Source organism: Rhinolophus sinicus, chromosome 2 (assembly GCF_057876585.1).
Source record: "Rhinolophus sinicus isolate RSI-liver-muscle chromosome 2, RSI-T2T, whole genome shotgun sequence".
Taxonomy (NCBI): domain Eukaryota; kingdom Metazoa; phylum Chordata; class Mammalia; order Chiroptera; family Rhinolophidae; genus Rhinolophus; species Rhinolophus sinicus.
In genome coordinates, this window is record NC_142502.1 from 121733570 (window position 1) to 121877748 (window position 144179).

General features: G+C 39.7%; 2 protein-coding genes across 10 annotated transcripts; both read right to left on the reverse strand.

The window, feature by feature from the left end:
- Positions 1–8234: 8234 nt before the first annotated feature.
- On the reverse strand, positions 8235–47389 carry IL18R1 (interleukin 18 receptor 1). Of its 6 annotated transcripts, XM_074332463.2 has the most exons (13): positions 46958–47389; positions 46664–46782; positions 44482–44629; positions 40746–40832; positions 36908–37151; positions 31982–32147; positions 28804–28951; positions 24070–24132; positions 22335–22446; positions 19680–19822; positions 16577–16738; positions 12359–12517; positions 8235–10457 (listed from the first exon to the last, which is right to left on the reverse strand). In XM_074332463.2, exons 3-13 carry the CDS (start codon positions 44540–44542, stop codon positions 10081–10083), a joined length of 1722 nt encoding a protein of 573 aa, XP_074188564.2. In that variant the 5' UTR covers positions 44543–44629; positions 46664–46782; positions 46958–47389; the 3' UTR covers positions 8235–10080. The 6 variants fall into 6 exon arrangements, with proteins under 6 accessions (XP_074188564.2, XP_074188563.2, XP_074188565.2 ...); XM_074332462.2 differs by having other exon boundaries at positions 46664–47389; XM_074332464.2 differs by lacking the exon at positions 44482–44629 and having other exon boundaries at positions 46958–47388.
- A 3594-nt stretch (positions 47390–50983) lies between these two features.
- Positions 50984–117016, reverse strand: IL33R (interleukin 33 receptor). Of its 4 annotated transcripts, none has more exons than XM_074332458.2 (12): positions 116882–117016; positions 67185–67326; positions 65801–66006; positions 65048–65258; positions 63857–64031; positions 63598–63760; positions 62201–62272; positions 60607–60748; positions 60368–60510; positions 57422–57568; positions 56243–56410; positions 50984–53358 (listed from the first exon to the last, which is right to left on the reverse strand). In XM_074332458.2, the coding sequence occupies exons 3-12, from the start codon at positions 65859–65861 to the stop codon at positions 52967–52969; spliced, it is 1674 nt and encodes a 557-aa protein (XP_074188559.2). In that variant the 5' UTR covers positions 65862–66006; positions 67185–67326; positions 116882–117016; the 3' UTR covers positions 50984–52966. The 4 variants fall into 4 exon arrangements, with proteins under 4 accessions (XP_074188559.2, XP_074188560.2, XP_019609363.3 ...); XM_074332459.2 differs by lacking the exon at positions 116882–117016 and adding an exon at positions 86451–86546; XM_019753804.3 differs by lacking the exons at positions 67185–67326; positions 116882–117016 and adding an exon at positions 66812–67009.
- Between the last annotated feature and the right edge of the window lie 27163 nt (positions 117017–144179).

The window sequence follows — 144179 nt, forward strand, 5'->3', positions numbered from 1 at the left end:
ATGGCTCAATGGCTACAGCTGACAGCTAATCAGCCACAGCTGATGGCCATCTACTACCCGAGCCAGCACCCCTCCACGTGAGGCCGAGAGACTGTAAACTACTTTCTGGGGCTCTGCCCCCACAGTGACACTGGGAGCAGGAGGTGCGGTCTGCCTGGGAAACTCAAGCCTCCAGCTGGCACACCACCCTCTTGGCTATGGAAGGCGTTGCCTACATTTTGGTGATCTGCTGCAGGCTTAGGATCCGAAGCTTGTGGACATCTTCCGCGGAGGCCTCCACCCACTCAGACACCTGGCACGGTGAGCAAGATTCCGACCAGGTATGAATGGAGTCTGACTCTGGGCAGGAGGATGTGTGGCTCCCACACAGTGTGTGGTGCCCGATGGCCACTGTTCTCAGGAGTTGGACCCCCAAGAAAAGGTGGGAGGACATAGATGGCTCTCCTGCTAGTGTGGAGAGGGCTCTGCAGGCTCTGGCTGAGCGGTTGCCAGAGGAGGAGAAGGCTACAGCTGGCCGCGTGGGCTGGATGTTCCTCAAGGCCTTGAGTCTCAACACGGAAAATGGGCTTAATGAAGTGGCCCGGGTGCCGAACCAGGTGTCCCGGTTGGAAATGCTGGAAGCCCGGGTCCGCCTGTTGGAAGAGGGGCCCCACAGTGGAGACTCTGAGGCAGAGGCGGAGGAAGCGAGTGGAGACGATGTAGCTCCCAACCCCCAAGCCCGGCCAATCTTGAAGCAAAGGGTAAAAACGTGAGCAACCTTTGGGCCCTGGGGGCATTGCTGCCGGCAACCCAGCTGTGACTCAGTTCACGACCTACACCCCTTACACTCCCACTGAGTTGCAGGAGCTGGGGAGGCAGTACAGACAGCGCCCTGGAGAGCCAGTCTCGGCTTGGCTATTACGTTTATGGGATGAGGGAGCAGACAACATTCTCTGCTCCCCAGGCGAGATGGAAAAGCTAGCCTTCGTGACAGTGCATCCATCCCTGTGATAAAGGTTACAAAACTGCCATAGGTTGGCCCACGACCAGGGCAACCATTCTCTAATGAATGAAACAAGGCCACAGAGGATGGGCGATCCCACTGTGCCAAATCCTGGGCCACGAGCCCGTGGCAGATAGTGGGGCTGTGCAAGTATCCTTGTGGAAGGACTTGAAAAGTCCACTGCCGCCCGTCCCAAGTAAAAGCAAACTGCCCTTGACACTCGGGCGCAATGTCATTGGAGAAAAAAGCATTGGCCAAGTCCACTACATAGTGATACGTTCCCAGACGGACAGTCAGATGATCCATCAAATCGTGAATTGAAGGCACTGCCACGTGCAAGGGTGGCGTCACCTTATTTAACTCCCTATAGTCCATAGTCATTCACCAGGTCCCATCTGGCTTCTTGACAGGCCATACTGGGGAGTTAAAGGGACTGTGCGTTGGCCTCACAATATGTGCCTTCTCCAATTCCAATATTGTACGACCAATCTCCTCCTGCCCTCCTGGCAGGCGGTACTGTTGCTCTGTAACCACGCGCCAGGGCTATGGCAACACTTGAGGAAGGTGGTGAGCATGACTGCGTGTCACCACTTTCACCACCCATATCCGGAGACGGAACTCTCCTACCGACGTCTGTAAGCTGAGGCCATGTAGCACGTCCACCCCTAGAATATACTCTGGAATGGGGGAGACATAAACCTTGTAGGTACAAGGGGGAAGCCTTCGTATACCCAGTGGGAAGGAAACGGCTTTCATAGTCACAGTCTTTTCCCCGTAGCCATCAATGCAGATTGCTGGTCCAGGGAACAGTTCTGGGTTCCCATAAACAAGACTGCAGTCTGCGCCAGTGTCGACTAGGGCCAAAATCCTCTGCACATTAGAAGGGGACCAATGTATGGACAGTTCCACGTGGGGCCTCCGGTCCCTGCTCATCCCCTCTGACAGTGTACCTTGGCCCCACCCCTAATCAAGCTGAAAGCAGTCGGCCTCAAGCGGCTGCATGAAGTCCTGGAGGGACATGGGTCGCACTTTACCAGACTTCTCCTTTATGCTTCTCCGGAATTGTTGTTCCAGACGCAACTGTTTCCAAAGTTCCAGCAGGAGTGCATTGGGTTGTCGGTCTATTTTCTTCTGATCGACCCCTGCTGCCACGAGATCACGCCACATCTGTGTGCGTGTTACTCTCTGAGGCCCGCGACCTTGCCCCTTTACCTTTGGTTTGGGCTTCCAGGTCTCAACTGCGCGGACCTCCTGTCTTAACTTCCTTCGCCTCCGGCTTTCAATATCCCCTAGGGTGGCCATGGCAGTTGTAACTTCATGAATCTGTTGCCCTACATAAGGTGTAAGAATAGCAACCAAGGATCCAAAAGCACTCGCAGGTGCAGTATCCAAAACCAGATCTCTCATGCTGGCAGTAAAAAGCTCGTCATCTGGGCCCTGCATGTTGAGGTTAAAAATAGCATGTCTCATACCCATTTCACGGATTATTTGCGTAAGTTCTGTATATGACTGCCATTGACTCACAGTGTCTGGCAGCTTGCCAGCCTGTCCCCATACTGTGCGTACCACAGCAGTGAGCCACAGCCAGAAAGTCTGGCTGTGCCCAGAGAGTGTGGCAGTGCCCTGAGAGGCCCTGGCTGTGCCTGGGGAGACTCGTGGTACCCTAAGAAGCCCAGGAAGTCTGGCTGTGCCCAGAAGGACTGGTGGTGCCCTGAGAAACCCTGGCTGTGCCCAGAGAGCCTGGCTGTGTCCAGGATATTGCATTCACCTCCAGGATCCTCACACAGGGCCCCTCAAGGAAGACGCTTGTCGCATAGATTGTGAGGCGAGTGAGACCCTGTAGGGGTGGAGTATGGGGACAGAGCCAGGAGTGCATTTTCCAGGCCCTCGGCCTCACGTGGAAAGGTGCTGGCTCAGGTAGTAAATGGCCATCAACTATGATTGGATGGCCATCAGCTGTGGCTAGTTGGCCATCAGCGGTAACCAGTGAGTCATTGGCCACTAATATAACTGCTGTGGCTACACTAGCAGAAAATGGGGGCTAGCAAGAAGATGGTGGCTGGGCTGGCAATTAGCACGGCAGATTGCGGTTAGCACGGTGGAGTATAGGTTGCGGATTGCAGAGAAGTGGACGGCAGGTTGCGGATAGTGTGGCTCCTGCTTCCTATGTCTCTAACCCAGCTGCCAGCAAGAATATAGTAGTATGACTCCCCAATCTATGGCTCCATGGGTGTTCCTTTTTGGCCTCACCATGTCCTGCGTTCTTATGTAGGGAGCTGGAGCAGAGAACCTGCAGGCCGCCCCGCATGACAGGGACAAAGCATGACGGCATGAGATTTCATCACAGTACTCAGAACAGCTTGCAATTTAAAACTTAAAAATTGTTAATTTCTGGTATTTTCCATTTAACTTTTTGGACTGTGATTGACTGCAGGCAACTGAAGCCATGGAATGTGAAACCATGGTAAAATGCGGGTTCTCAGCTCCCGCTCCCCACATAAGAACGCAGGACATGATGAGGCCAAACAGGAACACCCACTGAGCCATAGACAGGGGAGTCATACCACTATATTCTCGCTGGAGGCTGGGTTGGAGACACAGGAAGCAGGAGCCGCACAATGAGCAACCCGCCGTCCACCTCTCTGCCAACCAACCTCACTTGATAGCTGCAATCTGCCGTGCTAACTGCAATCCGCTTTTGCTAGCTCAGACACCATCTTCTTGCTAGTCCCCATTTTCTGCTAGCGTAGCCACCACAGTTACATTAGTGGCCAATGGCTCACTGGTTACAGCTGACGGCCAACTAGCCACAGCTGATGGCCATCCAATCACAGTTGATGGCCATTTACTACCTGAGCCAGCACATGAGGCCGAGAGCCTGGAAACTGCTCTCCTGGCTCTGTCCGCACACATGCATATGGGAGGACTACTGTAGATGATACTCAACTTCTGCTCTGTCATTAGGTAGAAAATGGTTTTATTATTCAAGACGGAGAATGTAGTAAGAAGTGTAGGCTTAGAGAAATTAGAATATGTTCAGTATAAATAGTTGAGTTTTAGATTCTACGTACATTTCTAGATAAAGCTACCCAGCAGAGAGCTGAATATATTCTTCTTGAGCTCAGACACCAGGTCTCAGATAGGCAGAAAGATTTTGCTGTTCAGGTTAGATGAAGTGACAGGCAAGCATGAGACGAAGAGTCCAGAAAGGGACCTGGAAATTTTTAGGGGGAGGGGGCATGGGACAGAGAAATAGAAACCACTAAAGTAATGTGAAAAGGAAATATTAAAACGGTGCTATGAAAACAAGGAGGGAATGATTTCACTAATCCAAGGGAGGTTTCAAGAAGAAAAGAGGGGTGAATGGTATTGAATACAACAGAGAAATCAAGCAGAAGGATTGAAAAGTTTCCATTAGTACTGGCCATCCAAGTACTAATGTTGGAGTATGGAAGATACTGCTACAAATGGAGCAGGGATTAATGAGAAGGCAAAGGGTAGCCTGCCTATTTCAGAACCTTGACTTGGAACAAAGTTTTATTAATAGATATAATCTGTTGACTTCCGAACAATGAAAGGTGTGCCTTACCCCAGGTCCCACCACAAACACACATCCCTCCGTTTAGCCTCCAAATATAGTTATATCATAATTTTAATTAAATAAATATTTAATGTTTACACCACTGTGACCAGGTAAATATTATTTATGGCAGAGCCATCAAGCGCTATTTGACATTTGTTTGAATGTACCAACTTTTGTTCCACTCGAAGTTAATAATTATTTTTCCTCATTTGATTACAGATAATCCTCGTATAACACTGTACTTCTATAACATGGTTTCGCCCTAACATGGTTTGAGAATTGGGGAAAACCCTTGTACAACACAGCGTCCTAGAACACAGTGTCACTCTAACACGGTTTGAAAATTAGAGAAATCCCCAAACAACACGGAGCGTAATAAAAGCTTTTAAGAGCAAAAGTTATCTCATTCGAAATTAGGGAAATCCCCGAACAACACGGAACGTAATAAAAGCTTACTAGTGATAACGAAGAAAACATTATTTAATACATATTAATATGTTTTACTTTTGGTGAAAATTGCTCTAAGAAAGATATTTCTCTTGATTATAAAAATATAATGGTATTTCTTTTAAGTTTTGGAACCTAACCCCCTTTTTTTGTACTAATTCTTTGTTTCGTATAACACAGATTCGCATAACACAAAATGTTTTTAGGAACTTAACAACCGTGTTATACAAGGGTTACCTATACATTTCTCTAGACCTATTGTTAATTCATTTCTAAATTCTCCGCTAGAAATGTAAATTGCCACTCAGTGCATTCAGCACGCTAGGAAATCTATCTTCTTCCTGAAAATGGTCTGTGTGGAACTTGCTCTTCTACTCAAATATAGCTTATGCACAATTGCCTTTCTTAGGTTTCCATTTGCCAAGAGCCTGGAGATAATTTTTACTACTCTTATAAGTTGGATCCCCTATTTCTCCACCCTAAACTGTTTTCTTCTTAGGGAATGCTCTTTTTTGGAGGCCTGCCTCTTCCAGTAGACCTCACACAAAGGGTACATGGGAAGTAAATATCTTGAGACCTTATATGTATGAAAAACTCTATTTTGTCCCCATGTTTAAATAATTGTTTGGTTGAATATAGAACTCTAGGAAGCATATCATTTTTACTTCCAATTTTGAAGGCATTTCTTTAGTCATTTTGCTGAGTAATTCGTATCCCTTAAAATCTGGAAACTCATGTCCTTCAATTTTGAGATATTTTCTTTAATTATTTCTAAAATATATTTTTTTTAATTTCTCTATTCTCATTTTATAAGGTGTCTACTTATTTTCACTTTATATTTTATTACTTTAATTTAGACTAATATTCTAATTCTTTTTCCCCCCTCTATTTTCAAGGTATTTAGCTTTTTGTTTTATGTTCTGGGTGACATTTCACCATCCTAGAATTCCGATATTTTATTTTCCACTTCAGTTATTTGTAATTTCCAACTCCACGTTACTATGCTCTGGTATAACATAATTTCTTTGAGAAAAATTAAAATTTGTTTATAAATATGCTTTTTGTTTGTCTTATCTCCGTTTCCTCCAAGCTCCATTTTATTGTTAATCTTGACTTCTCATAGTGAAGAACATTCTGAAATGTGTACTGATTTTTCACTGTTCTCTAACATTAAAGAACATTTAAAGATTGCACACACACACACACACACACACACACACACACACACAAAACTGGAGATCAATTTTGCTTAGAAACAAATACACACATCTCTAAATAAACTATTAGTGATTTCAATACAAAGGTTATTTTAAAAAATGATGAAGTGGGATTTATTCCAGAAATGCAAGAATGCTTTGACATTATGAAAACATTATTATTTTCTAAGAAGAAAAAAATCACATGATAATCTCCATAGTTGCAGAAAAGGCACTGAACAAAAGTCAGCACCCATTTATGTTTTTAAAAAATTACTTAATAAAATTGGAACTAATGGAGATGTTCTTAAATTATTTAAATATACTCGTGGTGTGGATATGTAAAATAATATTATACTCAATGGGGAAACACTAGGGCCTTCACACTAAAGATAGAACAAGACAAGGGTATCTACATCCATTATCATTTAACATTACATTGGAGGTTTAATTACCAATGCAATTAAACAAGAAGAGCAATTAGAGGCATCTCTGAGGAACTGAGGACTCCCAAAACGTAATTTGAAAGTCTGTTTTTAACACTCACCATTAATTATTAAATACACACATCAAGTTGTAGCAATTGTATAAATGGGACATTGCATCCCTGGTTGTGTGAGTATGTGAATCCACAATACAGCCCGCAGAGATAGAAGCTGGTTTTCATAAGCCTCATTCAGAATTACAGGTGTGGTCTCCGAGCTCCCAGGACAGTGATCACTCTCGGTGTGGCATGCAGGTGGGCCTGGAAAGACCCTGTATCCTACCACAGCACACACATCCTGTTTTCTGTTAGATTTGTGGCTTGACTACTTCCTGAAGAGCCCTCCTTTGCTCATAAGCTGGCCTCTTAGAGTAGCTTCTGCTTAGAAAGATGGCTTCCCCCAACCCCTGCATCCCCTTCCACAGAACTGCACTTCAGGCCCAGGTGATGAGTTATTTCCTCTAAGTATTTAAAGCTATGCTTCAACTCAGCCTTGGCCACTGGTTTTGTCAGCTACTTCACACAAGCATGTCCCTACTTCACACAAGCATGTTGACAGCCACAGGGGAAACTCATCCTCTCTGCGCCTTGCAGATAGTCCTAGTAAGCTGACAATTTGGCATCCATATAGGTGAGCTCCTGGTACCTATCAGGGTCTAACTCCCCACACCTTGGCAGACGCCATAGTGGGCATGCTCCAGTCAAGTGGGTACTTTCACCCTGTGGAGCCCTTCAGTGCTATTTCCCCTCTGCCCCACCCCCCACCCCCATCCTTACCCTAGTAGCCTAAAAGAAAACCTGAGGGTTCTTTGTGCTTTTTTTCCTCTTGTGAGCCACTTCTAAGCAGCCCTGCTTCCACTCTGCAGGACCCTGTCCTAGACACTCCTAGTATAAGGTGCCTCTCCAGGAAAGTGCCTGCAGGCTCCAGAAATGTAACCCAAGTCTCACTGTCCAACAAGCAGTTCCAAAGAGAGGATGAACACCTGTCTATCCCAGTCTTGTCACACTTGCTTGTTCTGTGACCCGGGTCAAGTCAGACATAGTAAGTTAGTTACTCTGTCTCAAGATCCTAGGTTTAGAATATATAGGTTATAAAGTCTCTCTCTGATGTACAAGAGTATAACTCTAATTTAATAAATGCTTCCAGTACATAATGGACATGCATCATACATCTTAGAGAGTTGGTTATTCCCTGAATGGACTGAAATGGATTTAAGCATATCTGAAGTCATAGCAGACAATGATATCATTCTATCAATAAAAGTTATTTATTGGAAATATTTGCACTTAAATTAAAAAGTATGCACATTAATTAACCGGCATGTAAAGACCTAATATTTATGCTGAGTATTGAGGGGCCTTGTGAGAGAGGGAAAGGAATTCTTCTTTTGCTCCTGAATGGAAGGTAAAACGAAGAAGGTAGACACAAAGTGATTTGACATTTAAAAAAAAGATAGATGTAGGAGTTCATTTGAAATGACCCGTATCTTATTAGACAGGCGGGAATCTGCATTTAGAAGTAAAATGAAACAGACGTCAGGACACTTCAAAAATAAAGGCACTGGGCCGATGATTTATTAATGTATTTTAAAGCGTATATTTAATGTACACATTTAATAAAGAATGCATTTCATATATTTTAAAGCATACTTAATAAAAAATCATAATGATTCTATGTATTAGAGACTATAATGACAGCAATAAAATTTCTCCTGACCTTATAGTTTCACATATAAAACATGTTAGTATCTCAATTCTTTTACTTTTTTTACCCACCCAATTGGCACACAAAATTGTATGCACTACAAAAATTACTTTCTTACACTGAAAATATAATGAAAATCTCATTATGTTTTCATTTTCAGCCATATCTACTACAACTGTTTTAAACAGTCTCTGCTCTAAACTTTTCTGGAACATTCATGCTACACGCTATGCCCTAAGCAGCCTTCCAGACTTACCCAACTCTTTCCTTTCTCTTTAGGCTGATATTTGTCACTCACTCGCTGATTTTCCTGGACGGCCATTACTGCTGGGGCTGTCATGACAGTCCACTGTGCTGGGCTCACTTTAGGGAGACAGATAAATATATGTCTTCTAGGGTCAAAAGTTGCACTTATCCAATGAAGATTTTTTTTTTTCTTTTGCTCTACTGATATGCTTCACCTATGTGCTTCTCTCTACAAGTACAAGTGCCCTCAACTCAAACTGCCTTCCTCTCCAAATCTTTCCTTTCCTGCTTTCTTGCCTCCATTTTAGTCCACTGCTAAAAAATTGACCTACATAATAATAACAATAATAGTAATAGCAACACTTACAGAATATTAAGTCCATGCCAAGAACTGTTGTAAGCACTTGATTTATTCATTTAGTTACTTTGTAAAGTAGGTATAATGTTATAAATTATAGCTTTACAGGTGAGGAAACCGAGGCACAGATCGGTTAGAAAATGCTCCAGAGGTCACAGGAGTTGCAAACTCAGGATTTGAGCTCCAGGACCTTGGTTGTACAGCGCATATACTAAACCATTTGCTGTGCTGCCTCCACCCTGAAGGCATTTTAAATATGTAATTTTTTAAAAATCAAGCAAGTAACTATTTTTTCTTGTTGCTTAATGGCTAATATGATCTGGCATCCATCCTGTATATAAACATTTATGTAAAACCAACAAATGTTTTTGACCATTTTCGAAAGAGCCGGAGAATATTTGAATTAAAATCTCATGAAAGATAAAAAGTTTCATGAGTGTGTCTCATGAAAGATAAAAAGTTATTTTGGGTTCCTTTCAAGAGGTTCCCACAAATAGACCCAGTTAAGCAAGCCCTGTACAGTACCTTCGTAGGATTCCAAGAACCACAGACCTGCTTCTGGGCTGGGACATTTGGACACATCCTGCGGCCAATGCCCTGTTACAGCACACGCCTTGCTCCCCTCATCGGCACGCAATCCTGCCAGCTCTCTCCCACTGTACATGGTGTTTAGAGGTACGGAGCTCTTGTGGGAGCGTGAAAGCACCTTTCCAGTCACTGTGTCACCTACTGGCTCATAGAAAACACCACTTCATAAACTTAAAGTCCTTTAATGCAATCGTTAACATTAAAAACTCCTTAAGATGTGCCCTTTTTGTAAGGGATAAGTTATTTTGCATCATTCCGAGTCACGGTATCCAGTTATGAAAGAGGGAGAAAGAGGAGATCCATTTCTTTTGCATTCTAGAGTCTTCTGAGGGCACACGACTACAGCTCAAGGTTCAGTTTGATTCCTGGCAACCTAATGAGAAGTTTCATTTACAAACTGAGTTGGATTTTCATAGAATCAAATATTTTGAGCAATATTCTGTTATAAACAGGCTCATCCACTCAATCCCCAGAGCGTCAGGAGTTCTTTCTTACAATCCGCTTTTCTGAAGATCAGGACTGCAAAAGCAAGGCAAGACTTCTGACTCATCTCTATAAGGCTTGACCGTTTTGGCAGGCATCAGATAAAGAAGATTTTTCCAGAACCTTGAGTTATGAGGCAGAGATTTATCAGCCTTCCACTTCAGAACTCTGTGAGATTTCAAAAGCTTTAGTGATTGCGGTAAGACTGTGAAGTCACTGAGAGGTGTAAATTCAATTAAGATTATTTTAATTTTCCTTTCGACCAGTGCTTCATGGAGTCCACTTTCAAGTTCATACCTGACTTCATTAGACATGTAACTTTTACTCAGAACAATGATTAGTCTTCGGCTTTTCTCTATCAGTGAATGGATTTCATCAACAACAGCTGAAAATGCAAGATGTGGAATATTAATTTAAGAGAACTGAAAGGGTGAGCATGAGAGAAAAATCACTTTGCAGTTTAATTTTGTACTATTTAACTCTTAACTTCACTAATAAGTTTTTCTTTAAGACAAACAATTTATTCTCAAAGTTATACATCTAGTAAAAGCAATTATCTAGTTAACAATGCTGATGAATACTTACTTAGCACTTACTCTGTGCCACTCCCTCTTCTAAATGTTTTATGTATATTAACTTATCTAGTCATCATAATGAACCTATGAAGAAAGTACTGTCATCACCCCCATTTTACAGATGAGGAAGCCAAAGCACAGAGTGGTTAACTATCTTGCCCAGAGTTGCACAGCTAGTAAATGGCAGAACCAGAATCTGAACCCAAGTGGTCTGGTTCTGGAGTACATGTTTCTATTACACTATCTTGCCTCTCCACACACATATGAGGGAGCATGCTAAAATCAGAATTTAAAAATAAGACAAAACAAAAATGAAAACCCTGCCAGTATTCTAGACCAGAGATTGACAAACGTTTTCTGTAAAGGGTCCAATGGTAAATATTTTAGGCTTTGCAGGTCATGACTGTTTTTGTCACAGCTACTCCCCTCTGCTGTTGCAACTTAAAATGCAACCATAAAACATGTAAGCAAATGCTGTAGCTGTGTTTTAGTAAGCGTGACAAGCCCATCGTAACCTATGGGTGGTGGATTGCCAACCTCTGGTTTTTGTTTTTTTTTCAACCTCTGTTCTAGACCTCTGGCCCTTTTAACCAAAACTAATTACAATAGAATACAAACATATTTCCATTTAAGAAATAAGAAGAAATTTATTTTTCAAAATAACTCCTAGAAAATAACGGTAAAATAATCAAATTGATGTAAAGGCAAGCAGTAATGCTTTCTAAGTTCTTATACAAAGAACCGACACAAAAATATCACAGTGTTGTATGCATTCGACAATATGGCATATTATTCCTTTTCAGAAGTTATGTGTAATTAACCAGTATATTTTCTCTTTGTAATTCATAATATTAATATTTTCCCTTTCTAATTTGTACTACAAGTACCAGTTCTTATTTACTGCTGTATCTTCAATGCCCAGCTCAGAATTTGCAGAGGATGGCACTCAGAAAATGCTCCGTGAATGAAGGATGGTAACAATGGAGACATTTGTATTGCATTTGTAATGCGTCAGCACCCGAAACATTTTGACGCGAAATTCCCAATGTTTGCTCTGGAAGACTTCAGAGAAAACATGGAAATGTTACTAAGTTTCTTTGATTCTGACTGTACTTTCCTTCAAAATATGTGTTAATGCCATTTGTGTTCCTATATTAATTTTAAATTTTGAATTGCATAACTAAAATACGTTATGAACCACCAATCTCCTTTTGCTTGTCCTTTTCCAGCTCTCCTATTTTCTGCTTTACTTTTCTCACCAATGTCAACACAACAAAGAACAAGCATTTTCTGGTAAGAATTAACCTGTGTTCATAGTCCAAAGGACGATGTTTTAAATTAGGAACTGGTTCTGCTATACACAATATTATGAAAAGAGGAATTCTTAAGTACTGCGGGGCACTTCTAAATAAATGCCTCATGATAATGGCAATCCTGGACCTTGCTCTGAAAATGTAATACTCTCTCCCTTTCCCCAAATTTCGGAGAACTGTCACATGCAATGAAGAGACGGGTCCTAGAGAGGCCATTTCGGGAAGCAGCGTAGTTAGCTTGTTTTCTTGCTATTGATTTAGGGGTCATTTCTGGTTAGAGGACCACGATCATTTCTTTGTTTTTAAGCAAAACAGGATAGCCTTTGGGAGGCTAAGCTATTTATCTTTTAAAAACAAAGCATCCCCACTCGTTTTCTATCTGGCATTCCCTTTCTTACCTCCTCCAGGCACTACATCCCTTTCAAATATGCACAACTTATAGCCAAAATGTTTCTCCAACACCCTGGGCAAAGTCTCCACGGCAAACGTGTGCTCCTCTCCACTCTCGGGTCGGCATTCTTTCAGATAAGACACAAAAGCATCGTATGTTTTTCCATCTAGGAGATAAGGTTTATTATTTTAATTAGTGTGTCAATAAAAGCTTATTTAAGCTCAGATTTGAGTGCAAGTCATGAAAAATGGGAAAAGAATCAATGAAAAAGAAAAGTTGATAAGCACCCTCACATCCACACTCATTGAATTGTACACATTAAATATGTGCAATAATTGGTATTTGTATATCAATTATACCTCATGAAGCTGTTAAAAAAAAACAAAATATTTTTGATGGAAAACAAATTGAAAAATAAAACAAGAATATTCAAATATTCTGTGGTCCTTTGATTCTCTTTTATGCATTATACTTTATTTCTGATTTTTTTAAGTTGTCAAAAACAAGGAAAAATTCAATTATTATTAAAAATAAAAATGGCATCCTAAAACCTTATATGCTAATCAAGCAACCAATTAGCAAAAAAAATTTTAAGCATGTAAGTTAAGACTCCCACTTTTTGACACCACAGAGGGATAGAGAGAGATGTGAGTTATAGATCAGGATATTAAAGGAACAACTTGAAAAGTTTTACAAATAACACATTAGCAGATGCAAGACAGTGTAACACAAACAAAACTAACAAATGCAATAATCAGGTCAGAGAATAGGAGTGATCTTTGTGCACATGCCTTCTGAAAGAAGTAAATTTTGACTCAGGTCTTAAATAATGTAGTAGACGCTAATCGTGATGGTACAGGAAGTAGAGGAAGTGGTAAAGGAATGTCCTACCCTTGTCCATTGACAATTGGTTAGATGATGGAAGAGATTTATGCTTGGGTCTATTATTGGGGTTAATGAATTTGCTACTGAGTTGAAGGCTAAATATTATTGGATCCTTTATTAAAATTTAATAGGATGAAACCATTCTAGGTACATGTACCTTGTGGAATCCCATCATTTATGCTCAACAGCCCACCCAATACCGTGTTTCCCTGAAAATAAGACCTAACTGGAAAATAAGCCCTAGCATGATTTTTCAGGATGATATCCCCTGAACATAAGCCATAATGCATCTTTTGGAGCAAAAATTAATATAAGAATCGGTCTTATTTTTGGGGAAACACGGTATCTTCAGTAGCATCCAGACTCACAAAACAACACTTTCTGCTAATGGACAAAAGCTTATTCAGTTCTGCTTACAGCATTCTAGTTCAGCAGTTCCGGTCAGAACCTACGGTTGACTTATAACAATTGCTTTGCAGATTACATGTACATAAAAGACAAGACATCTGCAGAATTCACATGCATACCAAAGATAGGAAAAGTTGGTAAAAATAGTGCCAGTTCTTGGTGGAATCAGTGATAATTCTATTAGATTGCTGTGAAATGCAGCTATTTATTAGTATAAGTAAGAGTTAGTGCTTCCATTAGTATAGCCATTAGGTCAGTGATTAAAACAGCCACTAAGATGTAAAAAATAAAGAAGCACACTTTTTAAAAAAGCTGTATTTTTCTTATAATCAGGATGAAATTAACTGCAATAAATTGGGAAGACAATTCAGTCAAATTTATGTTGTGATGTGCATGTTATATAGCTTTACTCTTACCCATGGAAAGTTAGTTTTTCAACTATTAATTAGCTTTCAAGATAATTAATTAGCTTTCAAATTCATTTTTTTTTAACCAATTCTCTTTCTCGGTTTAGCAAATCTGTAATTTATATTATAATTTATTTTAAACTCAGGTAATGAAAGGTTTGGTGGTTTTGATAGTTGACAAAGTGAAAGTAATAATTTTTGTTTGTTTGTTTTCCTTCTGTATAAATGAAGCCATCAAGTGAATGGATATTTGAAACTATAAGGAGTCAGTTAGACCAGTGCTTCTCAAACTCTGTGTGGTGAATGACCACGTTTTAAGTTAATTTTAGTGTTTTTCGTTAATTAGTTTCCTTCATTCCCAATTCATCATAGAACAGTACAGAACCCATTTTTTAATATTGCAGCAATATCAAATTACAATAAAAGTTTTAATTTTTGTACTTGTATCTCCATTTCTGCCTTTCTCACAATTGATCTCTGTCCATGGACCACACTAAGTAGAGCTAATTTAGAGCACATCTCTAAATGTCTCTGTGCATTGCCACATTGCAAACTAAGAAATGTGAATTGGAAAAATGATCTGTGAATCAGGTCAAACACAACTGGACAGTAAAAAAAAAAAAAAATCTTATTTGAAAATCAGAAATATTAGCAAATGCCTACTCTTAGATACATACTGGTCTATGAGAGACCTGTTTATAAAAATATCAAATACAGACCCCTTCTCCAGTTTGTTACAGCATCTCCCTCCATAGCAAAATCACACACAAACATGCAGTTTCAAAGCTAAATTAATTAACTTTGCTAATTTTATATTAACAGACTAAAAGTTATAAATGTCAATAATTAGTCTCAAAAGAAAAATATAAGAATTGCTTTATAACTTGGATTAGGAAGGCTATTTTACTTATGACCAGAAATCCAGAAACCATAAACGAAAGGATAAATTTGAGTACATGACACAGTCTTCCACATAAGCAAAGTCAAAAGATGAATTATAACTTGGGAACAATATTTACATTTCATATTATAGACAACAGGCTAATCTCCTTAAATGTAAATTGTCCCTAGAAATAAACAAGGAATAAAAAAACTAACAGCAACCTAATAGAAAAATGGGCAGACTAAATGGATGGCACTTTGAGAAGGGAAGTACAAATGAGTCTTAAACAAATGTAAAGTTGCTCATGCTCTTGCATAGTAAGTGAAATGCAAATGAAATTACATGGAGATACAACTTTTTACCTATCCCATTGGGAAATATCCAAAGGCTGTGGGTAAGACTATGGGAAAAAAGCTACTCCCATCCTCTGAAGGTGGTAGGTAGTTAGTAGTATGGAGGGCAAATTGGCAACATCTATCAAAAAAAACATGCTTTGTATTTCCAGCAATTCCACTTTGGGGAATTTTCCCTTCCATTATACTGCATACACATGAAATAATGACTGTACAAAGCTATCCGTCACATCATTTCTATAATAACAAAAAGGTGCAAACAACACTAACATCCATCAAAAGGTGACTAAATAAACAGTGATACATCCACAGAAATAAAATAACTGTATGGGTTTTATTCATAGTAAAACCCTAAAAAGTGAAAGACTATAAACTATATGGAAGGATATTCAAGGCATAATAAAGCAAAGTTCAGAATAGCATGCGTAATACACCAAGATTTGTTTATTAAGCAGAAGTGGACTAAGACTCTATATTCATATTTGTTTGAATGTATTATCAATGGAGGATGAGGTGGGAAACAGACATGGAACAGGCTGGCAGGGAGACTTTCTACTATATAGTTTTTTAGACTCTTTGTGCTTTGATTCTTAGATTTTTTGTGTTGGAACAATGTGTGTCCTACACTCACACACAAATAAACACACACACACACACACACACACACACACAAAGCAAGTATGATGGATTAAATAGATTTTTTTTAATTCAGTAATTATAATGAACCTTGAGGACTTCTAGTCACCTTTTAAAAATAGAAGGACTAAGACATAGAGTCACCACGATAGAAATAGTAGTAGATAAAAACCGGCAGATGTAGGGAACTAGATCCCAAGTCATTTGGCTTCTAGTTCAGGGTTCCTTCAGGTATATCATGCAGTCTCTTTTGCCAGGTTAAAATAATGAACCATAATACAATTCGATTCAACTTAAATGACCTTTATTGAGCGAGCACACCGCATAACATGTCCAAGATGGTGTACGAACAATGACAGTGATATGTACAGTCTCTGGGCTCAAGCATTTCACAGGGCATTTAGGAGGACACGACATATGTGCATGAAACAAGTAGAGAACAATTTTTGGCAACATATCAATAAGCACAAGGAAAGGTGGCACAGAGAACATTCATAATGGAGGATACGTTTGAAGCAATTTTTCCTATGTGAAACCTCTACTACACATTACATCAACAACATAATCAATATAAGATGAAGATTAATGTTTCTTTGTTAGGTTTTTTAATAAAACCACGGGATAAGAAATCCCAGCATGACGATATGTGTTACCTGTTAACGTTTCATCTCTTCCCATGAAATGTCTATAAAATAGAGCCAAGTCCACTCTATAAATGACACCCACAATCACTAGGCACACAACTACCACTGAGATCAGAACAGCTGCGATCATTCCTCTGGTGAACACGTGGCCTGGGATATCGTCCAGATCCTCTACAAAGAAAAAGAAAATGGGAATCATTAATGACAGAAATTTCACCAGTGTCTTCCCCCATCATGTTGCCACTGGTACCCAATGTGTTCCATTGAGTTATTCCGCATTCCTGCCATTAGTTTGGAGCAGTGATCTTTCTAGTCCCATTTTTGAAGAATAAAAATGTGTACAAGGATATTCAGAGACCTGAACTGAAAGCACTGTAATGTAGTTTATCCCTACTCGTGGAAGTCAGGTCTCCAGGACTAGAAACCACTAGGGTGAAATATAGAGGCACCCAAACATAAATCTCAGAGAGCAGATTGAGACCATAAATGGAGGCATGTAGTCTTGAGAGCCAGTGCTGAACTGAGACTGTCTGGGGCCCCAGCCTGGCTCTGTCACTTATTTTGTATCCTAGGAAATGTCATTGATGCACTTGACTCTTAGTGTCTTAATCTGTAATACGAAGTTAATGATTTCTGCCTCATGTATAGCATTGCTTTTTGTGAGCAAGATTAAATGAGATAGCACACATAGTAGTTAACATAGTACCTGACACACAGCTCTGAGAATTTTATCTTTTTTTTTTTCTTCTTTTCATAAAAGTGGTCTTCGGGGGAAAAATGTATTTTCTAGACTGATTCAGTTTATGCTCATTATGGACAATCTGAGCTAACACAAAGGAGTAAAAAGGATAAAATAATTTTTAATAACTATCCCACAATGTGGTAATGGCCACTGCTAGCATGCTAGTAGTATATGTCCTTTTTGGTTTTCTTTTTTGGCTAAAAATATTGACTTAATTAGGATCATATGGTAATCACTCTTTATTACTTACCATTATATTCTAAGCATTTTACTAGTTCTTTAAAATTATAATTCATAATATTCCAATATTTAGATTGATTACAATTTTTCATAACGATACCTAGTGCTGCAACGAACATATGCATAAACCGTTATCTATGTTTCTGATTATTCTCTTAGAGTAGATTCTAATTGTGTGGGGATTTCTATATCAAAGAGCATAAACATGCATAAAGCTCGTGCCATCTTAGCACAATTTTCAGGAATGATCTTTCCAGTAAAATTAACTATTAAGATATAAGTAAGCAACTATAGTTGCTTAATAAGTGACTTTTGAATAAAGCCAGGCCCTGGGGTTCCTGTGTCTTTTAAAGGTTTACCTATCCATAACCGTGCCACACAAATACACAAACACACACTCTCACACTGCCGCACACTCCTCCAGGGATAATGGTGGAGTGGAAAACCCTATACCCCAGATGACATTTATGAGCACTGAAGGAGAAGTGATCAGGGCAGAAGCCTCTCTGGCAGGGGTAAGATGGCCAGTCATGCACGGATCTAAGAGAAGTGTGCGTGGAGACAAGCAGTGATCAAAAATTCAAGGAAGGCCATGGAGCAAACAAAAACAATGGACTTGAAAGATTCTCCCTCACAAATGCATGGACCAAGGCACATACAGAGGGTGCTAAAAAATGTATGCACATTTTAAGAAAGGAAAAAACTTTCTTAAAATTGTAATACTCATTATATACCGATAACAAAAGATGAATACAAGTCATGTGTGTACATGTTTTTGGCACCCTCTGCATGTTCATGTGAGGTAGAGGGACACTTGTGACATTTCCTATAGAAGATAAGAGCAGAGTAAATCAGTTAATTTCAGAGTTAAGCAAGTCTGAGTTTTGATATTTTTACTTGTGACATGGGGTGAGTTGCTTCACTTATGAAAGCTTCTTATAAAGGTTAGGTTAAGTAATGGCAAGATCTCAGCACAAAGCCTATCATGTAATAAACACGTTAGCTAAGATTCTTAGTTATTATTATTAATGCATACAGTAGAGTGATAGCTTTAGAACAGGTGTTCTAGGTGAGTAGTTAATGGTAACCAGGATATCACAACTAGAGAGGCTTCTGGCCTTAGGTCCTTTCTCCCCCACTCCTTCTGTTTCTCACCAAAGCTAAAATCAGTTTCTCTCTCTCTCTCTCTCTCTCTCTCTCTCTCTCTCTCTCTCTCTCTCTTCTCTCTCTCTCCCTTTACCTCTACCTCTCTGCCTCTGTGTTCTTCATTTCTCTGTCTCTCTGTCCGTGTGTGTGTCTCTCTCCATCACATCTTTTCCTGTCCCTGTGTTTCTGTCTGTCTCTATCATCTCTGTCTGTCTCTCTCTCAGATCCTAACTTTTCCTTACATATCCAGGGGTTGACAGCCCAACCTGGGAATGAGTGGTACCAACTGGAGAGCATAGCTTTTGGCCCCGGACACAGAGACATTTCAAAGTAGCTACTGGACCAAAGGCTCTGAGCTGTAGAGGATATAGGTAGGTAACTCTGGAATGCTCCATTCGGTGGGCATTGAAAAACTTTAAGAGTCCATTGATCAGAGCCATCAACTGTCCACTCGCCAGCCCCAGGACTGGCCCAAGGAAGAGGCCTCAGTGAATCTTTATTGAATGAATGACCACACGAAAGGGTCCCCTGTGCGCATGCCTACTGCCCCGTCAAGGTAGGCTGGAGGCAGCAATTACTGGCAGTATCATTGGCCTCGATCTACACTGAGCTGCAGAGTTTCCTCCAGTTGTTCTCTGTGTGCCAGAGCTGTCCTGACTGCCTCCCCCATGACCCTCACCCACCATCCCTGTCCCCAAGTTCCACCTGCCTCCCTGCTCTGGGTCCTTAGTTTCTACATAACATTAAAATTTGATTGAGGACAAATGAATAAACTCGTCCTTCTCTGCGTGGAATCGGGGCACGGTGGGTCCCAGCACTGGCTGACCACCAGCTCTGCCACTGAACGCCTATGATACAGATGAATCCTCTCTTAGGAGTTCAGTTCCTGGTATGTAAAATGAGGAAGTGATGATTTTTGAGGGGGTCTCTCAGCAGCAACAACCCAAGTTTCCACAGACTGCCACAAATGAAAGTTCCTCACACCTTTTTTCAACAAGATGAAGCTTTTGGAGTTTTGATCTCCATTGCGGCTCTGCACAACGCATTCATATGAAAAATTTAGATTTTTTTCATTAATATTCTCAATTCTCAATATTTTTGAAGTACGCCATTTGCCTTCTGACGTCCTGTAAGAGAGGAAAACAATGTAGCAATCGGCTTTGTTCATTGCCAGCAACATTATCCATGAGAGAGGGTGTCATATATGCAACTACTCAGAGGCAGCAGGTTTGCTGACTCATTAAATCTTCTCTTTCTGGTGGGAACTCTTAAAGTGCTGTCACAATGAGTCTCCCACTTTTCCAGGAAGCTTCAGGGCCAACAGACATAGCCCTCCTGAACCATCCAGGGGCGATGCTGTGAACTGACAAGAATTAAAATGCCTGGAAGGTAATGATGCTAAGTTGAAAATACAAGAAAAGATTCTCTCTCTCAATTATCCCTCTCTATTTCTCCTCTCCGACTACTCTGTTCCTTCCACAGTGAGGTCTCCACCAGATGTGACAAGACTGCAAATTGCTTGGCATAGACACAGATTCATATGAACTTTGCAATTGTAAAATCACTTTTATTTTGCTCAGCATTTAAAGTACATTTAAAAACAACACAATTTTCAGACACTCCCAGGCACATGAAAAATACCAATTAAACTGTTTAGTGAGTGTCAGAAAATCACTTGAGACAGCCCCTGGCAGCAAGCTCTTTCTCTCCTTAAAGGATTCAAATTGTCCTGTTTTTGAATGAAAGGCAAATGCTCATGACATCTGCTTCCCCACCAGTGACAGGTTCTGGTGTCACTATGTCATTCAGCGCTCCCAGTGACACTCTCCTGACACCCTTAGCAGGAGGTGTCTCTAGTACTTGAGACATGGTACCCACTGTAGCCTCCAACTATCTCAAATACATTTTAGGACATAATTCTGTACAGAAGTCATCGATACAGAAATATCAACCCCCTAACATCAATGAAAAATCCTGAAGCAAGGCAGAAAAGGCCACTGAGGAGATATAAAAAGTCCATACACCCAACTGTAAAGAAAGACCTCCTTAGTCTCTTAACTTAACCTAAGCTTCATTTTCAATGTTTGGTAAATTGGTCTTCTGTCGCTCCAAAGATTAACAAGAGCGTTAGTAGGGGGAAATGCATAAATGTGGGTCTCTAGTGAAGGCCAGGCACTGAGGGCAGGGTACATGGCACGACAGCCATGCAATTCAGCTGCAGGAACATTCCCCAAGCACTAATCACGTGCCTGCTCCTGGGTGAAGGGCTTGTTGACAATTGTCAGCCCAAATGGACAGCCACCAGCATGATAACAAGGAATATCTTTTTTAAGTGTAAAAAGCAGAAAGAATCTCAAAAGTGAAGCGAAGGTGATAGACACATGGGGATCATTACTCACTAGAACCGGAGCGTGTCAGGACATTAATAATTACAGTCCTGTACCGAAGGCATTCAGAAACATTGAAATAACCACAGGCTTAGCATGTGCTGTTTTAATAAGTCTGACCATTTCTTAATGGAAGACCATAGGCACTTAAGTATTAATATACGTGTATTTTGGAATGTTTGGCACCAATACTGCCTCCTTCATATTTATATCTAACCATTGCCCAGTTTGCTTCTCCTCCCTGTTCTTACGGTGTTCCTAATTTCCATGAATGGATATCGACAGGAAAATGCTGCAATAATTACTCTGCTCAACGGCAATCCAGGCGACTGGTAATTTACAGTAGTATTTGCTTGAGATGTAACTTACATCTGACCATCTCTGGAGACCCTTCCATACTTGATAAAATTCCTCAATACTCACACCTTTAAGAAAGGTAATCACTGGAGTGAATGTTCTGAAAAGAAGTTACCAACTATCTCTACAGAGCAGGAAGCAGTGCCTGTGTCAGAATCTCTTGCCCATCAGAGAAATTCCCAACACACCTATGCAACTGTCTTCAAATGATAATTCTTTCCTGATGGTTTTCAGGATTTCTCAAGTTTCTTATGATGAATTATTTTCAACAATCAGAAAAAAGAAAGGCATGTGTGTGAGGACAGGATCTGGAAAGGTAGCAGGAGATGGCCTGCCCTCGGCCTTAGCTGCACCCAGAGCCATGAAGGCAAAGGTACTATTGATGAGTCTGTACCTTTAGACTCCTGGCTGGTCTCACAGTGTCGCGTGGGCAACACAGCGAAGGACGTCTATGGCACACGAGGGACCCAAATTAGCTTAAACATGTCACAGTCGCCTGACCTGGTCTTTTCTCTGGCACATTAGAAAAAATAAAGCACTTAGCAGAATTTTCAAAATCCAAAAAAACTGGATTAAGTTATCGTTCTTTGATAAGATGTTAGGTAAAATCCCCACTCTCCCTCTGACTGGCCAAAAGCTGCTTTTGCAAGATGATGCTAAAGAGCCTCATTGACCTTCTTTCTCTAGTTTCGATCTCAGCAACGAATTTCTGTGTAATCCATCAACCTAAAGCATGGGAATTACCATGATAAAATATGTAAATTATAGTTATCATTTACATTACCCGAAACATCCTATTAGCCACTCAGGAGTTGGAGTTCTTTAATATTGGGCACATATGACACAATAAGATTTTTATGTCTCATGATATATATCATGTATCACATATACTTACTTAATTTTTGTTTGTTCCTCTTCATGTACATTTCTACTTCTATTCCCGATGTTCCAGTCAATCCTATCTTTTTCATCCCCCGAAGCAGAGCAGTTGAGCCGTATATCTTTTCCTAGGTAAAAGTTGACAACCAATGTTCTGATTTTAGAAACTTGTATTCCCCAAAAGTTTAAAATTAATCAATATATGTTAACCTAACATGTAATGCTAACATGCTGCTACAGCCCAGAAAGAAAGCAGATATGCCTTGTTTATAAATTTTAAATAATTTATAAAGCAGAGAAATTTAAGTAGCAATTACAAGTCATCACCAAAATATGAATCTGTTTCTCTTCAAATGTTTATGTTTAAATCAATTATTAAAACTTAGGGTAGCCAGCGGACTTTCTTTTCAACATACAATTCAGTATCATCAGATCAACCCTCCACTGCAACTTCTAGAAAAAAACAAAATGGCTAAGACACAGAAAATTAATTTAATTGGCTACAAATTAAAGACATCAGAGTGCAGGGAAAACAAATGGTTGAACTGAAAGTGTAGCTAGGAAAAAGCCCTTCCTGGTGAGCAGACATAGCCAGTCATTTGATTTCTTGGAGGAATTTTCTTTGGTTGTACTCAAAGGGAATCTTACAAAGAGAAAAGCGTCCCGTGGAGATTTTGACAGCCACTGGCTTTCAGGATTATTGCTCAGGACCTGGGCAGCATAGGAGGCTGCTCCAAGGCCTAACAGTTTCTCTCTCCTGTAGTCTTATGTTACTTAGGAGAGAACCCCCGCTGGAGGAAAAATCCTGCAACAAACACATGACTGACGTCTCCCCACAGCTACCGGAGCTGAGAGGCAGACTGAATCTAACAAACCTGCATTCTAGCTATGACCCAGCTCAAGTCCTAACTGGACTGACAGCATCAAGTCCTCACACCATCTGCTTACACACACACCTTTCTTAGTAGCCAAGTGACAGTAATCCTGTGTCATATAAACAACTGGAACCAGCTGGAGTCAAAAGGTGCAGTGCGAGCTTTGGAAACAATCAACAGACACTGGAACTCCACCTCTGCCACTGTCCAATGGATTAACCTCAGACAAACTACTTAACGTTTCTGAACTTCAGTCATTTAATTTATAAAATGGGAATAACATCCCTCAGAGTTGTCTGGAGGATTTAATTCAATAACATATGTCGATCACCTAACACAAAATCTGGTTTAGCATATGTGAACTTCCTCTTTCCTTCCCTCCCTCTCTCCCTCCCTCCCTTCCTCTTTCCTTCCCTTCTGTCCTTTGTTTTCTTTTTGAAAGAAATTAGTTAACTGGACATGTTGATTCATCAAGACCTATCTAGACAATTTCTAAATGTACAGTCAATTCAGTCCATTGACTTAAAATAAATCTATTAATCAAATATTCAAACCACAAAATAAATTTGAATCAGTTCTCCAGAGTAATCTCACTGAATTTTCATGTTTAAAAATGACTACAAATAGGGTGACTAAGACCCTAATCTGCAAACCACAGGTAGTTCCATAGTCGTTTGAACAGACTGTTCATTTTACTCAGTCTAAAAATGGCAACATTCAAATAATGACAGGCTTTTCCTGCTTTTGTACTGTTCTTAACTAAATATAGAGTGCGTTATCCCCACACTATTGATCAATAGTGAATCAGATGTAACCTTGGAAGACTTGATTACACAGACATTCATAAATGCAGAATACATGTATGTCAAAATATACCTAATTCCACTCTAACATGGGTAACCTGTGGTCCAAGAACAACTGGAGTTATTTTACGGTGATCTAAAAGTGAGAAAAAAGAAAAGAAAAACGTGTTAGTGTTGCACTGAGCTTCTCTAAGACAAGCATTCTGCGTAATATGCTTATTCCATGCAACAAAGATTCTAACAGTCATCACTTTACGTTTACTTTAGTCGTATTTTCATTAAATAATGGTTGCAGCTAATACTGTTTGTTGCTCACATTGCAACAACTTCCAAGCTCACGCTGCTGGAGAAAGCACGCTGAATTTGGTTTTCTCTCAATTTCTGTCTGTGGCTTCTGCTCACCGCAGCTAAAAGCCGGAGGAAGATGCTCATCCAGGGAGACAACCAAGCTTGCAGGACTTAGAAGATGCAAAGTCACTGGAAATGCCTTTCTGTTCTGCCTTTATTTCTTCTGTCTGCCCTCTTCAACTCCTCACAGCACAAGGGCAAGACTCAGGTGGGGCAGGCAAGGTACTCACTCTCAGGTGCCCAACCTCCCCTCGCAAGACACTGAGAGGAGCGCCCCTTCAATTTTGTACCCTGGATACCTCACCTGCCTCACTCTCACTCTCACTTGCCTCACTTGTCTCACCCTAGTGCCAGCCCTGCTGGGGTGTACACACCTGCAGGCTCAGTTCTACTTCTGTCCCTCAGTGACTTCTGTCCCCAACTGGAGGTGCATAAAAATATGTTCCGCCTCTAGCTCCATCTAGTAATGCCTAGGAAGTAAGTAATCCCCCGGCAGCCTTGCACTGAATACTACCATACCACCTAAGGCGGCTAATAACTGCAGAACACAGAGCAACAGTGATCACACATTTATACTGCTACATAGTCGAGTTCTCGCTGCTCCTATTATTAGCACTGGCAACTTTCTTCCTGACCTGGACTCTCCCTGGTAGTACATCTGGTGTTTCTGGGGCAGTTACAAGTAATGTCCAGAGCAGGCCTTGTGGGGTTGGTAGGCGCTCAGCAAACAGAATGTGTGAGTGTGAGGATGGAGGGTGATTCGGGAGCTCTCCGGCAGCACCCACACCTAAGCTCTCACAGAGGGTGTGGTGCTACAGAGTGAAGAGTAGAGAAGGGAGTGGAGGATTACGTGGGCAAAAGTGGAGAATGAAACTAGGGCAGTGAAACCCCAGGTTGAGTCAGGTCCGGTTCCTGCGAGATTCAGACTCACTGGGCAAGCCTGGAACTCATGTAGGCAGGCAGAAGGAGCTGCAATGGCTCCAGAGAAAGAACTGATGCTCTGATGCTCAGCTCTGAGAGTGTGGAGGAACATGAGTGGGTTCACGGACAAAGGGGCAGGAGGTGGTTTTGTGCAATGGGGAAAATTGCTACTCACTATCTTCCTGTGGATCCATCTACTAGAACTTGAAGTGTACCACAGAGAACCCAAGCAGCACCGGATTTGTAAAAGAGGTATAAAGTGAAGGGTACAATCCTATTTATGGTAACAAAAGGAAGAAAACACCTCATTGGATGCCCCTGGCATGCCTAGTCTGTGTAGGAAGCTAATATCACAGAAGCAAAATGCCACAGAGACAGTCAGCAGTAGGAGAAACAATCACTAGATCAGAAAATAAGATGTCAGCTGACAGGAAGACTGTGACTCAAGGCTACGATGCTCACCACATGCTCGCTGAGAGACCTACATCTATGACCTCAGGTGAACTGTAATAAAGACACAACACAGAGCAGGTGGGTGCTCGGGGTCCCACCGTCCTCAGCATAGACCATGACACCACCTGACTACCGACTTCCATTTCTCAGCTCTACATTACAGAAGAATGATGGCAAACTTCACCAAATCCAAAGGAAAATGGTCAGGATGATTAATAGGCTAGACTTCTTGTCAAATGAGGCACAGTTGAAGGAACTGTCGCTGGCTCAATAATTCACTAACCAGACATGTAATAAGTGCCTACTATGTGCCAAGTGCCAGGCATAAGTATGGGAGATGCAAAGATGAGGAAGAAAACTCAGTTAAATTTCTTCTTTCCAAGAACTTTCCAGTCTACTGACAGAGATAGACGTGTAGCCCATTTCTGACAGCAATCAGAAATGTGAACCATGGAGACACGAGGAGGGGGGCATTTGAGCTGAGTCCTGAAAGATACACTTGGTCTTCTCCAAGAAGACAAAAAATAAATAATGAAGATGGGTAGTTAAGGCAGAAAAATAACACATGCAGCAGTGCGGGGCTGTAGGGGTGAGGCAATGGCAGATGGTGATAACAATAGGATTTCCCTGTCCCTGGCACCATTCTCAATGCTTTACACACATTCACCCACTCAGTCATCAAAGCAACCTTATGAGGAACGAGCCAGAGCTGTCCCATTTTATTGTGAGGAATCTGAGGCACAGAGAGGCTAAGTGATTTAACTCACCCGAGGGCACAAGCTCACAGGGCTCTAGTGAGGATTATATGAGATGATTCAATTAACGTGTTTAGTACAGTTTCTGGCCCATAGTAAGTGCTCTTTAGATAATGAATAGTCTTACTGCTCCTTCTAAGCAGGAATAAGAGAGGAGCTGATGGGCAAAAAGTAAAGATGGATGAGGGGAGAGTGTTGGTGGTAGAAGTCTCAAGAGATCAGAGATTTATATGAGATTAAAGGGGGAAAAAAAAAAAAATATATATATATATATATATATATATATATATATATATATATATATAATACACACACACACAGGAAAGTAAAACTGAAGAATTTAGGATATATAGAATGTAAGATATTTGAGTTCAATAATTTAGTTATGGGATTCCCAGGTTATAGGTTATGGCAGGCAGAATAATGGCCCACCCCCAAAGTTATTCACATCCTAATCATTAGATCCTGTGAATATTACACCTTACATGGCAAAAGTTGACTTTGTAATGAGATTACATTAAGGATTTCCAAATGAGGAAAGTATCCTGGGTTATCCAGATGGGCCCAAGGTGGTTACATGGGTCCTCATAAGAGGGAAGGAGACTGGTCAGAGTCAGAAAAAGATACATGACTGATGGAAGCAAAGGTGAGAAAGAGATTTGAAGATGCTACATTGTTGACTGTGAAGATGGAAGAAGTGGCAGGAGCCAAGGAATGCAGATTGGCCTCCAGAAGCTGGAAAAAGCAAGGAAACCCACTCTTGTCTAGAACCTCCAGAAAGAACACAATCCTGCTAAAACCTGGATTTTAGCCCAGTGAACCCCTTTCAGACTTCTGACCTTCAGAACCAGGAGATAACACATTTGTGTTGTGTGTAGAGACTAAGTTTATGGTCATTTATTCCTCAGCAACCCATGGAGTATAACTATTTAAGTGGCTGAAGTGAAGAGGAAAAACGCTGCCGAAGCAAATGAGTTCTAATCACTGGGAGCCCACCATGTTGTTGATGAGTCATCCCAGGGGTTTTACAGTTTCCCAGATGACGGAAAAGAACATGGAGGGTGGATAAGCCACCTATCTTCAAACACTCAAAGGTGTTGGCATCTTAAGAAGGGAGCAGACTTAATCTGTGGAGTCACTGAAGGCAAACACAGACCAGTGTGGACAACTACATGAAGGCATATTGGACTCCAAGGGGAAAATGACTCTCAACAATCAAATATTCAAATCTGTACCTGTGTGGTTTGGTAGTTTCCATGGTAACTCCCAAGAAGGGACTGGATGATCAATTACTGGCTGTGCCATGTGACGGTTATCTTCACTGGGTGAGGCTTAATTAAATTACCTCTAAAATCCAGCCTTCAGTTTTTCATTATACGTATATACTAGCCACCATCCCAGAATGCACAGCCCCTTTCCACCACCACATCTGTGCTCCTTACATCCTCTTATCAGAGTGTCCTGCCCCCAGCATGTCCTCCAGCTGTCCATCACACTCAGCCTGGAAGACCCAGTTCATACAGAGCCTCCTGCATCTGTTCTTCCTCTGGACTCCCTCCATCCCCTTCACATCTCACAGATTACCCATTGCACATAGAGCTGACCCTTGAACAACACGGGTTTGAATGGCACAGGTCCATTTATAAGTGGAATTTTTTCAATACATACTGTAAATGTATTTTCTCTTCCTTATGATTTTAATTTCTCTAGCTTCCTTTATTGTAAGAATACAGTATATAATATATAATATACAAAATATGTATTAATTGACTATGTTCTTAGTAAGGCTTCTCATCAAGAATAGATAATTCGTAGTTAAGTTTTGGGGAGTCAAAAGTTATGCACAGATGTTTGACTGCAGACAGGGTCGGTACCCCTAATCCCTGCGTTGTTCAAAGGTCACCTGCACCATGGGACCTCTATGTGGCTTATCACCCCTCCTGACTATAATCAAATTCCTCGAGAATATATATTTCATATTTCCCTGCTTCCCTTCCCTCCCAATGCTCAGTAGTTTATTGAATATAAACATCCTCAATAAATATTTGTTCAGTGAAAGCATACACTTGACAACAAAAGACTCCAGAATTTACTCAAATACCAAATAAGACAGCTGACTCATGGGAGGTTCACCCATGTAAATTTTCAAATACTACCCCTAAAAATCTTTTAGTGTGGTGGATGGTGCCAAAATGGTTTTGACCCTTACATTTGAACTCATGATGTGGTCACAACTCCAACGGCCTCTGGCTTCCTGTACAGCTTTAGAAGAAAGTACTCTGTTTTACTAAGATACATTTGTTTCTTCCCGATTCTAAAATTTATCTTACCTGTAACTGTTACATTGTAGGTTTTGGTAGCGTTAAATAATTTTCCATTATGATAAAGTGAAAACACGCAGGTGTAATATCCCTGATCTTTAAAATCGGCATTCTTCTGCAAAAACGGGTTTTTGTTGTTCCCTATCTTTTCACAGTTCTGGTTTTTAAAAGGCAAGTTAAAATAGTTTTAGTAAAAGCAGTATCATATTACAATAATTCAAATATTTAAACTTAAAGATCTTTAGAGGAAAAGGAAAAGCAAATGAAAACCAGCAATTTCTGAGTAAATGTCCCAGTGATTTGGCGCTGCTTCTACTGGAACAATGAAATACAGTCCCAATTCTTGTTATTATCCTTATCATTACTAATAGCTGCTGGGAAGAGGAACATGGGGGGGACGCTGTAACTGCTTTCGTCATTTTCTTTTAATCTCTTTTACACATGAAGAAAGAGTGGGGACGAAGGAAAGGGAGGGTGGAGGGAAAGGGAGAGAGAGAGAAAGAGAGAGAGAGAGAACTACAACAACAAAAAAATCCTGCTTGGGTCAAAACTTTCTGCACAATTCTATTTCATAACACTTTTAGTACTCAGGACTACCCATTCTGGAGTCAGTAGTTGGGGTGGGAGCAGAATTACTTAGAGAACTGAGTCTCTAGCAGACTACCCACCTGTTTGATGTCCTCCACCAGAAGACAGTGGACTGAAATGCATCAAGAATATACAAATCTATAGGCACATACAAACATGTCTCTCTGTCACAAATTTCCATACATGTCACAGGAATTAATAACAATAAAAAGGCCACCTTCTTCAATCCAGCCATCAGTCATCCATAGACAGGTTAGGAAACAATCTTAGAACCAGATGCGGAAAATGGGAACTAAATTGCTAACCCTGACGATGTGCTAGTTCCTGCAAACACCAAACAAGGGAAACCGACTCCCTGCAGACTTCTCTCTCAAAGCTGCCAAAGCTGGTGGAAACTGGGGCTAGGCCCAAAAGGTGCTTAGAAAGGGCCTGTGAAGCACCCACATGTGTACCTCACGGCAGTAAATTGTTTCTGTATACACCAAATTTTTATAAACCCCAACTAATTTTTTCGAAGGCATATTAAAATATCATTTTTTTTCCAATCAATTGTTTACTGATTTAGCTTCCTTTCTCCCCTCCCCTCAGGTAGGTCATGACTGTAAACAGTTTAGAATACTTAATCCTGCAGTTAACTGTGTAGTTAAAAACATCCTCAATACATTTATTTTCTAAATTTACTATCGGCATGTTGGGATTTCTTAAAACCTAGTACTCTGAACCTCAGATTTCTATGTATTGTAGAACATTTGCACATTTGACAGGAAATTAAGTCAAGTGAACTCAGGACTGACTCAGATGTTTAGAAAACATTTTGCCTATGAGCTTTCTCTGAAAAGTCACAAGTAAACAGTGTTCGAGCAAAAGGGACAAACAAAAGTTTCTGAGAAATTATCATTAGGGCTTCAATTTTTCCAAAGTCTTCTTTTCAAATCAACCTCTCTCCTGGCTCTTCAATGTTTCCATGACTGAGTTACGTTTTTCAAGTTTGTTCTTCTATGGAAATAATACAATTTCTGTTGTATGTGTGCATGTATATTATGTTTCTATGTGCGTGTATATTATATATACATATATGCATGGGAGTGTGTATATGCATGTGCATATACAGAGGGTACCAAAAAAATATGCACACATTTTAAGAAAAGAAAACTGTATTAAAATTGTAATACTCAATATATACCAAAAACAAAAGATGAATACAAGTCACGTTTGACTTCTGCAATTACAAGAGGTGCTCAAAGTGGTTACTATCAGCATCCAGACACTTCTGATTACGGAGAACTACTGCTTGAGCAACGTTGACCAAAGTGTCCACTTTTATACATTTTTTGGCACCCCCAGTATAACATACTACATGGGAGTATATATATATATACACGTGTATATATAACATACCAGTACATGGGTGTGTTTTATGCATACATATATATAATACGCATGGGAGTATATATATATATATATATATATATATATATATATATATATATGTGTGTGTGTGTGTGTGTGTATAATCTCTATAGTATTGTCTAAAAGAGCTCTTACAACTCAAGTTAAATGTACACCAAATGAAGAAAATAGACAAAGAAAGCAGATGATCCACAAAACAAGTGATACTAAAAGTAAGATGCGAAAATAATTAGAAAGATTTAACTTATTATCAAGAGAAAAAATGTCGAAAAAGAAACTACTAAGAGTTACAGAAATTTTGCACGTCAGGTTTTTAAATATCTAGAGTATTCCTTCCCAGTGTGGTAGCCACGTGAGGAAAGAAGTTTCAAACTGGCCTAACCCTTGGAGAAGAGTTTGATAATGTGGATTAAAAACTATAAACATGCTCATAGCCATTGATCCAATAATTCAACTTTTAGGGATCTGGTTAGAAGGTAAAATCATATATATACCCTAGGAATTATGGGGATAATATTTATTTTGGGCTTATAAATAATAGTGAAAAGTAGAAACTAATGAATGTCCAGTAACAAGTAGTTAGTCAGATACAGGTATATATACAATGGAATCCCATGTCTGCAAGAATGTTTAAAGATGTGGGGGAATAATCATAATATAATTTTTAGTGGAAAAATACAAGCCATTAAAAAAATACCACTTTTTAAAAGTAGATGTTTACACAGGAAAAAAGGAAAACCAAAGTCTCTGGCTGGTGGGATTATAAGTGATTTCTGCTATCTTCATTATTCATTTTTCAATCTTCTAATTTTCTAAAATAAACTTGTTTATGCAGAAAAATATAGAGACAATAGAATTTTAAATTGTAAGCCTGTGTGGCAAAAGTACATGAAAATTCTTAAACTAGTATTCCTCAAAATTACTTTATTAACCAAGAAGGAAAATGAAGGAAAGGCAAGAGAGAGGAATACATTATCATGTATTGAACATTGAAACAGGAAGGAACTGTGCTCCATGACTTATGTGTAAGAGCTCATTACAACAACTCTGGAGGCCACCCAGCTCAGAGGCCAGCTGAGCCCTGGGGGGCACACAGCTCGTATGTCACGAGAACAAAATGCCCTACAGCCACCAGACCCTCATTTTGGGATTCTGTGTTTTCTACTAAGTCTTAAGTTAAAAGCATTACCTTATACAATGTTGTTCTGTTGACCAGTTTTCCAGAGAAACGATTTTCACAGGTTATCTTCAGAGACTCTTTAACATTCACACAAATACTAAATATGTGTTCTTCAGTAAAACAGCTGTGTTTATTTCTTTTGATGACATTTAATTTCCATTCAGAAGTAGTATTTCTATAAAATAAAGGTTTACAGATATTTTATAATTAGTACAGAGACTTTGCAAATACCCTTTCAGTAACCAATCCAACAATTTTCTTTTTCTTCTCTTTGTATAAAGTGACTCATTCATTGATGCTCAAACCCCTTTTTGGTTCAGTGTAGCAAGAAATTTAGCAACTGTCATGGGATGGGGTAGAAGGCAGTGAAAGAGAAAAACCTGTGCAGTCACACACACACACACACACACACACACACACACACACACACACCCTACTGTAGACTATAAATTATGGATTTCAAGACAGAAATGTTTAAGATGTCAATGATTTTTGGAGATGGACAAATTCAAAGAAGATTCTTAACCCGGGATAGGAGAGTGGCAGTGATTTCAGGAACACACCTCTGAACTTGCTCTCTGGGTGTCTGTATTTCTCAGGGCATTTAATTCCAATTTTCTTCTTACTGTTGCGTAAACCAAAGTCTAGGATGGTTGCCCTCAGCCTACCATATCAGTACTCCAAATGCCTTCCTGAGCAAAAGTTAGTTTGAATAGATAGTATGGTTGTCACTCCTGATGATTAGAAATTAAAAATCAGCAAGACAAATAATGACAAGTGTTGGAGGGGGTGTGGAGAAAAAGGAACCCTCATACACTGTTGGTGAGAACACAGATTGGTGCATCTGCTATGGGAGGCAGTGTGGAGGTTCCTCAAAAAATTAAGAATAGAATTATCATGTGACCCAGCAATCCTTCTCCTGAGTATCTACCCAAAAATCTGAAAACATTTATCTGTAAAGGTATATGTGCTCCTATATTCATCGCAGCTTTATTTACGGTGGCCAAGATATGGAAACAACCAAAGTTTCCTTCGATAGATGATTGGATAAAGAAGATGTGGTACATATACACAATGGAATACTATTCTGCTGATGAAATACTGCCATTTGCAACAACATGGATGAATCTCAAGATTATTATGCTAAGCAAAATAAGTCAGATAGAAAGTCAAGAACCATGTGATTTCACTCATATGTGGTATATAAAACTGAAAGAAACAGAGGAACAAGACAAACAAATGAAGAAACAAAAACTCATAGACACAAACAATAGTTTAGCGGTTACCAGAGGGGAAAGGGGTAGTAGATGAGAGTAAAAGGGACCAAATATATGGTGATGGAAGAACTGACTTTGGGTGGTGAACACACAGTGATATATAGATGATGTATTACAGAATTGTACACCTGAAACCTATGTAATTTTACCAACAATTGTCACCCCAATAAACTAATTAAAAAAAAAGAACTTTGAAATCTAGAAGAGAAAAAACATTTAAGAGTGCTTTTAAAAAGAAACTTTCAAAAGTAAAATGTTGCAACCAGGATGTTGTATTCATATACCAAATACAACCAACATGTGTTGTTAAGTTGTCCTCTGTGCCTGACAAATTTGTACCTACCATTGGCTCTTCTAATTCCCCTTTAAATCTACAATAGGATGGAAGACTAGCATTCACTGAGTTCCAGGTACTGTGTATTGTGTGCAGTGGAGATGACTGTTTTCCTTACGTTAGGTGAAAGCTAAACTTCAGGCTAAGTTAAATAACTTGCCCAAGTCATATACCTGGCAAGTGATGGGACCAGGACGCACACCCACATTTGTTTGACCCTAAAGGCCAGGAGTACTTTGCACAAAACTGTGTTATCTCAATTGATGTGAATCTGTCCCTTCCCCTCAGTCTGAATTTATGCAAGATTGGCCAGAGCAGGTGTTGTCAAAGTACTGGGTCAGTGACTATGAAACGTCATCAAGCTACATGGCCCTTGGAAAGGATTCAGAATCCCATTGGTGGCATCCTCTTCTCCAGCATTTTTGTAATATTTCCCTGACTTCAGCCTCACTGTACTGGACAGAGATATATTTTCCAGTCTCTCTGTCAAATTGTTCACAAGGAATAAGGTGCACGCATAAGTGCACAATTAAGTTCACGAACTTGTTGCAACGCTGTTGCTAACCTTTTTTGATATCACAGGGATTATTTATTATGAATGTGTACCAGCTGGACAAACAGTTAACCAAGTTTACTATTTGGAAGTGCTGAAAAGGCTGCGTGAAAAAGTTAGATGACCTGAACTTTTCACCAACAATTCATGGCTCTTGCATCACGACAATGCACCAGCTCACACAGCACTGTCTGTGAGGGAGTTTTTAGCCAGTAAACAAATAACTGTATTGGAACACCCTTCCTACTCACCTGATCTGCCCCCCAGTGACTTCTTTCTTTACCCGAAAATAAAGGAAACATTGAAAGGAAGACATTTTGATGACATTCAGGACATCAAGTGTAATAGGATGACAGCTCTGATGGCCATTCCAGAAAAGGAGTTCCAAATTGCTTTGAAGGATGGACTAGGTGCTGGCATCGGTGCATAACGTCCCAAAGGAGTACTTCAAAGGTGACCCTAGTGATATGCAGCAATGAGGTATCTAGCACGTTTCCTAGGATGAGTTTGTGAACTTAATTGTCTGACCTTGTATTCTCATCTTATCAGGCCACATTGTTCTCTATTTCTGCAATCCTCAGTTTGTAACACTGAGCAGATACTGACTGGTGGGATACCTTCACGTCCAAGGCACTGCACCAGAATGCTGAAACAGGTACACACCGTGTGCCACGACGTGCTCAGAGGCTGCTGTGATGCTGAGGCCAACAGGCCCAAAGCTGTGACCATCAACACCCCCTTCAGGGCCAGCCCATCCAGGTTGTAAGACCACTCCTGGCCATACATAGAGGGATGTAAGAAACTCTAGTGCACACCTCTGAGGTCCCTTACTAAGCCAACCTTGCTGCTTGTCAACCTAGAACCTGATTGTAGGATTTCTGCAATGTGCTTTGCTCTCTACCTTCATTTCTTCACCTCTATAATCAAAATCTCTCTCCTGCATCCTCTCCCTTCTTAGGGGACTTCTCAGTTAAAATTTGATCTTACCAAGTGATTTTCACTATAGGATTAAAGTACTAGTCTCCAGAGGCATTTGGTTATTTGCAATAGACTCCTTAAAAATTAAAGGATGTAGTTCTAAGCAGACGATTCCAGGAGGAGGGTCTGGTCACTGACATGCCACATGAAACCACAAAGCCTCACTCACCTGAGGTGGTGCACACACGCACACACATGTACACACACACACACACACACACAGGCCCCCGTGGCAAACACAGGATCCTGTTCACAGGTTGCACTATACTTGAATAAGTCTATATCTTCAAGGCTCCCATGTAGGCTCCCATTTATTTTCAAAACCATTGTCAAGGGTGCACCTCCCACTATCACTTTGGTCTCACGTTATCCATCAACTTCCAACACCCTTCAGAGTTCATGACCACAGCCACTGTGAGCCACCTCATTTTCTGCGATCTCTCCCAACCTCTTTCTACCTCGTCCCTCCATGCCTCTCTGACATCCTACCTCTATCTGATGATCCCACTTTTCCTCCTAACCCAGGCTGTGTCCTCCCCCTTCCATACTGAAGATGGTTAGTGCCCTCTATCCCTATCTGTCTGCAAGTGACTTTGGTAGATGACCGGTTCTTCCCCTCAATCTACTCCTTCAGCCCTGTCCAGAATACTTTGTTCATTTAAAGCATGCCTTTATTCAATCAGGATTAGAGAGATGTTCTTTTTTCTCTACCCCATTTGTGAGTATTCCTTCTGCCTTACTGTGAAAATACTCAGTGGTGACCCATTTCTGGAATCATCTCTTTTAAGAGGTCACATAAAATTCATCGGTTAAAAAAAAGAGCTCTTGAATTTCTTTCTGACTCCTGGGAGTGCCTATGTATAAAAACAAACCAAAATGATCTAATTTTGTGCAAAACCACGGAAGTGATATTGAGGTTTCACTGTGATATCTCACTCTGCTTTCAACAGCACTGTTGATAATGGTCAGGACACATTCCAGAGGCGTTCATGAAAGAATTCTACTGCATTTGGCACTATTGCCACTCACCTCACCCTGAGCAATTTTCTGCATGTCAGTCTCAAGTCTCTATAAAAATACATGCATGCATACATACATACATACATAAGGACATCACAAATGTACCAGATGTTCTCACCAACAGTTCATCGTATAGATAATTCCTTTTCCACCTCACCAAATAAAGTATAAAGAGAAGTAAGCACTATAATAATTGTTGCTTATTCAGTTGGCTACATTCAGTTGGTTCTCTTTCCTAGAACTTATGATTCTGATTCTGAGCACCCTGGCAGGCTCGGGTTACATCATGAGAAGGCTGTGTCAAGTCCCTTCTGTGCTCCCTTCTCTTACGGTCCCAGGTGATAGGTTTCTGAGTGGTTGCCACACACACAAATCACTCACTGCTACTGCCATCTGCTTCTCAGAAAACCCCTGAAAACTGGACTACACCAGTTCCAAACCTACTCCCCAGCCTGAGGATGCCACCCAGACAACAGGAACTGCCAAATATTAGAATGAATTTTATTCAATCTTTACTTATCTTTAGCAAGAATTCCCTAAAAGGAAATCATATAAGATCATCTTCATTTCATTAAAATCACTAAGAACACAAACACAGGGGCAGTATTTAATTTAATTTTTCAATAGTGAAGTACCTATTTCATGTTGAAGGAAGAGTAAGGGAGAGAAAATGCATGGATTATCTGACCTTTCAGATTACTGTATATTTGATTTGCTAAACAGAGTCCAGGAATGCCATAAAATATACTAACACAAAGAGAAGGTATACTCACCCCATTTGGAAAAAGTAAGATCCACTGTCACCCAACTCAACTGGCCAAAAGTCCAAAACATAATCATGGAAAGTAATTCTGGAAGAACTGCTTGAGCTTAGCTCAACACGTCCTTGTGATCCAGTGTCTCTGAACCATTTTATGGTGGCTGTTTCATTCTTATCCTCAGGTAACAATGAGCAATGTTTCAGATAGAAATGTTCCCCTTCAAGTACAGAGATTGTGTCACGTAGCAAACAGGTTTCTTCAAAAGATAAGCAAAGTAAAAGGAAAAAAATCAAAAACAGAATAGCAAATGTCATTTTCTCACACTAAGGCACTTTCAGAACGTAAATGAAGACAACTCTTCTAACAGCCTCTCCCAAGCAGGAGGGTACCAGAACTTAACCTACCATAGCTAGAACAGTTAAAACTAGTGTAACCTTTTAAAAGAAAAGGTTACACATGACAACTTCCTCATAAGGAAAGCTGCGCAAGTCACACTGTTGCCACACCTTCCCATAAACATCCCAGCTGAGGAGGCTCCAAGGAAAAGAAAACAAGAAACCAAGAGAGCTCAGAGATTTCCACTTGCAGCATCACAAGTCTCACCTATTTTGCTCTCAACCAGTCTACTTAGTCGTCCATTCCCCAGGCAGGTGTGTGGATGGTTCAAGGGGCTCTTATGGAGCTCAGAGTGCATGTAAATTCATTACGTCTCTAGTTCAGCACTTGGGTTATCAAGAAGTGATTAATATATCAATTCTAAATCTGGGTGTCCGTCACTTCCCCCTTTGGAGCTAGCAGGAGCCCTCATGCTCTCCCTCCATCCTTCCCTTCTTCCTCCCTCCTTCATGCTTCCTTAACTAACCCAGAGACTCTGGATTTTGAAGTTTATCTGGTCCTTTCAGTTACACAGGGTCGTCATTATCCCTCTTTTGCACTTCTGATAGTTCCAAGTCGGCATAAATGATGGCACCTTTCCCATATCCTGTCTTTGGGTGGCTCCAAGGTCCCCTTTAACCTCATTCTGAGAATGAGAATCCTCCAGTTGGGTAGAGCATTTCTCTGAGGGTGTGGAGAAAATGCCTTTTCTATAGTTAGGGTGTATGTCTCAAAGCAACAGCCTGGTTATAGTTCATTCGTGTGTTTTTTTTAAGGACTTTATTGGGGAACAGTGTGTACTTCCAGGATTTTTTCCAAATCAAGTTGTTGTCCTTTCAATCGTAGTTGTGGAGGGTGCAGTTCAGCTCCAGGTCCAGTTGCCATTGTTAGTGGCAGGGGACACAGTCCACCATCTACGGGAGTCGAACCGGCAACCTTGTGGTTGAGAGGATGCACTCCAACAAATTGAGCCATCCGGGAGCTCAGTGGCAGCTCAGCTCAAGGTGCAATGCTCAATCTTAGTTGCAAGGGGCAGAGCCCACCATCCCTTGTGGGAGTCAAGGAGTCGAAGTGGCAACCTTGTGGTTGAGAGCCCACTGCCCCACGTGGGAATCAAACAGGCTACCTTCGGCGTTAGGCGCACAGAGCTCCAACCGCTTGAGTCACCGGGGCGGCCCTTTTAATTCATTCTTGCTAAACACATTGTAAAGACGAAGTGGCTCAAATGGTGGAAGCATTCTTTGAAAACATGAATGCCAAAGCTACCTCAAAGCACAAGAGTTAATGAAGCAACTTGTGTGTGGTCCTTGTTATAGAATTTCTACTTTACACACTGGTACTTCAGCACAGAAGGTGTGATGCATGTGAAAATGTGGGCGTTAGTTTTGATTGACACCCAAAAGAATAAAAGGCTATTAACAGCTTAATTTAGTTTCCTGTTTTAGAGATATGTATAAAAAAGTGTGCAAGTAATAGGATGTGTGCCCTTTGTGTCTGGATTCTTTGGTATATTATTATGTCTAGAATTGGCATCCACGTAGCATGGACTTGATCTTTTTTTTTTCGTAGTTATGCAGTCTCCAATTGTGTTGGCAGTTGACAATTTATCCCTCCAATTGGTGTTGAACATTTGGGTTATTTCCAGGTTTTGGCCAATCTTTAAAAAACTACTGTAAACACCCAAGCCTGTGTTGTGATATATGCATACATATATATGTATGCATTCCTCTTTGGGCTAGTTACCATTTGGAGAAACCTGGAATACATATTGTCTAGGGATGTATGGTTGTTAGTTGAAAGTTCGCATTCCCCCGGCAGCTAATGGCTTCCTATATAGACCACCATGTTTAACACTACAGCCTTTGTTGATTAAAAATGGTTTTTGATTGGAGAAATGAGTGGAGTTCAAGGCATATGGACCACCCCCACTCCAACCCCTACCCTCCAGAAGAGGCACTTCCATTCTTACAGAAATTGTCTTGAGTTTGGACAATAATGGGATGTCATCATGTAATTTCAACTGAGTTAAATGAATCCTCCATGTAGAATATTGTTACATCTGCCTAGAATGAACCTTTCTGGGAAGGTGCTCTTCAAATACCAAAGGACAGGGAGCTGGGATCTTAGCAACCTAACAGAGCAGACTACTATTGCTTGAAAGTATCAATAACTGAACTCCACTACCCCTTCAGCAGCCATTCTCAAAGTAGGGGATATGGGCTCATGTGTTTCCTTCTAGATCACAGATCAAGGCAAATCCATATTTGTGCCCCCACCTTCTCTTCTAAAGCCTAAGGAAAACCTTACTAATCCATCATGGAACTCTTCTCCAAATAATCCTGTTTTGGCCTCAAAATCTTTCCCAATAAAAATCGCCAAGCAGTCACTGTTAGTAAATTAAAATTGGTAATGGACACCTGATATAAAGCCTCTTGTCTTCCCTAGTCTAAGAAGTGTCTTTTATATGTAGTCTCTCTAACTCTAATATTTTCTTTAAGATCTCTAAGGTATTCCCACTCATTTTCTTCATTCTCTACACAATGAGATGGATCTTTGCCTTCATTTTGGGAAGGAGATAACGTGTGTAAAACTCTCTAAAAAATCAATAATAAAGATGGCTGTAACCTACTTGGCCTCAAACAACATGAAACAGATTTTCCTCTCAGACAAATGTAATTTATTTCAGGATACAAGTGTTTACATCCTGGTTTCTCTCCATAAACTCAGAGGCTACATCTTTTCTTTTCAGTAATTCCATGTAATTATTTATTTGTTCCCATTCCTATGAATTTTTGTTCTCAATGCCAGAAACACCAAAGATTCGGCAACTTTCTAAAGTAAAAGTAAAATCACTAATTTTAATAAATTCAGCATCTTCAGTAGCTACCTCCATATAAAAAAGCAAAATCTTGGGCCGGCCCAGTGGATCAGGAGGTTAGAGCTCCATGCTCCTAACTCCGAATGCTGCCATTTCAATTCTCACATGGGCCAGTGGACTCTCAACCACAAGGTTGCCAGTTCAATTCCTCAAGTCCAGCAAGGAATGGTGGGCAGCGCCCCCTGCAACTAAAATTGAACACGGCACCTTGAGCTGAGCTGCTGCTGAGCTCCCAGATGGCTCAGTTGGTTGGAGCGCACCCTCTCAACCACAAGGTTGCCGGTTCGACTCCCGCAAGGGATGGTGGGCTGTGCCCCATGCAACTAGAAACGGGAACTGGACCTGGAGATGAGCTGCACCCTCCACAACTAAGACTGAAAGGACAACTTCAAGCTGAACGGCACCCTCCACAACTAAGATTGAAAGGACAACAACTTGACTTGGAAAAAAGGCCTGGAAGTACACACTGTTCCCCAATAAAGTCCTGTTCCCCTTCCCCAATAAACTATTTAAAAAAAAAAAAAAAAAAAAGCAAAATCTTTATATTCCTTCTATACTCCCAACAATGTATGTTTGTGAGGAACTATTATTACTTACCTGAGGTGCTTACAAATATAAGAAACAAAAATGTCAAGGGTAGTTGTCCGCAATGCATGTTTAGGATTCTGCTTTCAAAAAGCTTTTCTGGAAAACAGAATATGGCAGGTTCAGCTACAACTTTCAAACGAAAGTTTACCTGTCTTATAAAGGAGGTTTTAAAACATCTCTGGCACACAGACTTTTGAAAAATGGGCCCAGGATATTTTCATATCCTTTAATTAGTCACCAGTTCTTCTCAGATCTTTCAGTCACATAAAACAATAAACATTTTCAGGCAATGAATTTTGGAATCCAGAAGAAATGCCTAAAATGCAATTTTCTTTACAAGAGAGCCTTAGGTATTTTAGGCCTGGTCTACTGAATGTTACCTACAAGGTCAAAGTTGAGGACAACATTTCTAGAAAATATACTATTCTATGCATAGACAGTCTGATATACTGAGATATATACGGCAGTTCTGCCCTGTAGGAGTGTGTGTGTGTGTGTGTGTGTGTGTGTGTGTGTGTATTCCAGCTGCTTTGTTCTCTCACCACACCAACATGTTCATCACAATTTGTAATTAGATCTTTATTTTGGGGTTGAATTTTAAAATATCCATCTTCCTTCTTCAGAACCTGTGTTTCATAAGTTAGGAATTAAGTCTTGCCCATCACCGTATCACTGAAGTCCAGCACCACGCTTGGCATATAGTAAGTGCTCGTGAAAACTTGTCAATGAATCATAGGTGCGTGGATGTGTGCGTATGCTTCTGCCCTCACATGTCCACCTGTGTTCTTAGGGAAATGGAGAGACAAAGTGGATCGCATGACTCCAGACAGACTCCTTCTCTATACTAACTTCAATCTTACTCCAACCCAACTTCTGTCCTACTAATTACAAACTTGGGGGTCAGAAAATGGGGCACAGTGTATTGGGGATCATAAACTGAGTCTGAATACTTCGTAAACAATCCCACATTCCTTGTATACCACATACCTAGCTTTACTGGAAGGAGGAAACACATTATTATGGAAAGAGCTTGGCTTCTGGGGCACACACATCTGGGTTGGCATTCCAGCTTAGCCTCGACAAGCTGTGCAACCTTGGGAAATTTACTTAAAAGTCTCAGAGCTTCCTTGCTCTTTACCAAAATGGAGATGGTAAGAAGGCTTCTCTCCCAAATTACGGGATGGTTAAACAAGCTAATATTTATGCAGACTGCCTGGGTGAATGTTTATGCAGACTGCCTAATGTTTATGAAGACTGCCTGGGTAGCCTCTCGGTCTCAAACAATTCTGTCATCAATTACCACTCACCTCCCATACTAACAACAAAAAAAGATTTTGAATGCCCAAATCCTGGACGAAGTTTAATGGCAAAGCTGCCAAACCATTCACATTGATCCTATTAACACCATCACCAAGCATTTGATGTAATTTCCAAGATAATAATCAATAATGTAAAGACAAAAGGGATAAGTATGTATGGAAAGTACCAACTGATATAACCAAATAGAATATTTCTAATGGTTTGAAACCAACCTCCAGTCTGCACGCACACCCACACTTTATTATAACTATCTATTCTCTCATCTGGGGTAGAATGAAAAGTGTTATTTCCTCTGGTTAAGGTTGACACAGCCTTGCAAAGAGCACTGCTGTTTGGGTTTTTTTTGTTTTTTTTTTTTTTCAATTTTCGTGGTCTAGTTAAGAGACGAAGTTATTATGAGATAATGCAGCATTTTGATGAGTCAGCTCTGAGTTTCAATATGAAACATGTTAAGATTCCAGTATACAAATTAGCTGATATTTGCACCACTCTATGTATGTGTATACATAACATATTTAATGTACTTAATGTGAATTTAAAACATTGATATTAAATAATGGAACTCACTTCCAAAAGAAAAGGTATTATGAGAAATGCCGTTGATACCCTAATAATAAAAAAATACATAGGAGGATACAAATATTAAATTTCCTACATGGAGAAATTTGGGGGACTTTTTTCAGTGTTATGTTTGATGTCAATATCATTTTTTTGCCTTGACATAATTTTAAAATTTCTTTCTGCTTCCCTTTCTTTCTTTTATAAAACTTCCCTGATTTCTAAAGTAATCCATACCCATTATAGTACCTTTATAAAATGAAGATTAAAAAGAAGAAAATGAACTCAACATGCATAACACTCTAGCATGTTTTCTGTACTTTTTCTATGCATTTTCAAATAATTATGATGATGTTTAAATGATGTCATATCCTGCATTCTCCACTTAATAAATGAGCTTTTTCTTGTGTCACAAAAATCTATTTGTCAATATCATTTTGATTGCCACAATATTCCTTCATATGCATACATTATAATTTACAAGATGTATTTTATTATAAAATAACCCCATGACTATCTTCTTGTGTAAGGCAGTATGGATCAGTTTTTGGAGCATGGTGTCTGGTGCCAGACTGGCTGGATTGAAATTGTCACTCTCTTCTTTACCAGCTGAGTAATGCTGGGCAAGTCACTTACCCTTTGTGTTCAATTTCTTTTTCTATGAAAGCGAATAACAATACTACCTCCCAGAGCTGGTGTGAAGGTTACAGGAATTACTATTGCAAAGTATCTGGTGAATAATAGATATCACTTAAAGGTTATATGTTATTATTTATCTACATCACTTATTTTCCTGGTGCTGTTACATGGCAGTATAATCTATGACTCAAAGAATACATTTTAAACATGATAAATGCAAACTGCCAAACAGCATTCCAGAAATGTTGTAATAATCATACTCCCTCAACAGTGCAAGATAATATCCACCTATCACACCCACATAAGCACTGAGCAGTCTCATTTTTTAAATCTAATTAGGCATTTAAATTAGTACAATGATGTCTCATGGTTTTTTTAATCTGCATTTCTGTTGGTATAAAGAAGGCAAAGTATTAATCATGTACTTTTTTAGCTATTTTCTTTCCATGTTTATGAACAATTCTTTTATGCCTTTTGCCCAGTTTTTAGATGTTTAGTGTTTTTTCCAACTTATTTAGTTTACCTTTTAATTCCTCTTTTGATGTTTTAACATATGGACAATTTTATATTATTGCACTAAAACCTACCATTGTTTTGCCTTGTGATTTTTCCATTATTTAAACATTTAGAACATTCCTTTGTCTATAGCTTAGTTTTTTATTTTTACATTTAATTTTTTTACGTTTAATTTTTCCCCACTCATTAACGTAACTTTCTTGTTTGATATGAAGATAGGGTCAAACTTATTTTTCCCAAATAACTGCTAATTACTTTTCTATGATTAAATAGTCCTGTCTTTCCTTTACAGTTTGTTGATATCATAATTATAGTTCTTCTCTGAGCACTCTATAAAAAAAAAATCTAACAAAATCTAACACAGCATAAATACTCACCAACATCTGTGCATGCACACACACATACACACACACACACACACTCACTCACTCACTCACACACCTTACTTTACTCTCCCACCTTGCGTGGCTTTCTATTTATAGCACTTATCACTAACTGACACACTGTCATTTTAGCTTTGTTTGCTTGTTTATTTGCTGAATTAATGAATGCATTAATTTCATAAAATATATACACTTGGGAGTCTTATGTGAGCATCCGATCCATTGAATGTATCTGCATAATCTTCTACCTGTGAAATGCTTCTTAAATCATGACATCTTGAAAAGTATGTTTTAACAACTGATGTGAAGTCTAGGGCACGCATTCTCACCTGAGCTGGGGAAAAAATGCGACCTGGATCCACTCAGACATCTGGAGTACAGCCTGGACATCCTGACTTGTAAAAACACTCCAGGTGATTCTATAATAATACACGGTCAAGGCAGGCAGACACTGATACTGAGGACTTACTTGTATTTCTAAAAGTAAATTTAATATACCTTAATATGTATTTAATAATACTTTATATATATATTAAATGTGTGCATATGGGTATGTATATATGGGTATGTGTATGCATGTAAGTATATATGTATGTACATACACACATACAAACACACACAAAGAACACTCATAAACTGCCCCCAAATCACCCAATGGCATAAAGTTTTCTCTAAATGCGAAAGGGACTCTTCTAAATAGTGTATGCCCAGGGTGAAGGTCAGCTACAAGCTGACCACACTCTTGTACCCCCAAGGTGGTGCAGTCCAATGCCCCTCCAGTGTCCCAACAGTCATCTCCTGGTTCTTCCCCACTGCCCTCTGCATAAACCCTGATTCTGAGCAACATTACCATTCTCTAGAAAGAATAATGCACAGAAACCCATAGTTGCTAAGCTACTTCGAAGTTCTGTTTGATAGAGCACCTGAGCCCAGACCAGGCAAAATGGTCAAGTCCAGATTGTAGAGAGTTTCAGTGACTCACAAAAATGGATGTAGGTTGCCTCGATGTAAATCATTCTTATGAAGGAAATACAATTGAGCATCTCCTAAGATAAACTGTCTTGATAAAAATCATAACATACATAAGTATTTCACTCAGCCTTTCAGATGTTAAAACAACCAAAGGCAAAGAGGAAAAATGACCTTGGACACACACACATGTGCACATACATACATGTGCATGACACGCATACACTTCCACTCTAAGGAGCAAAGAACTTATGTTGAATTACGTTTCTCATCTGCAAGACCAGGAGAGCCATTTCCATCTCATAGTGCTGGCCACACAACTGTCTGTTGTTATCCGTATGCGTCTCTCCTAGCTGCCGGGTTCCTTGCAGCCCCTGCAGCTTGGCTCAATGGTTGCCATCTCAAAGAAGCTCCCAGCTGCCACTGCTCCCAACAGCCTTTGTCCAAGCCTACACCACGAGCGTTCCCATTACTCCACTCTCTGGTGACTTCCCTGAGGTAGGGACCCTGTCTTTCTACTACGTTCCCAGACCAGCTGTCCAGAGCCTTTGTATGTGGTTTTGTGCTGGGGGAGGGTGTCACACTGTGGCAGAACGTGCACAAACCCAGTTTTCCCAAAAATTTGTACCCTCCCAGTCCATCCAAAGCCCTGGGTTGAGAAGTGTGCTCCAGATTCCAGCACTGCATAGCACCAAATAGGTATTTGCCCAGGTCCCAAGAATGAGCAAGGGAAGAGGGTAAAGTGAACACAATCATCCGGTGTCTATCTGCCTGAGACGGCCCCGTCATGAACTTGTCTCATCACTGCTCTGTACACTGCCAGGGCTCTAATCACTGGAGGCACCATGGATTAAAGATAAAGGTTTTAGAATCGGGAAAATTTAGGTGTGAATCTGGGATCTATGACTTAGTAGCTGGATGCTCTTGGATAAATTACAGAACCTCTCTGTGCCTTGATTCACCTCTTTTTATTCAGCCTGTAGGAAGATCAAATGAAAACAATGCATCCAAATGTTTTGTACACAGTGTTAGACACAAAGTTAGTACTTAATAAATGAAAATTATCACTTATTTTAGCTGTTCCCGCTTTTCCAGAAAAGAAAGGGGGAATGTTTTAACATCTAAAACAATACTATCAGGGGAAGTTGATGATGCTGTCTCACCATTATTCATGGGTGTGTGTATGTCTGTATACACATAAATAAGTGATATTTAAAATTATATATACACGGATATATAAACATATATACACGTATAGATGGATGGATGGATGGATGGGTGGGTGGCTAGGTGGGTGGGTGGGTGGATGGATGGATGGATGGATGGATGGATGGATGGATGGATGGATAGATAGATAGATAGATAGATAGATAGATAGATAGATAGATAGATAGATAGATAGATAGATAGATAGATAGATATAGATATATACATAGAGAGAGTTCCTGCCAGGTAAGTGTGAGCTGCCCCCTGCCCCAGGGCAGATGGCAGAGAGCAGTGGGGAGGGGGGTACAGATGGCAGCACCCCCGCGCTGTCCTTACCTTCAGACTGGTGTCGTGGAGGCTGGGGCGGGGCCGGCTGTCCCTCCTTCACACTGGTGGCGATGGGGGAGACAGTTCAGAAAGCAGGTGGCAAACAGCAACAGGCTGCTTCCCTAGCACTGTGACAAAAAGAAACGAAAGAGAGGAGCGGCAAGTGTGATTAAAGAGATAAGGCAACTAGAGAAGACTGAACAAAGAAAAAGAACAGAAAGTCATAAGAAAGGAAAGGCGTCTGTTAGCAGCAGGCTGGAAGCTCGGCTGGCGAAAGAGCGGGTGGGCAGTTGCGCCGGGTACCGCGTAGCGTCCTCGACATAGGGAGCTCCTGGTCGGGGGACGCTCCGATCCAGAGTGCTCCTCGTCTAGGGTTTGCTCCTGGTCCTGAAGACCCCCCACTGTGAAGGTGCTCCGGGGCGGGGATACCCCGGGGCTGGGGCGCTCCCGGGCTGGAGCTATCGAGTCGGGATAGAGCTGCTCCTCTACCCAGGCGCCGGCCCACGAGTTCGGAGAGCGACTGGATCGCGGTGGCGACGGCGCAGCTGAAAAATCCGACGCTTTGACCTGGCCCCGGGACGCGCCGCGGTTCCCGGGACTTCGGGGCGGTGGGTGGTGGCCTTGTGAGCTGTAGGGCCGGGAGGAGGCGCGCTGGTGCTGCTCGGACGCACCCTTCAGGCCGCCGAGCGCTGTGCACCAGAGTAAGATGAGGAGTCGGTCACCTGCGCGGGGCAGAGCGGCTACATCTGCATTTAAGGGAAGAGGCTGGGGGAGGGGTGGGGACAGGAAAGAAGCTCAGGAAGTGTCCCAGAGACACAGAACCGTCCCTGCGGTGAAGTGAGGTGAGGGGGAGGTCACTGTCAGGAGCACTGAGGTCTCAGGTCTGTCCTGAGGCCTCTGATTAACCTCAGGGATGGGGGTTTCTCCATTGTTGGGGTTTCACCCTTGAGAGGGGCGTCGAGCTGTGGAATGGGGACTTTAAACTGTTTAGAAGAAAGGAGGCCAAAGGAGAACGTGTGTTCCTAAATTTCTACAGTGTGGTAGAACTCAGGATACATTTTTAGACTGGTCTGTAATTGGATCTTTCAAACAAAAATGAAGAATGAAATCGTGGCTGACCAGGAAAGGGGATTTAATGAGACAGTGATTTCCATTCTTTGTATCCAATCAAAATAACTAATCATATGATAAATATAATACATGCAATACTAATATAGTATAATATACAATAACTATAATAATAAAAGAAAAAATCACATAATTATTTCAGTAAATGAAATTTTAAAAGCATCTGACAAAAGTCAACACCCTTTCTTGATTAATAACGCTTGGAAAATTGAGACTACAAAGGAACTTTCTTCATCTGATAGAACATCTATAAGAAACCTACAGGTAACTCCATAATTAATAGTGAAACACTTTGTTGTTTGGGGAACAAGCTGGGGAACGAGATAAGGGTATCAGCTCTCGCCTAGGACAATCATTTTGTATTAAGTAAATAAATAAAAATAGAAGGCATAAAGATTGGAAAAGAAGAAATAAAACTACTGGTTTTGACAGAGGATATAATTTTATGTAGGTCACCTTTTGAAATATATATATATATATAAAGTACTGGAAATAAGTGAGTTTAACAAGACCATGGAATACAAGGTCAATAAACAAAACTCAGCTGTAATTCTATACATTCTTAATGGAAATTTTGAAAATGAAATTTGTTAGAAATACCATTTACAATAGCATAAAACAAATACCAAAGTATGAATCCTTTGGAAGATGTATAAGCTATCTACTATGAAATCTACAAAATACTGCTGAGAGAAAGGAAACACCTAAGTAACTGGGAAAATACACCACCTTTAAGGGTTGGAAGACTCACTGTTAAGATATCTAATCTCCACAAACTGTGGAGTTTATATAGAGTCCATACACCTTTAAAAGCTATAGGTTATAGAGTCCAAATATTTCATGCAATCCCAATTTAAATCTGAGGAGGGATTTTCAAAGAAATTAAGAAGCTGTTTCTAAAATTTATGTGAAACTGCAAACAATCTAGACTAGAACAATCTTGAAAAGAAAGTTAGAGGACTTACACTAATTTGAAGTTTTACAGTAAGGCAGTAGTAATCTTCACAGTGTAATATTTGCATGAACATATAAATGGAAAATAATAGAGTAGAATAATAGATCCACACATACATAGTGTGTTGATTTTTGACCAAGGCACTATGTCAATTCATTGGGGAAAGAAAAGTCTTTCACAAATGTTGCTGGAAAAATTGGGTATCTCTATGGAAGAAAAAATGAACCTTGACCCTTACCTAATTCTATATACAAGTACTAATTCACAATGGATCATAGAGCTAAACATAAAATCTGAAACTGTAACTAGTTCATAAAAAATACATAGGAGACTATCTCCATGAGCTTGGGGTAGGCAAAACAAAACTTGGCTGGGACACAGAAAACACTAACCATGTAAGAAAAATCGTTAAATTGCATGCCATCAAAATTAAATATGTCTGCTATTCAATGAAACCATTCATTAATATTAAAAACATGAGTAGGAAAGCCTAGAAAAATTCTCACTTTATGTCTATTTGAAAAGGAACTTGTATCCAGAATATAACATAATTTATATACATCAATAATACAAAGAGAAACAACAAAATTTTAAAATGTGCAAAAGATTTTACCTTCATTGCAGGATATATGAATGACTAATAAAAGTGTTAAAAAGGCTCAACATCATTAATCAACAGAGAACTGCAAATTAAACCAGAATAGGATTCGTTTAACACCCTCTAAAATAACTAAAGTAAAAAGAAACCAGAGAATATCAACCATCGGTGAGGAGGTGGAGCAACAGAAATCCCATAGGTCACTACAGGGAATACAAAATGGTACAATTAGTTTGCAAAACAATTTGTCATTTTCTTAAAAAATTAAATATATACCTATGATTAGTCCTAGGAATTGAACCCAAAAAATAAAATAAACACATATGTCCACAAGAATGTTCACAGTAGCCGTATTCATAATAGCTATAAATGGGAAAAACCCGTATATCCATCAACAGGGAAATAGTTATACAAACTGCTGTGCAGCCATATGATGGAAAATGACTCAGTAATACAAAGGAACGAAGTACTCACACAGGCAAAACATCGATGAATCTCAAAAATGTTGCATTGTGTCACAATGCCACCTGACTTTATTCATATGAATTTCCAAATCTGACAAAATGAATCCATGGAGATAAGAATCAGAAAAATTTTTGCCTCTGAGAAAGGAAGGAACTTTCTATGGTGATGAAAATATTTTTATCTTATTTGGGGTGATAACTACACAGATATGTGTAATTGTCAAAACTCATATAACATAGGGCCTGCATTTCATTGTATGCAACTTGACTCAATGAAAAATAATTCTTTGTGTTTTTATAATTCACCGGAATTTTCACCGTAATCATGTGGTAGACACTCAACAAGTATAATTCACCGGAATTTTCACCGTAATCATGTGGTAGACACTCAACAAGGTATTCACACTACCTTGTGCAATAGGTGAAGCATCTATTACTCTCACTGTACAGATGAAGAAACAGAGAAGTTGGCACTGCTGGTATGAGAAGCCAGGTCATCTGGCAGTTCCTCTCTATGACTGTGCAGCTTGGAATCACAAGCTATTGGAGCCGAGGAAGCCTCAAAGCTCTTCTTCTCCATCCTCCAATTTTTCCGTTACTGAAACTGAGGCCCAGAGAGCCCAGGTGATGTGGGAAATGGCATGCAAATTTAGAGAAAGGGATGATGGAGAAAAGAGCTCAACCATGTCAGCATTTCCCCTCCGGTTAGCCCTGTCTGGGTTCTCTGAAGTGTTTCCTTCTTCCTTCCACCTGCCCACAGCAGCCTCTAAACTCCATAAGGTAAGAAGATGTGTGTCTTACTCACCTGTGTACTTTCCTTTGCAGCCCTTCCTCTCCCTGCCCCTCCCAGAGAGATAGTGCATGTTTAAAAAATGCAAATGTTCATTAAATATTTGCAAAGAAGCTTATGATATAGAATTAAAATATATTTAAAAGTAAGAAATATGGAGCAAATCAAAAACAAATATATTCTGGAACCAAAGAGATTATTATAAATTCCTTATTAATGATATTCTATACAGTTGCTGTAGAAAGATCCCAGATTTGTCTGTATGCTTTCAAGAAGCTACTGTAAAGAGGGAAATAAAATCAGTTCCAAAATGTCTTGTGTCTGTAAATCAATAATGCATCTGTCATTCAAACTGGGTGGGGAAGCAGAAATAAAGACACATTGATTCTAATAGTGAGGCTGGAGAGAATTTATTCTTTAGAGGTTCTCGTTGAGAGAGATGGAGTATAATCCACATTACAAGAAACACAGCCAAGTGCCATAACAACAATTGCCATTTATTGAATTCGTACTCTGGTCCAAATACTACCACTTTTTTTTTTTCATTAGATTAGCACAGAAATGCAAAGGTTTTTTTGGTATGATTATTCTCATTTCACTTAAGGTAAGTAGGTTTTAGAGAAGTAAAGTAAGTAACTTGCTAATGGTTGCACAGAAAATGACTTGTTGATTCCAAATTCTATGATGCTAACCAATCAATTATACTGATCCTTTTCATTGGCTAATTTTTCAGTAATTCAAAAAAGATCAGATGTCACCACACAAGAGTACAATAATGTACCAGAGTAAGGTAAGCAGGTGTAGCAGATAAAGATACAAGACGCCCAAGTAAATGTGAATTTCAGGGGAAATTTCATCCTCTGAATTCAGCTGTCCTTCATGTCTTACTCTTTATCTGGCAACACGAAGCCAGGGAGTAGAGATTTAGATGACAGGGTACCTAGAGGGATGAGTAGTTATAGATCTATTAGGCAACCTTCCAGAAATAGGATTTCTTTTCAGGCAAGATTCTGCAAGGTATTGAATGACAGTGAGTTCAAGATTATAGTCCCTGTCAAGGGTCTAGAGTGCAGTTGTTTTGTTCTGTTTTGTTTTCAGGTAAATACGGAAGTTAAATACACTTTATTAAACAGTTTAGCTGAGGGTAGAATGTCCAGCCACTTGGAAAATATGAGCTGTAACAGGACTCCCAGCCTGAGGGCACACTCAGCCTTAGCTCTGGATCCACTGATGGGCTCTGTGGTCCCTGAGGTCATGTGAACTCCAGGGTTGTTCTGATGGGAGTGGCTTTGACTGTGCAGATTCGCTTCAGTTTTGCCAAAACAGTTCTGTCAAAATGCCCAACTAATTTCATAAACATGTTACAACAAACAAAATTTCTTAAATTAAAAAAAAAATGTACTTGGGAGATATAAGAGATACTGATATGGTCATTGCAGAATTATTTATAATGATGGCTATTTGAATTGGATGCAACTTAAGTATCTAACAAGTAATCAGGAAGGACGACTGTAGCACAACCATGAGATGGGCGACCGAATATTTTAAAACGTTAAAATTTAAATGACATGTCAAATGTTTTGATCATGATATTATGTAGAAAAAATATAAAAACTACACATTGTGTGATCTCAGCTGTATAGATTGTATGTTTAAGTACAAATTACGTTTTCTTAAAAGTACAAATTTACCAAAATGTTTAAAAGTCATAATCTTAGGATGATGGATTTGTGAATAATTTTTATTATTTCCTTTTTTTATACTTACTGCACTATCATTTTTATAGTGAGAAAAAATATTTCTAAAGAGAATAAAAATCTATGAAAGAAATTGTAGGACTGAAAATAAACTTGATGATAAGGGCAATTGGGTAAAGTGCTCCAAAAAAAAACAGGTAATGTTTAGACATAAAGCTAAGCATTCGATCAAATAAAATATAATAAATCTGAGAATGTGGGAACAAGCGTTATTACCGACACTCTGCTTGAGGGAAATCTGAGTGTTCCTCCAGCTTACCTGAAAATTTAACTCTAAAACTCTGAGTTGGATGTTCAAAATGTAGAATATTGATGAGGAATAAGGAGGGGGAGCACAGGAAGAGAAAAGAGGAAAGGGGCACAGGGAAAAGATCACAGGCCACACTGGAGAAAGACCAGAAAAAGAGAAGGGAAGGAAATGTGGGGTGGAGAGAGCGGGACTAAGGATCGAAATTGGGTGGGGGGAAGGGCAGTTTTTTGTCCACCCAAAGTCAGGGAAACGGGAGTAAAGTTTCTCAATGAAAACTGAGACCTGAGTAGTCTTGTCCTTCCTACTTCTTTCACCTCGCCATCCAGTCTCTAGTCCAGCCAGGAAGAGCTCACACGTTAGCACATCCGCGCTAGCACGACTGCCCCTGCACACTCAAGGAAGCCAAATTAGAAGGCTCTTTTGGAAGTTTGTTTGGCACAGGCATGTGGTACCTCACGCGCTTCCAGAATCTGGAATTCAGGGACCGCTTGTTGGCCACGTGGTCTTCCCTCCACTTGATGGTGCCCTGCGTGTCCACGAGGTGCCTGAGGGAATCTTGAAACTCGCCGAACTGCAGCCCGCCTGGCTTGCTCAGAGCCTCCATTTCAATCAGAATCACCTTGGACTCGTTCTGGATGAGGGCGCTGTGCAAGGCGATCTCCTGCTCGTAGGCAAACTCCTTGCTGTGTAAAATCTGAGGTGTGAGGATAAAAATGTGCCGCCGACTCTTGCGGATGTTGGTTTCCACCGCGGTGGCCGCATCTACCAACAAAAGACATGGAGGTTTACTGTCAAAGCGTTTTTAAGTCTAATCCTGTGTTTCCCCCAAAACAAGACCTAGCCGAACAATCAGCATTAATGCATCTTTTGGAGCAAAAATTAATATAAGACCCAGTCTTATTTTACTATAATACAAGACTTTGTTTTTAAAACAATATAATATATAATATAATACCGGGTCTTACATTAAATTTTGCTCCAAAAGATACATTAGAGCTGATTGTCCAGCTAGGTCTTATTTTTAGCGAAACAGCATTCTTGGGTCATCGATGTTCTGAACTTTTTGAAAAATGTTAGTGTTATAATCTGGCGGGAGAATTCTTTCCCTCGCTGAAACAGAGGCCTTCAAGTTGAATGAGAATGTAGAGGTATGTAGGGGAGACAGAATTCAGTGTCATTAATTGCATTTTATCTTTTTAAGACACTAGCTGCCATGGTTTAACAGGGCTTAGGAGTTTAACGCTCACATTAAAGAATGCAAATTCAGGAACCCTTGTTCTTCTGAACAGACTAACGTCTCTAGGACTCTAACGGCCACTTCATCCCCTAATAATATCTGATTTAGAAGCTGATTCAATCCAGACTAGAACAATCTTAAGGAAGACGGATTCCCTTAACAAGTCAGGCTTATAAAGAACCAGCTCCATGGAGATTTCAGTTAACTTCTGGGAGGCTATAGAAAGAACATGTGAAACACCCAGTTTTCACTGCAAGGAGGTGACAACACAATTAGGAAACCCAACCATGAACTGAACAACTCGAGATATTCTTAGAGAGTGCTGACTAAAAGACTGCCAATTCCCACAGTCTGAAATAAGGAACTGAATGTTGTTATAAATAGTGCCAGAAAGAGACCTGTGTCAGTCAGGATCTTAATGAAAACTTGGCACACTCAAAAAGGCTGACGAAAGAGGGTTTCATGAAAGGACAGTCTATAAAACATGTGGACAGAGCCAAGAGAAATCAACAAGAGATGGTATAGAACCCCATAGCTGGTAGTATTAGCGAGCCATTACACCCTCCAATATGCAGGGGAGGAAGCAGTTATAGCAACCAAGGAGTAAAAAGGCCTGAGGAAGGCCAGCTGATAGGAGCCCTGCTCCAGGAGAGAGGAGTACAGCTACCCTGGAAACCCCACCCAGAAGGGGCAAGGATGTGCTCCTTCCCTAAAATGTGCCAGTGCCTCCCATTGGCCAAACCCTGTATGGAGCAGAGAGCAAGGGAGTGATGAACTCCATATGATCAGCCACCCAGGGCCACTGGATGGAGGGGGTTGCAAAGTTGATCTGAAGAAGCAGATGGAATGTAACTAGCATGGGAAGAAATATGCTGCACTGGTCAGTCATAACTTTTTCTAAGGAAAGAGTGAAGTTTCATGTTGTTTTGTTGGATTTGATATACAGTGGTACCTCGGTTTTTAAACGTCTCCGTTGACGAACATTTCGGTTTACGAATGCCATAAATTTTATGGATCTATGGTATCATTAGATAGTAAAATTCATGCTAAATTTGCAGTTTTAGGGGTTGATTTTAAAGGTCTTGAATGGATTAATCCATTTTGCATTATTTTCTACAGGGAAACTGTGCCTTGGTTTTCAAACGTTTCAGAACTCGAACGGTCTTCCAGAACGGATTATGTTTGAAAACCGAAGTACCACTGTACTTGGGTTGGGGAAAGGTCAGAGAACATACTTGAGGGAGGGGAAGTGAGAAACCTTCTCAAATGAAAAACAGCACCACAGAGGCAATACCGGCTTGAGCATCTGTGAGCTAGCATTCTTATTTGGCTGGGGAGAGGAGTAACTAGAACTGAGGCCGATGGACCTGAGACAGAAGAGATGACGAGCTTGCGGCCAGATATAGCACATGGTGTGACATCATGAACAGCTGGAATCCCAGTCATTTAACATGAAAAGGGCATTTGCCACAACTCATCACTCTACTTTCACGGGTCACCAATAAAGGGCCTGGGGGAAGAAGAGAGCCTCCAGAGAAGACTTGAGTTACATTTTCCTGAACTGTACATTTTACAAGTCTCCCAAGCCATTGCTAGGCAATTAACAGTACTCAAATATTCCAGAATAAATCAAATGCACCTTTTGTGAGTACCTTTAAATCTATAGGCACGTGAACCCCTCTTTTCAGTAGGAATGCTGGTTTACATTCAGTCTGCTAAACATTAACTTTATTGGACTTAGGCTCATGATGACCCTGCCTCATCCACATTCCACATGCTCTCTGGTTTCTGTGGAATTCGAGAAGGGTAAGGAGGGTCCATAGGCATGTGACACAAATATGAAGGGAAGAGAAGAAGGACTACTGAAATGCTGGCATTGTGGCACAACTTTCCAAAGTACATGAAATCGACTAGGAATATTAAGAAACAGAAGATACAGTTCTACCTGTTCTTGTGAGAACATAAATTTGCAAATGTTTCACCAATATAAGGGAAATCACACAACTCTCTGAGTTTAAATATTTTAGCCAATGACTCTGGACATTACAACAAAATTCTTTGGTTTTTAAGTCTCCCTTCAAATCTTCTAGCGAAATTGAGAGATGTCAGATAATAATAGTGGGGGACCTGGGAAGTAAAGTGGGGGTAGTGTCCCGCTAAATCCACAGAGCCAGGATGCCTTGCCCTGTTTTCACATCCCTGACACTCTGTGAAGACCTGATGATCAGGGCGGCACTGGGGACAGGAGGAGCAGAGAATAGGTATCTCCTTCTTCTGGACAGTATTTATCACCTGTGCTCTCAAGACCTGGAATAATGATTGTAATTCCTTATCGGGGATAAAGACCACTTATCCCTCATCCTTTTCATGAAGTAAATGTCTGTGCCTGACGTATATTGATAGTATTACCTTCTCCAGGTAGCAGATCTCGCCCATAAATGAATAAGTTATAGCCACATTTATCTTCAAGAACATCAGGCAGAATCTGGTGAACAAAATACTCTACAGCACTGATCGCCTCCGGACGATCTTTCTGGTCCCGTGGATAGATAACATAAGCATCATAGACCTTCCCATCTGAAAATGAGAGCAAGAAGTACAAGTGTGTCACTTGGTTCTAAATAATTCTCATTTGACTCTTAGTAGACATTCATCATTAACTTTTATAGTTGTTGTATGCCATCCTCCAAAATAGTCTAGAATCTAAAGATGATGACAACAGTCTATTGCCACAAAATGTCGTCAGGAAATACATCTTAATCCCAAAGTCCTCTTTTTTACTGTCTCGGACTGAATGATGGAGAACAGGCAAGAGCCTGTCTAGCTTAGTTTAAACCATATTGTCAAGTTTCATCAGTTATGTATTAATAATTATGTATAGTCATAGATAAGGCATAGTGTGCTGGGCAGATCTCAATTTCATCTTTTCTTTCTCCCACATTTTCCCTAGGGAAGTGGAAATGCTAAAGGGCTAATCATGGCAAGCAAGTAAAGTTTCTTAAAGGATCTGAATTTCCCACAAATCCAACAACTAGACCTAGGCGAATGGACCGTATGGAAAAATCTAAAGTATATCTACCTCTAAGTGAAAGAATAATATTCATATTTAGCAGACAAAACTATCTTCTTTCCTGTGTGTAATTAAGTACAGAGTTAAGACTCTATGGAACAGAGTTTGGGATAAAATACACCTGGTTTCTGACGAACCTGTCTAACCTCTTCACATGTAGAAAACAGGAACAATTTTTTTAATGTGTTAAATTCCATCAAGTTTTACCAACACACCTTTTCCCAAATGTATAAACCTTTCTGGGCTTGGGGCAGTCTGTTACTGGGGTTTTAGTAAGAACAGCAATCATATGGGGGAAGAGGTTTAAACTGATGAGGTGAATCTCAGAACCATGAGAGTGACGAGATGGGATGAAGAATGGCCTCTGAGTGGACTCAAAAAGATTTCCTGATCATAGGCTGGCAAGCAACAGGGAATCTGGTTTTCAAAGCATAGGTTGTAAAAGATTCATAGACAAGTAACCAACAGCCATTGTAGGACCTCTTCTTTTGAAGCACAGCTTGAAACTTGCCACTTACCGTTCCTAGTTTTGTAAGGTCTAGCTATGTCTCTCCAGAGCAGAATAACCTCAATCCAGAACACTTTCAGCATTACCATCATGACATTGATTAGCAATAACAGTATGCCAAATCCTGCAAGTATGTAGTAGGTGCTTTGATGATCAACTATTCAAAAGATGGGGGGAGGACAAAAATCATTATTATGAAAACAAAGTAAAATAAACAAACACATGGATGCCGGCCTCCAGTGCGGGTGCCAGAGATTCATAAAAGAGACAGCTACTTAGAATTGTCAAGACTGCGCTAAGAATCAGTAAATGGCCATTTATTGAGCCCCTACTCTGTGCAAGGCACCAGGCTAGGTATCGTAGGGGAGTCTCAAAGGGTATAGTGCATAGAGACACATGTAAACATAACTAAGATAGGAGGGAAATGCACGATTTTAGCTGAAGAAGCTGTTTAGAAGGAATGCTCACTCATTGCTGGATGGGACAATGAGGGCTTCCAGGAGGAGGAGGCCCCTGAAAAAAATGCTCACATTCACTGCCAAAAAGGAAATCAGTACTACTACTCCTGACATGAGATGATGCTGTGAGCCCAAGGCCAGAGATGGGAGGAAGTGTGTTTTATGAGGAGCTTGAGTAATCCAATTTGGGGAATTAGTGGAAGATAACGATAGACAAGTGGGCCAGGGCTAGCTTCTGGCCAAATTGAGGCTCCAGCTGAGGCATTTAGCCTTTCTTCTGAAGGTCAGCGGAGCCATCAAAGAGTGATGAGTGGGGTATTAACAATGAAAATGTTTTTCAAGCAAAATTAATCTGACGGCAATGGAAGGTTGGTTTCTGTTGAAAGAGACTTGGCGTAGAATGGACAGGAAGTTTCTGCAGTACTTGGGGTGAGAAATGAGTGTTCAAACTTGTTTAATAATGAGAAAGGAATGGACAAGCCTTGAGTTGGGGATATCCATAGGTCCTAGGGACTTACTGCATCTGGTGTTGATGGCATAGGAAAGCAGGAAAGAAATAAGAACCATTTAAGCCTCTGAAGCATATCTGATGGAGAAGTCACACTGCTGGGTCCTAGGTCCCATGCATACCCTTTACTTCTCTATGGCGAACATTATTTAGCCATCACTGAACTTTACACTGTGCTCACTGCTTCACAAAATACATATGCAAGATGGTCCCCATTTTCAAGGGCTTGGAACAGATATGTACAAGTCAAACATAAGAACTGTGCTCATTAATAGAATTTGTGGCTGTGTTACGTTTTACTTCCCTCTTTAGAACTGTCAACTAACATAACTTACAAACAGTCCCACTTGTTGATGAACATGAGAAGGACGTCACATGAGAATTGGTTATACAGTTCTCTTTTGATTTTCATCTCAAGTCTCCACGAGCTCCCCTGTTTGACCTGGATGATTACTGGCCCATACGCCAGTATGAAACTTTCCCCCAACTGTCCAGCAGCTCCCTGACTATGCAGCTGGGTGAGATCAAGATTGACTGAGGTGAAGTCACTCAAAGCTGGCGGGGAACTGAACATGAGCAGGCAGCTTACAGTCTGCACTGCCATCAGTTTACATGCTCGGTTTTCCCCAAGTAAATTATTTCAACAGGATTCCTCTCCAGTTGACTTTTTCTAAAAACTCTCTTGCCAGGAATCTATACATTTTGTGGAGATTATTGTGGATGTGTCTGGCTGTTTTCAACTGAAGGAAAGCAGTTCATCCAAGACATTAGAGGAAGTTGAAGTTCAATATCTTCCCAAGTGTTAATGGCTTTAGAAATGTATAAATATTTATTTTATGTGATGACAACACTAAATACTTTCTATAAGTGCTTATAAACAGGAAAACACCGCATGGGCTTGAATTATTGATCTATAACTCTAGTACTTGGCAAATTGTTCAATTTCCCTTTGCCCCAATTTTCTCATTTTTAAAATTAGATGATAGTGATAGTCTTTTCCTCCTGGAGTATTGATTTTTTTAAAAAAGTGAGAAATTAAATGTAAAATAATTAGGTCCTGGTACATAGGAAACAATGAATAAATATGTAATATTATTATTATGAGTATCAACTATTTATTTAATACAATGAGGATATAGGCTTATTAAGTTTTTGTTTTTAAAATTCAAGACCATGCTGTAATTTCTTTTATTCTATGATTAGAAATAAAGGAATGCATTGTGACAATTTGACAAGAGTAGCAACAATTTTTGTTTAATTTACACAGCTGTTGAAACAGAGTATAACCATGTTGATTTGCAGAAAAACAGGTGAAAGGTAACAAATACAAATAAACTAGAAGGAATAAAATCACCAAGTACATATAATAGGAAAGCAAATCCAACCCAGATGTAACCAGAGAACATTCTTAAAATGACAACGTAAGCAACATGTCAGGATAAGAGTTTCTTACTGGAATGGGCAGTAATGAAATACTTCCTTTGTATGCACTTTGCCAACCTCACTAACAAGATGTGTGGTGGTTTTCTAATGACAAAAAATACATTATAAAAGGAAACGTGTATAATATGTTATAGAAGGTGACAAAAGAACATATTCACAGTTTGCTATTGGTGTGTTTTCTTTCACATACAGTGATACAAAGAGAGCTAATGAAGTTAGAAAGCAGAAGGACAACCAAGGAAGCAGTTGGGTGTTGGAGAGGCACCAACAGGAGGAGGAAGAGGGAGAGAAGGAAGAAGAGGAAGGAGAGGAGGAAATAAAGCAGTAGAGGAGCAGCCAGACCAACAGAAACATTATGAGAAGACCTCACTGCAGAAAGTTAGTGTGTGCAAGAGGAGAAGCCCATTTTATGAGACGGGCCACTTCTGTTGTCTTGATGGGTCGCCCTGGAACCACACTGCAATACCTTGTTCTCTAAGAAAATGGTTTCAGCTTTACAGCTGATACAGCACACTCTGGTGGCCAAAGTCTCAGAAACACTTCTTACTTGGCTTTTTCCTTAGTCTTATGGTGTGTCTTCTCAAGCCATGCAAATTCAGTGCCAGACAGTCGTACGTCAGCGACAAGTCTTCTTCTCTTACGTCAGCTATGCTTAAGATGATGCTTCGACAAGTCAGGTCATTGCTAGAACTAAGAACGCAACTTGTTACTTTTAATGCTTACTTTGTCGTTGCAATTGTGTGGAAGGGGCCGGGGGTGCTTTAACTAACTTCAGTAGGAAAATACCTTTGGTTTTGCTCTTGCCCCTCTTGAATTCTTGCTTCACCAAACCTCCTAACTTTGATTCTGTTAACCTCCCACAGGACGGCAGCTGAAAACTGAACGCCTTTCCCAAAGCAAGCAGAGCAAGTAAAGTTTGCTGGTTTTCCTAGATGAGAAGTAAAGAAACTCATCAATAAAATTAAATTCTGCAACTAGTATTTACTATAATGTAAAAAGTTCATTGATCACCTAGTATGCGCCATGAATTGATTTCCAATCCCCTTCCTCATCTTTACCACCGTCTCCTTTCTATGCCCTCCCTTTTCCTCCTCCCCATCCCCGTGATCTTCATTTCACTAACAATTCTGTTGAAGCTTAGCTCCCCACACTCCTCTTATCCCCAGTGAAAAGTAGACACAAGTGACTCTAGCTTCACCAGTCCCCCATTACGATACAGTATTTCTCTTTACCATAAATTTGAATTTCATTTTAACAGCTCTCGTGCACACTGTTCTCCTTCCAAATTCTCTTTACCTCTCTATAAGCTACCTTGGTAAGTAAAGCGTTTTACCTGGTATTTAATGGTCCAGCAAGAGCCCTCTCCATGCCAAGTCCCTTAACTGGAGAATCCCTCCTTTCACAACTGAAAGCATAAGGGCTGCCTTCCTACCTTAGAGTATGCATTCAGCCATCCCTTTTGAGCCCTTGGTTCCTGTGTCTAGAATTAGGCATCTGAAGAGGGATGAGGGGCTCAGCGTCTCTTGGAAGGGTCCAAGGGTATAAATAACCAATTAGAACACAAGGTATCCTTGTGTTCTAATGGAAAGATTGACGAAGTGACATGGGAATACAGGGGAAGAAATCACTGCAGGGAGTAGGGTTGTCATGCTGCACATGTAAATGATGGCCCTGGACTCCATAAAAACGAGGCTCTGATCATGCTCTCTGACAGGGAAGAAGGGTGGCATGGGGGGATTTCAGAGAGGAGGTGATATTTGAGCTTAGTGTTGTGAGGTGACAGGGAGGCACACCGTGGGCAAGTCAGGGAAGACTATGGAAATGCTATTTATCAGCATAAGAGCTGTGAGGCAGTCAGTGTGGGGGGACATGGGGTACGTGGGGTTAATGGCTGCAGATGGGCCAAGAGGAAGGTGAAGACCAGGTGAGGGGACATTGTATGGGCTAAGAACTTTGAGTTGTATCTCACCCTTGCTGGGGACCAGGAAAGGCAGAGATGGACAGAGTTAGAAAGTCTGGGCTCTCGTCCTTCCATCATTGATTATCTACAACCTGGGGTACGTTGTTGACCCTAGCTGAGCCTAAGTATCTACTAGGGTAAAGTGGGAACAATTTCTCGATAGAAGTGACAACAGTACATGTGAAGGCACCATGAGGTACAAAGTGCAATCCAAATGTAAACGCTGCATATTGCTGTGACCACGTATTCTTAACATTAACATGTGCCAAGACAGGTGGGTCCACCCGCGACATCTCATTTAATCCTCAAGACCCACTATGCTAATTGCATGACCCCCACTTGGGGAATTCAGATCAGGCGTCAAAGGGAAGGATTTGGATTTTCCAGGCAACATTTACAGCATTCTTAAAGTTTTCTTACCGATTTCCACGTCGTTTGTTTCATTTTGTGGAGGGGCTATAATTACTGGAAATACAGAAAAGCCTTCCTGATCTTAAATCAAAGACAAAAGAGTGTAAGTATTAGAAGAGCATTTGGATTATCATAAATATAAAGCTTGTATTTTCATTTTCTATTCTGTTCCATAGCAATATTTTTCAAATTTTTCTGACAATGACAATGACAACAAACACACACATACACACACACACACACACACACACACACACTCATGACTGAAACAAAAAAAATCTAGTAATACTTTCTCTTACTACCTATAATGCCCTTTGATACTTTCTATTCTTTTTTATCTCATTAAACAAATAGTGGTCCAACCCATTAAATTTATCACATCAACAAACAATTGTTAGAAAACCATAATTTTACAGGAAAGAAGAGTTCAAAAGACTCATGAGAATGATAAACACATAAGTCCACACTTCTGCTCACAGCTTTCCACCATCGAAGCCCATCCTACTAGGAAATTCTAATTCCCAGTGTCCCTGATGCCTAGAGACATGAAAAGAGGGTGTCTGGAGCACTGCTGCATTTCTACACCCCTTGGTTCTCAGGGTGGTGTGATTAAGAATCCCTGCAGGTTTTGATGTGAATCAGTGAGACGCACTGATAGAAATGTGGTCTGATGATGCTTATTCTACAGTGGAGCTTTGAAAAACTGCAGGGAACTCTTTCTCCCACTACTGCTTTGCCCTAAGACATCTGCCACACATATTGGTTCTACTTCATGTACAGCCAGACCTCAAGCTCAGCTAAGGAGACATATCTTTGTAGATTTGATACTCCTGATTGTGAACTCTCCCCCAAATGGGCTTTTACAGAATTGAAAATATATTTGAAAAAAAAAAAAACATATAATTAAGTGACCTACGTGAAGTTATTGATGATGTTGAGAGCATTGTAAAACAGGATTGAAAGTCGCTCAACAATATCTATGTATCTTTACAAAGCTAACCCAGTGAGTTACATTAAAAGCTAAGATTTTTTTTTTCTATTTGTAGAGCCTCTGATAACAAATTGGGAGAAGGAAAGTTAACCTTGCTCTCCAAATAGTTGTATGGCCATTCAAAAAAGTTAATTAAGGTAACATTCAGATCACACGATCTTTGAAAAATGAAGTCAAAAAGGAGAGAACAGATATGGCTTTGAATTAAAAGCGTAATCTCCCTCTGAAATTTCTTAAATCTTGGTAGTGTATTTAGAAAATCTCTTTGCATCATGGTAGAGACCATGCAAATTAGATGAAGCAGGAGGACGTATCAGACAGGAAGATGAAGCACAGGGAAATCAACAAGAAGGTCCCCATTCCTCCCACGTGATCTGTTGTCAAATATTCTATTTTGTTAAATTCAGTAGCTTACCTTGAATTTCTAATGATCTGGTTGCTGTCACAATGTAATTGACTCCATTTTCATTGTGCATAAATTTGCATGTATAATCGCCCGCGTCCTTGCTAGTTGCATTGTCAATCAGCAAATATGTCCCATGTGTATAGTACCTTGATCCTTGAAGAGCTGTACAACCCTGAAATGAAAAATGCCATTACACTTTCAGTAATTCTTTACTTACATCTATTTACATTGAATAATTTTCAATTATTTCCCCCCAGTTTCTTTTTACCTTAAACCACTCAACAGGTGCTGTCCAATTGTAGAGGCTAATGGTAGGACAATATATTCTAGATTTTTCTGGTGATGTAGATGTTGTTGAATATATCAGGTCATCTGGAATTTTGCAACCTGGTTGTTTCTTATGTATGGTGATATTCACATATCCAGTCTTATTGAAGTTAGAACTATTAAAGTAAATCAAACAACTTTTAAAAATTACTTAGGATTATGAAATAACTTCATCCAAATCTACATTTTACTATTTATTTTTTCTTCTTACAACAACTGATAGAATGGTTGGTTTCTTTTTTTAATTAATAATTAAAATCTAGGGCTTTAAATACTATTTTGATACATTTGAGATAAAACATAACCCCTCTGACAGCCCTAAAACATTATTTTATGCACTATATCTGCGATAATGCTCTTAGCATAAACAGTTCACTATGTACCATTGACATTTCACTATGTAACATTCATCATGATAACATTAACTCATTTTATTCTCACAATAATGTTTTGAACTGGGTTATATTATCAACATATTTTACAGATGAGGAAATTGAGGGATAGAGAAGTGACTTGCCAGCATCATACAGCTACCTGGTGAGCATGAATTTAAAACTGAAACTTGTCTGACCTCAGAACCTAGGCACATAACTACACACATCGTGCCTTTTAATGTAGTTCATCTGACATTTTCTATGTACCAAATACTGGCACAAAGTCAAAACATTTAACAATTTGTATATAGAGTAAGTACTTTGTAGGCACACAATCTCCTACAACCCTCTTTAGCTTACCTCAGCATAAGGCACTGGTAACTGCCCCCTTTGCACCCACCATAGGCCTCCTGGATACCCATCACCTAGGTTATTGGTTTTTGTGCTGGTTTGTTCTCACTTCAGCCAAAATTGAGCAATTGGTCTTAGTTCTCTTGGTCACCAGGAAAGCTAGGCCTTTTCTAACTGGGCTACAAATTAATCCCTGTGGTTATCCATCCAAATAGTTCATAATCGTAAGCCTAAACCCCAACCTGGTGGTGTTCCTAGAAGCACTCTTTCATTCAAATCATTTTGTAAATTCAACTGTTCCAGAAAATACTACAAAGGGAAGAAAGAAAGTGAAGGCAGCTCACACTATCAACCCTTACAGAAAAGAGAGCAAGTACAAAGATGATGGTGGCTGCCTGGATTACTACCTTCTGACAATGCAAGTATACATTCCAGAATCTCCAATGTTGGCTGGGAGAAGCTTAAGATGCTTCCCAGAGGCAAATATGCGATTTTCTTTCTGGGTGGTAATACTTTTGTTGGTTTTTGAGTAATACCAGTCCACATGGTTTCTAGATTGTGCTTGTCGGGGACATGTCACAATTAAAGCTTCATTTTCCATGCCCCAGGATGATTTGCCTGCAAATAAAAAAATATGTATATATATGAATATGATCCTGAAAGGATCATATGAAAAGATTACAATTCCTATATTCTAGGATATTCCCTTCTAGGATTAAATTGAGAAAGGGTCCATACTTTGTTATACTTTAACTAAGAAAGAATAAACAAATGATTAAGATTTTTTATGAAATGTTCTAATGGTTACTATAGATTAATGGATTAATTTGGAGCTAAGTCTTCCAAACTGCTCCAGTGGAAAAGCAGCCATGTCGATCCACACAAAATACATTGTCAATCAACAAATGCTTACAATCCTTCTATGTACAGGCACCAAGTTAAATTTTGACATATTTGAATATGTAAAACTAAAATTATGATAGCTTATTATGCAGAATTTGTCCTGATAGATTGGTGATGAAGAATGAGTACAGAGCATAAATGAATTTTCCAGGTTATGATTCAACTGGAATAAATGGAAGCAAGCAGTTTAAAATAAGGCAGAAGTTCTTGGAATTACTTAAACATTTTTTAACTTATAGTTGAAAAGCAGTACTCACTAAGCGTAGCTACTGTGGAAAGTTTGAGAAGTGTTAAAATTGCCAAGACCCAAAGTCTCATTCTCAGTTTGTCAGTCGAGCAAGTGTTGATAACTGTTGAGATTATTCAAGTTGAATCGGTGACATACGATAGTGCAGGTCTCCCAGAGGAAGCCCTTCGTGCTCCTTAAGATTTATGGTTGGAAAGAGCTGTCAGCCTCTCTCTACTGAAAAAAGAAATCATGCAAAATCACAAGCAAAATATTTACAGCCATGAATTTTACTTACTTAATACTCCCCCTAGGAGAATTAATCAACAGGTGTTTGTTACGTAAAATATTTATAACAGCAGAGTTTCAGACATGCATCTTTGTATTTATTCCTACTGAACCTTTGGGCCAGGTAGGCCCGACCATGGTCATGGTATTTCACAATCTTATGACAATGGACTGAAAGAACCTAGGAAGAAAGAAAACGAGTTCCTAATTTGAAAACATTAGAACCATAAAATTCAAAAGACCCTAGAAAATAAAATATTCTAGATGCTAATATGAAACCACAGACATCCACACAGGTTGTGGTGGCTGTGGGCACAAATGTGACTCCCACTCAGGCACGCATGCAAATAGTCATCAAAAAGCCACTAAGGAATAGGAAACTGATGGGTAAATCATTAATCAAATAGTTACCCTGGACACTGCAATGAACCCTCAAAATTTGTCCCTGCCTCAGCTTTCCCCCAAGACTTACCAAAGGCTTTCTAAAAATACTTGAACACCTGTGGAAAATAATTACCTGATTTCCCTATTTTTCTTTCAGCAAAAGAATCACTGAACTACTTTTTTTTTTTTCTTGAAAAGTCAGGGGAGGGGTGGAACCAATACAGAACTTGACAAATATAAGAATAAACACAACACCTTTAATGTATTTCAAGAAAGCACATTTCCTTTAAACGTGAGTTGTTGATACTTTTCTTATGACATGTATAGAAACGTTTTTATTACAGACTTTACATAAATAATTGATGCTTACCTGAGCTGAAGGACAGAACACAATGAGCTGCAAGTCAATGACAGAACCCACGATAGCATCCAGCTCTGTTGCTCTGTTCTTGCAGACTCCTCCCATACCAGCACCCTCTTTTATTTTAGAGGGGAGACACTCAAGCACATCCTACAAGTCACCACTCCACCCACTCTGAAATTTGACTTTTGCCAAAATTCATGACTTGTTCAAAAATGCTGTACAGAATGTACCAAGAATTCTTGACCTTAAAATATAAATATTTAAACCCAGGGACATTGAATGATCCCTTCACAGGAAGTAATCAGATTATCTCCCCCTATTTTAGCATCAGTTCCTCAAACTGAATAATGCTTGTTGTTTTTTGCCCGCATGTTATTACCCTTTTGTTTCTAATTAATCCTGAAATCTTGGGACCTTGACATCACTCTTCCAGACAGCTCTTGAAACTTCATCTGGCAGATGTTAGCTGGGCAGGCTCAGACAGTGTTGGCAGGTTTGGCGCAGAGGGTTTCAAAAGCAAACTGTGTGGATAAACAATGAAAAGTAAACAGGATTTGAGGGGGGGCTGGCGCTGTTTTGTTTGTGGTTCCAGCTCCTCAGACTTAAGTCCTTGTTGAGCTTTCAGACTGGATGGAAGAAGAAAGTTTTTTGAAGGAGTTCAGAGAAATAGAGGGAGGCTGCGAGTAAGAAGGCTGCCTCAAAGGAGTAACGCGGAAGCCCATAACCCTCAACTCTTGAGCTGCATGTAAAGTACATGCTAATTACAAAATTTGGTTGTAGCTACACATTGCTGGTATGACTCGATTATGATGCTCTTATTATTATCCCCGTTTTACAGATAAGGACACCGAGGCATAGAGAGGTCAGAGCAACTGGTCCAAGTCACATACTGCTGAGACGTAGAGTCAGAATTTGAACCCAAGCAGGCTGCCCCCAAAGGCTGGATACCTAATCACCATAATGCCACCAGGTGAGGAAGGTTAATAGAGGACATACTGCCCATGCCCAGGAGGCAGCATGACGATGGGAAGGGCGCGGAGGTGCTGTGCACGGGCAGCCACTGTTCCTGTCACAGGCCAACAGCTCATCAGAGTGCCAGGGGCTCCTTGGGCGCTCCTAAGAGCTGCTATGATCCCACGCTGTGTGTGGGCGCTGGGGAGGGAAGGTGAAATATCTACGATATATCCAAATATATGTACCTGTGTCTCAAAGGAAATACAATGAAATGCTAACAGTAGTAGTTACCCCGGAAGTGATATTATAGATAATTAAAATTTTCTTTTTAATATTTGATGAGAGAGAGAAAGAGAGAGAGAGAGAGAGAGAGAGAGAGAGAGAGAGAGAGAGAGAGAGAGAACATGTGCTGCAAGAGTTCTAGGTGGGTTTTTGGACTATCTCCAAAATTTGGTTTTAGCTACACATTGCTGGTATGACTCTAGTATGAGTAATTCAACTTAATTTTGAAACTCAGCACATCCCAGAAGGATTCAGGGACTAATTCCAGATAATAATGATAATGATAATAATAATAACAACTAAGTTTTCTCTACAACTCCCTCTATGACAGATATAGCAGTATCTCCTCGCCACCCCCACCCCACCCCTGACTGCAGCTGGCACGCTGCCTCATCTACATGGGGTTTAATCTGATTTTCGACACTGGTCATGTGCTCTGACAGAAGAGATATAGTCTTGTCACCACTTGGAGATTCATCAGGAAATGTTTGCCATAAATTCAAGGAATTAGGCTTGCTTCTTGTTATTCTCCACTTAGTTGTCAAAGTTTTTATTATCAAGACCATATGAGTGTTGGCACTGAGAACACAGAATCAGGCATGCTTAGAACAGTAAACTCCATACAATGTTTGATCAACAAAATAATATGAACGTAAATGTCTTATACTTGAACATGAACTTATATTTTGTATCCTAAAACATCTTTGTAAACATTTTATTAAATGTAGGCATTTATTCATGAAATTAGGCCACACTTACATTGGTTTCTTGGTTTTAAATAAAATTTCTGCGTTAAAAATAAGGTTTCCGGTAGAATTTTAATATAATAACCATGAAATCTTACAGAAGCAATTAATGAAGTCTAACTATTAGTATGAAATAATTCAGTCATCCATTCAACAGTTAAGTCCTGACATCCAAAGTACCGTACTGTGTAGTACTTATCTTCAACATCTTTGAAATTTTACAGATGAAAATAAAAACCCAAGGATGAGGCTGGTTAAATCATTTGACAAGGCTCACCCCGCTGTGGCTGGGATCAAAACCAGATTTGTCGAATCTCAAAGCTAAAGTAATCGTTTTTTCTAATATCAACTTAAAAAGGGAGAGATTGGAGTAGTAAAGCTTTCCTTCTTATAGTTGCAACTGGGTTATTATATAACAGAATAAACTAGTCTAATTTCTCTTGAGCCTCTTCTTTATAAAGAACTAAACCATTTTGACTTCTAACTACTATGACACCACCCAGTGCAAAACTACAGTCATTTATAGCAACTTAACAAGACAAAATGTGAAAGGCAAGGGCTTTTAATAAATAAATAAAAGAGAGATTTTGAGCAGCCATGAATTTCTGCCAAGTTAATCAGAAACTTTCTAGTGTCTGCTTGTTTCTCTGACAGATGCTAGCTTTTTAAGTTTTCTCAGAATTACTCTTCATTTCCACTCTTAATCTAATCTAATTTGGTCATAACTTTTTCCTGATTTGGGGATTTCAGTTTTGAAATCTTGTGTGTCACTATTTATAATCTAATTTGCTGACATTTCCACTAAAAACAAAATAAAACAAACAAACAAAAAAAAACCCTTTATTGCCAGAGAAACAGCTAGTTACAAGCATTTGGAATGGGGTACCCAGATATTTCGTAACTTCCACGACATCATGCGAGGCTTATTCATTTGTCTTGGCTGGTGTTGTAGCTAAATAATAATAAAATAACAATAAAAATGTCTTACGATCCAGCGCTGGCCTAGTCTTACTATAAACCACATCAAAAAACAGGAAATTTCTGTTGTTAAACTTCCATAAATTTAAGTGACTCAGATTCTCACTGAATAATTCTCACAAGAAGAAGGGGAAATCTTTTCCCTATTTCATCAGAGAACATTTTTAGATGCCACTTTCAGCCCATTTGTCCTGATGAAATGTTTGTAGAGCCTGTGATGACATATGAGGCATGTGTCATTAGGTGGAGTGGCCTGTGCCTCAGGAGAAGTCTCTGGGCCCAGCTCCATTCCCTGTGTCACCTTGGGCAAAGCGCTTAGTTTTTTATTCTTTTCCATACTCCAAACTCTAGGAGAACTCAATGCTCAGCTCCTTCCCTTCATCTTCCTTTTGGCTGTATGCACCTTTTCCCTTCAAAAACTAGAAGAAACTGGTATATATTCAAGGACAAACTGGAATTAACAAAGTCTTTATATATCCAGAACTAAACTCCTGATCTCCTTCCTCACCCCTGAGAAATGCAGCTTTTCCCACAGGCTTCCTTATCTCAATGATGGCAACTCCATCGCTCCAATGGCTCACGCCAAATCTTTCCACTCATGACTGACTCTTCTCTTCCTCACATATCTGACATGCAATCCATCAGGACATCAGGTTGTTTTCACTTTTTAAGTATACCTTCCTTGCAACCACTTCTCTCTACTTCCATTGCCACCTTCCTTGTCTAGATTTTAGCAATAGCTTCTAATTGTCCTCCCTGCTTCCACCGGCACCCCTCTTCAGGTTATTCCGAATACACAGGCTCCAGACATCCTGTTAAAATCCAAATCGGACGTCATCAAAATGGCGGCGTGAGGTGAGCCTCTGTAAAGCTCCCCTGGAATTTACAACTAATCGAACAACAATAACTCCACAAAGGACCCCCTGTACAGCAGACATGCAAGATGAAGAGGCCCACTACTGAATTCACCTACAGGTGGGAGAATCGGGCTCCTCTTATGGCCCGCAGGGCTGAGGGGATAGCATATACCACGGCTGAACCCAACGCTCACGGCAGAGACCTCGGAGAAAAGACTGAGGAAAAAAGGCTGAAAACGGTGGTTTAAGCCCTCACTGCCGAGCAGAGAACAGAACCCTTAGGCACTGAGACTAGCCGCTCCCTCCCTACCCTCCCAGAGCTCGCCCCACCCCACCTGCCCCATGCTAGAAGTGGAACAGTAGCAGTGTCAGATCAAAAGAACAGAATATTTGCTGTTCTGAGAACTGGGGACCGCAGACACAGATTCGCAGCCCAACTAGTTCCAGCAAAGGGGAGGGAGCTGTGGAAGCAGGACCGGCTGTGGTGGTAGTCGCCGCCATTGCTCTGGGCCACCTCTCACAACTCACCCTGCTCCTGTCCCCACCTATCTGGGTGGATCCCTGCAGGAGTAAACAACTGCTGAAACATACGGGCTCTGTATCTGGTGCAGGAAGAGCTTTGGAACTTCAAAAGCTCTCCGCATACTCACACAGACACTGCGCCCTGTGACCCAGGCAAGCTATTAACAGAGGAGAAGCCCGTCTCCCAGGGAATCCCCCCATTGTGTGAGAAGCTGGAATAGTGCAGAGAAAACATAGCACTACCGTGTGAGAGAGAATAAAAGGCTGCAGACGGAGAGAAAATAAAACATTCTACCAAGAAGTACTGGAAAACAAAAGAAAGACCTCTTCCTATCAACCTGTTGCAGAAGCCACTCCTGTAGATGTCTAGGAAGAGAAATAATAAATCAATAATTGCCATGAATCACCAAGGCAACAAGACAGGTCAGAAAGAAAGTGAAAAGTCTCCAGAAAAGGAACTTAAAGACATGGAAATATGTGACTTAAATGACAGAGAATTCAAGATTGCAGTTCTGAAAAAACTCAACGAGATGCAAGAAAACACAGAAAGGCAGTTTAATGAACTCAGAAACACAATCAAAGAACAACATGAGCATTTTATGAAACAGATTGAAATTTTAAAAAAGAACCAAATAGAATTTCTGGAGATTAGGAACTCAACAGAAGAAATTATGAATGAAATAACCAGCTTAGGTAGTAGAGTTGACCAGATGAAGGAAAGAACCAGTGACATCGAAGACAGAAAACTGGAAATTACACAGATAGAAGAAGAAAGAGACTTGAGACTTAAAAGAAATGAAAGAACTCTACAAGAACTTTCTGACTCCATCAGAAAGAGCAATATAAGAATAATGGGCATACCAGAAGGAGAAGAGAGAAGGGAACAGAGAATATATTCAAACAAATTGTGAATGAGAACTCCCCAAACTTGTGGACAGAACTGGATCCTCGAATCCAAGAAGCAAATAGAACACCTAATTACCTCAATCCCAACAGGCCTTCTCCAAGGCACATTGTATTAAAGCTGTCTAAAATCAACGACAAAGAAAGAATCCTCAAGGCAGCCAGGGAAAAGAAGACGGTAACCTACAAAAAAAAGCCTATTAGATTATCATCAGATTTTTCAGCAGAAACTCTACAAGCCAGGAGAGTGTGGAACCAAATATTCAAACTATTGAAAGAGAAATATTATGAACCAAGAATAATATATCCAGCAAAGATATCCTTTAGATATGAAGGAGGAATAAAGACCTTTCCAGACATACAGAAGCTAAGGGAATTTTCTAATACACGACCTGCACTACAAGAAATACTAAATGAGGCTATTCAACCACCATCAATAGGGACAATTTGTGGCAACCACAACTCAAAAAGGGGGAGAGTAAAGGCCTGAACCGGAATATGGGAATGGAGAAAGTAAGCGTGCTGAAGAAAATGGAATATTCTAATTATCAAACTTTCTTTTACATAAACGTAAGGGGAATCACTCAAAAAAAAAAAAAAAAATCCAGAACTGAAATATATACTGTAATAAAAGAAGAAACAGAGGGAAACATCATAGAATACCACCACACAGAAATAATAGACAACAACAAAAAGGCAAAGAAACAATGGAGACACAGCCTTACCAGAAAACTAAAGATAGAATGACAGGAAATCCTCACATATCAATAATCACCCTAAATGTAAATTGACTGAACTCACCAATAAAAAGGCACAGAGTAGCAGATTGGATCAAAAAACTAAACCCAACCATATGCTGTCTCCAAGAGACACATCTCAGCTACAAGGACAAGCATAGACTCAAAGTGAAAGGGTGGAAATTGACACTCCAAGCAAATGGTACTCAGAGAAAATCAGGTATAGCCATAATAATATCAGATGAAACAGACTTCAGGGTGAAAAAGATAACAAGAGACAAAGATGGACATTTCATAATGGTAAAGGAGACTATACAACAAGAAGACATAACAGTCATCAATATTTATGCCCCCAATTAAGGAGCACCAAAATATACCAAATAACTACTAACAGAACCAAAGGGAGAAATTGACCAAAGCACAGTTATACTAGGAGACTTCAATACATCATTGACAGCTATGGACAGATTATCCAAACAGAAAATAAATAACGAAATAGCAGCCCTAAATGACACATTAGATGAAATGGACATAATTGACATATATAGAGCACTTCATCCTAAAACATCAGACTATACATTCTTTTCTAGTGTACGTAGAACATTCTCAAGGATAGACCATATACTGGGACATAAAATCAGCCTCAGCAAATTTAACAAGATTGAAATCATACCAAGCATATTCTCTGATCACAAGGCTTTGAAATTGGATATCAACTGTAAAAAGAAAGCAGGAAAAAACACAAATATATGGAGATTAAACAATATACTTTTAAAGAATGACTGGATCAAAGAAGAAATTAGAGGAGAGATCAAAAGATACATAGAAACAAATGACAATGAAAATGCATGCTACCAAAATTTTTGGGATGCAACGAAAGCAGTTTTAAGAGGGAAATTTATCTCATTACAGGCCTATCTCAAGAAATAAGAAAACTCCCAAATAAATAACCTCATGTTACACCTTAAAGAACTAGAAAAAGAAGAACAAGTGAAACCCAAGGTCAGCAGAAGAAAGGAAATAACAAAAATCAGAGCAGAACTAAATGAAATAGAGAACAAAAAGACAATAGAAAAAATTAATGTGACAAAGAGCTGGTTCTTTGAAAAGATTAACAAAATTGACAAACCCTTGGCTATTGGCTAAACTCACTAAGATAAAAAGAGAGAAGACTCTAATTAACAAAATCAGAAATGAAAAAGGGGAAGTTATCACAGACACCACAGAAATACAAAGGATCATCCAAGAATACTATTAAGGACTATATGCCACCAAATTCAATAATCTAGAAGAAATGGACAAGTTCTTAGAAACATATAGCCTTCCAAGGCTGAACCATGAAGAACTAGAAAATCTAAACAGACGGATCACCCGTAAGGAAATTGAATCAGTCATCCAAAACCTTCCCAAAAGCAAAAGTCCAGGACCAGATGGCTTCACTAATGAATTCTACCAAACCTTCAAAGAAGATCTAATACCAATCCTGCTCAAACTCTTCCAAAAAATTGAAGAAGAGACAGTACTCCCTAACTCATTTTATGAGGCCAACATTACCCTGATACCAAAACCTGGTAAGGACAACACAAAAAAAGAAAACTACAGACCAATATCTCTGATGAATACAGATGCAAAAATCCTAAACAAAATTCTAGCAAATCGAATACAACAATGCATTAAAAAGATTATTCATCACGACCAAGTAGGGTTCATCCCTGGGACACAAGGATGGTTCAACATCTGCAAATCCATCAATGTGATACATCACATAAACAAACAAAAAAGGACAAAAATCATATGATTATATCAATTGATGCAGAAAAAGCATTTGACAAGATACAGCATCCACTTATGATTAAAACACTTAATAAAATAGGTATAGAAGGAAAATACCTTAACATAATAAAGGCCATATATGACAAGCCCTCAGCTAATCTCATAATTAATGGTGAAAAACTGAAGCCCTTTGCTGTACATTCAGGAACATGACAGGGCTGTCCCCTATCACCTCTGCTTTTCAACATAGTGTTGGAAGTCCTCGCCACAGCAATCAGGCAAGAGAAAGACATAAAAGGCATCCAAATTGGGAATTAAGAAGTTAAATTAACACTCTTTGCAGATGACATGATGCTATATATAGAAAACCCTAAAGACTCCACCAAAAAGCTATTAGAAACAAAAACGAATACAGTAAATTTGCTGGCTACATAATCAACGTACAAAAGTCCATTGCATTCCTATATACTAACAATGAAATCTCAGAAAAAGAAATACAAAAAGCAATTCCTTTTGCAATTGCAGCAAAAAGAATAAAATACCTATGAATAAACTTAATCAAGGATGTGAAGGACCTATATGCTGAAAACTATAAGGCATTTTTGAAAGAAATTGAAGAAGACACAAAGAAATGGAAAGACATTCCGTGCTCATGGATTGGAAGAATCAACATAGTTAAAATGGCCATATTACCCAAAGCAATATACAGATTTAATGCAATCCCCATCAAAATCCCATGGCATTTTTTAAAGAAATAGAACAAAAAATCATCAGATTTGTTTGGAACCACAAAAGACCCCGAATAGCCAAAGCAATCTTAAGAAAAAAGAACACTAATGGAGGTGTCACACTCCCTGACTTTAGCTTTTACTTCAGGGCTACAATAATCAAAACAGCATGGTATTGGCAGAAAAACAGACACATAGACCAATGGAATAGAATTGAGAACCCAGAAATAAAACCACATAAATATGGACAGATAATTTTTGACAAAGAAGCTAAAAACATACAATGGAGGAAAGAGAGCCTCTACAATAAATCGTGCTGGGAGAATTGGATAGCCACGTGCAAAAGAATGAAACTGGACTGCTATCTGTCACCATGTACCAAAATTAATTCAAAATGGATCAAAGACTTAAGCATAAGACCTGACACAATAAACTGCATAGAAGAAAACATAGGTACTAAACTTACGGACCTTGGGTTCAAAGAGCATTTTATGAATTTGACTCCAAAGGCAATGGAAGTAAAAGCTAAAATAAATGTATGGAACTATATGAAACTCATAAGCTTCTGCACAGCAAAAGAAACTATCAACAAAATAAAGAGGCAACCAACTGAATGGGAGAAGATTTTTGCAAACAGTGCCTCCGATAAGGGGCTAATATCCAAAATATACAAGGAACTCATGAAACTCAACAACAAAAAAACAAACAACTCAATTGAAAAATGGGCAGAGGACCTGAAGAGACATTTCTCCAAAGAGGACATACAAATGGCAAATAGACATATGAAAAAATGCTCAACATCACTAATCATCAGAGAAATGCAAATAAAAACCACAATGAGATATCACCTCACCCAGTCAGAATGGCTATCATCAACAAGACAAATAGTAACGAGTGTTGGAGAGGCTGTGGAGAAAAAGGAACCCTCGTACTCTCTTGGTGGGAATGCAGACTGGTGCAGCCGTTAAGGAAGGCAGTGTGGAGGTTCCTCAAAAAATTACGAATAGAATTGCCATATGACCCAGCAATCCCTCTCCTGGGTATCTACCCAAAAAAATCTGAAAACATTTATACATAAAGACACGTGTGCTCCAATGTTCATTGCAGCTTTGTTTACAGTGGCCAAGACATGGAAACAACCAAAATGTCCTTCGATAGATGAATGGATAAAGAATTTGTGGTATATATACACAATGGAATACTATTTGGTGGTAAGAAAATATGATATATGAACATTTGTGACAACATGGATGGATCTTGAGAGTATGATGCTAAGCAAAATAAGTCAGACAGAAAAAGCAGAGAACCATATGATTTCACTGATATGTGGTATATAAGCCAAAAACAGCAAAAGAACAAGACAAACAAATGAGAAACAAAAACTCATAGACACAGACAATGGTTTAGTGGTTACCAGAGGATAAGGGGTGTGGGGGTGGGAGATGAGGGTAAGGGGGATCAAATATATGGTGATGGAAGGAGAACTGACTCTGGGAGGTGAACACACAATGGGATTTATAGATGATGTAATACAGAATTGTACACCTGGAATCTATGTAATTTGACTAACAATTGTCACCTCAATAAATTAAAGGGAAAAAAAATCCAAGTCAAATCATATAGGCCTCCAATATCTTTCCACCTCACCCCAAGGAAAAGCCAACATGCTTACAGCAGCTGGGAGGACCCTGGGAATCTGAAGCTGGCCATCACCTTCTCTGACTCTTCCTCCCCAATCCTGTATCCTCCCTGCCATTCCTTGAATGCCCTTGGAGATTCCCCCTCTGCACTCGCTCTTCCTCCCGTCTGGACTGTTGCTTCCTGTTACCCACAAAGTGGCCCCTGTCACCTCCTCAAAGTCACTGCTCCCATTGCATCTTCTCAAGGAGGCTTACCCTGCCTATACAATTTTCTTTTCTTTTCTTTTCGCTGTTGTTTATTTTTTTTTCTTGAGGTGAAAAATTCACATAACATAAATGTAAATGCTTTAAAGTGACCATTCAGCAGCATTTAGTACATTCACCATGTTGTGCAACTACCACCTTTATCTAGCTCCAAAATATTTTCATCACCCTAAAATAAAACCCCATACCCATCAGTAGACACTCCCCCATTTCTTCCTTCCCCTGTTTCTTAACAACCGCCAATCTGCTTTGTGTCTATGGATTTGCCTATTCTGAAAATTCCATATAATTGGAATCACACAGTAAGTGCCTTTCGTGTCTGGCTTCCTTCATTTAGTATAGTGTTTTCAAGGTTCATCCATGTTGAAACATGTATCAGTACTTCATTTCTTTCAAAGGTTGAATATTCCCCTATATGTATGTACCACGATTTGTTTACCCATTCATCCCTTAAGGGACATTTGGGTTGCTTTCACCTATTGTGAATAGCACTACTACCGACATTGGTGCCTAAGTATTTGTGTATCTGATAAATCAATTTTAAATTGCAGTATCCCCTCCCCCATTCTCTATGTCCTTGCCCTGCTCTGGTCTTTTTCTAGGGCATGTGTTTATTGTTTATGTTCTGTTTTCCCCCACTAGAATATGAACTCTAGAAGGAAAGATACAGTGGTCAGTTTTATCCAGTGACATATCTCACGTGTCTGGAACAGTGCCCGCACAACATAGGTGTTCAAAATTGTTTGCTGAATAAACCAGTACAACCTATTAGGTGGTGGCGTTTTGGGGTGTGAAAATACAGTACTTACATATGGGTCTGAACAGGAGCAATGTACTTTCTATCATGCTTTTGCATCTCTCCCTTGAAATTCTGTCTGTTTTGTACTAGCTCATGGTAAGGTGAGGCCTAAGTCACCCTTGAAAGGTCCTATGGGAACTCCTTGGCCAGCAAGAGAGTCAGCATCCAGCAAGTCAGAGGAGCTCTGTGGGCTGAGGACAGACAGGAGGGAGAAATGGAGGTGCTGGTCACATGAAAACTGGCTGGCATTAAGTGTTTGCATATGTGAAATGACTGAACTATCACTAAGATCCCTTGGAGGCTAATATTTTATGACCCATATAATCTCTCCTATACTAATTCCACAGAATCTATTGCATTTGTCATCCTTTACTTAGTTCCTATACATCTTTCTTTGTCTTGGGGGTCAATGTATTCTTTATTTTTTCAGCATTAGAATCAGCATCTATAATTTCTGTGAGAACTTTAAAATTTACATGGAAAATTAAAGAAGTTAGAATAGCCAAAACATTGTTTAAAAATAAGAACAAACTTGGAGAGCTTACACAACCTGACTTGAAGACTTAACATAAATTTACAATAATGAAAACAAGGTGGTATTCACATAAAGATAGACATATAGATAAAAGGATCAGAAGACAGTCTAGAAATAGACTCAAACATAGACAGGAAATTGATTTTTATAATAGTACCGACATAAGTCTATGGGGAAAGCATAGTGTTTTCAACAAATGGTGATGGAAAAACTGTCTATCTATATTGAAAAATATCTTTATCTCATTATATACATAAAATGAAATCAAAATGGACTGTATATATAGAAAATTACATAGTGGAAAATCTTCACAACTTGGAGGACAAATATTTCTTAGTCTGGATACAAAAACACTATCCATGAAAGAAAAATAAACAACTTGGACTTCATCAAAATTAAGAACTTCTGTTCTTCAAAAGATATCATCAAAATTTGAATAGAGCAAGCTACAGATTCTGACAAAATCCTTACAATTTATACATCCGATGAAAGGCTTGTATATATAATTCATAAATAACTCTCACAAGTCAATATAAAGAAGACAAAATAACCCAATCAAAAAATGAGAAAAAGACTTGAACTGAGATTTCACAAAAGAAAGTATATCAATAGCCAACAAACACATGAGAAAGATGCTCAAAATTATTAGTCATGAGAGAAATGTAAATAATTAAAACCACAGTGAGATTCCACTTTATAGCTAAAATTATACAGACTGACAATACCAAGTGTTGTAAGGGTGTGGTACAACTAGAATCATACGTTGCTGGTTGGAGTATAAAATGATAAATGACTTTGTCAAATAGTTGGCAGTTTCTGATAAATACTGTGTGACCCAGGAAGTCTTCTCCTAAGGATTTACCCAAAAGAAATAAAACATATGCCCACAAACACTTAAATGAATGTTCACAGAAGCTTGATGACCATCAGCACATAATTGGATAAACTATTTATAGTTATACGATGGAATGCTACTGAGCAATAAAAAAGAAGGAACTACTGATTCATACAACATGAATGAATTTCAGAAACATTATCCCAAGTGAAGAAAGTCAGGTGTAGAAGAGTGCACACTCTACGATCCCATTTATATAATGTTCTAAAACTGTAAAGCTACTGAGTGATCACCTGGGGCAGCTTATGCTGGGGGGGTCAATTAACTATAAAGAAACATGAGAGAAATTTATGGGATGGTATCTTCACTGAGAAGATGGTTTCATAAGGTATACATTTGTCAAAACTTATTGAACTTTATACTTAAAATGTGTTCACTTTATTGCAGGTACATTTACATCTAGGTAAATTGTCAAGCAAAACAGTTAAACAACATCTACTCTGTGGTATAACAATTACACTTCTAGTATTTATCCAAGAGAATGAAAAGCACATGTCCACAAAACACATGTAAAAGAATGTTCATAAATGCCATATTCATAATTCCAAACAATCCAAGAGTCTCTCAACAGGGGAGTGCATAAAGAAAAGGCAGTGAGAGCTACTCAGCAATAAAATGGATGGAATTACTGATATACCACAATGATGAATCCCAAAAAAAATATTACATTCTGTGTAAGTTTGACTTCGTCGCAAAATAGAAAACAATAAATCTTTTCTTCAAAAACGTATGCTAAGTGAAGGAAAGCAAACACAGAAAGTATGTATTTCATATTACACTTATAAGAAGTCCAATGACAGGCTAATGCAAATATCAAGCTGGAAACCACAAAGCATATGTTTGGGATTGTGGGAATTTGATTTGAAAGGGGTAGATAGAAACTTTCTGGGAAAAAGAAATGTTTGTATGTTGTTTGGGGTGGTGATTACGTGAGTGAATGTAATTACCTAATTTCATTCACCAGATAACAATGAAAATTTTCAAGACTGCAGGTAGATAGGCTATGAGGGTATCAAAGAGCAACTTGTTTTCACTGTAGAACTTCCCTGGGGAAAGGTAGCCATCTTTCCCTGACAGACAAATTTGTATCTTTCTATGCAAAACACTACAAAAGGGTTGAGAATTCAGCATGAGCTTAAATAAGTTTTTAATTTGGGATCCCTACTCTTCTTGTTTCTCTTTCTTGTCTTCATTGTTTTGCAAATAATCTTATAGAATCTGAACCCACTTTGGAAACACTGCATTATTTGTTTCTTTAAATTTTAATTTCGTTAATAACTCGGTAAGACTGTAATGGCATTAGGCTATTGTCAGTGTCACCAATCACTTCCATGTAACTACTGAAACCAATGTCAGTCCTCAGTCTTGACCTTATCTTTAACTCTGAACGGCCTCTGTCCAGTTAAGCAATTTCTCCTCCATCTTTTTCAGGACCCCACTGACCTCTCCTTTACATCTCCACTTCCCCCCACCACCTAATTGTTCAGCCCTTGAACCTCTTTTTGTTTCTATTGAAATTCATTCCCCACATGATGCCATCCTGTTTCCTGGTTTTAAACATCATCCACATGCTGATTTCACCTCAGAGTTTAACCTGCTGTCCAGACTTTTCCTTTAACTTCAGATCCTGATGTTCACCTGCCAACTTGACACGTCCACTGGTCTGTATCCTAGACTTCTCAAAATTACTGTTCTTCCCGCCAAAACTTCCTCATCCAACAGCCCTTATCGTGTTAGCTGATGGCAACTCCATCTTTACAGCCACACAGATCAACACCCACAAAGATATTCTTATACCTCTTTTTCTCCAGTATGTTTCATCCAATCCATCAGCACGCCCCTCTGAATCTACTTTCCAAGTAGATTCAGACCTCGACCATGTGGCCACTTGTCATGGCCCTCACTGGTGATCCAGGCCACCAACATCTCTTGCCTGGATTATTGCAATAAGCCTCTCAATTTGTCTCTTTCGTCCTTCCCTTGCCCCCTATAATCTATTTTCAAAGCAAAACGCAGCATGATCCTTTTAATCACTCCTCTTGTCAAACCTCCGCTTTACTCAGTGAAACCCAAATTCCTTGTGAGGGACAAAACAGGCCCCCATGGTCAGCCACCCCTCGCACTCCTTGTTTACGTCCTCCTGTGTCCCGCACCCTTATTTCACACCATGCACTATTTTCTCCTCCCTCTTCCCTGAACACCCCAAGCTGGCCCCTACCTCAAAGCGTTTGCACCAGCTGTTTCCTCTCTCCGGGATTCTCTTCTTCCATCTGTGTGACATCTGTCTGGCTCATTCCCTCACCCCCTGCTAAATGAGGTCTGCACTCATTATCTAAACCTACACTCCAAAATTCCTTTACCCTGCTCTACTTTTTCCATGGCTTTTATAGCCTTCTAGCTATAAAACATATGACTTATGTGTCACATATATTTTCTGTTTTGTTCACTTATATATCCCCAGGGAAGGTCCTCAATAACTACCTTTTGAATGGACAAATGAATGGTCTATTTTTTCATAAGCATAATGATTAATTTCCTCTCCAAATATACTTTTACTGAATTGAATTCTTTTGTTTACAGGAAAGTTAGATTTAAGGATGCTTTCATTTTAAAGATGGAAATAGAAATAGGAGGTGGGTGAATTAGCCCTGGATTTGACCCAGAGGTTAGAGGCACAAACCATCACCAACAGATTTTTTAAAAGGTGGGGTAGAATTAAAGTGGCAACAAGCATATACGAAAGGACAGAGAAAAAGGAAAAACCAAAGGAGTCATGTTTGAATTTAACCTCTAACTTGCTTAACTACTCCTTAATGACAGCCAAATCCATTCTAAGGTTAGGTCATATGTTTAGTCACCATGATTTAAGAGTGTCTTAGTTTTATGAAGTTTAATGCAGACCACACTTTCAAAAGATTAATCACTTTGCATTGGACCTAGTTTACTAGGAAGTTCTCGTAACAAGTAATTTCTCTGATGTCTTTTAAAAGTTGGTATTTACATCAGCAGTGATCTAACAGAGACTTGGGGTGGGTGGGAGAGATGCTCAAATATTCAGGAAACAGTGCTCAAAACGCATTGAAATGAAGGTAAAGTAATTTTGAAGATTCCAGCCCAAAATCTATCAGAGTCCTGCTTAAGAAGAGGAAAAAGATGAGAGAATTCACAACTGAAGTCTCTGTCTTGACCTCTATGCTTGCCATTCCTATAGAGAGTGAAACCCAAGGAAACTTGTCCCTCTTGAAAGTTGGGAGTCAAGAGATTCTGATTTTCCTTAGAGTTTAAGGTTACTGCTCAGACAGTGAATTGAAGATATTCACACACCAGTGTATAATAAGCCAAGCTTCCAACACAGGGTGGCTGCTATTTTTTGACCAACTGAGGACCCCAGGTGAAAAAGGCTTTCTTTATGTAGAAAGTGATGATTGGTCCTGGAGGTGGGCAGAGAGAGTGAGAAGCGTGGAGAGCGACCAGGAACCTCAGATACATAGCCATCATCCCATTCCCTTCCCTCAAGGATAAGCCCCCATCCTGGGAGCCTTGGTTGGGTGCAGTGGGGCCAAGAGGGTGGAGGCTCCAGCACACAGACCCTTCATCGTTTTGACTACAAGGCTTCTGAGAGAAAGGTATATGGAAGTCTAATTCCAGCTTAGAGTGAGTTCAAACAGGCACCTAACATCCACTTAAATGGTGTTGAAGGAAGTTGTCCTGGTTGGGGTCTGCAGATGAAGTTGAAAGTTATCCATGCACCTTGGGAATATGCTATAAACTCCTGTCTAAATCTCAGTTGCATTCTAGTGGACACCATCTTAACTCTGTGTTTTTCCATCAGCATGCTGACCCCTTTCAGCCACACGCGGCTCCAGAGCCAATCCCACTAAGCCAACCCAAGCATTCTCGTGCTCACATTCAGTCTTGCTTCCATGAGCCAAAGCTCTCACCAGCGTTAGCATGGAACGGTAGTTGAATGCACAGGATCTGAGTCAGCCAGACTGGGATTTCACCCCTACTTCACAGAATTATCATAAGAACAACAGGATATTTTGTATGGAGGGAACTTAGCTCGGGGTCTAGCACATAGAATACTCTCAGTAAATAATTATTGTTCCTGTTACTGCTATGTTATTCCAAGCGTGTTAAAGACAATTTTGTCCCAGACAAGCTGGAGCCCCCTCACCCCTTGCTCAGATCCCCTTCGTCACCCCCCATTTTTCCATTCTCCCCTGTGCCTGAGCCCAGTCCTAAAAGAAAATATAAGGGAAAAACATAAGGGAAAAGCTTCATGACATAAGTCTTGACAATGATTTCATGGATATGACACCAAACACATAGAAAAATAGACAAAAAGCAAAAAAAAAAAAAAAAAAAAAAAGACAGTAGGATTACATCATATTAAAAAGCTTATCCACAGCAAAGGAAACAATCAACAGAGCAAAAATGCAACTTATGGAATGAAAGAAAATATTTATAAACCATATATATGATAAGGGATTGATTTCTAAAATACATAAGGAACTCTTACAACTCAATAGCAATAATAATAAGAGCCCATTTTTTAAATTGGGCTATTATTGTTATTATTATTATTAATAAACATTTCTCCAAAAAACATACAAATGGTTTATGAAAAGATGCTCATCACTAACCATCAGGGAAATGTAAACCAAAACCACAATGAGATATGACCTCACTCCTGTCAGAATGGCAGTTATCAAAGAAACAAAAGGAGCAAGTGTTGGCAAGGATGCGGAGAAATTGGAACCCTTGTGCACTGTTAGTGGGGATGTAAAATAGTATAGTTGTTATGGAAAACATGAGGTAGGTTTCTGAATAAGTTAAAAGCAGAAATATTATATGATGCAGCAATCCTACTTCTGACTATTCATCCCAAAGAACTGAAATCAGGATCTCAGAGAGATATCAGCTCCCCCATGTTCATTGCAGCACTAGTCACAATAGCGAAGGTGTAGAAACAACCTACGTGTTCCTTGAGAGATGAATGGATAAAGAAGGTGTAGTATACACATACACGGGAATACTATTCAGCTTGAACCTTAAGGATGTTACGCTAAGTGAAATAAGCCAGTCACTTCATAATTCCACATAACTGAGGTATCTAAAATAGTCAAACACATAGAATCAAAGAGTAGAATGGTATCCAGGAGCTGGGAGCCAGAGGGAAATGAGGAGGTAATCAACATAAAGTATCAGTTAAACAAAATGAATAATTTCTAGAGATCTGCTGTACAAAATGTGCCTAGAGTTAACAATATGACGTTATACACTTGCAAGATTTGTTAAGATGATAGACCTCACATTAAGGGTTTTTACCACAGTAATATTTTTGATAAACGAAAGGCCTCTGTGTATAATCCATTCAACCCGTCTAACTCTTGTCCTTTCTCTTTCTGAGAACTGGACTTGGTTGCGGTTAGGGTTTTGTTCCACACCACAGGGACCTTTCTTTCCCTCCACCTTGAACTAGGACCTACTCCATGCACACATGTGCACATGTGTGTACACTCACACAATCTTGGTGTCACCACTGCTGGGAGACTCCTTCACCATGTACCACTCAGTAGAGTGAATTTTCCCTTGGATATCAGTGCCACACAAATCTTTGGAGAGCCTCTCTTTTGCACCCACAGAAAACTGGGAAGTGGAAAGGGGTGAGCAGAGACATCATAGCACAAATGTCTTGAAGGACCTAGATGTAAGAGTCCCCCTACTAGGAAAGCAGGAATCTGAAAACCAGTGACACCTCAGATGATCCGATTGAACTATTGGTCCACATCTCCAAACACAGAGGCATCCAGTTAGGAAACTATGTTGGGACCAAAGTCCTCCTCCAAACTACATGTTCAAGAACAGAGACAAGCTGATTATCCTGCTGGGGATTCTGTCCAGTTCAAGCCAGCAGCCACACAGCCTGTCTGCAGGGCTCAGAGGTAAGAGTTCCCAGAGCAAGACAGGAAAGAAATAATGACGATAAGGGCTGACATTACTAAGTGTTCGCTGCCAGCTCAGTGTTGTGCTAAGTACTTTACACCCATTTAGTCTTTAAAAGCCTCATTCTGAGTTTGGTATTGATAGTAATATGCTGGTTTTATAGGTACAGAATACTAGACTTGAAGAGGTTAAATGAGTTGCCTAGAGTTACACATCATAAGTGTGAAAGCAGGAAGTAATTGCAGCTCTGCATAGCTCCAGAACTTTCTGTCTCCAATACTCTACACAGCATATCAGAAATGGAATGACAGTATCACTATTGAGGTGTGTGTGTGTGTGTGGGGGGAATTACACATGAATAGTTTGGCCTCCAGAGCTAGTTAAAACAACAACAACAACAACAACAACAACAACAAACAACAAAATTACAAGGAAAAACTGACACTCAGTGGGTAAGGCTTTGGTGGCCTGCTCTGCCATTACTAACTCTACTGTTGAGCTGCCTTCAAAGAGAAAAAGAATGGAGCCATTAACCTGAGGTTCAAAGCAGTCACCTATGACAAATGTGAAATTAAGTCACTACTTACTCACTACCCACCACTTCCCACCCACTCCCCCAAAAGAATGGCCCTCACCAACCCACCTCCTCATGTCCATCACTCTCATTTTCCACCCTATATTTCCTCCTCACACCACACACCTCTCCCTCACCCCTTTTCCCAGCAGCTCCTTACTTCCTAATTCTCTTCCCTTCTCCATCATCTGAGTAGATGAGATTCTACTTCTGGATTTTAGTGGATTCTGAAAAGAATGATTCTGGAATATGAACCCTCTGTCTATATTCTGCATTGCCCCAAACTTCCCCACCCTCCATCAGACATTTTCCAATACCTGAGGCCAAAACTCCAGACAAGCAAGGCTTCAAGGAACTTCTTCAGTTTGTAACTTGGTTTTCCCATTGGTAATACTATTTTTTCATAAACCAAAAATCGATAGCAATTATTTTTAACCTAAATTTTTGTTTCAAATTTCCATGCCCTTTTAGATAAAAGTATTTTGAAAAAACACCCCAAAGACACTTACCATTAGCAAATCCTACTTGAGCGCTTTCTTCCTCAACTTTCTACCAACAGAGTTGATCAACTCTAGAAACCAATGTCTCCAACAGCTCTATGCAAAAAACAATAAAATGTACATGCCCCTGTTTAAAATCCTCCCATTTTCCTTATCTGTTAAGACACAGGAACCACGTTACTGATAAACTGAAACTGATAAACTGTACTGTTAATGTCAACCTCAGTTTCCACCACATTCTCTATTCAAAAGATCTCTGATGAAGCTGTACTCCCAATTTTGACGTTATCTCCATAGATGCACATTTCATCTTAACCATATTTTACCTTCCTTGTGGGTGAATTTCTCAACAAGACCTCCTGACTCCATCTAGGTGGCAGATCACTTAGTACCCTGAGAGTGGGCTGCCAGCTGCAACTTCCTGAAAGCTGCAGCTAGAGGGGAACAGCACACATCTTTGCAGCAAGTTTTACTGCTGATGCCTCAATGTCAATATTTCGAAAACTCTGACACATGCTTTTTAAAAATTATTTATTTTTTTCAGGTGTGTAGCATAGTGGTTAGACATTTACATAATTTATGCAGTGATCCCCCCAATTAGTCTAGTACCCTTCTGGTACCATACATAGTTATTACAATATCATCGACTATATTCCCCATGCTGTACTTTACATCCCCGTGACTAATTTGTAACTACCAATTTGTACTTCTCAATCTCTTCCCCTTTTCCACGCAGCTTCCCAAATGCCCTCCCTTCTGGTAACCATCAGTCAGTTCTCTGTATCTGTGAGTCTATTTGTTCATTTCTTCCATTCTTTAGTTTCCACATATAAGTGAGATCATATGGTATTTGTCTTTCTCTGCTTGACTTATTTCACTTAGTATAATTCCCTCCAGGTCCATCCATGTTGTCACAAATGGTAAGATTTCACTCTTTTTTATGGCTGAGTAATATTCCACTCTATGTGCTCTAGGCTCTGTGTGTGCAAGGATTTTGCACATGCTCTCCCTTTACATCAGAGGCATATAATGGAAGCTCAGAGAGGCTGATTAATTACCTTCCCCAAAGTAATAGCCAGAACCAGGTAAAGCCAGAACTCAAAGCCTCCACAGCTGGACTCTTTACACATGCCACCAGATGGCCTGTGTTGGATGGTTATAATACAGATTTTTGGACATATATTGCAATTATTAGAATTCTGGATAAACTACTTGAATCATGTGATCTCTTTTCCAAAGATATTGCTAACTTTCAAATAATCAGAATGTTCCATCTGCCAGAAAACTCTCTAATATGATAGAAAGAGCTGACCTCTAGACAAAACCTGTTTTTCCTCTTACTAGCAACGTGATTTCAGCAAATTCCCCACATCTCTAAATCCCTTATGCAAAAGGTATTGTTATCAATATTAAATGAAAAGTTATGCCAGGGTCAGCCACACTAATGAGTAGTGGTGGCTTTCTGTCCTATCATATACTCAAAGAAGTCTCCCCATGACAATTGTGCTTAAAACAATAACAACAAAAAATTTTTCAAAATTTATTTTCCTTCATGTTTACATCAAGACCTAGAAAGCCAAATCACCTCTTCTCCTTACCCGTGGTCACCTACATAAAAGATGAAACTCTACAGCAGAATCCAATTACATTCTCTACAATCTTTACACGAAGTATACTTTTACATGAGGTCATTCCTCCACTACTAGAGAACACTTAAACAATAAACCAAACAGTACTGTTTAATATTTTCAACATTGTCTCAGGTACTATGTGAGATATAAGAGAAATGTAAAACCTCAAGGAACTTGCACTTTATGAAAAAAGGTGGGGAAGTGGAATGTAGCATTTCACAAATCTAAACATTTTGAGTTTAAATTAGATATCTGAGACAATCTCAAAATTAAAAAAAAATAGGATAGGTTATTGAGAGACTACGAAGTCATCTTTATTCAAGAGTGAAATCTTTACATTTCTGGCATGGTTGAGCTAGGGTTCTACCCTAACTCTAGATCTCTCAATATCCTTTATCATCACAGTGCTAAGACAACAGTATTTAAAAACTTGGGCCAACTCTGCTGTGAAATTTATCTTTCAAAAAGTCTCTCGGACTTCCGGAAAAATGGCGGCGTGAGGTGAGCCTCTGTAAAGCTCCCCTGGAATTTACAACGAATCGAACAACAAAAACTCCACAAAGGACTCCCTGCACAGCACACAGGCAACACGAAGAGGTCCACTACCGACTGAAATCACCTACAGGTGGGAGATTCGCGCGAGTGGAGGGAGGAGGAAAGGGAGGAGAAGTGCGCGGAGACGGAGACGCGCCGGCGGAGGACGCAGACCTAGCTCAGTGCGCCGAGCTTGCTGCTTCCCGGAACTACCGCAGCTGCGGGAGATCGGACTGCTAGGGCTCCGCTTGTGGCCCACAGGGCTGAGGGGACAGCATATAACACGGCTGAACCCAACGCTCACGGCAGAGACCTCGGAGAAAAGACTGAGGGAAAAAGGCTGAAAACGGTGGTTTAAGCCCGCACTGCCGAGCAGAGAACGGAGCCTTAGGCACTGAGACTAGCCGCCCCCTCCCTCCCCTCCCAGAGCTCGCCCCGCCCCCACCTGCCCGGTGCTAAAAGCGAAACAGTAGCAGTGTCAGATCAAAACAACAGAAAATTTGCTGTTTTGAGAACTGTGGACTGCAAACACAATTTCACAGCCCAACTAGTTCCAGCAAAGGGGAGAGAGCTGTGGAAGCAGGACCGGCTGTGGTGGTGGTTGCCGCCATTGCTCTGGGCCACCTCTCACAACTCACCCCGCCTCTGACCCCACCTATCTGGGCGGATCCCTGCAGGAGTAAACAGAACTGCTGAAACCTACGGGCTCTGAATCAGGAGCTGGAAGAGCTTTGGAACATCAAAAGCTCTCCGCATACCCACCGGGACACTGCGCCCTGTGACCTAGACGAACTATTAACAGAGGAGAAGCCCATCTCCCAGGGAATCCCCCCATTGTGTGAGAAGTTGGAATAGTGCAGAGAAAACATAGCACTACTGTGTGGGAGAAGAAAAATAAGTTGCAGTTGGAGAAATAATAAAACATTCTACCAACAAGTACTGGCAAACAAAAGAAAGACCGCTTTCTATCAACCTGTTGCAGAAGCCACTCCTGTAGATGTCTAGGAAGAGAAATAGTAAACCAGTAATCGCCATGAATAACCAAGGCAACAAGATAACTCAGAAAGAAAGTGAAAAATCTCCAGAGAAGGCACTTAAAGATACAGAAATATGTGACTTAAATGACAGAGAATTCAAGATTGCAGTTCTGAAAAAACTCAACGAGATACAAGAAAACACAGATAGGCAGTTAAAGGAACTCAGAAACTCAATCAAAGAACAGCATGAGCATTTTACGAAAGAGATTGAAATCTTAAAAAAGAACCAAATAGAATTTCTGGAGATTAAGAACTCAATAGAAGAAATTAAGAATGAAATAACCAGCTTAGGTAGTAGAGTTGACCAGATGGAGGAAAGAATCAGTGACATCGAAGATAGAAACCTGGAAATGACACAGAGAGAAGAAGAAAGAGACTTGAGACTTAAAAGAAATGAAAGAACTCTACAAGAACTTTCTGACTCCATCAGAAAGAGCAATATAAGAATAATGGGCATACCAGAAGGAGAAGAAAGAGAGAAGGGAACAGAGAATATATTCAAACAAATTGTCGATGAGAACTTCCCAAATTTGTGGACAGAACTGGACCCTCGAATCCAAGAAGCAAATAGAACACCTAGTTACCTCAATCCCAACAGGCCTTCTCCAAGGCACATTGTATTGAAGCTGTCTAAAATCAACGACAAAGAAAGAATCCTCAAGGCAGCCAGGGAAAAGAAGACGGTAACATACAAAGGAAAGCCCATTAGATTCTCATCAGATTTTTCAGCAGAAACTCTACAAGCCAGGAGGGAGTGGAACCAAATATTCAAACTATTAAAAGAGAGAAATCATGAGCCAAGAATAATATATCCAGCAAAGATATCCTTTAGATATGAAGGAGGAATAAAGACCTTTCCAGACATACAGAAGCTGAGGGAATTTTCTAATACACGACCTGCACTACAAGAAATACTAAAGGAGGCTATTCGACCACCATCAACAGGGACAATTTGTGGCAACCAAAACTCAAAAAGGGGGAGAGTAAAGGCCTGAACCGGAATATGGGAATGGAGAAAGTAAGCGTGCTGAAAAAAATGGAATACTCTAAATATCAAACTTTCTTTTACATAAATTTAAGGGTAACCACTCAAAATAAATCCAGAATTGAAATATATACTGAAATAAAAGAAGAAACAGAGGGAAACATCATAGAATACCACCGCACAGAAATAATAGACAACAACAAAAAAGCAAAGAAACAATGGAGACACAGCCTTACCAGAAAACTAAAGATAGAATGACAGGAAATCCTCACATATCAATAATCTCCCTAAATGTAAATGGACTGAACTCACCAATAAAAAGGCACAGAGTAGCAGATTGGATCAAAAAACTAAACCCAACCATATGCTGTCTCCAAGAGACACATCTCAGCTACAAGGACAAGCATAGACTCAAAGTGAAAGGGTGGAAATTGACACTCCAAGCAAATGGTACCCAGAGAAAATCAGGTGTAGCCATAATGATATCAGATGAAACAGACTTCAAGGTGAAAAAGATAACAAGAGATAAAGATGGACATTTCATAATGGTGAAGGGGACTGTACAACAAGAAGACATAACAGTCATCAATATTTATGCCCCCAATCAGGGAGCACCGAAATACACCAAGCAACTACTAACAGAACTAAAGGGAGAAATTGACCAAAACACAATTATATTAGGGGACTTAAATACATCATTGACAGCTATGGATAGATCATCCAAACAGAAAATAAATAACGAAATAGTAGCCCTAAATGACACATTAGATGAAATGGACATAATTGACATTTATAGAGCACTTCATCCTAAAACATCAGACTATACATTCTTTTCTGGTGTACACGGAACATTCTCAAGGATAGACCATATATTGGGACATAAAATCAGTCTCAACAAATTTAAGAAGATTGAAATCATACCATGCATATTCTCTGATCACAAGGCTTTGAAATTGGATATCAACTGTAAAAAGAAAGCGGGAAAAAACACAAATACATGGAGATTAAACAACATACTTTTAAAGAAGGACTGGGTCAAAGAAGAAATTAGAGGAGAGATCAAAAGATACATAGAAACAAATGACAATGAAAATACATCCTACCAAAATTTCTGGGATGCAGCGAAAGCAGTTTTAAGAGGGAAATTTATCTCATTACAGGCCTATCTCAAGAAACAAGAAAACTCCCAAATAAATAACCTCATGTTACACCTTAAAGAACTAGAAAAAGAAGAACAAGTAAAACCCAAGGTCAGCAGAAGAAAGGAAATAATAAAAATTAAAGCAGAAATAAATGAAATAGAGAACAAAAAGACAATAGAAAAAATTAATGTGACAAAGAGCTGGTTCTTTGAAAAGATTAACAAAATTGACAAACCCTTGGCTAGACTTACTAAGATAAAAAGAGAGAAGACACTGATTAACAAAATCAGAAACGTAAAAGGGGAAGTTATCACGGACACCACAGAAATACAAAGGATCATCCAAGAATACTATGAAGGACTATATGCCACCAAATTCAACAACCTAGAAGAAATGGACAAGTTTTTAGAAACATATAGCCTTCCAAGGCTGAACCATGAAGAACTGGAAAATCTAAACAGACCGATCACCAGTAACGAAATTGAATCAGTCATCCAAAACCTTCCCAAAAGCAAAAGTCCGGGACCAGATGGCTTCATTAGTGAATTCTACCAAACCTTCAAAGAGGATCTAATACCAATTCTGCACAAACTCTTCCAAAAAATTGAAGAAGAGACAGTACTCCCTAACTCATTTTATGAGGCCAACATTACCCTGATACCAAAACCTGGTAAGGACAGCACAAAAAAAGAAAACTACAGACCAATATCTCTGATGAATACCGATGCAAAAATCCTAAATAAAATTCTAGCAAATCGAATACAACAATGCATTAAAAAGATTATTCATCACGACCAAGTGGGGTTCATCCCCGGGGCACAAGGATGGTTCAACATCCGCAAATCCATCAATGTGATACATCACATAAACAAAATAAAGGACAAAAATCATATGATTATATCAATTGATGCAGAAAAAGCATTTGACAAGATACAACATCCATTTATGATTAAAACACTTAATAAAATGGGTATAGAAGGAAAATACCTTAACATAATAAAGGCCATATATGACAAGCCCTCGGCTAATCTCATAATTAATGGAGAAAAACTGAAGCCCTTTGCTCTACGTTCAGGAACACGACAGGGATGTCCCCTATCTCCTCTGCTTTTCAACATAGTGTTGGAAGTCCTTGCCAGAGCAATCAGGCAAGAGAAAGAAATAAAAGGCATCCAAATTGGGAATGAAGAAGTTAAATTATCACTCTTTGCAGATGACATGATGCTATATATAGAAAACCCTAAAGACTCCACCAAAAAGCTATTAGAAACAATCAACGAATACAGTAAAGTTGCCGGCTACAAAATCAACGCACAAAAGTCCATTGCCTTCCTATATACTAACAATGAAATCTCAGAAAAAGAAATACAAAAAACAATTCCTTTTGCAATTGCAGCAAAAAGAATAAAATACCTAGGAATAAACTTAACCAAGGATGTGAAAGACCTATATGCTGAAAACTAAAGACATTTTTGAAAGAAATTGAAGAAGACACAAAGAAATGGAAAGACATTCCGTGCTCATGGATTGGAAGAATCAACATAGTTAAAATGGCCATATTACCCAAAGCAATATACAGATTCAATGCAATCCCCATCAAAATCCCAATGGCATATTTTAAAGAAATAGAACAAAAAATCATCAGATTTGTTTGGAACCACAAAAGACCCCGAATAGCCAAAGCAATCTTAAGAAAAAAGAACTATATGGAGGTATCACACTTCCTGACTTTGGCCTGTACTACAGGGCCACAATAATCAAAACAGCATGGTATTGGCAGAAAAACAGACACATAGACCAATGGAATAGAATTGAGAACCCAGAAATAAAACCACATAAATATGGACAGATAATTTTTGACAAAGAAGCTAAAAACATACAATGGAGCAAAGACAGCCTCTTCAATAAATGGTGCTGGGAGAATTGGATAGCCACGTGCAAAAGAATGAAACTGGACTGCTATTTGTCACCATGTACCAAAGTTAATTCAAAATGGATCAAAGACTTAAGCATAAGACCTGACACAATAAACTGCATAGAAGAAAACATAGGTACTAAACTTATGGACCTTGAGTTCAAAGAGCATTTTATGAACTTGACTCCAAAGGCAATGGAAGTAAAAGCTAAAATAAACGAATGGGACTATATGAAACTTAAAAGCTTCTGCACAGCAAAAGAAACCATTGACAAAATAAAGAGGCCACCAACTGAATGGGAGAAGATTTTTGCTAACAGTGCCTCCGATAAGGGGCTAGTATCCAGAATATACAAGGAACTCATGCAACTCAACAACAAAAAAACAAACAACCCAATTGAAAAATGGGCAGAGGACTTGAAGAGACATTTCTCCAAAGAGGACATACAAATGGCAAATAAACATATGAAAAAATGCTCAACATCACTAATCATCAGAGAAATGCAAATCAAAACCACAATGAGATATCACCTCACCCCAGTCAGAATGGCCATCATCAACAAGACAAATAGTAACAAATGTTGGAGAGGTTGTGGAGAAAAAGGAACCCTCATACACTGTTGGTGGGAATGCAGACTGGTGCAGCCGTTATGGAAGGCAGTGTGGAGGTTCCTCAAAGAATTACGAATAGAATTGCCGTATGACCCAGCAATCCCTCTGCTGGGTATCTACCCAAAAAATCTGAAAACATTTAGAGATAAAGACACGTGTGCTCCAATGTTCATTGCAGCTTTGTTTACGGTGGCCAAGACATGGAAACAACCAAAATGTCCTTCGATAGATGAATGGATAAAGAAGTTGTGGTACATATACACAATGGAATACTATTCGGCAGTGAGAAAAGATGATATAGGAACATTTGTGACAACATGGATGGATCTTGAGAGAGTAATGCTGAGCGAAACAAGTCAGACAGAAAAAGCAGAGAACCATGTGATTTCACTGATATGTGGTATATAAACCAAAAACAACAAAAGAAGAAGACAAACAAATGAGAAACAGAAACTCATAGACACAGACAATAGTTTAGTGGTTGCCAGAGGGTAAGGGGGGTGGGGGGGAGGTGAGGGTAAGGGGGATCGAATATATGGTGATGGAAGAACTGACTCTGGGTGATGAACATACAATGGGATTTATAGATGATGTAATACAGAATTGTACACCTGAAATCTATGTAATTTTACTAACAATTGTCACCCCAATAAATTTAATTTAAAAAAAAAAAAAAAAAGTCTCTCAGCATTGACACTTATGTGTTTGGTAGTCATTAAAATGATAAATGGCATTTCCAATGTTTCTGTCAATGGTTCAAGACATTTGGTGAAGTTCAGGGAGGCCAACATCTGTCAGGGTCCACCAGGTTTGCTAATAAAGAAGGTAACATTAGAAGGAAAACAGAGTGTCCTCAGCAGCCATGGGTCGCTTCAGGAAGTTCCTCTTTAATAATCTCTGTATCCGTAAGGGCTCTGCATAATGGAATTCAGAGACTCCTGCTGACGCACCCAACTGGGATGGACAGACTGGGTGAGCCAAGGAGTGACAACAGCCCAGCCCCTTTGAGGATCTCTGCCTGGGCCTGAAGGCCTTTGACAGTGCCCCCCAAGTATGATTTGCCCTCAGGCTGTCACCCGTGGAGGTGACTTTCCTAAACCAAGTGCCCCAGAACCAACAGAAGACAATTCTTTATGGAAACAGAACATCATCTGTGACATTCAATGACATGAAAGAAAAGATGAAAATTGGCCAAACTTGTTCATCTGAAATGGGAACAACAAATTGATGCTGCTGGAAGAGAAGACGTTTGTGGGGTGTGTGCGTGTGTGTGTGTGTGTGTGTGTGTGTGTGTGTGTGTGTGCAGGTGCTTGTTTGTGTGTTTGCCATGTGGGTTTTGTCGACATGGAGAGGATATCTTATCTCTGCACCCAAACCAAAATGAGCTTTGATAATGTCAAACATCTCACTGAATTTCCAAAACCAAGGTTAGCTGGTCTTCATTGTACCTTGGAGAACTAGGAATAATTAATTCAGTCTCAGTACCAATTCCACAACCATATGACAACCCAGAACCCTCCCTATGATGTATACTAATTCCTGGGGCTCATTATGTCAAGGTCCCTCCTGTCTCAGGCTTCTGTGCCCAGGAGTCCCATCTCTGTCCCGCTCAGCATCAGTCCAGAACTCAGCCCCTCCATTTTGTACAAGAAATCCAAACAGTTCTAAAATGTGCTACACCTATCTAAACATTTGTACATTACGTGGAAGATCTCCGTCCTCCCCTCTCATTCCTGCTCATCACTACCCCGCCCCTTCCAGAGGTGCCCAGGAGCCTTTCACTTCTCTTCAGTGTCTGTCCCCATATGGGCACACCCCAAATCCACCAAGATGCTAGGCAGCTAGAAAGACTGCACCCATTTTAGAAAGAAGCTGAGGCTACAAGTTGCAAATTCCTTTTTTCTGTCACATCTGCTTTTGGTTCACCTTCACCTCCCCATGTGCACCCTTCCCCACTTCTCGCACTTTCTTACCTCTTACCTGGTTGTTACAACCCATGGAATTTGTTCGCTAGTAAGACTTGCTGCTTTACTTTCTCAAGGAGTAAGAGTTTCTTTAAAAAACAAACAAACAAAAAACCCAAACTTTAAAAAATCTTATACATATAAATGTCTTGATGGCTTATAAAAGAATCTCCACATCTGAAAAATAAAGAAAACTGTAGGATAAGTGTATTAACCCAGAAAATTCTAATCAAATCTAATACATAGCCAGAAACTTCACTTCATTATAAGACTAGCTTTGTATGTCTCTACCTCACCGTTCACCCTGGGTCCCTCTTCCTCTCATCATATTTAACAAGAAATATCTCAGTTTTATTTTATAGTCGCATGACAGTGAGTTCATTCAGATCTTTTATGATTCCGTAATAGGTAAAAAAAAAAAAAAAAAAAAAAAAAGTTTCTATTTTCAGTTGGTTACTTGGCTGTTCTTGATTTTACTGAAGCAGTTAGCCTTAATAATTGGCTCCTACTTATCCCAGTATAATCTATATAGGTCTAAGACTTTGGATTCATATATTTCTCTCTGTCTTTGAGAAATCAAAAATTAAAACCAAGCATGAAAGCTAGTGTTCTCTCCCTTCCTTTTTGCTCCTATATTTCAAAGTTTTAAAAAATCCTTGTTTTGCTCAGATTTAGCAGAGGTGTTTGATTTGGGAGTTGAGGAAGAAGAGTTATGTTGAAGTTATATGTTCAACTGGAAGAAAAAAGTTTTTTGATCTGAAAATTTTGATTTTTATATTCTCTCTCTCTCTCTCTCTCACTCTCTTTCTCTCTCTCTCTCTCTCTCACACACACACACACACACACACACACACACACAAACACACGCACACGTCCCCTCCCTCTCCAAAAGAAAATAATGGAAAATGTTTAGTCGATGCTTTCTATAAAATACTTAGATCTCTCCACATTTTAACAAGGTTCAAGTAGGAACAAGATTTGAGTAGTTTAAACAAAAGAATTAGCTGGAAATTGTGAGGCTCCCGTAAAAATAACCTTTAGTAGGTGTGGCAGCCAGAATCCAAGATGGCCTCCAATGATCTCTGCCTCCTATCAATCACACTTTTGTATGGTCTTCTACCCAACTCTACCAAGTAGGTCTAGTTAGCCAAAGAAATATAAAATAAGCCGCTTCCAAGATTAGAACCCAAAAGGCCTGCGGCTGGCATCTCGGCCTCTCTCACTCTAAGCGGCCACTGCCATGGAGTGTTCTGCGTGGGGAGGTTCCAAAGCCTCCTGCCCAAAGCCACATGAGCAGCCCTGCAGGCAAACCTCTCAGTTCCCTCTGGGCAACAGCTTGACCACAACTTCATGAAAGACCCAGAAGTGGAAAAACCCAGCTAATGCACTTAGATTCCTGACCCTCAGAAAATGGGTGAGATAACAAACACTTATTGAAACTATATTTTATTTATTTTTTAATTTAAACTATATTTTAGAGTAGTTTGTTATACACCAATAAATAAATAAATAAATAAATAAATAAACAAATAAATAAATAAATAATTGATAATACTATGTCTATAACTACTTTCCTTGTGAATCTATCAACACAGAGGTAGAAGTCAGGGGTCCTTGCTAGTGTGAAACAACTTGACCTCATGGATTTTTTCTGCATCGTATTTCCCTTATGGAGCAGTCAAAAATTCAACTTCCACACCTACTGAATAGGCCTTTTGCTATCTGTGTTGTCAAGAAGCTGCTTCTGCTGTTTCTCTTGAATTTCTGTTATCAAAGGAAACTTCCTGTCTTAGAGATTACTCCGAAGTAAAACACTCCTTCCCTCATCTAACCAGATAAATTGTCTTCTCTCTATGTGCTCTTTTGATATATTCAACAGATCTTTGCCCTGTATCAGAAGGAAACAACTTCCTTTGGTCATAGAAAGCAACACTTTATCATGCGGCCTCAAACTCCAGGGTATATACTGCATGTCAGCACCGGTCAACAATGGCTTCTGAGAGGCCTCATGGGAACGGTCTCTATGGACCATGAGGTGATCCACATGTGGCTGCCAGGAGCACAGCAAGCAGGCAGCAGAAGTTGCAATAGGAAAGGCATGAATTAGCTAGTGCAGTGGATGAGAGCTGGGGCTTGGCCTTGGGCCAGCGGTGCATGACTTTGGTTAGAAAGTCTTCACCTTGATCAGAAATGTTCTTGTGGTGATGTGTTGCCTTCCTCTTATTGTGGACTTTGCTCCCTGAAATCTGAAACAAACGCTTTAGCTTTAACATGGTGAGAGTGTATGAGGAAAATTACTTCCCCAGTGCGTTGGCTTTTATTCTCTGGTGTGTCAATAACACCCCCTCACCTTCTAACATTGTAAAAGCTTAAGAGGAAGGCCAACCTGTAGGTAGTGTTCTCCTTTTTTCCTCCTATTTAAATAAATGTCAACTTTTTCGTCCATGGCCCTAGGTCTTCTGAAACCTAAAAATCTAGATGCTTTCACCTGGGGCTAGTAAGAATTTAAACACGAACTTCATTTGTTGAAATTCTCCAGTCCTGTAAATATTTATGACAGGTTATCTTCTGAGATCAATTCCTGATATTTCGAAGTATTTCAAAGAAATGGAGACTTAGGAAGGAATGACGATTGTGGAGGGAAAAAAAGGTGATTTCACAGAGACCACAACTTGCATTTTTAGGAAGTCCCTTTAGTCATCCACTTGAAAGTGTTTTTCTTTAAGATTCTGTCCAATTCTCCTGAAATCAACTTCCCTAATTGAGAATACATTAAAAAAAAACAAAAAACTATTTGCTGATATACTTGTGTAATATGTAGTGCATAATATCTAACACGTGCTGCCCTCAGGTCTGAAGTACAAAGCAGCAGAATGTTAGGGCACCAGAGTCATTTTTAAATCATGTATTTCTGAATATAAGTAACATTCAGTAAAGAAATTTTGAGTATGTCTGAGTATTACCTCTCATACTTAGAGATAATGATTTTAAACATGGCTACATATTTCCTCTCAGCATTATTTCTAAGAGTGTACATGTGAATATAATTGTGCAAGATATATAAATATGTGTAAGATTATATACATTATACACAAACAATAAGAAGATATAAAAGAGAAATATAAGAAAACAAGTAATTGGAGAGTCCTGTTATGTTTCTATTAGGTTGGTGCAATAGTAATTCAGTTTTTGTAATTAGTTTTAACCTTTTAAACTGCAATTACTTTTGCACCAACCTAATAGAAGAGAAGACTCAATAATAAAAATCCTAATGATTTTTCTTTTGGACTTTAACAAAATAATTCTAAAATTAAATTGAAGAATAAAATAAAAATAGCAAAACTAACTTTTTAAAAAATTTATTGGGGTGACAATTGTTAGTAAAATTATACAGATTTCAGGTGTACAATTCTGTATTACATCATCTATAAATCCCATTGTGTGTTCACCACCCAGAGTCAGTTCTCCTTCCATCACCATATATTTAAAACTAAGTTTTTATTGAGTGCTCATGTGTGTTAGTCATTGGTTCCACCCATCATAATAATCATCATCATTGTAACAAACTTTTAGGTAGGGACTATTATTATCCCCAATTTCCAGATAAGGAAACTGGGTCATGGAGTAGTGAATAAATTTGCTGAGTCACCCTGCTGGTCATTGGGGAGCTGAGAAGTGACTCCTGTACTATGAAAATGAAGCCTGTACTATTACTCAATATCTGTCATGCTTCTTACTTTCCAGAAATACTTGGGGGAAATGTGAAAAACAGTAAGAGATTAGGAGAATGGGTGATTTATCCTTCTAAATATGCTCTCTTGGATCAACTGTTGCCTAATAAAGTTTCAGTAATTAAAACAATATGAAACAGTCATAAGAGGAGACAGACTGCTTGATGAAACAGAATAGGAAATCTAGAAACTGATCTAAACATTCATAAGAATTTATCACAAGATGATAAAAAAACCCAGCATATCAAATCTGGGGGAAAGAATAGGTTTCAAATAAATGGTGTTAAGACCATTTTAAATGTGTTTAAGTATTATAAAAATTTTAATATAGGCATTACAACATATATTAAAGCAATTGAAAAATAAAGTTCAATTGACAAAAAAATTAAATTTCAAATGGATTAGAGGATTAAAAGTTAAAAAAAAACATTAAAGGGCCGGCCCAGTGGCTCAGGTGGTTGGAGTGCTGTGCTCCTAATGTCGAGTTCGCCGGTTCGATTCCCACATAGGCTAGTGAGCTGTGCCCTCTACAGCTAACTGGAGCTGGGCTTCAGGGAGCAGCTGGAGGTTGTCATGGGCTGCAGTGGGTTGCCATGTGCTGCCATGAGTGGCCAGCAGCCATTGTGAGCGGCCGGCAGCCAGCGAGAGCTGCCAGTGAGCCGCTGTGAGCAGCCCACCGATGACCGATGACCGGCGACTGACTGCCTCAGCCAGGGGAGTGCAAGGCTCATAATACCAGCATGAGCCAGGGAGCTGTGTCCTACACAACCAGACTAGAAACAATGCTTGAACTGGAGTCCGGGGGTGGGTGGGGGGGGGCTGGAGGAGGGCGGTGAGGTGGAAGAAGGGGAAAAAAACAAATTAAAGCTATAAACAAATAGAATAAAACATTTGTTTGGTTATGAGGTGAGAGTAATATTGGTTTTTTTAAGCACAACAATAAAGGTAGAAACTATAATAGCAAAGATCAAATCAATTTCATTACATCTGAGTATACTGTAAACAGTAAGCAATAGTCTGAAGAATTATTTGAAATATAGTACATATCTATATCTATATAGTATATATATCTTATATTCATTGTTTATATATATACTTTTATAAAAATTTAATTTATAAATCAATAACAGAAAAAATAACCTAAGTTTTTAAAATAAGCAAATGGTATGAACAGGCAATTCGAAAGAGAAGGTATAGAAATTTTCGATAAGCTAATCAAAAATATTATGCATCAAAATTAATCAATAAATACAAATTAGAATCAATAACATTATCATTTTTACTTTCAAATTTGTAAAAACAAGCTTTACAAAATTATAATATCCAATACTGGCAAAAAGTGTAAAGGGCAATTTGGAAATTTGAATCAAAATACCCTTAACTTGGTAATTGCTCTTCAGTTAATATAGTTAAGGAAATCATGGATGTTCAAAAATATTGATCTTCTCATTAACAATTTTATGGATAATAGAGAAAAAACTAAATGCAGATTAAACAATTGATTAAATAATCTATGGTACTTTAAACTAATTAAGTACTCCACAGTCACCAAAAATTATGTAGAATAATAATATTTAAAGGAATAGGAAAGGTTTTTGACACATTTTAAGTATTTAAAAGAGCAGGGTATGTGATTTCCACTTTCAGCCAAGATGAAGTAACAGGGACCAGATTTACTGCTTGCCTAAAATAACTGAAAACTGAACAAAATATATGAACCAACATCTCTCAAGATATGGACAGCAGACAATGAAAAATGAACTCAAAGATAGGAAGCAAATGATACAAGCCCTCAATTTCCCCAGCTCTCTGCCTGGAGAGTTTCTAGGGTGTGGCACTGGAGAAAGAAATGGAGCCCAAATGTCACTGTCAGTTGAGAAGTCAGAGCTGGGATTCTGTGAAGGCCAAGGTAACCAGAGTTCAGAGAGCAGAGAACCAACAAGGAGAGCACTGCATAAAGAGATCTGCAGAAGTCTGTTCAAACACTCAACCGAGTACAGATCAGCTCATGCCTGTAAGGAAATTATCTGAAGCCAAGGAAAGAAATGCCCAGAAAAGATTAGAGCGGGATAATAACCACCGCTCACGTGGGGCCAGGAATAATACCTATTCCTTCTATCCAGAATGGAAAATGATATAATTCATGAGTCATCAAATAGGCTACTTAGAAAGATTTTGTTTCAGTAGTAAATTAACCCCAGACTAAATGCAACTCTGGTTACACCTAAGAAAACTCAAAAGGAAGAATCAAAATGATCAAGCTGCTTCAGTACAACTTAATACTCATCCAAAACAAGCTGAAGGACAGTTAAAGGAATACAAAAATACGCCACACCTAGGAAGTTAAAATTCACATTGTCTGGCATTCAATCAAAAATTATCAAACATATTTTACAACATTATTGATTATATTCCCCAAACTGTCTTTCATATCCCTGTGGAATGTCAACTATAATTTTATATATATATATATATTCACAGAATGTGGAGTACAGCATAGGGAATAGAGTCAATGGAATTGTTACAGTTATATACGATGTCAGAGGGGTAGTAGATTGGGGAAGGGGGTTATCACTTTGTGAGGGGTATAAATGTCTACACCTGAAACTAATAAAAAAAATTATCGAGCATGCAAAGGAGGTGGAAAACAGTACTCTTAATAAAAATAAAAGTCGATCAATTAAAACTAACCCAGAATTGACATAGATGATAGAATTAATAGAAAAAAACATTAAAACAGCTATTATATTCAGATTCCTTATGTTCAGAAAGCTACATAAAATATCTAATGTGCTAAGCAGAGACATAGTAGATATGAAAAAGACCCAAAGAGAAGTCCTAGGTAAAACTAAAATATTTCAGATGAAAAATGCATCGTGTGGGTATCAAGACTATACAAAATGAAACACATTAGTATCAGACAAAGTAGATTTTAGAGCAAAAAAATATTACCAGGAATAAAGGAGATCATTTCATAATGATAAAGGAGTCAATTTATCAAGAACATATAACAACCTTAGATGTTTATACTTCTGACAATGAAGCTTCAAAATACATGAAAGAAAAATTGATAAAAGTTCAAGGAAAAATAGAGAAATCTTGAATTAGTCATAGATTTCAATATCCTCATTCCAATAATTGATAGAACAAATAGACAGAATATCAGTAAGGACATAGAAAACTTGAAAATCATTGCCAATCAATTTAATCCAGCTGATATTTACAGAACTCTCCATAGCAGCAGAATTCTTCTCAATGAACTTGGATCATTTACTATGACAGACCATATTCCAGTCCCTTAAACAAGACTCAATACATTTAAAATTGTTGAAGGCATACAAAGAAAGTATGGAATTAAATCAGAAATTGACTACAGAAAGATATCTAGAAAACCCTCAATAATTTAGAAACTAAATAGCACACTTCTAAATAACCCATAGGTCAAAGAAGAAATCAAGTGAGAAATTAAAAAGTATTATGAACTGAATGGAAGTAAAAACACAACATATCAGAATTTGGGAGATGCCGCTAAAGTAGTCTTAGAGGAACATTTACAACACTTAATAATGCCTCTATTAGAAAACAGTAAAGGCCACAAATCAATATTCTTAGCTACCAACTTAAGAAACTAGAAAAAGAAAAGCAAAGGAAACTCAAAGTAAGCAGAAGAAAGGAAATAATATAAATCAATGTAGAAAACACAGAAAAACAATAGAGAAAAATCAGTAAAAGCAAAATCTGGTTTGTTGAGAAGATGAACAAAGTTGATAAATCTCTAACTACACTGGGGAAAAAAGACACAAAAGAAAGAAGACACAAAAACAAATATTAGGAACAAGAGAGATGACACCATTAGTTTCTACAGATATTTAAAAAATAATAGGAAATACTATGAATAATAAAAAGGAATGGCATAATGATATATGCAACAACATGAATGAATTTGAAAATAATTATGCTGGATGAAAGGACACAGAGAAGAGAGTACATGCTGTATGATTCCATTTATATCAAATTCTAGAAAATGAACACTAATTTATTATGACTGAGAAAATATCAGTGGATACCTGGAGAAGCAAGAAGGAGGGAATTCAAAGGGATATATGGAAACATTGGGGGTTAATGAATATGTCCGTTATTTTGATTGAGATGATGGTTTGACAGGTTTGTACCTTGTCAAAACTTATCACATTGTACAATTTAAATATATGCAATTTATTATATGTCAATACCTCAATAAACCTGTAAAAAAACAAACAGGTTTCAAATGGAATATAAGTTATGATCTCAATTTATAATCATCAACACACACCCCCACAAGTATGTATATGCACACACACACACACACACACACACACACACACACACATACACATGCACACAAAGTTCTAGGAAACAACTCCAGAATATCAGCAATGGTTATCTGCATGAGTAGTACTGAGAATGATTTTTGTTTCATTTTTTTGCCCTTCTGAATTTCCTACTTCCCTATAATGAAATATGTTATTTGTGAACATATGTTGTAATAAATACATTTTTTTACTTTAATTTGTTAACATTTATATTTTTTATATTATGTCTACACGATCATGTTGATGAACACTCCAGTCTGGGAAAATAAACTGCTATTACTGCAAAGGGCAGACTCTAGAATATATAAAAAAAACCAAATTTGTGCTGCTCAAAAGTCAAGGCTATAGCCCTAGGGCAAGGATATCACAAAAGTGCAAAGGTGATACCCTAAAGCAAAAGATAACCTTCAGGTACCCTTATTTACATCAGGAGCATTCCTCTTTCCTGCACACACACACACACACACACACACACACACACACACACACAATTTGTAAAGACCTTGGCCAGGTTCTGAATTTTAGCTCCAAGATTTGCATGGTGCACAGAAGGACATGTTTCAGATAAATGTAAGTGGTAATTCAACACTTCTAATTCCAGGTAAAATGACATCTAACCTAATTCAGGCAAAGAATCCCCTTATTTTAAAGACTCAAGGAAATGAATTATGGCATAATGTATGCCTCAGTAACGGCATGTGAGATATAATGTCCCTCATTGTGGAAAACCCTTCTGTAACCTTCTGTAATCATTTATAAGCATTTCACAATCTCTGTTTTTCAGTTTCCTAGTGTAATTTAAACCTGATTGCCAGTGGTCAATCACCTCTATTCCAGGTTGTCCAAGCCCACTTTGGCCAAGACCATGGAAGACCATGGATCTTATTTATTCAATCAGTGCTAAGATGACCGTTGAGAAAATATGCAAAGAAGATAATTATTTGTCATACACCTTTTATTTATTTACCCAAGAAACATTTATTATGCATATTCTGTATTCCAAGTCACCTGGCAAAAGAATAAGATGAAATAACAAACAATTCCCGTCTTCATGAAGACACGATAACCATGATAAAATGCATAAGAAAGCATCAAGGAAAATATGTACCTATCACCACATAAAATTTTTAAATTTTTATGTCACCAAAACCTCTGGGATGAAAGCTTTTACCATTTCTCGTCTACGATCTAAATAAATAAATAAATCCTTAAACAAAGTAAAAGGCAAATGAAAACTGGAAGAAAAATAAAAGGTTCATTGTATGTGTCGGTCTTTAATATCCTTAAGAGGCCTAACGAGTCAGTAAGAAAAATGATTTTGTAAAAAAATCTACAAACCTGACAATTTACAAAAGAAAAATGCAAATGATCCATAAGTGCATATAAATGTTTTGAGCCATCACTTGAAAAAGGCATTTTAAAAAATTACTGTATTTTTTATTTACCAAATTGGTCAAGATCAGAAAAACTTCATGTTCAACTCCCGAATAAAGGAGTTAATTTTCCAGGACCCACAGTGGATTGGAGGATCAAATCAGAGAGAAAGCTTCTTTCCTTCACCAAGGCCCCCAGCAGCCCAGCGACATAAGCTAAGAGAGCTTCGGAGTTTTTCAAAGGTCACTGGTTTTATACTTGGCATTAAAAGACCAACTGTGATAATGAAATAAGAGATTTTAAACACTGTTTCAAAAAGCCTGCCAAAAAAAGACAATGTTGCAGTTTTAGAAACTCAGCTAAAGGGTCATCAGATAACCTTCTTGGTAAAAGGGATTTTATCAGCTAGCGTTGGCTCAAAATACTCAGTAGAAATCAATGTAGAGAAAACCGAATAGAAATTCTGAACAATATATAATCTAAAGAATATATACACCCAAGTCCCTTATTTGGCAACGAAGACCAGCGATGCTATAGACTGTCCAAGTCAACAGTTAATTTGTAATAAATTCAAGGACAGACCCACAGTGCTACTGAGCCAGAACTCTTCACTCAAAGTACTTAACTCATATCTCATGCTCTCCCTTTGTTCCCTAGGACCACTGCTGCACCCAAGAACCTTCTAACCATCTAACCTAGAGGAAGTCACCTAAATTGTCATATAAGTCACAGATGTCTCATCTGTAACAAAGGGCTAGTACCAAGTTGTTAGATGATCTAAATAAGATAATAATGTGGAAAAAGCTAGCACGCTGTCTGGCAATAGTAGACCCTTAATAACTGTTGATTTCCTTTCCAAACATAAAGACATTATTCCCAAATGTCTATATACTAGACATTTTGACATAGATTATACTAGGTAAGGTAGTAATTATATGTACTTCCTCCACAGGAGCAATAAGAAAAATTTGTAGATTTGAACCATACTTCATGATGAAAATTCATCTAGAGGGGTTTATTTTAAGGAAGAAATCACTTCTCGGTGTCCTCTCCAATCACACAGCACATGGATAGCACCCCTTGCCTAAATATAGGATAATTCCTGCTTCACAAGCTATGCCTTTATCCTGGTATTTAAACAGCAGCAGAATAAAATTTTAAACTTAGTATTTCTATAGAGAGGTGTTATATTATCTATGTAAGAAATACCAAGTTTCTTGGATAACCGTATGACAAGCATCTAGTTTCTATATCAAGTTTGGCAGAAACATCCTCTAGATGGGCCATGATTGTGACACCAGTGGTGAACCAGTTCCAACCGTGAGGATGAGGACCACACCACAGGAAACAATGAGCTAGAAGGAATCCAGGATTCAGATTGACTTCATGAAGCAGAGCCGTTTATCACCGCCAGAGACCCTGGTTACCCATGCATTGTTACGTGAGAGAGACATAAATGTGTGTCTTGTTTGAGCCACTCTATTTTTGGTCTCTTTTTTCTACACTGACTAATGCAAAACACATCGTGTACACAGAGTGACTAAACAATGTTGGGCATGACTAACAACTTTAAAACAGAACTTGCCTAGGGAATGTTCATAGTCTCTTCCACAGTCAGGCATGGTGACTGTGCATGGGACTGTTGGTGGGAATGCAGACTGGTGCAGCCGTTATGGAAGGCAGTGTGGAGGTTCCCCAAAAAATTACGAATAGAATTGCCATATGACCCAGCAATCCCTCTCCTGGGTATCTACCCAAAAAATCTGAAAACATTTATCCATAAAGACACGTGTGCTCCAATGTTCATTGCAGCTTTGTTTACGGTGGCCAAGACATGGAAACAACCAAAGCTTAGAAATACTAAGTTTGATAGATGATTGGATAAAGAAGATGTGGTATATACACACTATAGAATATTATTCTGCCATATGAAAAGATGAAATAGTGCCATTTATAACAACATGGATGGATCTTGAGATTATTATGCTAAGCGAAATAAATCAGACAAAGTAGAGAACCATATGATTTCACTGATATGTGGTATATAAAAATGAAAGCAACAAAGGAACAAGAAAAACAAAGGAAGAAACAAAAACTCATAGGCACAGACAATAGCTTAGTGGTTACCAGAGGGTAAGGGGGGAAGGGGATGGTAGATAAGGATAAAAGGGATCAAATATATGGTGATGGAAGGAGAACTGACTCTGGGTGGTGAACACATAATGTTACATATAGATGATACATCACAGAATTGTACACCTGAAAGCTATGTAACTTTACTAACCACTGTCACCCCAATAAGCTTTAATTAAAAAAAAAAAAAAAAGTAAAGCTGAGGACAGAGATAAACCAGATGATCATAACAGGGAATTAAAAATCTCCGATGTGTCCGTCAGTCTATTCCTTTCCAACTAGTTTTCTCAACACCTGGTATTTACCAGAATCTCTGCTAGATGACTTTACAGATAATCTCATTTAATACTCACCACAAAAGCCTGAATGCTTCCTTGGTTTGTAACACACTGAACATCACTGTGCAAGAGAGGCTGCTTTCCTCATTTCGCTTGCTTTGGGCATCTTGACTCTAACATGTGAATATCTATATGACCAGACTAAGTATCTTTATGTAGCAGTTAGGGCTTCTCGAACTCAGTACATCATGCAGAATTTAAATGGATTTGTTAAATGTTTAAACACACATGATGAAATGAGAAGTACATAAAATTTATTTTGCATATTTCTATACAAACAATTTGTCAGTAGAATAACGTTGGAATTTTTTTTTACCAAACATCAAAGCAAATCCATGAGGCATATCCTTAAGTAACCGGGTCATGTTTTAATATCCATTAAGAGTTTTAAATTGAAGCTGTCCTACTTCAGGCACATTATGAGAACACAGGGTTCTCTGGAAAAGACAAGAATGCTGAGAAAAACAGAAGGCAGCAGGACAAGAGGAAGACCTGATATGAGACGGATGGACTCCATAAAGGAAGCCAAAGGCTGAGTCTCCAGGAGCTGAGCAGGGCTGTTGGGGTCAGGACACTGTGGACGTCACTCATTCACAGGGTCACCAGGAGTCGCAGCTGACTCTTTAGTATAAAACACACACACACACACACACACACACACACACACACACACACACACACACTTTGAGGTGGTAACAATGAAGGACTCACGTTGAACTCAATGGTATTTAGACCTGGGCAGGAAGATAGATACACATTTACATAACAAGAATCAAGACCATAGTCTAATTTTCTGTGTCTGTAAAGAATCTGAATATTTGAAATTATGTACTTATAATGACTAAAAAATTGACCTATTGGAATGACAGTCCTATAACTTTATTTTAAAAGGTATAATTGATTTAGACTTGCAATTTTAAGTGGACTCCTTACTAAGTTGATAGATAGCATTTACATTTATGTGTAGCATTGGAACGTCTAAAGGAATTTAAATATATAAGAACTAATTCATTTGGAGGGAAGATTTTAGTTCAAGTATTTTAGCAGGAAAATAAAATATATTAAATTTATAAATGCAGTTTAAAAATACATGAAGATATTTATTTAGTTTGCTAAATTTGCAAATGGGATAATCTAATGATAAAGTTTATTAAAATGTGCTAGGTTTATAAATGACTTAAAGGGTTTTTCAGCTGAACTTTCATTCATAATAAACGAAACTTTTGAATTTCTAACTTTGATAAATTGAATATTAGCTTTAAAACCAAAATAAATGCATGAATAGTTTTTTTCTGCCCATAAAACTGCCCTCAAAGACACTTTTTAAAAATCTAACAGAGCAGTAAAGGACATACATAGGGTTTGGCTTTCCGCCCCAATTGCCATCACATGGAGATAAGCCTAAGTCACCAGTATGTACCAGTGGGTCTGCTCTGCCTGCCCTGACAGCTCAGCAATGACCCCTGTTCCTTTAAAGCAACTGCTACCCCTCCCATCGCAGAATCTTTTATTGTTGATCCTGGGGAAAGTACCTGCACTGTATTTCTGAGTAGATACTCTTTCTGTTCAGATCACCAGAATCTGCTTTGACAATATGTTCCCCAAGGGTTCCAAAAAAGAGGGATTTGAAAGCTCTATTAACAAGAAGTGCATCTTTCTGATGGTATCAAAGCTGGAAATGTGCAGCACATGACAGTTGCATATCACACTCCCCATGTACCTACTTGTCCTAAGAAGAAGTTCATCTGTTCACAGCCACCCAGCTTGGAAATTCTCCACCAGACATCTGGTGGGTGACATGGCCTCACCCCAACCCTCTTTCCTGAAATGAATTACTCTTGACTCACTTCCTTTCTGTTTCTCCTCTTCCCACATTCTTTCCTTTGTGCATATTTTTCTCCTTTCTTCCCTCCTGATGTCTTTAGTATCCCTTCTCTCCACTCCCACACCAAAACCAACTGCATTGCTTGGCTTTGTTTGTTCAAGTTCAAATTATACTTCTCTATTCAGCAGATGATGAAAACTGCTGTTACTGCTCCAACTCAAGATATATGTTTCCTAATAGAAACACACATGAAACCAGATATCTGCTACAAATTTAACTGAATAGTTACAAACACTGGAAATATCTCCGTTAAGCAGGAAAGTTAGAAGTGGTGGCCCATAGGCCATGCTGATGGAGGACAAGTCTGAAGAAGGCTTAACAAGTTAAGCTATAAAGTCATGGGCAGCTATGAAGCACCAGGAAGATTCAGTGCTAAAATGAGAGGACATGTGTTTCGGTCCTAGCTCTGCCACTTTCTTGAGCAAAGCAGGCTTTCTGAACCTAAATATGGGAAGTAACAATAGCAATGTTACTTACAGGATAGTTGGAGGGGTGGAGTGAGATCCTATTGGGAGAGCACTTTATAAAATGACAGAGTTCTACAGTCATAAGCTGTGGCTTATCTCATTGATCTATTATCTGGCCTGGGTGTGATTTAGGAGAGTTCTAAATCCACAAAGGACGTTGCTTTTTATTCCTCTGCCATGTGATGTGATTTGGGTGGACCTGGGAAGACACCCCATCGCCCCCACTAAAATGTCATAACTTTAAGTGTGTGTTCCTGCTGAAATGTAGCTAAATATGGGAGGCTGAACAGAATTATTTCCTATTAGTCACTCACATTTTAGTATGAATCAGTTTGGATTTCTTTTCCTGCCTCACATATAGGTGAGAGGGGTTTTATCTGAAATGGGTTCCTAGAGAAGTAGTTCTCAGTGGGTGATTCCCAGATCAAATTAACCAGCGTTACCTAGGTTAATTTGCCTGTAAAAAGATCCCTGGCAAACTAGTACTCCACAACCTTGCCTCAAGCCTGTCTTATACTTGTATTTCTAGGGTGAGAACAATCCTGTCAGATACAAATGAAAATCATGCCCCTAGGAGGCTTCAGACATTCAAACTGCATGTTAATTTGTAAGAAAGCACTGAGGCTAAACTTCCTCTGTTCAAAACTCCTCAGCCTTTCTACCATGCTGCCTGACTGGGAAGTGCAGTCATTTTCTCCCACTGGAGTGGCGGTTCCGTGAAGTCTTGGATCCATGGGTACTATAGACACAAGAGACTTCTACTTCTGGCAAGTGTCAGCTCGCACAGCAACTTGGTGCCCTAGACCCTCCAGAGAGTTCTCCCCGAGCAAAGCTAATCACCAGCGAATGGAGGCCCCTTTCCCTGACTCTGGAGCCAAGGTTTCCCTTTGCTCTCTATGGGCCTTCAAGGACGTACTCCCTGCAGGTCGGGCGTAGAGTTGGTTTCAGGAATTGGTTTCAGAATTGCTTTTTTGTTAATGATTGGCCCTCCGCTCATAAGGTGTTTCCTGCCTCCGTCCCTCTGAGATAAGGGTGAGTGTGGAGGCCCTGTGCTGGCCGATCCACTTCTCTTGCTTCCATCTTTGTGGCATTTAATTTCCATCTGTCAGTTCCCACACTTTGAACAATGCCCATCTCCACCCTGCCTCAGACACACTTAGGCAGAGGCATAGTCGGAACCAATCTGGAAATGATCGTCCTTGGAATTAAAACTGTATTGTGGAAATCTCTCTGCTGACCACTTCCTTCTAGCCTGGTACCTGTCTTATCCACTCTTCCTAAAGCTGCTTTGTCCTGACTTAGCCATTCCCTTCCTCAGTGCATTCCTGTTCACACGGGCCATTTGTCACCTCTCCTTCCTTCCTAACCAGCCCTCACTGTGCTTCTCATTCTTTCATTCCCCTCTACTGGTTTCCTCGTCAGAGTCTCTCACGTGACTACACTACACTTCTCTAACATGCCGCCAGTATGCACCACACTTTCACCAGTCTCTACAGACCAGCTTGTCTCCTCTTTTACTATTATGTATTCCCCTGAACTTTTCCTCAACTGAAGATCTCTTTATCCTCATCCATTTTTTTCTTCTTCTTCCCTGCTGGTGTTAGAGAAGAAAAATTTCTCTCAGTCCATCCTGTTCTCATCTCTTCAAAATCTTATGTCACCTGTCACTTGCTCTTTCCTTTATTAGACTGCTCCTCTCCGTCTAAGGCCTATCGCAGTCTTCCCTACTCCAAGGAAAAAAGCTAGAACAAAGAAGAATGTTCCTCAGACTCACCACTCCCTGATATGTGCACTAGGCTGTGTACAGGAGGAAAAAAACATTTTCCCTCTACCCTTCTAGGTTCTTAGCTGAGGACCAGCTAAGAGCCCACCCACCCCCAGTAATAAAAAGATTAACAGGAGAAAACAAATTTAATTTCATACACATGGGTTCTCCACAAAGACAGGAGACTCAAAGGTAGGCAGGCAATTGAGGTTTATGTACCATCCAGAGATAAGGAAAGGGATCAAGGTCTGGGGCTTCAAAAGGGAGGACAATTCACAGGGAGGTAAGAGGAGCAAGTGTTTGGTAAACAAATGTTTGCCCTGGCGTGCAGATTAATCTTTCAGATATAAAGAGTTACCTCTGGTGATAGCTCTCTTCCTGGTACAGGCCCCCTTTCTAATTCACTTTAGGCAGTTAAGGGGGAGTTAAAAGCTTTTCTTGATTCTTCTGGGTCTTGAGTGCCTTCAGATCAAAATAACCCACATGCCAAAGAGGCATATTTTAGGTAGCATATTCTGCACCCCATCACTTGCTTTCTCAACTTCACCAAAGAAAGCAGTCCCTATATTCATTGTTTCCACCTTGTTATGACCCACTTACTGCTTAACCCTGAAATCCAGTTACCCTGCATGCCATTCTCTCAAAATTGTTCTCAGTGAAGATTGTAACATGCTAAACACAAAAGCCTGTGGGCTCTTCTCAGTATCAACCCTCCTTAATCCACCTTTACACGTCGTCCTTTGGACCTCCCTTTCCATGCCTTTTCCAGGCACCCTGGACTCTGAGAACAGTAACAGAAGATGTTGTTTCCGCGTTGCCATGATGTGGCAGGTACTGTCACATTTGAACAGGTACAGACTATTTGACTCTAATCTTCATGACAACCCAGGGAAGGAGCTATTATTTTCCCATTTTATAAGTGAGGTAACTGAGGCTTGGGGAGATGATATAACTGAGGCTTGGGGAGATGGCTGAGGGCACACAGAGATGCAAACCCTCATTAATATGACAACAGCACCCATGCTTTGAACCATCAGACGAGAGCACCAAGTCAAGTTGCTACTTTCTTCTATCTCTCCTGCACCCTCACTGACTTCTCTCCCCAGCTTTCACTCCCGCTTCCTACCTCTAAAGGTAGAAGGTCTTTGTTTTTATTATTGGCCCCGTGGAACCCTGATTCCACACACAGGAATCCTGTCCCTTGCTCCCATGTCCAAGCAGGTGACAAACCTTACTGATGCCAACAACACAGACATCTGATGTCCTCAGATGGCCTTCTCTCACTTTCCACTGCCAACATCCTATGCAGGCACTCATCAGCCGTAACCTGGACCATTTCAGTGGCCTCCTCTCCCTTCCTTTGGGTACTTTTTTTTTGCATACACACTCATTTCTTTGGGAAAAAAAGAGATAATGGTACTTCTTCCCCTTCCCCCAATATTACACTGTGTTATTACACTGGCTAGAATAATATAATATTAAATAGAAATGGAAGGAACATCTCACTTGTTCCATAAGGAAGCATAATTGATCTGTGACTTGCAGGATGAATTGCCTTTAATAAGTTGAAGAGAGGAGAAAAAAGCATTGCGGGTAAAGGAACTGTGTAAAGTACCACAGCAGGAGGAACACAGAAAATACAGAGAAAGGAAAGAAGGGTACTACGGCTGGCCAATAGAAAGCAAAGGTTGTGTGCGACATGACAGTGGAGATTCCTTGTCCTGTCCTCCAAATAATATTAAAAATGTTGTTCTTTGGCTTAAGAGCAGTGGGACGTAACTGAAGAGTTTTAGTTTGGGAGTCTACTCTGGTGCTGCCGTGTTAAGGATGAATTAGAAATGTACATATCGTAGTTAATATAAGAAAGGACTTTTGCTCAATTTCTTTGTCAAAAAATTTAAGTACTAACAGGAGATGACTAAAATTTTCATATTAGCTAACAGTTTTGAAAGCTTCCTATATGTCAAGTATTGTCCTAAGAAGCTCTTTATACTTGAAAATTTCATTATTGTGGGGACAGAGCCCCAGAGAGCAGTTTCCAGGCTCTCGGCCTCACATGGAAAGGTGTTGGCTCAGGTAATGGCCGTCAGCTGTGGCTAGTTGGCCATCAGCTGTAATCCTTGAGCCATTGGCCACTAATATAACTGCCACAGCTGCGTTGGCGAGTCGAGGAGAATTATCGGTCAGTTGGCAGAAAAGCGGACAGCAGGTCGCACGTCATGTGAATCCAGCCTTCAGTAAGACCATAGTGGTGTGACTCCCCTACCTATGGCTCCGTGGGTGTTCCTTTTTGGCCTCACCATATCCTGCGTTCTTATGTGGGGAGCGGGAGCTGAGACCCCGCAAGTCGCCCCGCACAACAATTATATAACCCTATGACGTAGATAGTATGCCACCACCATTATAGGCTTAAAATAAAAGCCTAGTAAATTCTTTGTGAGTTATAATCCAGTGTCCTAATCACCAGAACCTGTGAATATGTTACATTGCATGACAAAGAGGAATTAGGATTGCAGATGGAATTAAGGTTGCTAAACAGCTGACTTTAAAATAGGGAGAGGACCACGGCTTATCCAGGTGGGACCAATGTAATCACAAGAGTTCTTAAGAGGGAAAGAGGAAGGCAGCAGAGAACCAGAGAGATGGCAGCATAAAAAGAATTCAGTCTACTATTGCTGGCTTTCAAGACAGAGTAAGTGGCCACAAACCATGGAAAGTGGGTGGCCTGTATGTAAAAGAAGTATGTCAATAAATTCTTCCCTAGACCCTCCAGAAGGAACACAGCCCTGCCAACATCTTGATTTTAGTCTGTGAGACCCATTTTGGACTTCCCAACCACACGTCTGTAAGATTATAAATTTATGTTGTTTTAAGCTAAAAAAAAGAAAAGAAAAAAGTCATGTGCAGAGACAAATGGGATATGTCAGTGTTACAGTTACTATTGCTGCATAACAAATTGTCCCAAATTAATGAACTTAGAGCAACATTTTTATCATGCTGACTGATTTAATGCTTTTGGGGGATGGAAGGTGAAGAAGTAGAAAGGGGTGGAAGACAGAGGGAGAAAGGACACGGCTTGCTGCTTCTCTACAGTGTCTGGGGCCTCCGCTGGGAAGACTCAAAAACTGGGGTACATTGACAGCCAGAGGATGGAATCATCTAAAAGGCTTGCTCACTCACTTTCTGGGCACTGGCGGAGGAAACACAAAGACAAGAACTGCCAACCAAAAATGCCCATAGGTGGCCTCTGCATGTCCCTTGGTTTCATGACTGCGTGGTGATGTCAGCATCTCAGGGCTCCAGCATGAGAGTTCCAGAAGCAAGGTAAAGCTACATTGCCTTTTATGACCCAGCTGCAAAGTCACACAGTGCTGCTTTAATAATGCTCAATCGGGCAGTGTAGTTCCAAATGCAACCAGATTGAAGGGGCTGGAACACATACCTCACTTCTCCATGGGAGACATGTCAAAGAACACAAGGGCACATTGAAAACAGAAAAGTCGATAACAAGGTTATCTCAATAGAGATGGTGATGGCTGCGTATAGCTTGAACTAAGGTTGTGATAGTAGAGGTGGAGAAAAGATAGTTAAGAGGTAAAATCACCCACCCAATTCTGACGGGGTGACAGAATTGATCTGAGGGAAAAGGAGAAGTTTCCAGATTATGTAACAGAATGTCATGTATGAAGCTATAGAACAGAAGAAGATCAGGGTTTATTTGTTTTGTGTTGTGGGGAAGATAATTTGAATTTGGTTTTGGAAATGTGGAGTTGGGAGAGACTTTGAGACATTTGAGTGAAACTCAAGTAGGCAGCTGACTCTCCAGACTCAAAAGAGAAACTGAGTCTGGATATATAAACTTGGGAGTTGTTATTATTTAAGGGGTCATTTAAACCATAGATGTAGATGGGGTCCGAGAGAGACTACACTGTGAGAAGAAAAGGGGGATGGGCATAAAGCTTTGGAAACCTTAAACATTTAACAGCCATGGAAAGGAAAGGAGGCTTAAGGTACCTGAAAGAGCAGTCAAAGAGTTAACAGAAAATCAAGATGACTTGCTCTTTAAAATCTCCAAAAAGAGAGGAGTCAACAGTGTCCAATGCTGAGAGGCGAGGTGAGAAGGTGTTTGAGGATCTAGTACTGCAGGGAGGTAATAATTGCCTGTCATGACATTTGTTTCCACAGAATTGTGGGAGCGCAGTGGAAAATGGAAAGAAGTGTGTCTGAAAGCAAGGTAGAAAGAGACCAAAGGCCTTCATTCACAGTCACCAATGACCTCAAAATCCAGTGAGCAATCTGTCAGATTTTCTCTCTTCTGCTGATGATGCCGCAATGGACACTTTTAGTCAGCCTGCCTCTATAATCTCTCTTTACTAAAGACAGTAACTCTGTGTTTACATTCAATGTTTCTCAGCAACAATATACTGCACAGAAAACTCCTTTCTGTGTTTCTTTTGCTGTCTTCCTCTACCTACCATCTACCTGTGGTCATCTGTCCTGACACAGAGCCCCTGCTTTCTCCATCCAAGCTCTCCTTTTCACAGCCTTGCTGTCCCCGCTTGTGGTTGCACTTACCTTGTGATTTCAGATCTGCTAGACACATCTCCACCTCAGATGTTTCTTCCTCTGTCCAAGCTTTTCTTTATGGCTTTTTTGAAGGCCAGTGCAGATGAGTTTCTTGCTGAAGTAAACAATTTACCACATCCAAAGTTAAATCATTCCTATAATCTTTCTGTGTCTTTTTCCTTTCCTGTTTCTAGTTCCTTATCTCAAATTCTGATGTAATCATCTACTTCCTGCCACCTCCCTGCTCCCTGAACTCATCCTCACCCTCTGGTCTCTCATACACACACACATCTAGGGCAGTCTCCTGCATTCTTGTGGATTTCCATTAATCCCCACCTGCAGAGCAATAACCCAGGTCCAATGTCACATGTGTACGGCTCTAACAGTCACACATCAGGTTCCCTGATAGTATTTCCTCAAAGTCATCATCTTAACATATTATACTGTAATGTTTTTGGCTGCTATTAGTAGAAAGAGGAAGACCAAAAAAAATTAAGAATGACTAATAGATGCCAACATGTCAAGTCTGATCCTTTGGCAGTGGTAGCCTAGAGTAATATGCTGAGAAGGACTCTGAAACTCAGTCCAGACTTGGCGCAAGAGTTCCCTAATCAACCAGTGCTATTTGCTCTGTTAGGCGACAGGGCTAACTGCCCAAGTTGCAGGTCAAGTGCAATCCTTGGTAAAAGCATTGGACTGCATATATAAGTAGGCCTCTATTTTAATCCCAATGAAACTGTTGGGATAGTCTATACAAATTCCAAAAATTCTATGAGATATGATTTTGCTAATTATATTAGAAGGTGATACAGTTCAACCATGCCCTTTTGCTCCTGCTAACTTATTAGTAGTATTTATACAGCCACAGTTACCTTTTAGAGAACTGTTTGTTACAGAGTTCTTAAAAGGAATATCTGATCCAGAATATTTTAATCTATAAATCAAGACCCACCGATACCACCTCAGTTTGTGACAAGTTACCTAGTGTCTTGCCCATGCATTCAGTGATATAAAAATGAAAATGTAGAGTCTGTCAAAAGAGGGACCACCTTGAGAAAAAATACCCTTTGAAATCCAGGAACTCTCTCAGCGGCTCCCAACACTTTTCAGCAGTTGATCTTGTTCATGAGCAAAACAGCTGAGATGAGGATCTGGGTACCACAGTTAGATGATTCTGGGAAAGGTGCTTCTGCTGACTATCATATTTGCAAACTCACTATGAATGCATGATGGATGCAAATGCACAGTGATATGACAGACCCAAATTTGGTTATAAAAACATTCCACAAAAATGTTTGAAGACTTACAGTCCAGGTTAATGATACAAACGTGCATTCTCTAATTGTACAAGAATTAACTCAATTGCTATTGCCAGTGGAGCATGGTGACTTTGGAAAAACACTGTATCACTGAAAGGATATAGTGACCTCTTTGTTTGGCTCACTGACCATTGGCTTCATTGGAATACTTTCCCTTTGCAAACTTTCAACAAATTTCCCAAAATGTTACATGAGGATTATATCAAACCCAAGTTGTCATAGTAGGTACCCAAAATAGACATACAGAAAAGTAAACATGCTATTAAAAAGAAAATCTGCCGTTTACTAAAGATGGAGACATTCGTCAATTACTTTTCTTGAAAGACAAGACTTAAAGAAGAGTGTACTGTCCTGGTTAGAAACAATAATATGAGCTAATATCTTTGATGATAGACACTCTAACAGGCGTGAGATGATGTCTCATTGTGGTTTTCATTTGTACTTTCCTGATGGCTAGTGATATGCAGCATTTTTTTCATGTACCTGTTGGCCATTTGTATGTCTTCTTTAGAAAAATCTCTCTTCAGGTCCTCTGCCCATTTTAAAATTATTGTTGTTGTTATTATTATTATCTATGAAGTTATAGGAGCTTATTATATATATGTATGTATATATGTATATATGTATGTCTATACACACACACACATATATATATATGACATTAACCCCTTATCAGATATGCAGTTTGCAAATATTTCCCCCCATTCCATAGGTTGCCTTTTCATTTTTTCAATTGCTTCTTTTGCTGTGCAGAGCTTTTTAGTTTGATGTAGTCGCACCGGGTTTTTTTGTTTGTTTGTTTGTTTGTTTTGCTTTTGTTACTTGTGTTGTTGATATGATATCCAAAAACTCCTTGCCAAGACCACTAAACCATCTGGTCCTGGGCCTTCTTTGTTGGGAGGTTTTTTGATTACTGATTTATTGTTCTTACTTGTTCTTGGTCTGTTCAGATTTTCTATTTTTTCATGATTCAGTCTCGGTAGGTTGTATATGCCTAGAAATTCATCCATTTATTCTAGGTTATCCAATTTCTTGGTGTGTAATTGTTCATACTAGTAGTCTCTTGTTATCCTTTGTATTTCTGTGTTATCAGTTGTAATGTCTCCTCCTTCATTTCTGATTTTATTTATTTGAGTCTTCTTTCTTTTTTTCTTAATCTAGCTAAAGGTTTGTCAATTTTGTTTATCTTTTCAAAAACTAGCTCTTCGTCCAACTGATCTTTATTGTTTTTCTGACCTTGATTTCACTTATCTCTGCTCTAATATTTGTTATTTCCTTTCTTCTGCTAACTTTGGACTTATTTGTTCTCTTTTTTTCTAGTTTCTTGAGATGTAAAGTTAGGTTGTTTATTTGAAGTATATATTTTTTTTCTTAACATAGGTGTTTATAGCTATGAACTTACTTCTTAGAACTGTTTTTGCTGGCATCCTTTAATTTTTGGTATGTATGTTTACGTTCTTACTTGTTTCAAGATTTTTAAAATTTCTTTGTAGATTTCTGTTTTGATCTACTGGTTGTTCAGGAGTGTGTTGTTTAATTTCCATGTATTTATGAATTTTCCTCCTGTTATTGATTTCTAGTTTCATACCATTGTGGTTGGAAACTATCCTTGATATAATTTCAGTCATCTTAAAATTGCTAAGACTTGTTTTGTGACCTACTATATGAACTACCTTGGAGAATGTTCTGCATGCACTTGAGAAGAATATGTGTTCCACTGCTGTTGGATGAAATGTTCTGTATATGTATGTCAGGTCCATTTGATCCAAAGTAGAGTTCAAGTCCAGTGTTTTCTTAAACTTTTGTCTGGATGATTTATACAGTGTTGAAAGTGGGGTATTGAAGTCCCCTACTATTATTGAATTGTCTATTTCTCCCTTCAGATCTGTTAATGTTTGCTTAATATACTTAAGTACACCAATGTTGGGTGCATATATATTTATAATTGTCATATCCTCTTGAAGAATTGATCCCTTCACCATTATGTAATGACCTTTTTTGCCTCATTACTGTTTTGACTTAAATTCTATTTTGTCTGATATAAGTATAGCTACTTATGCTCTCTTTGCTTTCCATTTGAGTGAAATATGTTTTTCTATTCATTCATTTTGTGTCCTTAAAACTAAAATGAGTTTCTTGTAGGCAGCATATAGTTGGGCCTTGTGTTTTAACCATTCAGCCACTATGGATTTGGATTGAATAATTCAATCCATTTACATTTAAATTAATTAGTGATAGGTAAGGACTTACTCTTTGTTTCCTAGCTGTTTTATATATTCTTTGTTCCTTTCTTCCTATTTTGGTATCTTTGTTTGAGAACCTATGATTTTCCACAGTGGTATGCTTTGATTCCTTTCTTCATATTTTGTGTATCTACTGTAGGTTTTTGCTTTGTTTTTACCATGAGGCTTACAAAAAACCTCTTATAGACATAACAGCCTATTTTAAGCTATAACAAATTAAATTTGATTACATACAAAAACTCAAATATATTTCATATTTTTATGTCACATTTACATGTTTATATTGTGTATCCACTAACAAATTATTATAGCTATAGCTCTTTTTAATACTTTTATCTTTTCACCTTTATAGGGTTAAGTAACACACTACTATATTAGAATATTATGAACTTGACTACATACTTTCCTTTAACAGTATGTTTTATATTTTCATTTGTTTTCATATTACTAATTAGAATCTTTCATTTCAGTTTGAAAAATTCCTTTCACGTTTCTTGTAAGGTAGGTTTAATGGTGATAAACTCCCTCAGCTTTTGTTTGTCTAGGAAAGTCTATCCTTCATTTCTGAAAGACATCTTTGCCAGTTATAATATTCTTTGTTGGCATAGTTTTTTCCTTCAGCAATTTGAATATATCATCTTGCTCTCTGCTGGCCTGCAAAGTTTCTGCTGTGAAATCCATTAACATTCTTGTGAGGAATTTTTTCTCTTCCTGCTTTAAAAATTCTCTCTTTGTCTGTGATTTTAGACAGTTTTATTATAACGTGTCATGGAGAAAATCTTTTGGGGATAAAATTGGGTTGCAGGAATCTATGAGTTTCATGAACTTGGATGTCCAAATCTCTCCCCAGATTTGGGAAGTTCTCAGATATTATTTATTTAATAAACATTCTGCCCCTTTCTTCCTCTCTACTCTTCATGGACTCCAATAATGCATATATTATTTCTCTTAATAGTATTCCATAGTTCACATAGGCTTTCTTCACTTATTTGCAAACTTTATCCTTTGTTCTCCTTTGCATAATTTCAAATGACTTATTTACTACCTCACAGGTTTTTTCTTCTGCTTGATCAAAGGCTGTGCTGATGCTCTCCACTGCATTTTTTTAAAAAATTTTATTCATTGTACTGTTTAGCTCCAGAAATTGTCTGGTTATTTTTATGATTTGTCTCTCTTTGTTAAACTTCTTATTTGTTCATGTATTTTTTCCTGATTTTGTTGAATTATCTTTCTGTGTTTTCTTGTACCTCACTGAGCTTCCTGAAAACAATTTTGAGTTCTTTATCAGGAAAATTGCAGACCTCCGTTTCTTTGGATTCTGTTGTTCCTTTGGCGGTGTCATGGTTTGTTAATTGTTAATGTGCCTGAAGTCTTGCATTGTTGTCTTCACATTTGAAGAAGTGGTCACCTCTTCCAGTCTTTACTGATTGACTTCTCAAGGGACATACCTTCTGCCAGCCCTCTTAAGGATTCCGAGACCTTCTCATACCTTCTATGGTTACACTTGCTCTACTTCGTGTTCCGCCCTAAGGGGGGAAATTCTTAAGATCGTATGCCTTCTCTCCATCCTCCAAAGCTAGTGTGGGTATTGGCAGTCTCCCACTTTCTTTCCCTTGGGTGGCACTGGATGATCAAGTTTGTGTTTTCTCCCAATCCTGCAGTCAAGCCAGCTTTCTGTGTGTGCTCACTAGCTGTTTGCACAGGATCACTCTGACCACCCTCAGGGGCATGCACAGGGAGCCAGCTATAGGGGAAAAGTTGTGTGTGGATGAGGTGCACAGAGTATTGGGGGTACCCATTGGTCAGTTGGTGGATTCTGGTGAGATGTTACCAGCAGCTCTTGGGTGGGCTTCCTGATGGAATCTACAAGTGGTCAGTAGGATCCATGTCTCTTTGATACTCTCTGAGAGCCCTGGCTGCTGTTCTCCCAGCTTCCCCCTACTCCTTAGTCATACCATACACCTCAATAATCTGGGTGAGGGGAAAAAGAAGTGGGCCTCCTGGGCAGCATCCCATTGTGGCTGGGGAAGTAAGGTGCTCAATGACATGCTCTGATTTTTCCCCATGGGAGAAATCATGGGCCAAAAAGGTCTCTCTTGGCACTGAGCCAGGCCACCCTGGGGGCGGGTGATGTAGATAAAGTGAAGCTGTTCCTCTTACCCTCTTCCATGTGTCCAATCTCAGATTCTATGTGTGTGTGTGTGTGTGTGTGTGTGTGTGTGTGTGTGTGTGTGTTAGAACTTATCTACTGCACTCACAGACTTCCACAAAAGCACTCTCATCAATCCCCCAAATCAATGTCCTTTGAGGGAAGGATGGTAGAACACTCCTGTTCTGCGATTTTGATGACATCATCCCTTAGAAGGTTCTGATATGTTCCAGTGTGATCTAGAATGAAGATGTTATGGAACTACCTTATATATGAAGGAAATGTTTGCTGTTACCAGTGCAATACATAAAAAGGGATCATTTCAATGAAAGTCAGTTACATAGGAGTAAAATTGCCTTGTAATTCAATTTGGGTGGAAGTGACAGGAATCCAGGTTGCTCAGCAACTGTAGGGACAAAGCTTCTGATTTGGAGCTAAGGATCAACTTAAAGTCAAATGATGAAGCCCATCTGTGTGAAAACAACAAAGGATGATGTTAAGTGATACACATACTCTGGAGAAAAGGGTTTTGCTCATTTCTAGTTTGATCTCAGTGGAGTTTTGAAGAGATCAAACATTCATCACTCTCTGAAAACTTCAGTTCATTAATTCTAAATTTCTAATGTTCATGAAATGTTTCAGAACTTCATGGAAATGCTACCTTTTGAAGGTCCTAGATGTTATACCCTATTTATTTAAAAATTAAGTATGTTTTTTCTGAATGTAAATTGATATACATATACTAAAAATAAATAATAAATATCATAATACATAATATAATGTATAACACATATTGTAATGTGTGATAATATCTGTAATCTCTAATATAACAAATCAAATATATACAAATGGAAAATACAAAGAAGAAATCAAAATTACCTATCACCCTACCACATGTTAACAAATGTTTGAGAAGAGCTTGATTGTGAAATCATAGTCTATGTGCCTGAGCTCAGCCTTTGCTGAAAATTAGGAGCCTGTCACCATATGTGTTCAGCCCTGAAGAGGAAGAGAGATGGTGAGACCATTGTTTGTAAAAAGCCTCCTCTTCCCTAACAGGGAGGATCTGGACATCCCCTCTGCCCCATTTACAGTGAGCTTGCCAATGGAAGCACCTCCTCATGTATGCCCATGTCAGGCTGCTGTCCTACAAGACCTCATCCCTCATTGCCCCTTCAGAATCACGGGGATCCTGACCTCCTTGAGTCCCCCATTCAGACTGAATCCTCAACCTCAACTATTAGGCCAAGGACTCTGAGCCTCACCTCATTGCTGTCTTCCAACTTCTCCAGTGTTGGGTCCTAGTTATCAGATATCTGTGAAGCACCAAACCAGATGCCCACTTACAGAAGACAAAGCAGGAAGCAGAAGTTTTGAAGCTGCCCACATCTTCTGCCAGTCATATTCTTTGTGAATTAAATCATGTGCAGATTGAACTTAATTTGCCCTCTACCCCATTGACTAGTGATATTGGACTCCTCAACCACCTTCATAGTCATAGCTCTGACATTACAGCTCCAGGTCAACCCTGTGCTCCTTCTTGATGGGGGTTAGAGGGTTCTAGCTATTGATGAATACATATGCAACATATGCTATGGACAAAGATATATAATCAACTTTAAGAGTAAATCTGGATTGGGGAAAAAAGAACTGCCTATGTCCTTTCTTGAGCATAAGCATTGGAACCATAAGACTCTGATTTACCCTCCTGATTATATTGTCAAGGTAAGCCTGTATTTGCTGTATAAAAAGGGGGCGGGAGTAGGGACAAGAATGAGAAACAGAAGGGAGATAAGGAGTGACCCACTCTGACAGAATTTTAGGGCAATAACTCTATCCCCTCAATAAGGTGCTGCTGGAAAGTTAAATCCCACCTAGTCTCATCATTAACAGAAGCCCCCTTAGGGGAATGAAGAAGGGAGGTACTTCATAATGTTTCCAAATTGTTAGTTCTCTTAACTCTTTGGGCTTATCAGCCAAACCAGTGACCTACTTGGGTGTGACTATCCGCTTTGGGAGAAGTGATCAGCTCTTGATTGCGGAAGTCCTGCTTTCGTATTTTGAGGTAGTTCTTCAGAAAAACACCAACTACTTCTCTGTTCCAAGGAAAGAAAAATTCAGTTTTGGTCCCCAAATCGCTCTACAATGGTTCAGCACTGGACATTAAATACATTTCTGCAACTGAGGGCAAACATTATGGCTTAATCTCCTTCTAGTCTTAAGTCATGCCCAAATGCAATATTCATATAGACCAACAGAAATTGAACAATAAATTCAAATGACAATATAATATGTCAATTTCACCAACAAAAATTCCTTAATTTAAGTTGTGCTTCATTATTATTAATAAAACCTCAAGGAGAAATTCAAGTGCCAGGTTAATTAACCTTGAATTAAACACCAAAAACCCAAATCACTTTCTTATTCTGATACTTAGTCAGACGATCCCTTGATTCCTTTAGCATCAGTTTGGTCCATTTCTACTAGAAACACCTCCAAAGTGTATTTCTCCATGCATCCTACTTGTCCCAGATGTCCAAACCCATAATATTATCACATAACTAACCCCACTGACACCTATAAGATTTAGAAAACAAATCCTAGCCTTTACAACTTTAATTGCGATCAAATACAGTTGATTCTCATTATGCACTCATTATGTTCTGTTCTATAAAGTCACCGCAAACACTGATTGGCAAATACTGAACCACTGCTCCTAAGGGATATGATGGGTTAGGATTCCACGAGCCACACTCATAACCTTGTCATGAACTGATCAACACATATCTTGTTTTATGTGTGTTTGTATTTAAAGATAAATACCTTACTTAATATATATTGTTGACTCCGTAACATTGCGCTCACACCCAACAGCACTATATCTCATATCTGAACAACACTATCCAACACACATATTTTCTCTATACAGCACATCCCAGCCTTCCTGCACTTGATAACACTAGATAGCACTTCAGCATTAGGCCTGGGGGCCAATTTAAACAGCAACATCACCAACAAAAAGCACAAAAATAGACCATGAAAAGGACCATGTTTACAATATGAGAGCTGCAAGCAGGCCTAACATCGCCTCGTTTCACAACTAGGAACGTGCACATTGGGTGACTCTGATTTTTTGTGGCTGTGTGCACGTCCATGAATGATTGCCAAAGCACATCAGTATTGATTTCGGTGGGGTTATAAATAAATTTTAGCCAGTAGGCAAATTCACAAACATAGAATCAGAGAATAAAGAGGATGAACTATATAGTCGCAGCACCCAGGGCACAGTACATGTCCTGTGCTATTACCAAAAACCACAGAAGACACCAGCATTTCCAGGAGGAAGGAGCACAGATAAGGAAAGGTAAGGAAAAGAAGAAAACCTCTTGTTAGCCTTGCGAAGATGCCAACTAGTCTATGACTCCTCAGTGTCCTCGGCTCTGAAGTTCCTCACATACAGATGGAAAGTTTCCTCTAATTGGTTATCGTGACACTGTGCTTGCCATGTCCTGGAGGGGGAAAAAAATATCCCCTTGTCCCCTACCTCCTCACTCAGGGAGGTTTGGGTCTTTGGGTTTTGTTGTTGTTTGTTTTTTGTTTTGTTTTGTTTTTGTCTATTATCAATCTTGCAGAACTTTTCTGGGAGAGGGGCTATTGGATAACATTTCCAAATGTCCAATACACACTATGTTATTTGGAACACTGCCAGGCTAGTGACAACAGTGACATCAGAGAGGCAATGTCCAACATGAAGAAACCAAGTCCTGTGACTTTTCCTTGTGGCAGGCACTGGCCTCAGGGCTCAGCTGAGCTGTACTCAGTGCTCTGAGTAGGTAGATTCCTGGAATCAAATCCTTTAGTGAGCTTCACCTCTGAAGTTCAGGGTATGAGTCTGCAAGCTTCAAACACAACGTGATGGGTGGGTTTTTTAGTGTCCTAAACACTGTAGGCTCCCCAATGGCTAGAAAGCAAAGACTAGGGGATCCCTAGAGTGTGTGAGATTTTAGGCAGAAACCCATCTATTTTTTTTCCTCTCCATTTTGTTTCTCATCTAGGAGTATGAATTGTAAAAGCTCCAGGGCATGTGTTGTGGGGCACTCTGTTCTGGTATCATTACCAGGGCAAGGCAGGGGTGGGGCTGGCAGTCATAGGTTAGCTGCCCACTATATTCCTGTTTATAAAATACAGAAGGAATTTACTGTTGACAGGACTACCTCTTGGGTTCCGGAGTCCTCCACACAAGCCATCAAGCACAAAGGAAAACTCTCTTCCTAGAAGCTTTATATTAACTCTGGATCAGTAATTGTATAATTTTTGACAAAGTTTGTGGATTTCAGAAACCCAGACTGTGGGATCAATCACCAGGGTTAGCAGAGGATCTTTATAAAGAGGATGAGTGACCTTATCACATAGTAAGTCCATGCCATTTTGGGGTTGAGATTAAAACGACAAAACAAAAATCCCTGAAGGATACTCTAAAGCAAATTCCATAAGATTTGCACTGTCTCTCAGAATGCTGTGAACTTGGACACTAAAGGAGAAATGATTTTTATTTAAAAATACAAAAAAAAAAAAAAAAGTGTTGGTCCTGTGGTCAGAAGAGGTGTAATGTTATAACTTTTTTTAAATAAAAGGAGACACATGAATACTGAGGTGGAAAAGTGAGGCATTTTGTGAGGAAGGAGGTAATAATCTTAAAGGGTAGGCTAGACCTTTATGAAAAGGAAAGGGAGATGCACTGGACCTAATGTTCTTAAAGATTAGGGCGGGCTGTCCACCCAGAGACAACTAAGACAGGAAGAAACGGAAGACAAGAGTAAACTGGGGTAACCGCCCTGGAAGAGCCCAGAGCTAAGAACTGTCAGGAAGTGCTCCCTCTTCTTTTTCCTTTTCTTTTTTTTTTTTTTGTAATTAAAGTTTACTGGGGTGAAAATTGTTAGTAAAGTTGCATAAGTTTCAAGTGCAAGTTGCATAAGTTACAATTCTGTGATACCTCATATATATATCATGTTGTGTGTTCACCACCCAGAGTCAATTCTCCGTCCATCACCATATATTTGATCCCTTTTACTCTCATCTACCTCCCCCATTCCCCCTTACCCTCTGGTAACCACTAAACTCTGTGTCTATGAGTTTTTGTTTCTTCATTTGCTTGTCTTGTTCCTTTGTTGTTTTCAGTTTTATATACCACATATCAGTGAAATCATACGGTTCTTGACTTTTTCTGTCTGACTTATTTCACTCAACATAATAATCCATCGATGTCGCAAATGAGACTATTTCATCTTTTCTTATGGCAGAATAGTATTCCATCGTGTATATACTACAACTTCTTTATCCATCCATCTATCGAAGGACACTTTCGTTGTTTCCCTCTTAAACTCAAGATGGAGACAATAGCGTGTTTGGGAAATCCTCACTTGAAGACAGATGAGGTGGACTATGCATATTTAGACAGGTCTAGAGGATCAGGTTAGAATCTTTTAAATGCCATTGAACAGGTTGCATGATAGCAGAGAATGCAAAAAGCAGTCATGGCATGTGCTCTGAGGGAATATGTCAAGAGCATCATGGGGCAAAATTCGCAAGGGAAGATCCAGAGACGATGAAATGAACTCCCAAGGCGCAGCAGAGAAACCAAGCAGGAGGTCCCAGCAGGCCACACAGATGACATTGCTGTCCCTGAAAGTGCCTATCTGCAAAGTAACTCCGGGAAGGCTGGTATGTTTTAGCACAATATGTATTTGTAGAAAGAAGAAGAAATATAACCAGAAATCACTTCAGCTACACCATCAGCCCCTTCAATTAGATGAATTCCATGATGCAGGCACTCCAAAATAAAACAAGAACAGCAAACTCATTAGGAGATTTTATATTATTTTTAAAATATTAAAAATTATATATATATATATATTATACATATTTATATATATATATAATTTATATATATTTTTATATATATAAATTATATATATATATACATATTGTGTGTGTGTGTGTGTGTGTGTGTGTGTGTATATATATATATATATATATATAACAGAGGGTGCCAAGAAAATGTATACACATTATAAGAAAGAAAAACTATTAAAATTGTAATACTCAATATACTTGTATACAATAACAAAACATGAACAATACAATAACAAAAGATGAATACATGTCACGTTTGACTTCTGCAATTACAAGAGGTGCTCAGAGTACTTACCATCAGCGTCCAAACACTTCTGATTATGGTGAACTACTGCTTAAGCAATGTTGATCAAAGTGTCCACTGGTATACATTTTTTTGAATATATATATATATATATATATATATATATATATATATATATATATATATACAGTGTTTCCCCAAAAATAAGACCTAGCTGGACAATCAACTCTAATGCATCTTTTGGAGCAAAAATTAATTCAAGACCCGGTCATATATATATTTTTTAATTTTTTTTTTAATGAAAGAAAGACTTTCCATCCATATAAGAAAGAGTGCTCTGAGTTGACTTCTAATAGAGATTTAAACTCTGTCACTGACATAGGAATGACATAAAGATCCTCTTACCACCAATGTGTCCTCTTGCAGAGCTGGAACTACTATTAACTACTGTTAACCTCAGAGTGCTATGACACTAGATGTGGTTCCAGCTACATGGGCTGATAACAATACTTCTGTTTCTGCTTTAGGGACCAAGAATGCCAGGGTAGCTGTTTCAAATATTCTGATCAAAGTTCCTCTTCTTTTTTTTTCATTTCTTTCCCTTTTCAGATATTTCTTTTTAATCTGCCCACCACCTATGCAAATTATGAGTATTACATCACAAGCCTTGCACATTCAGCATCCTGACCCACCACATTAGTCATCTCAAGTGACAGAATCCGCTGCAGAATCTAAGAGGAAATGTCTCAAGGAACTCAAGGCCTCATAAGGACCCAGAAGGCAGAGAAGCTTAGTGGTTAGGAGCAGAGGCTTTGAGGCCAGACCACCTGTGTATGAACCTCCCACTTTGCTTACCATTAGTGTAATTTTGGGCACGTTATTAGGCTTCTCTAAACCTCAGTTTCCTTATCTGGACAATGGAGGTAACTATAACAACATCCCAAGATTATTACAATGATACATGAGAAAGTGTGTATAAAGTGTGTGGCCCTTAATAAAAGTACCAAAAATCGTGGTTCTTTTTCATATGTAATAGGATATGGACTTTTTTTTTAATCCAAAGAAGTTTCCAGCCCCACCTCTCTTGGAAGACAAATGGTTATCTTGAACAGTCCTTTTTCCTTGACTAAGGTCACTTGAGTTCCGAGCTGACAATCACTGTCCTCAGAGAATAATGTAATTGAAACATCTGTTTTGACGGGCTTAGCAGAGCTGCCCCTATGGGGGAGTAGGCTTTGCAGCACAGAAACCCAAGGGATGCTAGAGGGAGAGAGACTGTTCCCAGGGATTTGAAAGTGCAGAGGCATCAGTAGTGGACAGTAGGGTAGCCGCACACACAACTCCCAAGTCGTGAGTGTAGACTGGTGAGCAGAGTCCTCAGTATAATGTTTGTCCACTGGAAAACAACAAACACCAGGGCCTGGAAGTGCCAATCACAAAAGGGCACCTCTGAGGCCAATGAGGACATCCTGGCTGCAGTGGCCATTCCCAACAGTGACCGTGTGGGGGAGGAGCTCAGTGACATCAGACTTCAAATCTGAACTGATGAAGCAGGTAGTAGCTGCAATAATTGGAAACAATTTTTGTTTTAATGGGGAAACGTGTGCTATTTATTAAGGGCCAAATTTTGACTGGAAGGACAAATCCATGTTGATTTTGCAGAGCCATTCAATGGGAAGTCCAGTGAGGAGAAGAATTCCCTCTCAGAATGGCTCATGGTACTCTCAAATCTCTATGCAGCAGCCATAGTCTTGCACCTGTAGTCACAGTACTGGAGCAAGAATTGTTGACAATGGCCCTTCGTTTGCATATGGAGCATGTGCACAGGCACCTGATTTCAGCCAAGTTACTCTTTCTCACCAGCCTCAGAGAGACCCATCAGGCTGAAAGCATCAGGCAAACCACTACAGAAGCCCTGAAGCTCAGGGAACGGACAGCAAGATTGTCCCCATTTCTCATTTTCAACATGTTTTAACAAAGGAAATCAGTTCCAAAGATTTATTAATAGGTCGATTTTTCAACTGATTCAAACTCAGCTGAGAACTTCTAAAGGAAAAAGGTAAACGTATAGGTTTCTGTCCAATTTTTTTAAGGCATTGCACCCTAGGAAGTAGTCTTTCCAAGAACTGGAAAATTGGACAAATGTCATCTTGCTACCTATTTTAGGGGTCAGAAAGCCTGTCATATGCAGACAGGTGTTCAGCTGACATACTGTAGCATCAGCATATTGACAGCCATGACATGTACCTTCAGGGAAAAATTGAGAAGATCCACAGCCATTGGGAGTATTCCCTACAGAACCAAAGATGTTGTCTCTTAAGTTACACCTGAATATTCAACAGCACCCCAAGGAAGGAACTAACATTTCTTCTGTGATCAGAGCAGCTGCTCTGATCAGTACACTCAATATCCCATATACATGAGTTTAACACAAAGATAGCTCCATAGGTTTAAAAAAATTAAATTGATGGGGAAGGAGGATGCTATACTTTGCAGGGAGTACTGTGGTTCAAATCATGATAGCTGTCATTCATTGAGACCTTTCTATGTGCCAGGCCCTGAACTAAGCTCTTTACATATATTAGCCCACTTACATGATAAAAATAACTCTTTGGATTAAGGTATCCTTAGCACTTTTGTGGCATAGGAAATTGAGGCACAGAGGGGTAGTGGTCACATAATAAGTGAGAAAGGCAGTACCTAAGGTTCAATCAAGTGGACTCCAACACCTGCTCTTATGGTGATTGTGTCTTCCATGTCTTGGTGTTTTTTGTTCATTTCTCATCAGTCTTTTTTAGGCGGGTGCTTTTGGCTATAGGGGAAGGAAGTAGGATGTCCGCTAATCAGTAATGTTCCCAGTAACAAAATGCTATTGCCGCACCTTTCTTGCCTTATGTTTGTAACTGATGCCCAGTAGCTCTGAGTAGATCATAGATCTACACATGTTATGAGAATAGACTCCATGTAAGCTTCCTGCTCTCTAGAACTTTCTATGCCAAGAAAGAGATATTGACATTTACAGAGACAGACAAGGATCTCAAAATAAACACATATGCTTAAACAAGTATAAATATCATGTGCCCCGCAGAACAGACTATTTAGGAAGTGCTTTTGGAAGCAAAAAGTTAACTTGTTTATGGAAATGACAGAGGATGTCAGAGTTCTCTAGGTCAGCATGTTCTCCTTTTTCTTAAACACAGATCACTTTAAAATAATCCTACATTGATCCAATACTATAGGAGATTATGAGATATTTTACAGACTTAGAATAAAGTACAAAGCAAAGATGATGTTGCAGATGAATTACTGACTGCAAAAAATGATGGAAAATGTACAGTTTTTCCTTAGAATAACATTTATAATTTGATGAATTTTTATATTTTTGTTAAAAGAACAAAATATCACAACTACATGTTGAAATTATATGATAAGAAATGAAACATGATCCATGGATTTTTAAACTAAAAAGATGCACGAAGGACACAATATGTTGAGAAATGGGCAAATGGTAATTTGAGCATTCATGGGTGACAGGATGCCTCATATCAAGTGCTAGCATGTTCAAGTCTGGCTCATCATTCTTTAAAGCTAGGTTATCTAAAAAGAAGAAAATATATAAATACATTTAAAACTTTTCCTTTTAATTTGATTTTAAATGTATTTGAGAGGATGCATAACTATGGCATTGTTTGTTTGTTTATGACAGAACATAGAAGAATATTTGAGGAATAATAGTGACCCAAGGAATTACAACAGATGAGGAGTTGTACAGAAATATGTAGATAAAAAAAAGAGACATAGGGAAAGATCCTCATTTCATCCCACAGCTCTATGAAACCCAATATTCATTGTAATTAAATACAAGGGTCGGTGTAGGTTCTAAATTCTTATGGTCGCAGCATAGAAGATCAGAAGTAACCAACAATAAGGTGGGGTACCAATTGGAAGGCTCCTGTAATACTCCCACCAGGAAGTACTAAGGGCTTAAATTTAGAAAACAGATGTTAGAATGGAGTAGGAAGGAAGAACAAATTATATTTCTAAGTTTAAAAGTAGAATTAATTAGATTTGTTAATTTATTTTGCATTGGAAATAAAACATGGGAAGAAGATTGGGGGCACCTGTCAAGCAAGGTGAGATGGTGGAGAACCATTCACAGAGATGCCGAATACTGGAGGAGGAGGAACAGTTAGTGGGAAAGGAATGGTGGCTTCAACTTTGGATATAGTAATTTTGGGGCATTGTCTTGACAGAAAGTTGTTAGAAATATGTCAGCAAAATTATATATTAGACCTATTAATCAGCAATTTGTATACAAATTGTAGTCAAGTTAAGATTGAGCTCATTCTGGAAGAGAGAACAGAGCAAGAACTGCGAGGAGCATGGATGGAGCTCTGGGGAGCATGAACTCCCAAGACAAGCAAGATGGGGAATGGCACCCACAGGAAAGTGAAAGCATTGCAAGTGTGACAGGAGGGAAAGTGGGAGCGAATATGATGACAGAAGCTAAGGGCAGAGAGGTGGTGGTAATGGTAAATGCTATCACACAGTTATGTAGAGAATGTCTGAGAAGTTTCAATCAGCAACCAGTGCATGACCTTATTGAAAGCAATTTCAGTAATGAGGGTGGCATGGGCGGGACATGGTTGAAAAGAAATGCTAGAAGAAGTGAGAACATTGAGGTGAGCTCAACAAGCGTGGTTGTTTGGAAATGACAATGAAATGCAAATGACCCCTGCCTTTTCCTCTCATGTCTCAGAGACATGAAACGGGGGATGCAAAGCATCCTCCACAGGAAACATGGTGTCCTCAGAGAAGAATCAGTTCTCAGGTAAATTCAGGAGCTATAAAGAATGTTCTATGAAGAATTTGGGAGTGAAGAAAGTCTACTAACAATGGAACAGAGACCGTTCTTTCTGCCCTCTCTCCCACTTCCCCAGGGTCCCATGCCTAGTTACTTCCTCAGATTCTTAGAGTTCATCTTAAATAATTCCTCAAGAATTCTAGACTCAGAGTATTTCCCTTTTTGACGTTCCCATGGCTCAGGATATTTTCCCTCTTGTGCCACTCTTCATATATGTAATTCGTTCAATATCTGTTTTTCACTAGCTTGAAAGCTCCAAGAGGCCAGGAAATGTATTTACTATGTTCACTATTATATCCCCACATAATAGAAGCTCAATAAATAATTTGTGGGATGAATGAATGAAAGAGTCAATCATTCTATAGGGCTTCCAGATGTCTTGGTGAAAAGGGTTGTTCCAGAGGGCAGCAATGGGAGAGTAAGCGAGTGGAGATGTAAAATCGGCAGTATTATTAGATGAGTGAGTGGGAGAAAGCACTGGCCCAGAGAGAATCGGAGCTTAGTTTGTGAAGGAGGAGATGGCACAAAGGGATTAACTAGTTTATGAACTCTGCCTATATAATTCCAGTCTAAGGAAATTTCTGTTTTGATTCTTCCTGAGTAGTGTCCGAGGGAAGATGACATTCACTAGTCATGGTGCAGGCAGCATCCTAGGCCTTTGTTCAGGTTTCTAAACAGAATGAGGGTGATTAAGTTCAGACCTGGATGAATGGGTGTCAAGTTAAGGCCCATTCTTCTCTCCATCTATCCATCCATCCCTATACCTATCCATTCATCAAACATTAGTAAGGTCAGGCACTGTTCTAAGAGCTGGAGACACACTAGTGAACAAAAGAGACTGAAAAAATCCCTGCTCTCAAGGATTGGTGCAAAGGTAATAGGTAAAATAAATGAAATGTTGAAAGGTGATGAGTGCTAAGGAGAACTGTTAACAGCGAAAATAATATGGTGGGGGCGGTGTATGTGTGTGGGTGTTGAAACTGCCAGGGAGTTAATATATTCTAGATAAAAGAGCCAGAGAAGACTTCACCGAGAAGATGACATTTGAGTAGAACCAAAGAAAACAAAGGGAGCCATAGGGATATCTGGGGGGAAAGCACTCCAGGCAGGAGGAACAGCCAGTGCAAAAGCTTTGATGCCAGAGTACCTGGAATGTCCAAGGAATCCAGTGAGACCGGAGCAGAGAGGAAGAGAGAGGAAAGTAGGAAATGCTTCATAAATTGACACTGGCACAGTGGAGAGGCTTTGTTGTCTATTATAAGGACTTTATTCAGCTTTTATTCTGATTGAGATAGCAAACTTTTAGCGGCTTGAGGAGTGCGATCTAGAGCCTTTAACAGGTATTAAAAAGATGGATGGAACACAGGATCAAAGATGGAAGCAGGGGGAGTAGCTGGGGACTATCCTAGTTATATAAATGGCAGACTGAGATCAGGGTGGTAGTGGTAGGTCATGAGATGTGGTTCCATTCTGGATACTATTTGAAAGTAAAGCCATCCAAATTTTCCATCGGATTGGATTTGAGTATGGGGGAAAGAAGGAAGGAAAGGAAGATAGCAAGTTTTCAGCCCGGTCATCTGAAAGTATGGAGCTGTCATTAGCTGAGATAGCAAAGGCTTTAGGTAGGGGAGGTTTAGGAAGGAATTCTATTTTAAGTCTGAGATGTTTATTGAATGTTCAAGTGGGAAGGTAGAATAGGTAGTCTGGAGCTCAAGAGAGGGATCTAGGCCAGAGATATAAATTTGGGACTTTATCAGCATATGGACTTTATTTAAAGTCATGAAAATATATTTAGAAACTATATTTAATTTTTCTTTTCTTTTCTTTCTTTTTTTTTTTTTCAGGAACTTCCATACTGTTTCCACAGCGGCCACACCATTTTACGTTCCCGCCAACGGTGTACGGGGTATCAATTTCTGCACCTCCTCGCCAACACTTGTTATCTGATTTTTGTTTTGTTTGTTGACAGTAGCGATCCTAATAGGAGTGAGGTGATATTTCAGTGTGTTTCTGATTTGTATTTCCTGGTGATTAATGAGATTTTTTTTATTTTATTTTATTAAATTTATTGGGGTGACAATTGTTAGTAAAATTACATAGATTTCAGGTGTACAATTCTGTATTACATCATCTATAAATCCCATTGTGTGTTCATCACCCAGAGTCAGTTCTCCTTCCATCACCATATATTCAATCCCCCTTACCCTCATCTCCCACCCCCCACCCCCCGCCCCCCTTACCCTCTGGCAACCACTCAACTATTGTCTGTGTCTATGAGTTTCTGTTTCTCATTTGTTTGTCTTGTTCTTTTGTTGTTTTTGGTTTATATACCACGTATCAGTGAAATCACATGGTTTTCTGCTTTTTCTGTCTGACTTGTTTCGCTCAGCATTACTCTCTCAAGATCCATCCATGTTGTCACAAATGTTCCTATATCATCTTTTCTTACTGCCGAATAGTATTCCATTGTGTATATATACCACAACTTCTTTATCCATTCATCTATCGAAGGACATTTTGGTTGTTTCCATGTCTTGGCCACCGTAAACAAAGCTGCAATGAACATTGGAGCACACGTGTCTTTATCTCTAAATGTGTACCTGTTGGTCATTTGAATATCTTCTTTGGAGAAATATCTATGCAAGTCATTTGCCCATTTTTTCATTAGGGTTTTGTTTGTTTTGCTATTGAGTTGTGGGAGTTCCTTATATATTTTGGATAGTAACTCCTTATTATATGTATAGTTTGCAAATATTTTCTCCCATTCAATGGGTTGTCTTTTCACTCTTTTGATTGTTTCTTTTGCTGTGTGGAAGCTTTTTAGCTTGATGTAGTCCCACTTGTCTACCACATGATCCAGCAATCCCACTTCTGGGCATATATCCAAAAGAATTAAAACAAGAATCTCACAGAGACACTTTCAATCCTGTGTTCATTGCAGCATTATTCATAATAGCCAAGATATAGAAACAATCTTATACATTGACAAATGAATGAATAAAGAAAATGTAATATATACATGCAATGGAATAATATTCAGCCTCAAAAAAGAAGGAAATCCTGCAATATGTGATAAAATGAATGAAGACCTGGAGAACAGAATGCTAAGTGAAATAAACCAATCACAGCAGGACAAATACTGCATGATTCCACTTACATGAGATATCTAATATAGTCAAACTCATAAAAACAGAAAGTAGAATGGTGATTGTCAGGTCCTGGGGAAAGGAGACTATGGGGAGTGGCTGTCCAATGGGTATAAAGATTCAATTATAGAAAATAAATTCTAGAGATCTGCTGCACAACATTGTGCCTACAGTTAATAATACTGTATTGTGTACTTAAAATTAATTAAGAGGGTAGATCTCTTGCTAAATGTTTTTACCACAAGAAAGAGAAGGAAGGAAGGAAGGGAGGAAGGAAGGAAGGAAGGAAGGAAGGAAGGAAGGAAGGAAGGAAGGAAGGAAGGAAGGAAAGAAGGAAGGAAGATCATGAAACTAGATGAGATCACCAAAACAGAGAAAAAGGCAGAATGAGCCCTGGGGCCTTCTTATATTAAGAAGTTGAGCAGAAAAAGAGGCAACAAAGACAGAGAAAGAGAGACCCGTTAAGACAGGAAGAAAACCAGGAGTGTGCAGAATCTGCAAGCCAAGTGAGAAATAGTTCAAAGAGGAAGGAATGATGAACCAAAAAGGATGCAGACTAAGAATAAATTACTGAATTTAGCCATATAGACATCATGGGAGCATTGAGAACCTGGTGTTTGTGGGCTAGCAGGGATGAAAGCCTGTGGTAAGAAAGAGCGGAAGAAAAGGAATGACAGGCAATGAATACATACAACTTTTTCAGGGAATTTTGCTGTAAAGAAGAAGGAAAAAGTGGAGCAAAAACTGGAAAAGAAGTGGTGACAGAAGGCAGTATTTGTTTTTTATGGAAGAAATCACAATGTATGTATATGTGTGAAGATGCTCCAGTAGCAAGGAGAGGCTTGCTGAAGAAATGTCCTTAAGCAGGTGAGCAGAAGTCTGATCTAGTGCACAACGGAAGAGTCAGCCTTTGACGGAAACATGGATGGTCCATCCACGGCAACAGAAAGGAAGGCAGAGCAGGGAGTACAATGCTGGGGAGGGGTGTGGGAGTGGGAGTTTGCAGAAGCTCGTGTCTACTTTCTTCAATTTTCTCAGAGGAATAAGAAGGCCTTCAGCTGAGTGAAGATGAAAGGAGGTGGTTTAGAGAAGACAGAGTGGTAATAAAATCATCCTCTAGGACAGTGGGAGAGAGAAATGACTCAGAAATGGAGTGGGACACTTAGGCAACATAGGGACCTACAGGAGGTTTGTGTGAAAGCAGTCATCTTGGGTGCGTGTATTCCTCCAGGCACACCCGCTGTGCAGTTGTAGACACGGAAGTAAGTGTTGGATACAACCAGGGTTAGATCTAGCCAAGTGGGAATAACAAAGCAAGCAAGGGGTGAGGGAGATGGGAGTGTGGAAGGGGGGACTGAGAAAGATGGAATTTCAACTGGAGATATGAGGGACGTAAGGGCAGACAGAAGATGTGCATATCAATGGATTTTATTTTAACTGTCAGAGTCAAGGTACCAGAGGAAAGATCAGGGAAGGAAAAGGGCAAAGGAAGAAGAGAGCGAGGCCTGAAACTGAGAAGATGGACAAGTTGCAGTTATTTGGCTAATGGAGATCCAGTGAATGGTTGAGGCAGAATGGAGGGAGAGATCCCTGAGGGAGGTCATGTGAGGTCCACAACAAGGCCACAGTAAGGCCAGCGAAGGAGGTCATCTGAGTGGCTCCTCAAATCAACAAGACAGGCCCAGTGTTAGGTGGAGTGTCTGTGACCCAGGAGGCAGAACCGTGGAGAGATGAAGAAGAGAGATTGAGGTGGCAATGGGGCAGAGTGTGGTAAAGGGTGGCATAGCCTGAGCTCATGAGTTCAGAGCTGCGGACTCTAGAAAGGAGGGCGAGAGAATGGTCCAGAAGGGGCCAGAATAAGCAAGGAGGGCTCCCATCACACCTCCAGCCCACTGAAATGAGGGCTGTGGGAGAAAAGCTCCAGGTCATCAGAGGGATTTAAGAAAAGCAGTGTCCCAGGGAAGACCCAGCAAGGAGGTAATGGACTCTTCACAGAGGAGTTTCAGATCCAGGGGCTTTTGTCGACAAGAAGGATTCTTTGCTTGACTAAACTTTAGTCAGTCTCCCAAACTATCTCCTAGGCCTATCTGGATACTTCCTTATAAAATCCAGATTTAGCCAAAACCCCGCTAACTCAATTCAGCCTGGACCTCCACCCTCAGTATCTGATCACCTTCCATACCTGACCAGGTTCCTATTCTACCAGGCCCTTGACAGCTAGGCCTGTCTCCAGCAACAATCCCTCTACGTAGGTTTAGCCCGAACCTCCTTACCCTTGATCTTTCGTCTTAGTAATTTTCCATCCACTGGCCCCCACCCTCTCCTTGGCTATAAACTCACTTGCCCAGTCTATATTCGGGGTTGAGCCCAATCTCTCTCCCCCACTGCAAGATCCCATTGCAGCGACCCCAAAACTTACAGTGATAGCCCTGAACAAAGCCGGCCTCACCTTCTTTGACAGGTGGCATTCGATTTCTTTTTATTTACCAAAGATGGAAGATGAGTTACAAAGAAACAGGAAAGGGTTTCAAAATTTAGGGAGGGGCGGGAGAAAGAAACACAATTGGGAGTGTTGGGGGTTTGGAGAGTGTGGGTAACTTATTGTGTGGGAAACAAGGGCAATCTGGGGTGCATGGTATTTTGGTGACTGACACAGGTTGAGATAAAGAGGTATTAAACTTAGACCTGAGGTCCCAAAGGACGCAATGGTGGTGAGACCTTGAGAGTAGGGGGTTGGGAAAAAGGTAAGTTGGGCATCATATGTTGCATGGAGGCAGGAGGCGAGGCCATATCACTGCAAGGACACGGGCTCCCCCTCCCTCTTGGCAATGGAGGGCAATAGGCCTAGAAGATGATCGTACCTTGAGCTACTAGATCACTCCTGACTCCGGAAGATCAGGAGTCTGGGAGGTCAGCAGAGACCACCCTTCATGCTGTGCAGAGACAGTCAGGGCCACGGGGGTGGCATATGCAGCCTCCCACAGTGTCCCAAAGCAGTGTGGCCATTAGCAGTCCCAGCCAAGTTACCCAGTTCCAAAGGAAAGTGTGAGTTAAGTTGTGAAACCAGCAGCGTCAGGAAGCAAAAAGACATTGATATGTGAGAGCTGGAGGAGGCGGGAGGGAGAAAACCGGAGGTTCCCCTGTGATCAATTTGCAGGTAGTGGGCTGGACACAGCATGGCCCTGATGGCACGGTTTGGATGAGCAGGAGTGCAGAGCGGGGTGAGGGGGCTGCTCAGTGGAGCTGCAGCCTCTGCCAAGTTGAGCATGGCCTGAGGGGAGAGGGGAGGCTTGACCACAGGGTTAGGACCAGTGCTCACCTGGACCTCTCGCACAGGTGCCTCAATCAAGACACCCCACAGCAGTATGGATCTCAGAATAGCCCAACTCTGCAATCAGCCCTCCCCCCTCCTTCCCTCTGGAAGGTCTCCCTTGGGGACAATGAATGTCAAGACCACGACCCACCAGACCCCCTACGTCAGGACCTGGACAAGGGAAGGATGAAAAAGACCCACATTTGGAAACCACTCCTCTAGTACCAAGTGGAGGTTCCGGGTTGTATTCTTATTAAGAGCAATTACATTTCTTTATATCCGGATAAAGATTTTATTAGATGAATTATGTCTAGACCCTGGGCTAGCTTTCAGTGAACTGTGGGGCGGGGGGGAGTAACAGGCATCAGCCAGGGCCTGGGACAATTAAGTAGCTCAGGGCTCAGGAAGTGGCCACCATGGGGCATGGGGAACAGGCAGCCAGGGCTCTGGAGCTTCACGGGGCCCAGATCTGGGGGGTCAGGTCACCTCACAAGGCTCACATGGGCTGGCAGGATGCTGTGTCCAGTCATGAGGCCGAGGTCTCCATGAATAGCTGGCCTTGGCCCTGACCTGGCAGCCAGCAAGTCTCTGAACCCGGATGCGGCTGATGAGGGCCCAGCCTGAGCAGCCCTGAAAGCCAGAAGCTGAGAAACAAGACCATAGCTGGCAGTGTCCCTCGTGACTCTGGCATACTCTTCCTGCAGCTGTTTGACTTTATTGAGTGCATGATAAAGTGACATTCTTCTGAGAGTGCTGAAAAAATGACTCCCTTGAAACTTTTCAGAGAGACTTACAGACCCAGGCCCTGGACGAGATTGGAAACCCCCTTAGTTCTCTGAGCCCCGGCGAGGTGCCAGTTCACTGTAACCCCATCCAGAAACAGATCACAAAGCCCTTGAACTTTCCTGTTGTATTCTTCTACTATTGTTACTATGATTCGTTACCATTGGCCGAATGCTCATTGTACGACAAAGGCTTTCCAAACTCCTTCGTGTCATCATCTCTTTTAATCGTGTGGTAGAAAACATCCTCATTTTGCAAGTCAAAGACCTGAACTGAGAAAAGGTAACATAGTGGTGTGGGGGGAGGCGGGTGGGGGACTGAAACTCAAGTCTCACTCCTCAGCCCACACTCATTTTTTTATTCTTGTGGTATGATATACGTGACATAAAATTTACCATTTTAATCATCTTTAGGTGTACGTTCAGTGGCATTCAAGACAGTCACATTGTTGTGTCACCATCACCACTGTCCATCTCCAGGACTATTTTCATCTTGCAAAACTGAAACTCTATATCCAATAAATAATAACTCCTCATTCTCCCATCTCCCCAGCCCCTGGCAACCACACTTCTACTTCCTGTCTCTAAGAATTTGAGTACTCATATAAGTGAAATCATACCATTAGTGTCCTTTTGTGACTTAGCAGCATCTTCTCAGGGTAACGCAGAGCCATAGCAGAGGAGGATTTCAACCCCACAATCTCTGGGTTAGGGACCCCACGTTTTCCCATTGTGCCACAATGACTTAACCCTACACTCTTGATATCTCTATGGTTGGTACACCTCACAATATGACTATATTTGTCCATAGGGTCTTTAAAGGGGTAATTAAGGTTAAATGAGGTCATATGGCTGGGCCCTAACCCATGATTGGTGTCCTTATTAAAAAAGAGACACCAGAGATGCATGTACATAGAGGAAAGACAATGTGAGAACACAGTGAGAAGGCAGCTATCTCCAGGAAGAAGGAAAAAGGCCTCAGAAGAAACCAAACCTGCCAGTACCTTGATTTTGGACTTTCAGTCTCCAGAACTTGGAGAAAATAAATGTCTGTTGTTCAAGTCATCCAGTCTGTGGTATTTTGTTACATAGCCCGAGCTGACTAATACAGACACAGCTCTCTGTCTTATGAGATGTGAAGGGCAAAGTCACATAGTGGCCTCTCCCAACGGGCAGCAGTCCATCTGCAGTCCGATTTGTGGGCATGAAGGAGAGCAGTTACTTGGTTTTACATTTATGTATCATACCGAGAAAGATGTGGTTTCTGAGCCTGCTCGGGGTTGGCAATGGATGACCTTTCAAAGTTTTGAGTTTCCATTAAGACAGGACTGCAGTTGGTCTCCCTAGAGATGATTTCATTGGCCCAACTTGCGTTTTTCCACCAAGCTGCACATGTTCTCATGGTCAGAAGCACCACAGAGACATCATAGCTTCAACATCTGTGAGAATCATCCATCTCTAGGTTGCTACTCTTTTGTACTAAGTGGAACAGAGCTCACAGAGAAACTGACATGGCTCAAATGAGCCTCCACAACCTGGAGGGACAACCACTGGCCTCTTAACAACGTCGTAGGCTCTTTGGTGTGAAATTCGGAGTAATTCTCCTATGCTTCTCGATGTTCTGTGTTTGAAATGCCACGGTCTAATGCCATAATTTATGTGCAATTTTTTATTTTCAGCAAAACGAACAGAAAAATATTTCAATTTTATTTTTGCATGCTAACACATATCATTAATTCTAAAATGCAGCCTCCAGATGGGCCACAGAAACGGATGGCTGAGAGGTATTCAGAAGGGTGGATAGGGCTGGGGTGGAATTGCTGGTTCAGAGAGCTGGGAAGAAAACTGAGACCTTATCCAGAGAGGAGCTAAGTGAACCAAACAACTGTTACAAGGATCTCAGTGGGGGCCTCCCAGGAAACTCCATCAGGCACATAACACCCCAAATTGGTCTTGGAAATGTGTAGCCCAGCAAGGGGAAAGTGAGTAAGAGTGAGAATAACCATTACTGAAAGTGAGATGCATGAATTTTCATGTAAGAAGAGCTCCAGTGTGCATCAGCCATGTTGGTGAGGCCACAGTTTCCCAGGACACAAGTTCCAACCAGAAGCCAAAGAGAGGGAAGAGAGATCTGGGCAGGAAAAGACCTTCATGCTTCAAAGACTGGAAGAGATATGGGGTAGGTTGGGGGGAGTAGTGGTGAGGTCAAAGAGAATAGATTGGTTGGAACTTGGAGGATAGAAATTAAAGGTGAATTGGAAAGCAAGAGCAAAGTCCAGAAGAAGTACCTGCAGACTCTAAAGAAGAACCATCAGAGGGCTAAGGCGATGGGTGGCTTCATGCTTTGGCGGAGCAAGAGGAGGTCCCCTGTGCCTGATCTATCAGCACCCAAGGTCATTTGCAGTGGTCACTCACTTCCTCAGTAATAGGAATCATCTCTGCATATGATGGACTGTGTTGTGCTAAGTGGACAAGTCTGAGAAGAGGAAACTGATGAAAAGGAGAAAGTGAAGTGGAAAATTTCTGTGAACCTGGCACAGTTATCTCCCTCTTTAATCATCTGAGAGTGACAAGGGGGAAGTTAACAGGCACACAGCAAAGGGACCTTGCATTTGGTGGTGGACCCAGGGTGGGGTTCCCACGTGGTCATGCATCTTCCTGTTCCCTAGTCTTGTTTTCTCCACTGGTTACTAGATAAATGCCGGTGGCACTCACCGAGTTTTACTGATCAGAACAATTACAGAAGTTATTAATTAAACAGATATTTATTGAGCATTTGCTCTGGCTAGGCACTGTGTTATATCACGGCAATGCAACGGAAATGGAATGGTGAGATAAACGTAAGTTTCTCTTTACCAACACAATAAACACAGTTTCTCTCCTCACAAAACTACCAAATTCGTGTTATCCAACTGCAGTCAGGAGACCAGCCATCCTGCGGATTCACCCTGCTATTCAAAGCTTATTTCCCTTCCATTCCTATAGCATCTTTTCACACCCTCTGTTTGGCTCAAAAAATCCATCATCAAATCTATGGTCTCATTTCCCAGCCACTGAGAAAATGGACACCATCTGATGTACCAGCACCACTTCTCTTTCCCAACTCAAAATTTCATAGGACTTCCATCCATATTCCATCTCCCCATGCCTCCTCCCTGAGAAAGATGCCTCTTCTTCCACTGTTGGCCCCTCCACTTGCACATTAGATTTGATCTCTCCATCCCTTCATCCCAACCCTGAAGGTAGTCTTACCTCTTAAAGGATTCTGCTTTGTCTCATTCTTACAGTTGTCTCTACACTCTTCCTCCACCCAGTCTCTAAAGATGTCCTAGTC

Excerpts from the sequence above, each read along its gene's own strand:
- IL18R1 (XM_074332463.2), bottom strand. The coding sequence starts at position 44,542 with ATGTCCAGGCTGTACTCCAGATGTCTGAGTGGATCCAGGTCGCATTTT. Across the intron at positions 40,833-44,481 it reads GCATTTTTTCCCCAGCTCAG|AAAAGCTTTTTGAAAGCAGA; the intron begins GTGAGAATGCGT and ends TCTGTTTTCCAG. Across the intron at positions 24,133-28,803 it reads CTACAATGTAACAGTTACAG|ATCACCGTAAAATAACTCCA; the intron begins GTAAGATAAATT and ends TCTCACTTTTAG.
- IL33R (XM_074332458.2), bottom strand. The coding sequence starts at position 65,861 with ATGAGACTTTGGGTCTTGGCAATTTTAACACTTCTCAAACTTTCCACA. Across the intron at positions 64,032-65,047 it reads TATACTTGCATTGTCAGAAG|TTCTAACTTCAATAAGACTG; the intron begins GTAGTAATCCAG and ends TTACTTTAATAG. Across the intron at positions 62,273-63,597 it reads CAGATCATTAGAAATTCAAG|ATCAGGAAGGCTTTTCTGTA; the intron begins GTAAGCTACTGA and ends CTTTGATTTAAG.